Here is a 135609-nt window from a genome sequence, read left to right as displayed (position 1 = left end):
CAGGGATTGAAACCCAGGACGGGAAAATTTTTGAATTTATTTTTCAGTTTTTTTGTGTTATTTTCTGCGCGAGATTTGTCGCCTGAGATATTAGGAAATAAATTTTGTTGCTCGAAAGAGAAAGTAGGACTACGTAAGAATACCTATAAAATGTGTTGAAAGTGTTTAATCTCTAAAAGTTATGGTGCAAAAGCAATGAGTTCGCAAAGACCTGTATGATAAAATATCTGTGTCTGAAAACAGGACAAGCTGGTTAAATATTCAAGTGCAAATAGAGAGGCAAATTCTGCATGTAGGTATGCATATACACCTTCTTTCCAAAAAGTTCTGCAGGCTTGCTACCCATTCTGTCTTATGGGACTTTATATATCACCAGTCTGAAAATTTATGCTTTGGTTTTAGAGTTTTACTCTCTAGGGACATTTTCTTAAAATTTATTTGGGAGCTCCCTGGGAGCTTGTTAACCTCTTTGTCACAACCTCTTTAAGCTTAAAGACCCAGCTCAGGTGTTACCATCTCCAGATGTCTTCTTTCTGCCAAACCTCGTTGTGGTGTATCTCTTGGGATTTCTTAAGGTGGCTGTGTGGTCATTGAGTTTTATTTTCCCTATATTTTATTTTTATGTGGCGCTGAGGATTGAACCCAGTGCCTCACACATGCCAGGCGAGTGCTCTACCTCTGATCCACAACTCCAGCCCTGGTCATTGACTTTTAAGACTACTGAAAACACATTGTAGGTCATCCTTCCACCCCCAATAAACATTAACATACATGCCAATGCTAGGGTTCACTATTTAACTCATGGATCCTTTGCAGAAAAAATTGGGAAGACAGTTGTACAGGGCACATAGTAGAGAGTACCTAAGGTAAACTGTTCCCCAAACTACTTCTCTGTTGACTCTTTTCCTTCAGAATCTGAGTGTAGTGATTTAGGCCTAAAGAAATTGAGACATTAGAGATAATGGTCAAACAGAAGGCATAGAGCATGAGTCAGGTCCTGTCAGGAGCCAATACAGGACAAATTCCAATCCATTCCACCTCTTGGTAAATGCTAATGGAACATCCATGTGGCTGGTTCTAGGTGTTATGGGTATAACAATGAATTAATCTAACAGGTGGATACTGTTATTGTGGAAGGGCTGTTCTTGTGGAAGTAGAGCTGGTAGGATAGGAATCAGGCTCATCTGCTCCCATTGAGCACAGTCCCCAAAGTAACTCTTTTTTCCTAATGTTTTACTTATCAGGCTAACATAATTTGCCACAATCTTAGATGTTAATATTATGACAAGAAGACTTTAAGAAGTCCAGAGAGAGACACAGAAGAGGGGTGTGAATAATCAGAACACAATAATCAGCACACATAGGCTGTTCTTGATCGTACAGAGTAAATTAAAAACTGGTAGAAGTTCTTGGGATAATGGTTATGAGACTGTAGGAATCAGGATCTATTTCTTTGCGGGGGAGAATTTGTAAGTTGACTAGAGTTTTTGGCATCTGTGGCATAGTTCAGCATTCTTGTCTTTCTAGGAACCAGTTATTACAAACAAGAAGACCTTGGGAAGATAAACATTGAAAACTATACAATTTTGTACATGCAGGTAGGAAACTAAGGCTGTGAAAATTCTCATATCTCTTAGCACAACTGAGAAGAACCCTATCTACCCCTGCCCAAAGATTGGAGGCCAGGCATTGAAAGTATTCTGTCAGCAAATAGGCTTTGGAAGATCACCTGGTAGACCAAGGATAGGATAGGAATTGAGGTGATCTTTCTTACTGGTACCCACATCTCGTCATGAACAATTTCCTTGAATATAATAGTCTCCATCCAACCTCTTGCCTAGTCCACATCATAGTCCCCTGCACTTCTGCATGCTCATTCCTAATTGCTCATTCCTGGGCAGCATCAAGAGACTCCTAGAAGATTAAATTCCTAGCTTGTAATATAGCAACTGCATATAAAAAAAATACATGCTCAAAGCCTGGCATGGTGGTGCACTCCTCTAGTCCCAGCTGTTCGAGAGGCTGAGACAGGAGGATCACAAGTTCAAACCAGACTCAGCAATGGTGATATGCTAAGCAACTTAGTGAGATCCTGTCTCTAAATAAAATATAAAAATGGACAGGGGATGTGGCTCAGTGCTTGAGTATCTCTGAGTTCCAATTCCCAGCAGCCCCCCCACAAAATACATGTTCAAAGATGACTATGGGGAACCCCCAAACAAAGAAGATTCCAGGCCTATGTCACTTGCCTACTTTTTACTGCTGTGATAAGTGCCATGCCTAGAGGGACACCCTCATTAATATGGAAGAGCATACTCCTTACTTGAATACAGTGGATTCATACAAGAGCAACTAATGATCTTTTTAAAACAAAAATTAGATTCCATAACACATGGACTTAAAATCCTCCAATGCCCTCCCATGATGCTTAGGATTAGAAATTCAAACTCCTTGTCATAGATTGCAGAGTGCTTCAGCCACTATTGCCTCTCTGACCTCAACTCCCACTTTCCTACTTCCTTGCTATTCCTCAGTCACACCATCAGAACATCTGCTGTTCCATCTTATCATTCATGTCACCTCCTCAGAGAGAACCTCCCTGTCCATCCATTCTAAGTAGCTACCTAGTCACCCTCTATCAGTTGGTTTTGTTTCAGCTTTCTTGATAGTCCTTACCACTCTCTGATATGCTTTGGGTTTATTGTCTTTCATTCCCTACTAAAATATGATGTCCAGAAAAACAGGAGATTTTCTGACTTCCTTATAGCTCTCTTCTCAATTCCTACATTGTTTTGTGACCCCAGTGGATAGTCAATACATATTCCTGGTTATTCACGTATTTCTGATATAAATGTTGTCTCACTGTGCCCAAAATCAATTGGATGGGCTAGCCAATTATGGTGATAACCAAGATATACAATGAGAAACCAACTTGTAGGTTCTTGGGACCAAGTCTTCTGCATAAGAGAGTCAGAGGTATAAAGCCTCAAAGCTAGATGCCTTCATTAGCTATTGTGGTCATGAATCCATGTTAGCCAAAGGATCTACAATGAAAAAGAATAGATCCTGCGGTTTTAAGGATTTCATCAATGAGGACTTAGAGCCATCCGAAGGACAGATAACTTTAAAGTTGAGCAAGATTCTCCAGGGAATGCTAGGTGAGTTGCATGCATTGCAATGCTACAGCATCCTATGTGGAACATTGCTAGGGAATAGGGGTGCTCTGAAAGCAGAAATGGAATGAAATTATTCACAAATTGTTCACCCTGGTAAAATGTTTGCTGCGAACCCATTGGGAATATAAAATGATATCTTATATTGAGAATACTTGGGAAGAAAAATAAATAAATACTTGGGGAAAAAAAAAGGTGGGACGAACTGGTTCAAATATAGGGAAGTGTCTCAAATGCATTGGATTTTTAAATTGTACATTATTATAGCATGCAAATTATGTCTTTTTACTTGGAGTTGGAATTACCTGATGAAGTTGTCCCTTAAGAAGAAGGCATGTGACTTCATGACCAATATGATTCTATAACATGTACACTCAAAAAAATTAGAAATTATATCTCATCTCTGTATGATATATCAAAGTGCATAAATGCATTCTATACTGTCATGTATAACTAAAGAAAGCAAGCAAGCAAGCAAGCAAGCAAGCTACAGTAAAACCAGCATGGAGATTAATCTGTGCTTTGGAGCGCCACCTATAGTTTCTTTAAGAACTGTATCTCCTGTCATCAAGAAAAATGACAAGTTAGGAAAACATATTCTTATGCATGCCTGGAAAGATCTTTAATGTGTGTCTGTTAAAATTAATAATTAAATGTGTACATGAGGAATCAGTTGTATTTAGACATATTTTGTTCCTTTGTTTCTGGCTAGTTTGCTATGAGTTATACAATTTATTTCCTAAAAATTCAAATTTTTGTTTTAGGTAAGAGTTCCAATCTCAAGGTTGAGAATGTCAAAAGGAGTTAAATGACATAAGAAAATTTAGGGTCCTTTGGTGCACTTCAGGTTAGGGATTTATGATTTTATATTTAGTTTACACATTTATTTTGTAAAGTGGCTTATAAGTAGACACTGTAACATTTTTGTATTTCTAATTATTAACTTTAAAAAATATTTCTTCTTTTTAGTTATATATGATAATAGAATATAATTTTTTGGGGGGTGGGTACAAGAAATTGAACTCAGGGGCACTTGACCACTGAGCCACATCCTCATCCCATTTTTGTATTTTATTTAGAGACAGGGTCTCGCTGAGTTGCTTAGCATTTTGCCATTGCTGGATCTGGCTTTGAACTCGGGATCCTCTTGTCTCAGCCTCTTGAGTCACTGGGATTACAGGCATGTGCCACCGTGCTCAGCGTAGTAGAATGTATTTTGACATATATATATATACATGGATCATAACTTCCCATTCTCGTGGTTGTACGTGAAGTGGAATTACACAGGTTGTGTATTCACATACGAAAATAGAAAATTTATGTCTGATTCATTCTACTGTCTTTCTTACTCCCACTTTCTCCCTTTCCTTAATCCCCTTTGTCTAATCCATATAAATTTCTATTCTTCCCTCTCCCACCCGGCTTTGTGTTTGGGGATCTGCATATCAGAGAGAACATTGGTCTTTGGTTTGGGGGGATTGGCTTACTTAACTTAGCATGATAGTCTCCAGTTCCATCCATTTACTGGCATATGCCATAATTACATTCTTCTTCATGGCTGAGTTATATGCCATTGTGAGTTATATGCCATTATATACCACACTTTCTTTACCCATTCATTTGTTGAGGGGCTCCTAGGTTGGTTGCATAACTTAGTTATTGTGAATTGAACTGCTATAAACATTGATGTAGGCATGACACTATAGTGTGCTGATATTAGATCTTTTGGATATATGCCAAGGAGTGGGATAACACTATAACTTTCAGTGAGGCAGAAAGAATTGCAGGCTACTCTATTTATACTCCTTCAAAAAGTTCTTTTATTCAGTCATTCAGCAAACATGTCTTGATTACCTCTATGTTCTAGACACCGTTTAAGACATGGAGCACATCGAAGTGAACAACACAGACAAGAAAATTTCTTGCCTTCGAGTATGTTACATTTTAGTGATGGGCAAGGGAGTGATGGAGAGTATAAGCCATAAAGATAACGAAGAACTAAATTACATAGTGTATTTAAAGTTTAGAGCTCTACAGGAGAAGTGGGCTCTAGTGAAGAGAATCAGACAAAAGTCATGGAGAAAAAATGAGAGGTGATTGCAATTTCAAATAGAGTAGTCAGAGAAATCCTCATTGAAAAGATTCAATTTGACAAAAGGCTTGAAGGATGAGAAAAGCGATCCAGCCATGGAAACAGCAAGTGGGCTCAGTAGGTCTGGAGTGCAGTGAGTGAAGGGATCACAGCAGTAGATCAGGCGGAACCAGTGAAGCAGTGCAACATGTTTTTGTGAATAAAGTTTTATTAGAACATAGCTAATGTCCATGTGATTAACTATTTTGCAAGGCCACATTCATTCTACAAGTGCAGAGTGGAGTTGTAGAGACAGAGAAAATCTGGCTCACAAACATTAACATATTTATCACCAACCCAGCATTTTATACAAAATATTTGTGACCCCTAACATGGGTAGAGACAGGCAGGAAATTGTAGGGGTTATGCGAGAGTAGAAATGAAGGGATGTAGTCAGAAATGGATAGGTTCTAGATGCAATTTGAAGAGAGGGCAGATGGTATTTGGAATTTGCTAATATTCTGAGTGTGCAGTTGGGAGAGAAAGAAGTCAAATAATATCAAAGGATTCTGGCCTGGGCAACTGGAAAGATGACATTAACTACAGGAAATTTTGCATAGACCAGATCACCCTCCCAGACTCCCCTCCACCAGTTGAAGGAAAACAAATTGGAGATTCCTTTTCATGCATGTTTAGAAAGTAGATACAAAGAAAAGAAAAACACACATTTGGACTAGAGGCCATGTCCCCATTCTCCACCTGTCCAGCAGACTACTCCCTCTTCCTGTGGCCAGATGTCCCTCCCCCTGAACCCTGAGATTGTTGTTTTAACTTCTCGCTCAAAACATGAACAGAAAGCACAAACACGAAGTACCATGTTAGAAGGGACTCACAGTCTGCCTCAGAGTCTTAACTAGTTTGGGGTAATGGAGCTTTTCTTTAGGGAACTGAAAATTGCATATCCTAAATGTAAAATAATTATGTTAAAAGATTAATCAGGATATCAGAAAGATGGAGGCAGCAGTGCAGTTTTGAGTGTCGCCAAACAAAGAAAAGAAAAAGACATATTTGGCCTAGAGGCCATGGAAATAGAAGAAAGAAAGCCAAACCCTGGAATAGCATTTATCACAAAAGTATTGAACAGTTTTCCCTAGGAACCTCAGAACAAGAGGATAGGGAAAACCCCCAGCAGGAGGCATCAGACCTGCGTGGCAGCAGCACTTGCACCAGACAAAATGGGAGAGAGGAGGCTTTCAAAGCTCCAGTAGGCATTCCTGCAAAGCACTGTGGGCCAGCAGAAGAGCAGCTGACACACAGAGGGGTTAGCTGACACTAACCTGGAAGTTAGTACATTTGGTCTCATATATCCATAGGTTCTACATCTGTGAATTTAACCAACTTCAGGTCAACAATATGCAAAAGAAAAATCACATCTCTACTAATTATGTACAGATTGTTTCTTGTTATTATTCCCTAATCAATATAGTACAACAAGTATTTACAAATTATTGATATTGTATTAAGTATGATAATTAGAGATGATTTAAAGCATACAGGAAGATGTGTGCAGTGTCTATGCAAATACTACCTCATTTTAAATAAGTTTACATAATAAGGATACAGTTTCTAATGGAATGGAACAATGACTTCATCCCTTTCTCTCTCTACCTTTTCTCTCCCTGTTTCCTCCCCTCCGCCTCCTCTACCCTACTTATTCTCTTTCTGGTCTCCTTCTCATCCTTTTTCTCCTTTTCCTTCTTCTTTCCTTCTTGAGTATCTGTGGATTTTAGTTTCTGTGAGGGGTCCTAGATGCAATTCTATGTGGATACTGAGGAGCAGCTATAAGTACAACTGTTCCACGTTCAAATCTAAAGGGATGACACTGTCCAGCCCCTCTACTCTCTTGAAAAATGAACAGCCAACGCTCCTTTTCAGAACATGGCCCCGCACAGAAGAGAAATTGCTGGGAGGAAAAATAGACACAAAGGATAAAACTTGCAGGTGGGAAATGGCCAGAAGATCTTAGAAAGCAAGCCACCATGTTTTTGAATAGTACAAGAAGAAGGGGAAGAAGCAAAAGGAGAAAAAGGAGAAGAAGACCAGAAAGAGAATAAGTAGGGTAGAGGAGGCGGAGGGGAGGGAAGGGGGAGAGGAAAGGAAGAAAGAGAAAGGGAGGAAGTCATTGTTCCATTCCACTAGAAACTGTATCCTCTGACACACTTTTACAAAGACAACGAATTTCACATAAAAATGCATAGCAAGAAAAGATGGAAACCAGATCCCATATAAAGGTATTCTAAGAAAAAGAATTGCATTCTCTCAATGATAACAAGTCCAAAAAGAACCCACCAAGCAGATCAGATGGTAAACAACTCTTTCAAACCTAGCTCAAAGGCATTACATAAAACAATGCAAAATGTGACAGAACATGAAAGAGGAATGGGGAATTATTATTTCATGGATAGAGAGTTTCCGTTTGGGATGGTGAAAAGTTTTGGCGATGGATAGTGGATAATGCTTGAACAAGATTGTGCATCTACTTAATGCTATGCCATTATCTACTTAAAAATGGTTGAAACGGTGAGTTCTATGTTATATATGTTGTTTCACAGTAAAAAAGAACAATGTAGGGCTGGGGTTGTGGCTCAGTGGTACAACAGTTGCTTAGCATGTGTGGAGCACTGGGTTTGATTTTCAACACCACATATAAATAAATAAAATAAAGGTCCATTGACAACTAAAAAAAAAAGAAAAACATAAATGGAAATTAGATGAGATGGTAGAACTCAAATGAAGGCAAAACGGGAACACAGAAAGTAAATGAACATAAAAATAGTACCTAAAAGATGATTAAAAAATATTCCAGAGACAATGGTAAATATAAAATTAAAAAAGGCAGGCAAGTTCTACAATCAATAATGCAAACACACATAGGAATTTAGTATGCCAAAAAGTGACATTTCAAATCAGTAGGACAGATTATTCAACTAATTGTGATACATATATTTTGGGGTTAAATAAATAATATCTCTGGAATGATCCAAAAAGTAGGAAAAGGTTATGTCTCCTGTGGGAAGAGTGGTGAAGATGGTGGCTGGAAAATTGGAGGGAATGGGTGGATTTCCATTGAGTACTCTTTTGTATCTTTTTAAGTGTTCTATTGTGTGAATATATTACTTCCAAATGTTGAATGCCAGAGTTCAAATCCCACATTCCCATTTAAATGGTAGTTCTTAATCTTGAGCAAATATTGACATTATCTCTTAAAAATCAAGAGGCTGAGCATAACTTTCAGCCCCAAAATCTCAATGAATGAAATTACTAGTGAAAACAACCCAATGCCCACAGGGGATGTGTGGATAAACAAAGATGGTGTATCCACACAATATGATATCAGGCAGTCTTAACTGGGGAGGAAAGACTCACATTTTACAGCATGGATGATGATCCTTGAAAACAGTCTTCTAAGTGGGAGAAGCCATATATAAAAGGTCACATATTGTATGATTCCTCTATATGCAATGTCCAGAAAAGGCAAAACCAGAGGGATTAATGGTTGCCTGGGGCCACGGGGTGGTGGGTGTGGGAAAGACCACTAACACGCACGCACAGTGTTTCTTTCTGGGATTATGAAAATGTTATGAATTAGAGAGTGCGATGGTTACACAAACTTGTGAAAGTCCTTAATGCCCATGAACTGCACGTTTTTAATGAAGAATTTTAAGAAAAAATTTAAAAATATAAAGTACTAATCTTTCCATGGTGATGGTCTGCTGCCTCCATCATCCTCTTGCCCCACTCCATTTCTTCCCTTTTCTCCCGCCAGCTCCCTCACTGGGCATCTGCGCCCCAGGACTCTTACCTGGCACAGAGGCTGCGCAACTAACCCAACCCTTGGACTGCTGGGTACAGCAGCTTAGGCTGCTTCCTGCGCATGCGCACTTTACTCGCGGTGGGTGGAGATGGACGCCAAGAACTGATTTTTTTTCTTGTGAGCTTCGGTTGATGGCAATGGTCTCTGAAGGGGCACGTTCCGGAATCAATGGAGGAGGACCTGACAGCCAAATAATTCAGTATTTATCCCCCTTTTGAAGTGTGATCTCTCAACTGGTAACCTCTGGAAGCTGTGCTCTGAAACCCAGATTGGCTGCCTGCTGAGCACTTGCCAACCCTGAGGGGTTGAGGCCTTCCTTCTCTGCATACAATTTGATCCTAGAGCACTAGATCGTTAGTGAAGTGTCAGAGTGATACTGGCCTTGTGTGTGAATGTTATTGAAGTAGTGCCTCTCTGCTGCCGTGGTGTATAAGTGTTGGGTAAATGATGATTTATTCCAGGCCATGTTCTGGGTGGGCCTCATACTGCTGCAGTTCACTTGGCCAAGTCTCAGGTTATCAGCTGCCCTTAGGCTAACTGTGAACCCTTGGGACACCCCTGGTAGATTCCCCATGTTTTGTATTCACCTTTCCCAGCTGGGATCTTCAGTGACCCAAATATGTTGGAATATGCCATGAATCTTATTTTGTAAAATGCCTCTCAGGTAGGTCATAAGACCTAGGCCATTCTCCATGAGAAATTTTGCTTTGATTCTTGCATTTTTTCTGATCAACATGAACCCGTCTTCTGGCATCTTCAAGTTGCTTCACTTTTTATGCTTTTAAACCTACCCTCAAACTTTGTTTTTTACTACCACCATTTTGTCTCTTCCTGATTCTTCCAGTAATCTCATAATCTCTCTCTTTAACGGATCATATTCCTTCCTCTTTCCTCAATTCCTAGCCTTTACCCTTGTTATCCTAGCCAAGTTTTAGTTCCTTTCTTCTCAGGCAGACTGTGATCCTCACCTCTACCAAACAATACCAGAGTTAGTGGCAATTCAAACTCAAGAGTCCTCTTTATTACTTATCTATTAATCAATTCCATTACATTTTTTAATTCAATTTTATTGTTTTTAAAGTATACCTGTGTGAATAAGTTTTCATACTTCTATGAGGAAAAATATTTTATAGCTAAGTGGTTATAGAAGGCTTCTTTATTATCTGTTAACCAATTCTATTACAATTCTTTATTCAAATTTGAATATTTATTGGAATAAATAAATTTGTACCTACATAACTACATATTTAAAAATATTTGTATCTACATATACGTGCAAAACTATGTGGTGCCCAAGTGGTGCCAGGAAGCCTCTTTTTTATTTACCTCTCAATTCTATTACATTTCTTTATTCAACTATATTAAGTCTTAAAAATGTATAAGTGAATAATTTTGTATTTATGTACCTCTCTCTCTCTATATATATATATGTGGAAAACTATTTGGTATTCAAATGGTACCATAAGGCCTCTTTATGACTTACCTATTAATCAATCCTACAGCATTTCTTAACTCAACTTTATTACATTTTGAACAGTGTCTTAATGAAAGAAGTTCTATCTATCTATCTATGTATATATGTGCAACACTGTTGGTACAAATGTAGTACCCAAAGGCCTCTTTAATTTTACGAATTCTCAGTGGTACCAGAAGGCCTCTTTATTATGTATTAGTGAATTATATTTCATTTTTATTTAATTTTATTAAACACTGATCTCTCTATCTACATACATGTGGAAAACTATTTGGTCCCTAAGTGGCACCACCGATCTCAGCAGCTCTAACATTGTGTAGCCATAGTAGTGAGAAATCTCCATATCTCTTTCCCTCTCAATGAAACACTGCACTCTCCCCAAAGCAGTGTTCTTGGCAGCATTCTCACGCACTTGTTGAGCCTTCTTCTTCATGGCTTCCCGCTCTGGCCTCTGCTGTTTGGTGATGGGAGTTGATACTACTTGCCCAGGAACATTGGGTTTCCTCCATGGAATTGGTTGTAAGGCAAAGTCTTGGAGTAGATATTGGTTTTGAGGCTTGGGCAGTTGTGACTGGGGCTTGGTCCCAATCATGGGAACGGGTTACCAATGGAGAGAGGTGCAAGATGATGTTTTGTATGGTGCAGGCCCATGAGAAGCAGACCGAGGGACACTAGGCTGGGTAGAAGCTGTCACACCAGACTAATTGGCATGGGTCAAAACTGGCTGAGCTGGCTTGGCAGGACGCAACCAAGATGGGTTGGCAGTAGCTGGTTGGGATTTGTTGACTGCCATGGGTTGAGCTGAGCTAGCGGGACCAGGCTGGGCAGGGTAAGCCCCAGTAGGTCTCTGTGAGGCCAGAGACTGTGGCCTCCTATTGATTACTGGTCGAGGTGGAGGTTTCTCCAGGGTCAGAAAAGGCAAAGGTACTAATTTTACCTTCCCATGTGGTGGAGGCTCATAAATGTATGGAGAGGGACCCTCTCCTTCAGCACTGATATCTGGGTTCTGGGCTTTGACTTTGTGTTTTCTCAGGACCCTTAACCGCCAGCCATGGGTCGGGGTCTTGGGTACTGCCTGAGTTTCCCGGGGCCCGGGAGGAAGAGAGCCCAGTTTTCTTATCATTCTTCTTCCCTAGTGCATGGAAAACCTGCACCGACTCCAGCATGTGCATGCCGAGACAGCTCCGAGGCTTTTTAAAGGACTCTTGGCAAAGCTCAGATTGGTTCCTCTTCCACTTCATCTTGGGCACGGTTGGCTTCTCTTCTGCCTTGACTTTGTTGCCTGGCTACTTCCTCTCCTCGGCTTTCCTGGAGTTGTATTCTCTGGTCCTCTTGGTCTTTTCCTCCTCATGGCCCTTAGCCTTGCTGTTCCTGCTGGATGCAGCTTTCTGAGGTTTGCTGATAGAATGCTTGGCTGTGTGCACAGGGGCCCTGCTACTGTCTGCATCCCTGTGAGCAACTTCTCCTCCTAATGCACACTCCAGGTCCCTTGGCTGCATTTTGGCCTGAGGAGTTCCATCTGGAGACTCTGAGGCTTTATGTTTGTTCTTCCTCAATGGATCACTAGGACCCTTTAAGGCACTTGTGATTTCCTGCCCGTGATTCACCATGATGGCTCTGGTATCATTGGATTTTGTTACTGTGGGACTTTCAGGTTGGTCAAAGTCTTTTAAGGAACTGAAAAGCTCAGGAAGTTGAATATCCCCCAGCAGTGCAGTGAGGTCTGCAAAACCACTGCTAGAGTCAATCCCATTTTCAAGTGTGCCTTGGTCCTCAAGACTCAGGCTATTCCTTTCTAGATGGATATTTTCAGAATGTGGCTTCTCCTCTTGGTCCAGAGGACCAATGGAGGCCAGAAGCTGGTGGATTTCAGGGATGTCTAAAGGGAGTAGTGGAGGATCCTGGTTCTCCATGGCAATCTGGTAGGCATCCAGTGGTTCTGAGAGCATGGTGTTAATCTCACACAAATTCTTAATCTCTGTTTGTTTCTGGCTTTGATTTGGAGGCAATGCCAAGAAATCAGTAGAACTCTGGACTGGAGTTATTGTGGAAATGTCCCCAAGTTCAGTTTGTGAGTTTTTCTCAATTATTTGGCTTTTTCTGTTTTTGCATACAGGAATTCCGGAGGCTGTGGCAGACAAAATATCTGACTTGGAGATTGCAATCCCAAGGAAGCCTCCATCCCTAGGGAAGTTTCCATCACTGCAACGAAAGGAATCAAGGATGATGGTAAGTAGGATGCTCCCCCTGCCCAGCAACGCACTAATTAGGGAATCTGTGGACTGTGGATAAGGCATTTCTATTAGCTCTTTTTAAGGACTGCAAACTAGTCTTTGTTAGGAGGTGCCTGTTAGTTACAAGTGATCACTTGATGACACAGTTTTGGGCTGACACATCATCATGGCAGCATGGCTCACTGGTAGAGCATTGTCTACTCTGTGTGGAAATGCACAAAAACTGTTTTATGAAATCTCTCATTCTCATATAGGGCCTCTTAATTCTCTCTACTCTTCCCAGAATGTAAGAACACTTAACACCATGAACTAGGAGAGCGTGAGTTCTTGCTCATGAAAAATATGTGAAAGGACAGATTTTTAGACCCCTGCTTTGGACAGCATCATTGCATAGAAAGTTTAAGTCCTGCAGTAAATTAAGGAAAAATTATATTGTCACACCCTTGTATGTTTTGCAGTGTCTTCCTAAGAGATCAAATAAAATTAGGGAAATAAATTCATAATGTTGTGGTGTAGGGGGATTGATCTGCAAAAATTGTGACAAGTAATCTCCTTCAGTGTCTTGGAGGTCTCTTAAATGCATCCTGGGTGGCCATTATGGTATCCTGCATTCTTGTTTTCAGAGTCTGAAAATGTGGAGTGCTAAACAAGGATGGTGGTTAAAGTCTCAGGACTTAAATACTAGAGGTCTTTGGACCCACAGCTACCAGTTGCCATCTGGACCCTCAATTGAATGGTAATCTAATCCTTCCCCTTCTTGCTGATTGTACTCACCTTGAAAAACATTTTCTGTAATAGGTTGAGCGAATACCGAGTAGTAGATCCCAGGGTTAGAGACTGATGGTAGGGCATTTATGGGCTGAACCTTCTGCAGCACTGTCACCATTTCTGGTTGAGGGGCAGCGGCACTACTTCCTGCATATGGCACACAGTCATAGGATTGCAGACAGGGACCATGTTCTCCAGAGAGCAGAGTCCCCAGAGTGTTTTGATCAGAGTAGTAGGCCTGGCTTCCTTCTTGGTAGGGAAGTGAGAGACTATGTCCCTGATTTGGAATCTGAGATGGTGTCTTCTGAACAAGCCTGGCACATAGTGATGGACACACAGAGACCATGACATTGGTTTCGGAAGTTTTGTCATATTGGGATGTCATAGTCATGGAAGAACCTGCTATGTCCTGGTCAGTGAGAGTCAGATTAAAGTCCCTGAGTGAAGATGAGCTCTTTTCAGCACTTCCTGGGATATACCACTCAGAAACACTTGGATAGGAGGCAGGTGCCGTGGTGATCTGGTTCTGGCTAGTAACCCCAGACACCATGGCTGTGCTAGAATGTTGACAAAGGTAGGCACTGCCCATGAGTGGCTGGAAGGAGGGGCCACAGTTGAGGGCAGTAACCATGCTGAAGTGGCAGCTGGAGCAGAGGCTCTGGAGAAGTTGCAGACACTTCCTGTCCCGGAAGCTGCGTTGGTCACACAGGAAGAGAGGGCTGCAGAAAATGTGCAGTCCCATGTAAAGAAGAATTTTGGAAATTTTCTGTAGGAAGAAAGAGAGTGGTGAAAATGTGATGAGACTGAGAGATTCTTACAATATCTGAGGACAAACATCATCCTAAGGTTGTGGCAGTCAGAAATCATTGAGATACCCCAAATCAAACCATTTAGGATGGCTGCAAGTGGGGGAGCAGTTTGGTACTCTTGTGATCAACTGTCTTTTCTGTCCCATTGGGCACAGTAGACCCAAGTGATCTGCTTCACTCATTGTTCCCTAAAAGCATCCTTCTCTCTGCCCTCTCTTTCCTTTGAGTGGGCCATAGTATTAACTTATGAATATGCCCTAGAGCTGAAGCCTTTTAGGACTTTGAGAACACTTAACATTAAAGGTTTGTAAGTGAGGAAACAGAAGCTCAGAGAAGTAAGATTGATTTGTTCAGTATCAGTACAGGGTCATAGAAAATTACTCCCTTGCTCGGACTCTGTGCTATAGACAAAGAGCACAAGTCACGGAAATAGAATTTTATTTTTCCCTCTTCATAGAAAACAGTCCTGGTATCATCACTGTTATCTTTAGTGTCTTGCTCACCTGCCATTTTCTAGAGTTTACTTGTACCCTTCAGATGGTATATTTAGTGGGTCTTTCTTTACCCTCTTAAACCTGGCTTTTGATGCTACATCAAAATGACTACCTGAGAGTAAGTTTCTCAAGAAATGCTTTATGGAAGAAAAATGTTATTTAAACTCTATGAGCTTCAGGTTACTACTCTGGAAGGTGGTTACAATAATACTAACAGTGATAATTCATCCATGAATCAAAATCATATATTACTTAAGGTTCATATGAAGGAATATAAAGTATGTTCTGGAAAGACAGAAAGGAAAAAATGAAAAACAGCATAGAACTAAAAAGAATGCATAGATACTGATGAAAACTTGGAAATGTAGCAAATTTACTAGCAAATGAAGTTCGGTTATCATGCATAAAATATTATGAAAGAGAATGTTTCTAGTCTGTTTTCCTGAATACTGTTAACTAAAACGCTGCCCACCATTGAAGGTGATTTTAAATGAATTTCTATGAAGTACACATAGGCAGAGAAACTCTATCAGCCAACTTAAGCCGCAAAATTAAGAAAAAGTAGACATATAAGTAGCCACAATGTTTGTAGCTACCTATTTCAAAAACAGTGTTATGAAGCCAGCTGCAGTGGCACAAACCTGTAATCTCAGCTACTCAGGAGCATGAGGCAGGAGGATTCCAAGTTTGAGGAAGGCCTTGGCAATTTAGTGAGACACTGTGTCAAAATAAAATTTTAGAAGGGCCGGGGCTGCAGCTCCTTGGTAGAGCACTTGTGTCGTACATGTGAGGCACTGGGTTCAATCCTCAGCACCACATAAAAATGAATAAATGAAGATATTGTGTCCATAAAAGGGGGGGTGCTGGGGATGTAGCTCAGTGGTAAAGTGTCTCTAGGTTCATTTCCTGGTACTGTAAACCAATCACTTTCCCACCAGATGCAAAAAGCAAAAACCAAAGCAAAAGCCCACTATGAATGGTGGGGTGGGCCTGTGGTCCCAGCATTCAGGAGGCTGAGGCTATGGGGTTGTTGGAGCCCAGGAATTCAAAACCACCATGGACAATTTAGCAAGATCCTGTCTCAGGACCTCAACAAAATGTGCTGGGGATATAGATTGTGGTAGCATGCCTGCCTAGCATGAATGCGACCCTGCATTTCAATTCCTGCATTCATTCCCCAGCACTGGAAAGAAGAAAGAAAGGAAGGAGGGAAGGAATGAAGGAAGGAAGGAAGGAAGGAAGGAAGGAAGGAAGGAAGAGAAGGAAAGGAAGGAGGGAAAGAAGGAAGGGAAGGAAGGAAGGAGGGAGGGAGGGAGGGAGGGAGGGAAGGAAGGAAGGAAGGAAGGAAGGAAGGAAGGAAAGAAGGAAGGAAATTTTGGCCAAAGTATAGAATGAAACAAGAAGTGTAAAGTAATTTCATCACTGTGCTTGTTCATCTTCCTCTAAATATTACCCACACCAAATAAATGATATGAATTTTACTAGTAGATATTTCAATTAATATAAAAACATTTTCTTATAAACATTTCAGTCAAAAAATCAGGAAAAATGCTTGAAAATAAGCATAAAATTTACTTTTGTTCTTCAAAATCTAGTTTATAATCATGTTTAATAGGAATATGTTGTCTCTAAAGTCTGAAAAAAAACATCACCACTAGAATATCATAATACATTTAAATCTAATTTTTTTTGATGGTTACTGGTGCTGGGAAGTGAACCCAGGGCTTCCCACATGCTAAGCATGCACTCTGCCACTGACCTACACCCCAGTCCATATAGAACAACCAAAAAGAGAGGCTGGGGCTGGCGCTCAGTGTTAGAGAGCTTGCCTAGCACATGTGAGGCACTGGGTTCATGCCTCAGCACCACATAAAGATAAAGGTATTGTGTCCAACTGCAACTAAAAAAAATACATATTAAAAAAAGAAAACCCAAAAAGACTTCATAAAATTATTTTAGATAAATGTGGAATTAGAGATGTGGAGCTTGAATTTTTGTGCTTCTGTAGGTCTCTCTTTTGATTTTTAGGTTTAAAAACCTTTAATGACTCTTGATAGGTATTCTATTTTAGAGAGTAAACTCTTGGAAAACTACCTGTCACACAAAGGAATGTGTTCTTCTGATGCAGGTTAATGCACATCAGTTTTTCAAACTCCAAGTAGTTAAAAAATCAGAGTAAAGTAGGACATGGAGAATGCTGTTGCCCCAGCCCTGTCTATAACCATTTTCATGACATGTTTGTATGAAGAGTCATTTCTAAAACATCTAAAATGTTTAAACTGTCAACATCATCAGTGTTCAAAGAGGTCATAGAAAAACTGTAACAGCCAAGTGTGACTTTTATGATAAACTGCTTACCCCAGTGATACCCTAATGCAAGTCTTAGTTTCCTTGCTGGTCTGTTAATCTAAACAATCTCTAAACCAGCCTCTGGGAAGATTGTACTCTATGCTGTCTGTTGGTTTAAATAAAATATTTGCTTTTTCTTTCACATTCATCTCAACCAACCTCCTTTTTCTTGAGAACATCATGCTCTTCATCTCTTTTATTCTGACATTTTCTTCTCCCTTATTTTTATATACTCTTCCTCCACCAAGTTCCTGTTGCCTTGTGCTTAAACAGCCTCAAACTTGCTTCCCCAAGAACATCTGCCTCCTTACAACCCTGTCCTCCTGCTCCCCTCTCCCTATTTCTCTTTTCACCTAGTTTAAACAGAAAAATCCCAAATATGTGAGTGTCCCTTTTATGAACAGCACTAAATTTGAAATACTGAAGTGGAAATCTTGGTGGAGGGAAACTGTTCCAGGAAACCTCTTGGTTTCTACCCTGCCTAGGATTTGTCTCTTTCAGTTGAAACAAACACAACCATGAAAACTTATTTAATTCTCTATAAACATGTCCCTCAAGGGTCAATATTAGAAAACAAAGGGACCAGAGCATGGGCAGTCTGTTATCCTCCTGTAGCAGATCAGGAAACAGATTTTGTGAGAGAGTTAAAGATGGTCCAGCCCCATACCTAGTACATGTCAAATTCCAAATGAAATTAGGTGTCCAGATTTCTAGTTCCATCCTTTCCCCTATTATTCTAAGCTCTTTTGACTCCATTAGTAAATTGAAGCAGGGAAAAGTCTAATGAAAAACTTTAAAAAGTTTCTTTCCTTACCTGACATGGTCAGAGAAGAGGTCACATCAATTGCAGATACAAAGGATGAGGAGACCACCCCAGAGGATATGTGGGTGGCTGAGACAAGAGAATGCATGTTTCCCAGTATGGAGTTCAATGGTCAGTGTTTACTGGCCACTGGCCACTCTGATGACTGGTTACTGGTCACTGGTCACTTGCGATGATCCAAATTTGTTTACAACTGCATGGCAAGACTAAGATTCTAGCAGGTGGCAGTAGGTTTGGTGGGAGAATGATGTCACAAAACTGTCAGTTTAAAGGTATGAGGTAGCCAATAGGGTGCTCAGATTCCCAACGAGAAGATGGGATTGGGTGGGGAAAATGACAAGAGAGTTGATTGGGTGGAGAAAGTGAGAGGAGTGTTATAATAGAAACTAAATGGCTCAGTTCTGGACAGGTGAAACTCTGCAAGAGGGACATAATGGGCTCACCTCATGGCTCCCCTCCCCAGGCTCTTGGGTTAGGGATATTATCTCAGAGTTCCTTCTAAATGTTCATTAAAGTATTATGAATATGTTTTAAATTATGTTTCACAGTGTAAGAGGTAATAGTGATACATTACTCTATTAACATATACAGTTAATATCCCTGGAGAAGGAAGAAAGAGACATTTAAGTTGAGGAAATATAGTTGTTCTGGAACCATAGAAGTTGATTTGATTAGTGAAGTTACTGCAGTTTTCAAGGATCAGAAAGGGGTTAAAAAGTTTTTTTTTTTTTGTTTTAGTTGTAGATGGACACAATACTTTTATTTTATTCATTTATTTTTAAGGGTGCTGAGGGTCAAGCCCTGTGCCTCACACATGCTAGGCTAATGTTCTACCACTGAGCCACAATCCCAGCCCTAGGGGGAAGTTCCTTGAGTGCATTCTCTGGGGAATGAGGTGGCCCAAGATTCTCTTTAGTTTCTCCTTGAACCCTACTTTCTTTGGCCTGGGCTGGGTCAGGTTAGACTGGTAACTCTCTTCTGCTCTCCTTCCCCCACCCCTCTTCATTGTAGACATTTTTTTCATGGAGAAGCCCTGATTCTGCATTCTTATACACATTTATGTTACTTTATTTTGACTTTCAGAAGCAGGGGTCTTCTTTTCTGTGAGTTGATTCTTTGAAAAATGAACTCTGAACAATAGCAGTGTTTCCTTTAATCAAGGCCACTCTAGAGAGGTGGAAGACCTAGCTGACTGTAAAATTTCCCTCTCTGGATTTTTGTTGTAGTTCTTTAACTTATAATTTCCTGAGGACAGCTCCTTGGTCATGTAGACTTTCTGCCATGAGCCTCTTTCATATGTGAGAGGCACTGAGGATCCTTTCTCTCTTCTTATGTAAGTGAATCCAGTGTGGCAGTTACTGTGACTTCCTCCCCCTTGCAAACAGCCACTATAGAATCTTGGACTTCTTGCATTCTTTGCCTTGCATGTTTGGGTGGAAGGCCAGGAGAAAAGTTAAAACATTAAGAGAACATAAAAAAGTATGGATAACATAAAGAAAAGAGAGGTTAACATGGACTTTTAAATTTTAACTTTTTGTTAGAAACAAGTTAACTCATTGAGGTCTCATTTTGTGTTAATAAAAGAGGCAATTAATTTTTTTTTTTTTTTTTTTGCTGGGGGGACGGGTCCTTGGCATTTAAACCAGGGACACTTTCCCATTACCTCACATCCCCAGCCCTTTTTATTCTTCTTTTGAGACAGGGTCTCACTATGTTGCTTAGGGCCTTTCTAAGTTGCTGAGGCTGGTCTTGAACTTGCGATCCTCCATCTTCAACCTCTTGAGTTTCTGGGATTATTGGTGTGTGCCACTGCACCTGGCTGATTTTATATATATAAATTAAATACATACATAAAAATTAAACATATATATTTAAAAAATATATATGTATAAATTTAAAAAAAAAATATATATATATATATATATATATATTTTAATTAGGTACACTGAAAGCCCAGAAACTGACATGAATTCTATACAGTGGAGATAAAAATCTTAAGTCTTATTTTCTTTTATGTCATATGATCTCATTTTTGTCACTCATTAATGTGTTTGTAGTGTATGGATAGCTCTTTAAGGCTCTGAGTTTTCAGCTCACTTTTCTTTTTGTCTTATTTTAAAGAAATCCAACATTGTAAGATATATTGCATGTTTTTCCATTGATGATTGTTTATGGTGAAGTATTGTGAATTAACTAATCTGATATATTTGTGTAGACACACAAAGAGAGGCATGTAGAAAAAGTATTGTGGTTATGCTGTGCACCCAAGGAACAGGTTTGTCTGTTCAGCCCAACTTCATCTAAATTGCTTTTGATCCTATGGAGAGGGTTTGTTTCACCACTTTTTCTTGTAATGTTATAAAGTAAGTCAGGACTGAGTTGATAATAATAGTAATTATATAGATAGATAGATATAGATAGATATGGCTTGAGCTGGTTTGGGGGAGTACAACTATGGGATTTAATCATTTTCCTTGCTGGTAAGCTTTTTTTTTTAAATTATTTTTTTGGTGTGTGGGGGTTACCAGGGATTGAACTCTACCACTGAGCCACATCCCCAGCCCTATTTTATTTTATTTTATTTTTTTAAAGAGAGAGAGAGAGAGAATTTTAATATTTATTTTTTAGTTTTCGGCGGACACAACATCTTTGTTTGTATGTGGTGCTGAGGATCGAACCCTGGCCGCACACATGCCAGGCGAGGGCGCTACCGCTTGAGCCACATCCCCAGCCCCCAAGCCCTATTTTATATTTTATTTAGAGACAGGATCTCACTGAGTTGCTTAGCACCTTGCCATTGCTGATGTTTGCTTTGAACTCACCATCTTCCTGCCTCAGTCTCCTGAGCTGCTGGGATTACAGGCGTGTGACACCACACCCAGAAATGTGGTAAGTTGTTTTTTTTAAAAAAATATTCTGTTGTTGTCAATGGATCCTTTTTAATTTGTGGACTTCTTTAGAGACAGTGAGTAGATAGTGTGTGATTCACGATGTCAAGAACCCACAGGAAGACAAGCACATATACACCGAAAAAATTGCTCAGAAATAAAGATAAATATTGCATTTATAGGCCTATTGTTCCCATCTCTTACACTGCTAATTATGGAATATAATTTTTTTTGCTGGTTGTGTGTGGGATAATGCTTAGCTAAGAGGGATTGTGGAATGTTTGGCTGTATAAAGATATGGCTTGAACTATCTATGTCAACTTTTTCAGGGTATTTTTTTTTCTTTTTATCTCAGCTGCATACCTCAGATAGCTTACTTCTATAATACTGGAATGTAATATGAGACTAAGAACATACAGTGAGTATCTGCAAGCCAGATCATTCCATAAGTTCTCTGAGAAATCAAGGGTATCCACAGCTACTATAGGTTAAGAGTATAAGCACAAAATGGTGGAGACAGGTGCAAACCTCATGAATTCAGCAAAGCCTTTATTCAGCTGTGGAGTCGGGCATCAGATGGGCAGACTTTTTGGTTAGAAATGGCTGCTGGTCTGGGTTTATATAGGTTACACACTGGGAGGTAACTTACCCATTGAAGATTTTAACAGGACGTGGGCATTCAGGAAAAAGGTTGCAAAACCTAGAAATTTGTTTTTATTGGCAGTGTTTTCATAGGGTAAGAATGGAGGGTGCATTGTCCTATCACTGAGAATGGATATATTGGGAAAGGACCAATGCTTGCCCTTTTCCAGGGATGTCTTGTCACCTAGTGATGTTTGCTTCCTTCCCAGGGATTTATATGTCACTGGGAAAGGAAGTATTGGGGAAGGATCAATGTTATCAATGTTCTGCTTTTCCCTCCCTCCCTCTTCCCAGGCCACACCGTTTTGGGGGTTGTCATTTGCATATCCTTCATTCCAGACTCTGAAAAGGAATAATGAATAGGGGCAATGATTTCAGATCTGGCTGCTTCTTGCTGAGAAAGGGTGAAGTAGGAGGACCCCTGCTTTCAGAGTTCTGGAAAAGAACATGGGATCTCTGGTGGTTGAGGCTTAAGAGGAGTATATGTGGGAGTAGACTTGGGGCTCAGGCACAGTCCTCCTTTTGTGGTTTCAGAAAGTCAGACTGTGTTCTGGAGGGGGCTTGAGCCAGGTGGGTCACCTCATTATGAAATTTTTTTGTACACAATTAAGAATAGGGAGAAGAAAGGTTATTATAATAACAGTGAAGATTAACTGATTTGCTAGTGCTAGGAAAACAATTTTAGCAGGTCATATCATTGGAGAGCCTATTTCCTTTAATCAAGGCCACTGTATCCCTTTCAACCTAAGGGTGCACTTTCCAAGATCTCAGGAGTTCGGGTCCTTTGGAGCACTGCAAGCATGATTAACTTTGGAACCATATTTCCCTGATGGTTTAATCATTTCCAACCTACTTGACAGACTGGGTAGAACAAGAAGAGAAATTAACAGTATAGTTCTAGCTCGTAGCCCAGCTATATGTGTAGAGACGTATTTCAAAGGGTTGAGGGAAGAAATCCATTTAGCTAATCTGCCCCAAATTTCTTATCAAAACTAGGTGTTTTTGCATTAGCTATGGCAGAACCTGAGATTGTAATTTTAATCCAAACACGTATTGATATGAAGAGGATCAAGTCCCATTAGGTGATTACATATATTTTGCCACTGAATCTCAGTGTCATCATATGAATCTCTAATAGCACAAAATTGGGTGATGTTACAATGACACTGAAGTCTCTGAGTCCATTGTAAATCTTGTACTTATTCTCCTAGTCAAATAATAGAATTTTTATTTGTATATTTTTGTTTGAATTATCTGGATCCCTATGTTCTTGAGTTTGCCAAGACTCGGTAAAATTCTTATGGAATTGCGGAAGGTAATGGGTGTTTGGACCTGCTGATGCAATGTCTCCGCTGCAGTGGAGGCAGAGGTAATGATGCCAGTCAAAATAACAGTCCCAGCTCTCAGCCACCAGATGATGCATTTAGCATGGTGTTTCAGTGCCTCAGTAGTTCCTGCATGAATGACTGAAGGGGCCTCCTGCCATGGTCCTTTTAATTTTACAAGGAGCCTTTTGAGAGTCATAATAGTTTGTGCTGAATTTTGCCATAGAGTTCAAATGTTGTTGTAGCACACACTTTACACATTTAACATAATATAGTTTTTGTGAGGCATCATATTGTATTTGAATGGGTCTGGAACCTAAAACATAGGGATTTAATACACATACTGGGAGATACAATTCCTTATGGAAGGAAATGTTATGATAGATAACATTTTTCAACTTATTATATTGAGAATCAGCATTCCAGATCCCAGATATCTCCTCAGTCAGACCTATTTTCCATATCCTATCCTGAATTGGTCCAAAATGCATTCTAATGGCAGGTAATAATTCTCCCTAAGACCAATATCTAATGGAGTTGGAATGTAAAACAGTTCTATAAACAGATCTAAATTGTCCCTATAAGGTAATTTTCATCCTAAAGCTCTAGAATCAGCATCAGTCAGTTCCCCAGGAGAACCCCAATCTATAACTTGTTTTCCTGCAACAGAAAGATTCCAAGGATGGGGTGTATCACCTTCAGACCATTGTAAAACTTTTGGTGAATGATTTCTGTGCCAATGGTAAGAGCATATGGGTCTGCTTAATGAGTAATTAACATTAACTTCCTGGCATGCAGGTGAACCTCTGCCAGTGAGGAAAATAAGCCTGGCCTCTTGATCCTGTTATTTTGGGACATATGTAAGCCACGTTTTAAGGCCCAGTGTGGTAATAATATGAGTTTTTGAGAGAAATGCAAAGAGGGGGTCAGGAGAATAGTCCTGAATAATTGAACAAAGATTGTTGGGAGGACCTGGTAGTCAAGAAAGGACCAGGCAAGAGGCTTGGAATTAAGACAGATTGAAGGGGGAGGATCAAACCATGTTACTGGGTGAGCAGTGACAGGCTGTAGAATGTGGGCCCTATAAGCCTGTGTCTCTAGCCATGCTCGCAGTTGTGCATATTGTGATGACCAGCATGAGGAACATCTAATAGGAATAATAAACTGACCTGTTTTCCTCAATTGCCCCCCCCTTGTCTCTCTTGTTTTCTTAACCTAACCCCATGGCCTGGGGTTTGTCTTCCAGGCTTAAGACATTAACATTTTTGCCTGTAGAGAGAGGATTCTCACTGAGTACATCAGCCACTTCTTGTCTCTGCTGTTTCTGGTCTGGTGTGGCAGTTTGTGAAGTTAAAGATGATATGTGGAAAACACAAAGAGAGGAAATAAATTTGGGTGGGGGTCAGGACAATGAATGATCCTTGAAGCCAGGGATCTCAAATGAGTTCTAATGTTTGAAGAGGAGAAAGATGAAGGGGGAGTAAATATGATGAATTTTATTTGACTCTTGAGTGCTATTAAGAAAAATTAGTAGAGGCTGGGGTTGTAGCTCAGCAGTAGGCACTCACCTAGCACATGCAAGGTGCTGGGTTCAATCCTCAGTACCACATATAAATAAACAAGTAAAATAAAGGCATTGTGCCCAACTATAATTGATAAAATATTTTTTAATTGTAAAAGGATATTTAAGACAGCAACACTAAAATTCTGGGTATGAGGATCAGCGCTTTTCCTCAGGAATGTCTGGGAGGTAGATCATGTGTAGTAGTGTGAGGCCTGTGAGAACAGAATGGTAAGTGGCATTAGCACGAACAAATTTGAAATTGCTTAAATGGATTTGGGATGGGTGGCCTTGTATTTTGGCTGTGGTGGGTGTGGTCAGAATCACCTCAAAAGGGCCCTTTCATTCTTTTTTTTTTTTTTTTGATAAGGGGACGATAGGTTGGAAAGGGGAGAGGTAAACTAAGTCCCCTATGGAAATAGGAAGAGGGGATCTTGAAGATTGGGGGTGGGAAGATGAGTGTGGGCATATTTCCAGAGGGCATCCCTGAGGTGAAGTAGGAGGGTTTTGGGACATCCGGAGGAATGCTAGTTGGTTGAGATTGAATGGTGGTGGGGGACCAAGGGGTCTCCCATAAAGAAGTCCAAAGAGGCTGATCATAAGAGGTTTTGGGGGAAGTCCCTGGATCCAGAGAAGGGCCAAAGGGAGGAGCTTAATCAAATCTAAGGAATGTCTCTATATAATTTGGTTAAGGTTGCCTTTAAGGACCTATTTGTCCTTTCAACCTTTCCTGAGGACTGTAGACCATAGGGAATGTGGAAATTCCATTTTATATTTAATCTTTAGCCAATTCTTGGGTAATAAAATAACTTGGGGGCCTATATCAGACCAGAGAGAGGCAGGTAAATCAAAACGTGGAATTATTTCTGGGGAAATTATGTTGCAATGGTAAAAGCCTTCTTATTGTTAACTGGAAAGGCTTTGACCCATCCAGTAAAGGTGTCTACTGAGTCTAGGAGATATTTGTTTTTCTTACAGGGGACATGTGGGTGAAGTCAAGTTTCCAGTCAGTGCCAGGAAGGTCTCCCTAGCTTGGTGTATCAGAAATTGGGGTGGTCTCACATTGGGGTTGGGGTTATCCTTGAGACAAGTGGTGCAGGATTGAGGAACTTGTTGGAGATACTGTAAATCTGAAGAGGACAGGTTTAGTGAATTATTCAGGGATCATTGGAGGGAGCACATATCAGTGTAAGATAATAGGACTTTAGTTTCATCAGGGAGAAAGTGGAGTTTTGTGGGTATAGAGGCTTGTGATGATTGAGGGTGGTGGTGAGAGAGAGCAGCCTGCTTCACTAGCCAGTCCCCTGTATTATTTCCTAAGGAAATGTATCCCTTGCCAGCCTGATGTCCTTTACAGTGCAACTCTGCCATCTTGTGGAATAAAGGAGCAGCTTCAAGCAAATTTCTTATGTAATTAACATTAGAATTCCTGCCTGAGGAAGAAAAACTCTTTCCCTGCAGATTAGGATATTAGAATGAATTATGTTATAAGTGAATTTGGAATCAGTAAAAATATTGACTGATTTGTTTCTGTCTCATGATAAAACTTGAGTGAGAGCAGCAAGTTCTGCTTGTTGAGATGTGGTGCCTGAGGGGAGGGGAGCAGCCTGAATTAAATGGGTGAGGACAAAAGAAGAATCTGCTGTAATCTTTCCTTGAAGTATAGCATAGCTTGCAAGATTTGGGGACTGTTAGCACAAAAGGACCAGGCTGGATACAAACTTCATGGATCAGCACAGTTTTTATGCAGGAACAGAGTGCTGCCTCTGATGAACCCACTTCTCAGAAGGTGGAAAATGAGCCATGGGCCCAATGGGGAATCAATGCTTATGTAGGTTACAGAGAGGTGACTTAATTAATGAGTACTCGGGAAACAGTTTTGGGATAATTTGAAAATTTTTTTGTACTGTACAATGTTTTTACTTGGAGTAGAATGGAGGGTCTGGGGTCAGCATTCAGTGTATAACTCTTTCCCTTCGGAGTCCCATTGTAGTGTTACTGGGAAAAGATTTATTTGTGGAAGTATCAATGCTCTGGCTTCCTTTATAGGGATTTTTCTGTAACTGGCAAAGAGTGCAGTGGGAAATGATCAATGCCATCAATATGCTGCTTTTTTCTTTACCTCCTCTACCCATGCCACACTATTTTGGAGTTTGTCATTTTCCATATCCAACAGGGACTCTTTCTGGGAGCTTCCATTTATGAACCAGTCTGGGGAGTCAGGGATTGGCTGATCAGTTATATGTGAAAAGGGGTTCATAAAGAAATCAAGGGTGGGGCTGGGGTTGTGGCTCAGTGGTAAAGTGCTCTCCTTGCACAGGCCAGGCCCTGGGTTCGATCCCCAGCACCACATAAAAATAAATAAATGAAATAAAGGTATTATGTCCAACTATGACTAAAAAATAAATATTAAAAAAATAAAATAATAGAAATCAAGGGTTCAGGACAAGAGTGAGAAATCACAGAATCAGAGAGGTTTTTGGTTGGGAGAAGAGTGGCAGGTGCCTGGGTCAGTCCAGGTAAAGGCATTAGTGAGCATGAGGCAGGATGAAGGGGAATAGTGAACAAGGTAGCTTTCAGGTGGAGCACTGAGAAATGTGTGGTGGAGGCTGGGATATGAGATAAGGGTATAGGGACTGGATACTGCAGGATATGTGGGAATACTTGCCTCATTGATTTTCCTGACATTCTGTATTAGCCAGAATTGGCCATTGGGTTTCTTTATTCTGAATATGGGGGAGTTGTGAGGAAAGGTGGTTGGTATGAGGAGATGGACCTGTAATAAATGGGAGATGATTGATGTGCTTTAAACCACGGAGAGTCAGGGAGTTAATGGATATTGGGGAAGGGAACATAGTAGTATTTTTTTTAGTTGGATATTAACAGGAGAGTGGTGTTTAGCTATTTTAGGTTGAGAAGTACTCCATACTGTGGGGTTGATTCCAATGGGCAAAGAACAATCAGACGCTTAGGGGGCTCAGGGACTAGATCTGGGCCAGAATGTATTAAGAAGATGGTAGTGGAGTTTAAAGGGGGGATGATGATTGAGGCTTTTATTTTGTGGACCCGATACTGTCCCAGTAGGGAGAAGGGCAATGTGGCATAACTATAAAGAATGGATAATGAGAAGGATCGAATTGCGCAAAAAATGAGAGTGGCTTTAGTGGAATGTAGGGGTTCCTGAGAGTCCTATAATGGGGATGTCTGCCAAAAAAGTGGGTTCATGCCATTGTGTCAAAAGTGAACGGCTTGCCCCTGTGTCAATCAGAAATGAAACTGCATTGCTGTACATCCGCCATGTAACCTGGGGCTCCTCAAATGGACAAACTGAGGAGGTAGAGGCAGTGGAGCCCAGGCCCCCTCATTCTAGAAACTCAATGAATGGGACATGGGAAGGGGTAGCTGCACCAAGGGTAATGGTGTCCTTGCCTGGGGATAGCTCGCCTTCCAGTGTCCTCATTGCAAAAATTATATATATATATTTTTTACTAAGCAGTGTTTTTACAGGGCAATAGTGGAGGGTCTATTGCACTGCCACAGGGAAGGATATATTGGGAAAGGATCAATGCTTGTCCTTTCCAGGGATTGTCCTATCATTGGGTGATGTTTGCTTGCTGCCCAGGGATTGTCTTGTCACTAGGAAAGGATGTATTGGGAAAGATCAATGTTATTAATGTTCTTCCTTCTTCCCCCTGATTTCTTCAAAGGCCACACTGTTTTGGAGGTTTGTCAAGTCCACATCATTCAAAAGCAGTAGGCCTAAAACCAGGAGGAATGTGGTGTATCGTTAGCTTTCTGTTACTATAACAAACACCTGAGATAATCACCCTATAAAAGAGAAAGGATATCTTTTGTTTCACAGCTTTGGATGATTCAGTCCATAGGCAGTTGGCAAGGCAGCACATGATGAAAGGGAGTTCATGGTGGAACAAGCTGCTTACATTATGACCTGGATAGAAGAGAGAGAAGGATGGGGAAGAGGACATATTGGGCCCTATTGTCCCCTTCAATACTGGAAACCCTCAAACCTCAATGACCAGAAGATATCCTACTAGGCTCCCCCGGTTTTTTCTGGTACTAAGGATTATGAGCTGTCACCAGCTCCTCTTTTAGAATCTTATTTTGAGACAGTATCTTGCTCAGGTGCTCAGACCAGCCTGGAATCTGAGATCATTCTGCTCAGCCTCCCAGGTAGCTGGGATTATAGACATACAACATTGTGCCTGGTTTGGGCCTCACCTCTTAAAGGTTCCACCATTTCCCACTAGTGCCAAGCTGGAGACTATGGGACATTCTAGATCAAACTTTATAGCATGTGGTAAGATTATTATTGAGAGCAGTATAATTTGTACATACTGAAATATGCAGGTTCAAATGCTGTTTGCCACTCCTGTTACCAATCTTCATAACAATGTTGTTTTCCATGCACTTAATTCTATCTTGCAGTCTCAGCATCATCATACACTAGTCTAAAATGTGGTCTGAAGAACCTAAAGAGCCTTGGTATAACATAGCATCAAGTCCTCCCTGACCTAAACCATCAGTTTTTATACTGAGGTTATTGTCCTAAGGGACAACCCTATCCCTACATTTTGTACTGATCAGGATGACTGGGACTCATCTTCGTTCACCCTACCATACTATCTGTCACTGAGGTCCTTCCATATTCTCTTCTCAGTTTTATTAAAGATTGGAAACCCTCAAGCATCCATATGGTACATAGGTCCTACCAAAACTGTCACATTTTATTAGAGTCAATTACTTCACAGTTGCTCCAAATATCCCTTACTCCTGTCTCTATTTTCCTGTCCATGTATTAGATATCTGGAAAAAATACCTAAAATCCTCCAATGACCTCCCATGAGGCTTAGGATTAGAATTTGTACTCTTTACCTGGATTGCAGAGTGATTCAGCCACTGTCGCCTCTCTGACCTCATCTCCCACTTTCCTTCTTCCTTGCTACTCTCCAGCCACACCATCAGAACATCTGCAGTTCCACTGCAGACCTTTGCCCAGCTGATTACTCTCATGAGGTGCTTTTGTAGTGCTCTTCACTTGGCTGGTTCCATCTTATCATTCATGTCACCTCCTCAGAGAGAACTTCCCTTCTAAGGAGCTACCCAGTTACCCTGTATCAGTTGGTCTTGTTTCAGTTTTCTTGATAGTCCTTACCTCTCTCTGATATGGTTTGGTTGGTGTATTGTCTTTCATTGCCCACTAGAATATGATGTCCAGAAAGACAGGAGATTTTCTGACTTGCTTACAGCTCCCTTTTCAATGCCGACATTGTTTTGGGAGCCCAGTAATATTCAATACATATTCCCGGTTGCTCACATATTATTGAGGTCAATGTTGTCTCCTTGTGCCCAAAATCAGTTCCATGGATGGTCTAGCCAGTTATGGTGATAACTACAATGTGCGAAGCTAAACCAACCGTTATGTTCCTGGGACCAAGAATTCTTCAAAAGGCAGTCCTTGATAGAAGCATAAAGCCTCAAGGTTAGATGCCTTCATTAGCTATCATGTTTGGGAATGTATACTAGCCAATGGATCTACAATGAAAACGAACACATCCTGTTTTGATAGATTTCATAGATGTTGGCTTAGAGCCATCAGAAGGACAAATAATTTTAAAAGATGAGCAAGGGGGCTGAGGTTGTGGCTCAGTGGTAGAGTGCTCACTAGCATGCATGAGGCACTGGGTTTGATCCTCAGAACCACACAAAAATGAAATAAAGATACTGTGTCCACTTAAGCTCAAATATAAATATTTTTTAAAAATTCAGCAAGATCTTTCGGAGGATTTAGGTGGGTTGTATGCATTGAAACACTACAGAAGCCTATGTGGAACATTGCTAGGGAATGGAGGTTATCAGAAAGCAGAAACGGAATGTTTATTAAAGGCAAATTGTTCACACTGGTAAGATGTTTTTGTGAACCCATTGGGAATATATAAAGACAGAATTTGAAAAGTAGATACTTTGGAAGACAAAAATGGGATGAACTGGTTCAAATATAGGTAAATACACAAATGCATTGCAATTTTTAAAATTGTACATTATTATTGTAGGTAAATTATCTTCTTTTTCACATGGAATTGGGATTACCTGATGATGTTGTCCCTTAAGAAGGGAGGTGATTTAGCCTTTGAAGAGGTGGGCATTAAGCCCACAAAATGTGGGCATTCAAGAAAAAGGTGGCAGTAAAACCATACATGTAAAACCATAACATGAAGAGTAATCTGTGGTTTGGAGCACCACCTATAGTTTCTTTAAAGACTGGTATCTCCTGTCAGCAAGGAAATGACAGATTTGGAAAACATGTTCTTCCTCATGCATGGAAAGATCTTTAATATGTGTGTCTGTTAAAATTAATGATTAAATGTGTACCTGATGGATTGGTTGTATTTTATAAATACTCTGTTCCTTTTTTTATGGCTAGTTAGCTATGCGCTATATAATTTATATTAAGTAATTCAAAATCTTTGTTTCAGTTAAAAGTTTCATCTCAAGGTTGAGAATTTCTAAAAGAGTTAAATGCAATAAGAAACTTCAGGGTTCTTTGGTGTACTTCAGGTCAGGGATTTTATCATTTTCTATTTGGTTTACACATTTACTTTATAAAGTGGGTAGTAAGCAGACACTGTAACTGTTTTGTATGTATAATTTTGAAAAGTTTTTAAAATCTATTTGTTCTTTTTGTTTATACATGATAGTAGAGTGTATTTTGACGCATTAGGCTTCCATGGAGTACAACTTTCCATTCTTTTGTGTTTGTTTGGTTTTGGGGGAGGAGTTTAGAGGAACATCCTTTAATGGTGTATACCTCAGCACACTCCCACACCCAGATTGGAGTGGAGTCAAAGAAGCAGGGATGAGTGGGTGACCCCACAGAGCCTCACATGGCAAAGAGAAAGAGGAAGGTGACCATCAAACAGAAGAGCCGATGGCCTTAAAAGGCATAGGAGAAGAGCTGTTGCTTGAGAGATGGGTTCCTACCAGGGACAGAGATCAACGCCAACCCAGGGAGAGGAGAAAATGAGAGTGGGGGAGGGTGGAGGGCACAGGAAGGTGAGGGGAAGGTGACTGTGAGGGTCTAACCTGCACATACCCTGGGGATCTGATAGATAACAATTTGGCAACTCCAAGTGAACCTGGCTGGACACACATTTAGATTCTGGTTTAGATGTCACTGGCATAGCCAGTGGTCAAGCTGGCTTTATAAAGTGGCTAATAAGCAACCACTGTAACATTTTTGTATTTCTAATTTTAAAAGTTTTTTTTAAAATTATTGATCATTTTGTTTATACATGATAGTAGAGTGTATTTTGACATATTAGGTATACATGGAGTATAACTTTCCATTCTTTTGTGTTTGTTTGGTTTTTGGGGAGGAGTTTAGAGAAACATCATTTCTCTAAACTCAGTTCCAAACCAGCCTCTGATCTCATCACACCAACAGTTGCAGCCCTGCCACCAATGAACTTGTTTGCTGAGTCAATGTCCCAGGAGACAGTCCTGTTCTGGAACTTCTGTCTGGCCACCTGGAGAGGAGCTGGTGTAGGAAGGCTGTTTAGATGAGTCCTGTGGTCTGCTCAGAAGGGAGACAGTCACAGGCCTGATTAGACCCCTGGTACAACAGCGGGTCAGAGCTGGAGAAATAAGCAGTGCCTGGGTGGTCTGCATTTTTTCAGTCTCTCAACTTTAGTCCTTGGTCTCAGTGTTCAGCTGCCCAACCCACGTATTTCTAACTTCCCATTCTTGTGGTTGTTTGTGGGGTGAAGTTAACTGGTCATGTATTCACACATGAACACAGAAAACCTACGTCCAATTCATTCTACTGCCTTTCCGATTCCCACTTTCTTCCATCCCTTCATTCCTCTTTCTCTAATCCAATGAACTTCTGCTCTTCCCTCCCCCATCCCCCAACATTCTGTGTTAGCATCTATGCATATCACAGAAAATTCAGCCTTTGGCTTTTGGGGGATTGGCTTATTTCTCTTAGCATGACAGTCTCCAGTTCCATCCATCTACTGGCAAATGCCATGATTTCATTCTTCTTTATCACTGAGTAATATTCCATTGTATATAGATACCACATTTTCTTTATCCATTCATCTGTTAAAGGGCTCTGTTGGTCCCATCGTTTAGCTATTATAAATTGAGCTGCTGTAAACATGAATGTGTCAGCATTAGTATAGTATGCTGATTTTAAGCCCTTGGGGTATATGCCATTCAACAAACATGTACTGATCAGCTCTTATTTTTGAGACACTGTTTAAGACATGGGACACATGGAAATGAACAACATATGAGAAAATTTTGTGCCCTCAAGGGTCTTACATTTTAGGAATTGACGGGCAAAGGAGTGATGGAAAGTCTAAACCACAAAGACAACAAAGAATTAAATTACACAGTGTATTGAAAGGTTCACAACACTGCAGGAGATGTGGTCCCTGGTGAAGGGAATCAGATGGAAGGAAGGGAGAAATCCTGAGAGGTGATTGCAGTTTCAAAGAGTGTAGTCAGACAAAGCCTCCTTGAAAGGTACAATTTGAGAAGAGGCTTGAAGGAGGTGAGGAGTGTTTTTTAGGCTTGGAACAGCAGGTGGGCTCAGGGGGTCTGGACTGGAGTGATTGAAAGGGAGCATAGCAGTGGAGCAGGCAGAGCCAGAGTCTGTGAAGCAGTACATCCTGTTTTTGTGAATAAAGTTTTATTAAAACAGAGCTAATGTCCATGTGTTCTCCTATTTTGCATGGCCACGTTCATGCTACAAGTGCAGAGTGGAGCTGTGGAGACAGAGACAATCTGGCTCACAGACAGTTATGTATTTACCATCTATCGGTCTTTTTATGGAAAATGTGTATGTCCCCTATCATGGATAGAGAAAGGCAGTAAATGGTTAGGGATTATGTTAGAGCAGAAATCGGGGAATGGAGTAAGAAGTGGGTAGGTTCTAGATGTGATATGAAGAGAGGTCAGATGAAATTTACTAAAATTCCAAGTGTGTAATTGGGAGAGAGAGAAAGGAGTCAAAGAATGTCAAAGGTTTCTGGCCTGGAAAACTGGAAAGATGACCCTAAGGAAGACAAGGAAACTGTGTATAGATTGGACACCCCACTCCCACCCACAGGGGAAGGAGAGCAAATAGGAGATTCCTTCTCAAATGTGTTCAGAAAGAAGATACAAAGAAAAGAAAAAGACACATTTAGACTAGAGGCCATGTCCCCATTCTCCACCTGTCCAGCAGACTACTCCCTTTTCCTGTGGCCAGATGTCCCTCCCCCACGAACCTTGAGATTGCTTCTCACTCAAACACCAACATAGCAAGCAAAGACACCAGATGCCATGGTTGTTACAGGTGACTCACACTCTGCCTCAGAGTCTTAACTAGTTTGGGGGAAACGAAGCTCTGCTTCAAGGAACTGAAACCTGCAATATCCCCAATTTAAAATAATTATGTTATCCATCAAGATTTCAGAAAGATGCAGGCAGCAGTGCAGTTTGGAGTCTCCCAAAACAAAGAGAAGAAAAAGACACATTTGGCCTAGAGGCCATGTAAATAGATGAAAGAAAGCCAAACCCTGGAGTAGCATTTACCACAAAAGTAGAGAACACAGTGTTCCCTAGGAACCTCAGAACAAGAGGATAGGGCAAACCACCAGCAGGAGGCACCAGACCTGCCTGGCAGCAGCACTTGCAGCAGAGGAAATGGGAGACAGGAGGCTTTCAAGGCTCCAGCAGGCATTCCTGCAAAGCCCTGTGGGCCAGCAGGAGAAGAGCAGCTTAAACAGAGGGGTTCTGGCCAACCCCAAAGTGAGTGCAGTAGGTCTCCTACAATATGTACTATACGATGTATAATCAATATGGTACAACAGCTATTTACATAGCATTTACATTGTAGTTACGATAAGTAATTAGAGATGATTTAGATCATTTGAATGTGTGCAGTCTCTCTTCAACTCTGTGGAATTTGGTGTCTGTGAGGGGTCCTGGGTGCAATTCTCTGTGGATACTGAGGAGCAGCTGTAAGTACAAATGTCCCACATTCAAATCAGAAGGGCTGACGCTGTCCAGCCCCTAAACTCTCTTGAAAAATGAACAGCCAATGCTCCTTTTCAGGACAAGGCCTCACCCAGAGGAGAAATCGCTGGGAGGAACAATAGACACAAAGGATAAACCTCCCTGTGGAAACAGCCAGAAAATTTTAGAAAATAAGTTGACATGTTTTTAATACTTCAAGAAGGAAGAGGAGGAGGAGAAGGAGGAGAGCAAAGGGAGAATGGGGAGGGACAGAACTGGAGGGAAGAAGAAGAGGTGGAGGAAGGAGAGGTGGAAGTTGCCGTTCCATCACATAAGAAACTCTATCCTCAACCATGCTTTTACAAAGAAAATGAATTTTGCATAAAAGTGCATAGCAAGAAAAGAAGGAAACCAAATCCCAAATAAAGGTATTCTAAGAAACAGGAGAATAGCATCCTCTCAGACGACGAAAACAAGTCAGAAAAGAACCCCCCAAGCACATCAGATGGTAGCCCACTCTTTCAAAACTAGCTAAAAAACAGAAGGCCAAGCAATGCAAAATAGGACAGAACCTGAGAGGGGAATGGAAAATTATATCATGGATATAGCTTTCTGTTTGGGATTGTGAAAAGTTTTGGATTTGGATAGTGGATAATGCTTGAACAACATTGTGCATCTACTTAATGCTATAGAGTTATCCACATAAAAATGGTTGAAATGTTAAGTTTTATGTTTCATAATAAAAAAGAACAACATAAGTGGAAATTAGATGAGATGGTAGAAATTAAAATAAGACTAATCTAAAAGGGAAAACATGAATGAACATAATAGATAATATCTAAAAAGAAAGAATAATGAATTAAAAAAAATGAAACACATGATAAAAAATATCCCAGAGACCTGATAAATAGGAAAAGCAAGAAAGCCAGGCAAATTCTACAAAGAAGAATGCAAATACACATAGGAATTTAATATGTCATAAAGGTTACATTTCAAATCTGTAGGTCAGATAATTTAACAAATTGTGATACATACATGTTGGGGTTAAATATCTCTGGAAGTTTCCAAAATGTGGGAAAAGGCGATGTCTCCTGTGGGAAGAGTGGTGAAGATGGTGACTGGCAATTTTGAGGGAATGGAAAGCTGTTGGGGCTGCTGGGTCCTGCAGCTGTTGGCAGGTTGCTCCTTGCGCATGCGCACTCTGCTTGCGTTGGGTGGAGATGGAAGCCAAGGAGTGATTATTTTCTTGTGAGCTTTGGTTCATAATAATGGTCCCTGAAGACAGCGCTTGCCAGAATCAATGGAAGAGGACCTGACAGGCTTCTCAGTTCAGTATTTATCCCCCCTTTCATGTGTGATCTCTCTCCTCATCCTCTACCCCAATGTCTCTGTGCTGTGCTCTGAAAGCCTGGTTGGCTGCCTGCAGGGGGCCTTTGCCAACACTGAGGACTTGAGGATACAAGCCTCAGATTGAGGCCTTGCTTCTCGACTATTAGTAAAGTGTCAGAGTGATGCTGGCCTTGTGTGTGAAGGTTAATTCAAGTAGTGCATCTTTGCAGACCTGGTGCATGGGTGTTGAGTCAATAGTGATTTATTCCAGGCCATGTTCTGGGTGGGCCTCATGCTGCTGCAGTTCACGTGGCCAAGTCCCAGGTTATCAGCTTCCCTCAGGGTAACTGTGAACCCTCTGACACCCCTGGTAGATTCCCTGTGTTTTGTATTCACCTTTCCCAGCTAGGGAAAGTGACCCAAACATGGTGGAGATGTGCCCTGAATCTTCTTTTGTAAAATGCCTTTCAGGTAGGCCCAAAACTAGGCCATTCTCCATGAGAGTTTTTTGTTTGATTTTTGCATTTCTTCTGGTCAACCTGAGCCCGTCTCCTATCATTTTCAACTTGATTGACATTTTATCATTTTAACCCTAGTTTCAAACATTGTGTTATTGGTCAGCCATTTTGCCAATTCCTGATTCTTCCAGTAAGCCCATACATCTCTCTTCTTTTTGCCTTCCTAGTGCTGGATCATATGCCTTCCTCTTTCCCCCATTCCTAGCCTTTACTTCTATTATCTTGGCCAACTTTGACTTCCTTTCTTCTCATGCAGGCTGTGATCCCCACGGCTACCAAACTAAACCACACTTAACAGCCATTCAAACTCAAAATTCCTGTTTATTATTTATTAATCAATTCTATTACATTTCTTTATTCAATTTTATTAAGTTTTAAAAGTATATTGGAATGAGTACATATTCATACGTCTATGAGGACAAATGTTTGATAGCCAAGTGGTAACACAAGGCCTCTTTATTAACCAATTCTATTGAATTTCTTCATTCAATTTGACTAAACTTTAAAAACATATTAGAATGAATACATTTGTATCTTTGTATCTACATATTTATAAAATTTGTATCTACACATGTAGAAAACTATGTGATGCCCAAGCAGTACCAGAAAGCATCTTTATTACTTATCTCTCAAACAATTCTATTACATTTCTTTATTCAACTATATTAAGTCTTAAAAATCTATAAGTGAATCCCTTTGTATCTATGTACCTCTCTGTATATATATGTGGAAAACTATTTGGTATTCAAATGGCAACATAAAGCCTCTTTATTATTACCCTCTAATCAATACTATATAGCATTTCTTTATTGAACTATATTACCTTTTCAACTGTGCCTAATGAATAAATTTTCAACTATCTATCTATGTGTATATGAGAACACTATTTGGTACCCATGTGGTACCCAAAGGCCTCTTTATTTTCTAACAATTCTCAGTGGTATCAGAAGGCCTCTTTATTATGTATTAGTGAATTATATTACATTTCTTTATATAATTTTATTAAACTTTGAAAGCATCTGAGAATAAATAAATGTGTATCACTCTATCTATATACATGTGGAAAACTATTTGGTCCCTAAGTGGCACCACTGATCTCAGCAGCTCTTACATTATGTAGCCATAGTAGCGAGAAATCTCCATCTCTCTTTCCCTCTCAATGAAGCACTGCACTCTCCCCAAAGCAGTGTACTTGGCAGCATTCTGACGCTCTTGTTGAGCCTTCTTCTTCATGGCTTCCCGCTCTGGCCTCTGCTGTTTGGTGATGGGAGTTGATACTACTTGCCCAGGAACATTGGGTTTCCTCCATGGAATTGGTTGTAAGGCAAAGTCTTGGAGTAGATATTGGTTTTGAGACTTGAGCGGTTGTGACTGGGGCTTGGTCCCAACATTGGGAACTGGTTGCCAATGGAGAGAAGTGCAAGATGATATTTTGTAGGGTGCAGGCCCAGAAGCAGCAGACCGAGGGACACTAGGCTGGGTAGAAGCGCTCATACCTGACTGAATGGCATGAGTCAAAACGGGCTGAGCTGGCTTGGCAGGACGCATCCAAGATGGGTTGGCAGTAGCTGGTTGGGATTGATTGACTGCCATGGGTTGAGCTGAGCTAGCGGGACCAGGCTGGGCAGGGTAAGCCCCAGTGGGTGTCCGTGAAGCCAGAGACTGTGGCCTCCTATTGATTACTGGTCGAGGTGGAGGTTTCTCCAGGGTCAGAAAAGGCAAAGGTACCAATTTAACCTTCCCAGGTGGTGGAGGCTCATAAATGGATGGAGCGGGACCTTCTCCTTTAGCGCTGATATCTGGGTTCTGGGCTTTGACTTGTGATTTCTCAGCACGCTTATCCGCCAGCCATGGTTTCATAGCTGGGCATGGACGGGGGTCTTGGGTACTGCCTGAGTTTCCCAGGGCCCGGGAGGAAGAGAGCCCAGTTTTCTTATCATTCTTCTTCTCCAGTGCGTGGAAAACCTGCACCGACTCCAGCATGTGCACGTCGAGACAGCTCCACGGCTTTTTAAAGGTCTCTTGGCAAAGCTCAGGTTGGTTCCTCTTCCTCTTCAGTTTGGGCACTGTTGGCTTCTCTTCTGCCTTGACTTTGTTGCCTGGCTGCTTCTTCTCCTCGGCTTTCCTGGAGTTGTTTTCTCTGGTCCTCTTGGTGTTTTCCTGCCCATGGCCCTTGGCCTTGCTGTTCCTGCTGGATGCAGCTTCCTGAGCTTTGCTGATAGAGTGCTTGGCTGTGTGCACAGGGGCCCTACTACTGTCTGCATCCCTGTGAGCAACTTCTCCTCCTAATGCACACTCTAGGTCCCTTAGCTGCATTTTGGCCTGAGGAGTTCCATCAGGACACTCTGAGGCTTTATGTTTGTTCTTCCTCATTGGCTCACTAGGACCCTTTAAGGCGCTTGTGATTTCCTTACCCTGATTCACCGTGATGGCTCTGGTGTCATTGGATTTTGTTATTGTGGGACTTTCAGGTTGGTCAAAGTCTTTTAAGGAACTGAAAAGCTCAGGAAGTTGAATATCCCCCAGCAGTGCAGTGAGGTCTGCAAAACCACTGCTAAATTCAATCCCATTTTCAAGTGTGCCTTGGTCCTCAAGACTCAGGCTATTCCTTTCTAGATGGATATTTTCAGAATGTGGCTTCTCCTCTTGGTCCAGAGGACCAATGGAGGCCAGAAGCTGGTGGATTTCAGGGATGTCTAAAGGGAGTAGTGGAGGATCCTGGTTCTCCATGGCAATTTGGTAGGCATCCAGTGGTTCTGAGAGCATGGTGTTAATCTCACACAAATTCTTAATCTCTGTTTGTTCCTGGCTTTGATTTGGAGGCAATGCCAAGAAATCAGTAGAACTCTGGACTGGAGTTATTGTGGAAATGTCCCCAAGTTCAGTTTGTGAGTTTTTCTCAATTATTTGGCTTTTTCTGTTATTGCAGATGTATGGGAATTCTGGAGGCTGTGGCAGACAAAATGTCTGACTTGGAGGTTGCAATCCCAAGGAAGCCTCCATCCCTAGGGAAGTTTCCATCCCTGCAAAGGAATCAAGGACGATGGTAAGTAGGATGCTCCCCCTTCCCAGAAACACACTATTCAGGGAAACCACCTACGGTGGAGAAAGCATTTCTCTTAGCTCTTTTTAAGGACCACTGACAGGTATCTGTTAAGAGTTGCGTATTAGTTACAGGTGATCCCTTGAAGTCTTACTTTTGGGCTGGTCCATCACCATGGCAGCATGGGTTTCTGGTAGAGCACTTGTCTCCTCTGTGGGAAACACCGAAAAACTGTTTCATGAAGTCTCTCATTCTCATATAGGGGCCTCTCAATTCTCTCCACTCTCCCCAGAATGTAAGAACTCTTAACACCATGAACTAGGTGAGGGTGGAGCTGTTGCTCATGAAATCAGTGTGAAAGGTCAGGGGTTTTGGACTCCTGCTTTGGACAGCATCTCTACATACAGAGGTTAAATCCTTCAGTCAATTAAGGAACAATTAAATTGTCACACCCTGATATGTGTTGATGTATTTTTCTAAACCAAAGTAAAATTAGGGAAATATATTTATAGTGTGGTTATGTAGCTGGACTGAGTGCAGGACCCTTATCCGCCAGCCATGGTTTCATAGCTGGGCATGGACGGGGGTCTTGGGTCCTAGAGGTCTCTTAAACGCATGGGTGGCCATTATGCTGTGCTGCATGCTTCTCTTACAGAGTCTGAAAATGGGGACTGCTGAACAAGATTGTGGTTAAAATCTCAGCACTTGAATTCTAGGGATGTGTGGACTCACAGTTACCAGCTGAAAACTGGACCCTCCTTTCGAATGGTAATCTTATTCCTTCCCCTTTTTGCTGTTTGTACTCACCTTGAAAATTTGTTCCTTCTATACTTTGAGTGGACACAGAGTAGTAGGTCACAGGTGTAGGGACTGATGGTAGGACATTTGTGGGCTGAACTTCCTTCAGCACTGTCACCATTTCTGGTTGAGGGGCAGCGGCACTAATTCCTGCATATGGCACAGAGCCATAGGATTGCAGGCAGGGCCAATGTTCTCCAGAGAGCAGAGTCCCCAGAGAGTTTTGATCATAGTAGTAGACCTGGCTTCCTTCTTGGTGGGGTAGTGAGAGGCAACGTCCTTGATTTGGAATCTGAGATAGTGTCACCTGGACGAGCCTACCAGATAGTAGTGGATACCCGGGGATCATGACATTGGCTTCGGAAGTTTTGTCATACTGGGATGTCATAGATAGGGAAGAATCTGCTGTATTCTGGTCAGTGACAGTCAGATTAAAGTCCCCGAGTGAAGAGGAGCTCTTTTCAGCACTTCCTGGGATATACCACTCAGAAATACTTGGATAGGGGGCAGGTGCCATGGGAGTCTGGTTCTGGCCAGTAACCCCAGACACCATGGCTGTGGTAGCATGTTGATAAAGGTAGGCACTGCCCATGAGTGGCTGGAAGGAGGTGCCACAGGTTGAGGGCAGTAACCATGCTGAAGTGGCAGCTGGAGCAGAGGCTCTGGAGAAGTTGCAGACACTTCCTGTCCCGGAAGCTGCATTGGTCACCACAGGAAGAGAGAGCTGCAGAGAATCAGCATTTCCATGTAAAGAAGAATTTTGGAAATTTTCTGTAGGAAGAAGAGGGTGGTGAAAATATTGATGAGACAGACAGATTCTTACAATATTCGAGGAATAATGACATCTTAATGTTGTAGTAATCAGGAAGGCCCTCATTCCAATAATCATTGAGAGACCCCAAATCACTCCATTTAGGATGGCTGCAAGTACTCTTCTGATTACCTGCCTTTTGTCTCAAATTGGGCCCAGAAGTCCCAAGTGGTCTGCTTCACACATTGTTCCCTAAAAGCATCCTTCTACCTGTCCTACCTTTCCTTTGAGCCTGCACTAGTATTGACTCCTGAATTTGCCCTAGAACTGAAGCATTTTCAAACTCAGAGAAAACCCCAACATTACCAGTTACCAAATGAGTCCTCCAAGGGTTAGTGAAGTGAGATCGACTTGTTCAAAATCAGCAACAGATTATGGAAACTTACTCCCTGGCCAGGACTCTTGTTCCAAAGACCAGAAATCTGGAGAAACAGAAATTTGTTTTTCCCTGTTCATAGAAAATCGTACTGATATCACCACAGTGATCTTTAGTATCTCCTTTTGTTTGTCCAGGTCACATGATATTTCCTGGAGTTCAGTTTTACCATCCAAATGATAATTTAAGCGTCATTCTTTGCCCTCTTTCAGCCTAACTGCTGATCCTACATGAAAATGACTACCTGAAATTCAGTTTCTCAAGAAATGCTTCTTGAAAGAAATTAAAACTTTCTGAGCTTCAGGTTACTCATCTTTGGTGTGGTTATAACAATACCAACAGTGATAATTCATCCATGAATAAAAGTGTCATATTACATAAGATTCATGTGGGGGCTGAGATTATGGCTCAGCGTTAGGGCGCTTGCTTAGCACATGCGAGGCCCTGGGTTCAATCCTCAGCACCATGTAAAAATAAATAAAATAAAGGTATTGTGTTGAACTACAACTAATAAATAGATATTGCAAAAAGTTTCATTTGGAGGGAGTTACAGTATGTTCTGGAAAGATAGAAGCAAAAGTCAAAACCAGCTCAGAACTAAAAGGAATGACTAGATAGTAATGAACATATGTATATGTAGCAAAAGTGAGTGTATATCAAATTTGCTAAGAAATGAGTTCTGTTATCATGCATACAATATTATGAATGTTTCTCTTTGATTTTAGTGAATACTGTTAATCAAAACAAAGCTCATAATTGAAGGTGAGTTTGAATGCATTCTCAAGCAGTACATATAGACAGAGAAACTATACTAAAAATGTGTGTAATTTTAAGTAAAGTGAACACAAATTTAAGTAAAGTGAACAGATGGGTAGCCACGTGGAGAAGCGAAAACTAAAGCCAAAACCCATGATGAATCTGGGCATGGTGTGGTGGGCCTCTGGTCCCAGCACGTGGGAGCCTGAGGCAGTGGGATTGCAGGAAACCAGGAATTCAAAGCCACTCTGGGCAATTCAGCAAGATCCTATCTGAGAAAACAAATAAAATATCCTGGAGATATAGCTTGTGTAGCATGCTTGCCTAGCATGCATGAGACCCTGAGTTCAATCCTCAGAACTGGAAAGAAGAGAAGAAAGGAAGAAAGAAAGAATGAATGAGAGGAAGGAAGGAAGGCATAAGGAGCAAGGCAGGGAGGGAAGGAGAGAGAAATGGAGGGAGTGAGGGAAAGAAGAAGGGAAGGAGGACAGAAGGAAGGACACAAGAAATTTTGTACATACTAGAGAAAAAAACAATAAGTGTAAAGTAATTTCATTACTGTTCTTGTTTCTCTTCCTCTAAGGATTACCAACACCAAATAAAAGACATTAATTCCACTAGGTAGATATTTCAATTAATATAAACACATTTTCTGATAATCCTTTTGGTTATTAAAAAAACCAGAAAAAATGCTTTAACAAAATCATAGAAGCCTAGTTTATTATCACATTTAGAGAAAAATCTTGTCCCTAAAGTCTGAGAAAACCATCACAGTATAATAAAATCACAAATTTAAAACAATTTTTGTCTTTTATTCTGATATTTTCTTCTCCCTTTTATATTAAAACAAAATTAATACAAAAATGTTTGAGCTACCCTACACCCCAGCCCCGAAAAATTATTTGAAATGTAGACAAAACAAAAAGTCTTCACATAATTATTTAAATAAACTTGGAATTAGAGGTGTGAGCTTGAATTTTTATTCTTATATAGTTCTTTCTTTCGGTTCTTAGATTTAGAAATCATCAATGACTATTTGTATATTGTCTGTTTTAGAAAAAAAAAAACAAACCGTTGTAAAGATGGAAAACAGCTTCATCTTGACAGCTTATATCTCACAAAGGAATGTGTCCTTCTGATGCAGGTTTGGACAAAACATTTTTTAGAAATCCCTGTAGTTTAAAAATCAGAACAAAGTAGGACATGGAAAATGCCATTTCCCCAGCTCTGTCTAGAACCACTTTCCTTGGCATGTTTGGAGGAAGAATAATTTCTAAAACATACTTCTAACATGTTCATGTTCAAACTGTCAACATCATCTGTGTTGAAAGAGATCATAGAAAAACTGTAACAGCCAAGTGTGACTTTTCTGATAACCTGCTTACCCCAGTGATACCCTAATTCAAGTCTTAGTTTCCTTGCTGGTCTGTTAATCTAAACATTCTCTAAACCAGCCTCTGGGAAGATTCAATCTATGCTGTCTGTTGGTTTAAATAAAATCTTTGCTTTTCTTCCACATCCATCCCAACCCACGTCTTTTTTCTCGAGAACATCATTCTCTTCATCTCTATTATTCAAACCTTTTCTTCTCCTTTATTTTTATATTTTCTTCCTCCACCGAGTTCCTGTTGCCTTGTGCTTAAACAGTCACAAACTTGCTTTCCCAAGAACATCTGCCTCCTTACAGCCCTGTCCTCCTGTTCCTCTCTCCCTATTTCTCTTTTCACCTAGTTTAAACAGAAAACTCCCAAATATGTGAATGTCCCTTTTATGAACAGCACTAAATTTGAAATACTGAAGTAGAAATCTTGGTGAAGGGAAACTGTTACAGAGGAAACCTCTTGGTTTCCACCCTGCCTAGGATTTGTCTCTTTCAGTTGAAACAACACAACCATGAAATCTGATTTCATTCTCTATAAACATGCCCCTCAAGATGCAAGAAAAGTAAGGGACCAGAACATGGGCAATCTGTTATCCTCATGTAGCAAATCAGGAAACAGATTTTGTGAGAGAGTAAGATAGTCCAGTTCTATACCTAGTACATGTCAAATTCCAAATGAAATTAGGTGTCCAGATTTCTAGTTCTATCCTTTCCCCTATTATTCTAAGCTCTTTTGACTCCATTAGTAAATTGAGGCAGGTAAAAGTCTAATGAAAAACTTTAAAAGTTTCTTTACTCACCTGACATGGTCAGAGAAGAGGTCACATCAAATACAAAGGATGAGGAGATCACCCCAGAGGATGTGTGGGTGGCTGAGGCTAGAGAATGCATGTTTCCCAATATGGAGTTCACTGGTCACTGTTTACTGGCCACTCTAATGACTGGTTACTGGTCACTGGTCACTTGCGATGATCCAAATTTGTTTACAACTACATGGCAAGCCTAAGATTCTAGCAGGTGGCAGTAGGTTTGGTGGGAGAATGATGTCACAAAACTGGCCGTTTAAAGGTATGAAGTAGCCAATAGAGTGGTCAGACTCCCAAGGAGAAGGTGCGATTGGGTGGGGAAAATGACAAGAGAGTTGATTGGGTGGAGAAAGTGACAGGAGAGATATAATAGAAACTAAATGGCTCAGTTCTGGTAGGTGAAGCCCTGCAAGAGGGACATAATGGGCTCACCCCATGGCTCCCTTCCTTCAGGCTCTTGTGTTAGGGATATCATCTCCGTGTTCCTCTTAAATGTTCATTAAAATATTATGAATATGTTATAAATTATGTTTCACAGTATAAGAGGTAATAGTGATACATTACTCTATTAACATTTGCAGTTAACATCCCTGGAGATGGAAGAAAGAGACATCTAGGTTGAGCAAGTATAGTGGTTCTGGAACCACAGAAGTTGATTTGATTAGTGAAGTTACTGCAGTATTCAAGGATTCAGAAAGGGGTTAAAAAGTTTTTTTTTTCCTAGTTGTAGATGGACCCAACACTTTTATTTTATTCATGGGTCAAGCCCAGTGCCTCACGCGTGCTAGGCTAACGTTCTACCACTGAGCCACAATCCCAGCCCTAGGGGGAAGTTCCTTGAGTGCATTCTCTGGGGAATGATGTGGCCCAAGATTCTCTTTAGTTTCTCCTGATCCCTACTTTCTTTGGCCTGGGCTGGGCCAGGTTAGACTGGTAACTCTCTTCTGCTCTCCTTCCCCCACCCCTCTTCATTGTAGACAGTTTTTCATGGACAAGCCTTGAGTCTGCATTCGTGTACATATTGATATTACTTTATTTTGACTTCCAGAAGCAGGGGTCTTTTTTTCTGTGAGTTGATTCTTTGAAAAATGAACTCTGAACAATAGCAGCAACTCTAGAGAGGTGGAAGACTTAGTTGACTGTAGAATTTCCCTCTCTGGATTTTTGTTGTACTCCTTTAACTTATAATTTCCTGAGGACAGCTCCTTGGTCATGTAGACTTTCTGCCATGAGCCTCTTTCATATGTGAGAGGCACTGAGGATCCTTTCTCTCTTCTTATGTAAGTGAATCCAGTGTGGCAGTTACTGTGACTTCCTCCCCCTTGCAAACAGCCACTATAGAATCTTGGACTTCTTGCATTCTTTGCCTTGCGTGTTTGGGTGGAAGGCCAGGAGAAAAGTTAAAACATTAAGAGAACATAAAAAAGTATGGATAACATAAAGAAAAGAGAGGTTAACATGGACTTTTAAATTTTAACTTTTTGTTAGAAACAAGTTAACTCATTGAGGTCCCATTTTGTGTTAATAAAAGAGGCAATTAATTTTTTTTTTTTTTTTTTTTTTTTGCTGTGGGGATGGGTCCTTGGAATTTAAACCAGGGACACTTTCCCATTACCTCACATCCCCAGCCCTTTTTATTTTTCTTTAGAGACAGGGTCTCACTATGTTGCTTAGGGCCTGATGGATTTGTGTAGACATGCAAAGAGAGGCTTGTGGAAAAAGCATTGTGGTTATGCTGTGCACCCAAGGAAGAGGTGTGTCTGTTCAGCCCAAGTTCATCTAAATTGGTTTTGCTTTTGATCCCCTGGAGAGTATTAGTTTCACCACTTTCTCTTGTAATGCCATAAAGTCAGTCAGGACTGAATTGGTAATAATATATATATGAGTACTGAGCTGGTTTGGGGGAGTACAACTATGGGATTTAATCATTTTCCTTGGTGGTAAGCTTTGTTTTTTTTTTTTTTTTTTGTGGTGGTGGGGGTTTACCAGGGAATGAACTCTACCACTGAGCCACATCACCAGCCCTATTTTATGTTTTATTAGAGACACTGAGTTGCTTAGCACCTTGCCATTGCTGATGTATGCTTTGAACTTGCGATCTTCCTGCCTCAGTCTCCCAAGCTGCTGGGATTATAGGCGTGTGTCACCCTACCAAGAAATGTGGTAAGTTGTTTTTAAGAAATATATTCTGTTAGTTGTCAATGGACCTTTATTTAATTTTTGGACTTCTTTAGAGACAGTGAGTAGATAGTGTGATTCACGATGTCAAGAACCCACAAGAAGAGAAGCGCATATATAGAAAAAATTGCTCATAAATAAAGATAAATATTGCATTTACAGGCCTATTTTTCCCATCTCTTACACTGCTAATTGTGGAATATAATTTTTTTTGCTGGTTGTGTGTGGGATAATTCTTAGCTAAGAGGGATTGTGAAATGTTTGGTGGTATAAAGATATGGCTTGGAGTATGTCAACTTTTTCAGGGTATATTTTTTTTCTTTTTATCTCAGCTGCATACCTCAGATAGCTTACTTCTATAATACTAGCATGTAAAATGAGACTAAGAACATACAGTGAGTATCTGTAAGCCATATCATTCCTTATGTTCTCTTTGAAATCAATGGTATCCACAGCTACTATAGGTTAAGGAGATGGAGATGATGGAGATTTGTGCAGACCTCATGAATTCAGCAAAGCCTTTATTCAGCTGTGGAGTCAGGCATCAGATGGGCAGATTTTCTGGTTAGAAATGGCTGCTGGTCTGGGTTTATATAGGTTACACACTGGGAGGTAACTTACCCATTGAAAACTTTAACAGGAGGTGAGCATTCAGGAAAAAGGTTGCAAAACCTAGAAATTTGTTTTTATTGGCAGTGTTTTCATAGGGCAAGAATGGAGGGTGCATTGTCCTATCACTGAGAATGGATATATTGGGACAGGTCCAATGCTTGCCCTTTTCCAGGGATGTCTTGTCACCTAGTGATGTTTGCTTCCTTCCCAGGGATTTTTATGTCACTGGGAAAGGAAGTATTGGGAAAGGATCAATGTTATCAATGTTCTGATTTTCCCTCCCTCCCTCTTCCTAGGCCACACTGTTTTGGGGTTGTCATTTGCATATCTTTCATTCTAGACACTGAAAAGTCATAATGAATATTGGCAATGATTTCAGATCTGGTTGCTTCTTGCTGAGAAAGGGTCAAGTAGGAGGACCCCTGCTCTCAGAGTTCTGGAAAAGAACATGGGTTCTCTGGTGGTTTGGGCTTAAGAAGAGTATATGTGGGAGTAGACTTGGGGCTCAGGCACAGTCCTCCTTTTGTGGTTTCAGAAAGTTGCACTGTATTCTGGAGAGGGCTTGAGCCAGACAGGTCACCTCACTAAGAAAATGTTTTTTGTACACAATTAAGAATAGGGAGAAGAAAGGTTATTATAATAAAGGTGAAGATTAACAGATTTGTTAGTTCTAGGAAAACAATTTTAGCAGGTCCTATCATTGGGGAGCCTATTTCCCTTAATCAAGGCCATTGTATCCCTTTCAAAAATAGGGTGCACTTTCCATGATCTCAGGAGTTTGGGTCCTTTGGAGCATTGCGAGCATGATTAATGTTGGAACCATATTTTCCTGATGGTTTAATCATTTCCAACCGGCTTGAAAGACTGTGCAGAACTAGAATATAAATTAACTGTATAGTTATAGCTAGTAACCCAGGTATATGTGTAGAAAAGTATTTCAAAGAGTTGAGGGAAGAAATCCCTGTAGCTAAACTGCCCTAAATTTCTTATCAAAAGTAGATGTTTTTGTATTTTCTATGGCAGAACCTGAGATTGTAATTTTAATTCAAACAAGTATTGATATGAAAAAGGTCAAGTCCATTAGGTGATTACATACATTTTGCCATTGTGTCTCAGTGTCATCATATGGATCTCTAGTGACACAAAATTGGGTGATATTACAATGACCCTGAAGTTTCTGAGCCCATTGTAAATCTTGTACTTATTCTCCTAGTCAAATAATAGAATCTTTTAGTTGTTGAATTTTGTTTGAATGATCCGGATCCATATGTTCTTGAGTTTGCCAGGTCTCGGTAACATTCTTATGGAATTGTTGAAGGTAATGGGTGTTTGGACCTGCTGATGCAATGTCTCCGCTGCAGTCAAAACAACAGTCCCAGCTCTCAGCCACCAGATGAGCCATTTAGCATGGTGTTTCAGGTGCCTCAGTAGTTCCTACGTGGATGTTACTTAAGGGGCCTCCTGCCATGGTACTTTTAATTTTACAAGGAGCCTTTTGAGAGTCATTATAGTTTGTGCTGAACTTTGCCATAGAGTTCAAATGTTGTTGTAGCATACACTTTACACATTTAACATAATATAGATTTTTGTGAGGCATCACAAAATTTGAATGGGTATTTGAATGGGTCTGGACCCTAAAACATAGGGATTTAATACACATACTGTGAAGGTACAATTCCTTATGAAAGGAAATGTTATAATAGATAACATTTTTCAACTTATTATATTGAGAATTACCCTTCCAGAATGGAACCACCATTTGACCCAGCTATTCCCCTTCTCGGTCTATTCCCTAAAGACCTAAAAAGAGCATGCTACAGGGACACTGCTACATCGATGTTCATAGCAGCACAATTCACAATTGCAAGACTGTGGAACCAACCTAGATGCCCTTCAATAGACGAATGGATAAAAAAAAATGTGGCATTTATACACAATGGAGTATTACTCTGCATTAAAAAATTACAAAATCATAGAATTTGCAGGGAAATGGATGGCATTAGAGCAGATTATGCTAAGTGAAGCTAGCCAATCCCTAAAAAACAAATGCCAAATGTCTTCTTTGATATAAGGAGAGTAACTAAGAACAGAGTAGGGACGAAGAGCATAAGAAGAAGATTAACATTAAACAGGGATGAGAGGTGGGAGGGAAAGGGAGAGAGAGGGGAAATTGCATGGAAATGGAAGGAGACCCTCAGGGTTATACAAAATTACATACAAGAGGAAGTGAGGGGAAAGGGAAAAATAATACAAGGGGGAGAAATGAATGACAGTAGAGGGGGTAGAGAGAGAAGAGGGGAGGGGAGGGGAGGGGGGATAGTAGAGGATAGGAAAGGCAGCAGAATACAACAGACACTAGTATGGCAATATGTAAATCAATGGATGTTTAACTGATGTGATTCTGCAATCTGTATACGGGGTAAAAATGGGAGTTCATAACCCACTTGAATCAAAGTGTGAAATATGATATATCAAGAACTATGTAATGTTTTGAACAACCAACAATAAAAATTAAAAATTAAAAAAAAAAGAGAATTACCCTTCCAGATCCCCAAAGTCTCCTCAGTCAGACCTATTTTCCATACTGTGTCCTGAATTGATCCCCCTAGAGAGTGCTTGTTTTACCAATTTCTCTTGTAATGTGATAAAGTAAGTCAGGACTGAGTTGGTAATAATATATATATGAGCACTGAGTTGGGATTTAATGATTTTCCTTGGTGGTAAACTTTTTTTTTTTTTTTTTGGTGGTGGCGGGTTTACCAGGGATTGAACTCTACCACTGAACCACATCCCCAGCCCTATTTTATGTTTTATTTAGACCCAGGGTCTCACTGAGTTGCTTAGCACCTTGCCATTACTGAAGTTTGCTTTGAACTTGCCATCTTTCTGCCTCAGTCTCCCGAGCTGCTGGGATTACAGGCATGTGCCACCCCACCCGGAAATGTGGTAAGCTGTTTTTTTAAAAAATGTTCTGTTAGTTGTCAATGGACCTTTATTTAATTTGTGGACTTCTTTAGAGAGAGTAAGTATATAGTGTGATTCACAATGTCAAGAACCCACAGGAAGACAAGTGCATATATAGAAAAAAGTGCTCATTAATAAAGCTAAATATTGCATATAGAGGCCATTTGTTCCCATCTCTTACACTGCTAATTATGGAAAAAAAAATAATATATATATATTTGCTGGTTGTGTGTGGGATAATGCTTATCTAAGAGGGATTGGCAGTATAAAGATATGGCTTGAACTATGTCAACTTTTTCAGGGTATTTTTTTTCTTTCTAGTTCAGTTGCATACCTCAGATAGCTTACTTCTATAATACTGGCATGTAATAGGAGACTAAGTACATACAGTGAGTATCTGCAAGCCAGATCATTCCATAAGTTCTCTGAGAAATCAAGGGTATCCACAGCTACTATACGTTTAGGATATAAGAACAAAATGGTGGAGACAGGTGCAGACCTCAAGAATTCAGCAAAACTTTTTATTCAGCTGTGGAGTCAGGCAGCAGATCTGCAGACTTTTTGGTTAGAAATGTCTACTGGTCTGGGTTTATATAGGTTACAAACTGGGAGGTAACTTACCCATTGAAGACTTTAGCAGCACGTGGGCATTCAGGAAAAAGGTTGCAAAAACTAGAAACTTGTTTTTACTGGCAGTGTTTTCATAGGGCAAGAATGGAGGGTGCATTGTCCTATCACTGAGAATGGATATATTGGGACAGGTCCAATGCTTGCCCTTTTCCAGGGATGTCTTGTCACCTAGTGATGTTTGCTTCCTTCCCAGAGATTTTTATGTCACTGGGAAAGGAAGTATTGGGAAAGGATCAATGTTATCAATGTTCTGCCTTTTCCCTCCTTCCCTCTTCCTAGGCCACACTGTTTTGGGGGGTTGTCATTTGCATATCCTTCATTCCAGACTCTGGGTAGGCATAATGAATAGGGCAATGATTTCAGATCTGGCTGCTTCTTGCTGAGAAGGTGTGAAGTAGGAAGACCCCTGCTTTCAGAGTTCTGCAAAAGAACATGGGTTCTCTGGTGGTTTGGGCTTAAGAGGAGTATATGTGGGAGTAGACGTGGGGTTCAGGCACAGTCCTCCTTTTGGGGTTTCAGAAATTCGGACTGTGTTCTGGAGGGGGCTTTAGCCAGGTCGGTCACCTCATTAAGAAAATTTTTGTACACAATTAAAAATAGCGAGAAGAAAGATAATTATAATAACAGTGAAGATTAACTGATTTGCTAGTGGTGGGAAAACAATTTTAGCAGGTCCTATCATTGGGAAGCCTATTTCACTCAATCACGGCCATTGTATCCCTTTCAAACTCAAGGTGCACTTTCCATGATCTCAGGAGTTCGGGTCCTTTGGAGCATGCAAGCATGATTAACTTTAGAAGCATATTTTCCTGATGTTTTAATCATTTCCATCCTGCTTGACAGACCCTGTAGAAGAAGAACAGAAATTAACTGTATAGTTATAGCTAGTAGCCCAGCTATAAGTGTAGAAAAGTATTTCAAAGGCTTGAGGGAAGAAATCCCTTTAGCTAAACTGCCCCAAATTTCTTACCAAAAATAGATGTTTTTGCATTAACTATGGCAGAACCTGAGATTGTAATTTTAATCCAAATGAACATAAAAATAGTACCTAAAAGAAAGAAGAATTTTTTAGAAAGATGATAAAAAATTTTCCAGAGACAATGGTCAATATACAATGAAGAAAGCTAGGATGGGTCTACAAAGAATAATGCAAACACATAGGAATTTAGTATGCCAAAAAGGTGACATTTCAAATCAGTAGGACAGATTATTCAACAAATTGTGATACATATATTTTGGGGTTAAATAAACTATCTCTGGAAGGATCCAATAAGTGGGAAAAGGCAAAGTCTCCCATGGGAAGAGTGGTGAAGATGGGGGCTGGAAAATTGGAGAGAATGGGTAGATTTCCATTTAGTACTATTTTGCATCTTTTTAAGTGTTCTATTGTGTGAATATATTACTTCCAAATGTTGAATGCCAGAGTTCAAATCCCACATTCCCAGTTTAATGGTAGTTCTTAATCTTGAGCAAATTATTGGCATTATCTTTTAAAGATCAAGAGGCTGAGCATAACTTTCAGCCAGAAATTCTCAATGAATGAAATTACTAGTGAAAACAACTCAATGTCCACAGGGGATGTGTGGATAAACAAAAATGGTGTATCCACACAATATCATATCAGGCAGTCTTAAATGGGGAGGAAAGACACATTTTACAGCATGGATGATGATCCTTGAAAATAGTCTTCTAAGTGGGAGAAGCCATATATAAAAGGTCATATATTGTATGATTCCTCTTATATGCAATGTCCAGAAAAAGGCAAAACCAGAGGGATTAATGGTTGCCTGGGGCCAGGGGTGGGGGGAGTGGGAATGACCACTAACACGCACATTTTGGGATTATGAAAATGTTATGAATTAGAAAGTGGCGATGGTTACACAACTCATGAAAGTCTTTAATGCTCCTGAACTGCACGTTTTTAATGAAGAATTTTATGTGAATTTTATTAGGATATAATTTAAAAATATAAAGTACTAATCTTTCAATTGTGATGGTCTGCTGCCTCCATCATCTTCTTGCCCCACTCCATTCCTTCCCTATCCTACCTCCAGGTCCCTCATGGGGCATCTGCGCCCTAGGACTCTTACCTCGTGCAAAGTCTGGGCACCTCAGGCAACCCTTGGACTGCTGGGTCCTGCAGCGGTTGGCAGGCTGCTCCCTGCGCATGCGCACTCTACTCGCGTTGGCTGGAGATGGACGCCAAGAACTAATTTTTTTCGTGAGCTTCCGTTGATGGCAGTGTCTCTGAAGGTGGCACGTGCCGGAATTAATGGAGGAGGACCTGATAGCCAATCAGTTTAGTATTTATCCCCCTTTTGAAGCATTATCTCTCTACTGGTAACCTCTGGAAGCTGTGCTCTGAAAGCCAGGTCGGCTGCCTGCTGAGCACTTGCCAACCCCATGGACTTGAGGCCAAGGCCTCAGATTGAGGCCTTGTTTCTCTGCATACAATTTGATCATTAGTAACGTGTCAGAGTGATACTGGCCTTTTGTGTGAATGTTAATTGAAGTAGTGCATCTCTGCTGCCCTGGTACATGGGTATTGAGTCAATGGTGATTTATTCCAGGCCATGTTCTGGGTGGGTCTCATGCTGCTGAGTTCACTTGGCCAAGTCTCAGGTTATCAGCTGCCCTCAGGGTAACTGGGACACCCATGGTAGATTCCCCATGTTTTCTATTCACCTTTCCCAGCTAGGATCTTAAATGACCCCAAAATGCTGGAGATGTGCCCTGAATCTTATTTTGTAAAATGCCTCTCAGGTAGGTCATAAAACCTAGGCCATTCTCCATGAGAACTTTTGGTTTGATTTTTGCATTTTTTTCTGATCAACATGAACCCATCTTCTGGCATCTTCAAGTTGCTTCACATTTTATGCTTTTAAACCTTCCCTCAAACTTTGTTTTTTACTTCTGCCCTTTTACCTATTCCTGATTCTTCCAGTAAGCTCATACATCTCTCTCATTTTTGCTTTCCTAGTGCTGGATCATATGCCTTCCTCTTCCCTCCATTCCTATCCTTTACCCATGTTATCCTAGTCAAGTTTTAGTTCCTTTCTTCTCAAGCAGACTGTGATCCCCACTTCTACCAAGCAATACCAGAGTTAATGGCAATTCAAACTCAAAAGTCCTCTTTATTACTTATCTATTAATCAATTCCATTACATTTCTTTATTCAATTTTATTTTTTGAAAGTATACCGGAATGAGGAAAAATGTTTGATAGCCAAGTGATAACAGAAGGCCTCTTTATTATCTGTTAACCAATTCTATTACAATTCTTTATTCAATTTTGAATATTTATTGGAATAAATAAATTTGTACCTACATAACTACATATTTAAAAAAATTTGTATCTACATATATGTGGAACATTATGGGGTGCCCAATTGGTGCCAGAAATCCTCTTTATTACTTATCTCTCAATTCTATTACATTTATTTATTCAACTATATTAAGTCTTAAAAATGTATAAGTGAATACCTTTGTATCTATGTACCTCTGTCTCAATATGTATGGAAAACTATTTGGTATTCAAATGGTACCAGCAAGCCTCTTTATTACTTACCTATTAAACAAGCCTATAGCATTTCTTAACTTTATTACATTTTGAACTGTGTCTAAACGAATGAATTTGTATCTCTCTATCTATGTGTATATGTGCAACACTATTTGGTACCCATGTAGTACCCAAAGGCCTCTTTATTTTCTATCAATTCTCAGTGGTACCAGAAGGCCTCTTTATTATGTATTACTTATATTATTACATTACATTATTAATTTAATTTTTTAAAACATTGAATGTTTATGAGAATAAATAATTGTGTATCTCTCTATCTATATACATGTGGAAAACTATTCGGTCCCTAAGAGGTACCACCCATCTCAGCAGCTTTTACATTGTGTAGCCATGGTTGCAAGAAATCTCCATCTCTCTTTCCCTCTCAATGAAACACTGCACTCTCCCCAAAGCAGTGTACTTGGCAGCATTTTCACGCTCTTGTTGAGCCTTCTTCTTCATGGCTTCCCGCTCTGGCCTCTGCTGTTTGGTGATGGGAGTCGATACTACTTGCCCAGGAACATTGGGTTTCCTCCATGGAATTGATTGTAAGGCAAAGTCTTGGAGTAGATATTGGTTTTGAGGCTTGGGTGGTTGTGACTGGGGTTTGGTCCCAACCATGGGAATGGGTTGCCACTGGAGACAGGTGCAAGATGATATTTTGTAGGGTGCAGGCCCAGAAGCAGCAGACCGAGAAACACTAGGCTGTGTAGAAGCGGTCACACCAGACTGACTGGCATGGGTCAAAACGGGCTGAGCTGGCTTGGCAGGACGCATCCAAGATGGGTTGGCAGTAGCTGGTTGGGATTGTTTGACTGCCATGGGTTGAGCTGAGCTAGCGGGACCAGGCTGGGCAGGGTAAGCCCCAGTGGGTCTCCATGAAGCCAGAGACTGTGGCCTCCGATTGATTACTGGTCGAGGTGGAGGTTTCTCCAGGGTCAGAAAAGGCAAAGGTACCAATTTAACCTTCCCAGGTGGTGGAGGCTCATCAATGGAAGGAGAGGGACCCTCTCCTTCAGCCCTGATATCTGGATTCTGGGCTTTGATTTGTGATTTCTCAGGACACTTAACCGCCAGCCATGGTTTCATAGCTGGGCATGGATGGGGGTCTTGGGTAGTGCCTGAATTTCCCAGGGCCTGGGAGGAAGAGAGCCCAGTTTTCTTATCATTCTTCTTCCCCAGTGCGTGGAAAACGTGCACCGACTCCAGCATGTGCACGTCGAGACAGCTCCGAGGTCTCTTGGCGAAGGTCTCTTTGCGAAGCTCAGGTTGGCTCCTCTTCCGCTTCATCTTAGGCACAGTTGGCTTCTCTTCTGCCTTGACTTTATTGCCTGGCTGCTTCCTCTCCTCGGCTTTCCTGGAGTTGTTTTCTCTGGTCCTCTTGGTCTTTTCCTCCTCATGGCCCTTAGCCTTGCTATTCCTGCTGGATGCAGCTTTCTGAGGTTTGCTGTTAGAGTGCTTGGCTGTGTGCACAGGGGCCTTACTACTGTCTGCATCCCTGTGAGCAACTTCTCCTCCTAATGCACACTCCAGGTCCCTTGGCTGCATTTTGGCCTGAGGAGATCCATCAGGACACTCTGAGGCTTTATGTTTATTGTTCCTCACTGGATCACTAGGACCCTTTATGCCACTTGTGATTTCCTGTCCCTGTTTCACCATGATGGCTCTGGTGTCATTGGATTTTGTTATTGTGGGTCTTTCAGGTTGGTCAAAGTCTTTCAAGGAACTGAAAAGCTCAGGAAGGTGAAAATCTCCCACCAGTGCAGTGAGGTCTGCAAAACCACTACTAGATTCAATCCCATTTTCAAGTGTGCCTTGGTCCTCAAGACTCAGGCTATTCCTTTCTAGATGGATATTTTCAGAATGTGGCTTCTCCTCTTGGTCCAGAGGACCAATAGAGGCCAAAAGCTGGTGGTTTTCAGGGATGTCTAATGGGAGTAATGGAGGATCCTGGTTCTCCATGGCAATCTGGTAGGCATCCAGTGGTTCTGAGAGCATGGTGTTAATCTCACACAAATTCTTAATCTCTGTTTGTTCCTGGCTTTGATTTGGAGGCAATGCCAAGAAATCAGTAGAACTCTGGACTGGAGTTATTGTGGAAATGTCCCCAAGTTCAGTTTGTGAGTTTTTCTCAATTATTTGGCTTTTTCTGTTTTTGCAGGTGTACGGGAATTCTGGAGGCTGTGGCAGACAAAATATCTGACTTGGAGAATACAATCCCAAGGAAGCCTCCATCCCTAGGGAAGTTTCCAACACTGCAAAGAAAGGAATCAAGGATGATGGTAAGTAGGATGCTCCCCCTGCCCAGCAATGCACTAATTAGGGAACCTGTGGACTGTGGATAAGGCATTTCTATTAGCTCTTTTTAAGAACTGCGGACTTGTCTCTTTCAGAGGTCCCTGTTAGTTACAGGTGATCACTTGTTGACACAATTTTGGGGTCACACATCATCATGGCAGCATGACTCAGTGGTGGAGCACTTGCCTACTCTCTGGGAAATGCACAAAAACTGTTTTAGGAACTCTCTCATTCTTATACAGGGTCCTCTCAATTCTCTCTACTCTCCCCAGAATGTAAGAACACTTAACAGCCTGAACTAGGAGAGCGTGAAGCTCTTGCTCAGGAAATATATGTGAAAGAACAGATTTTTAGACCCCTGCTTTGGACAACATCACTGCATACAAAGTTTAAGTCCTGCAGCAAATTAAGGAAAAATTATAGTGTCACTCCCCGGTATATTATGCAGTGTCTTCCTAAGAGATCAAAGTAAAAATATGGGAAATAAATGTATAATGTTGTGGTGTAGGGGGACTGATCTGCAAAAATTGTGAAAATAGCCTCCTTCAGTTCCTGGAGGTCTCTTAAATGCATCCTGGATGGCCATTATGGTGTCCTGCATTCTTGTTTACAGAGTCTGACAATGTGGAATGCTAAACAAGAATGGTGGATAAAGTTTTGGGACTTAAATACTACAGGTCTGTGGACCACAGCAACTAGCTGAAATCTGGACCCTCATTTGAAAGGTAATCTTAATCCTTCCCCTTCTTGCTAATTGTACTCACTTTGAAAATTTTCTTCTGTAAAAGTTGAGCGAACACTGAGCAGTAGATCCCAGGGTTAGAGACTGATGGTAGGACATTTGTGGGCTGAACTTCCTTCAGCGCTGTCACCATTTCTGGTTGAGGGGCAGTGGCACTACTTCCTGCATATGGCACAGAGACATAGGATTGCAGACAGGGGCCATGTCCTCCACAGAGCAGAGTCCCCAGAGTGTTTTGGTCGTAGTCGTAGAGCTGGCTTCCTTCTTGGTAGGTAAGTAAGAGGCTGTGTCCCTGATTTGGAATCTGAACAAGCCTGGCATATAGTGTTGGATACACACAGACCATGACATTGGCTTCAGAAGTTTTGTCATATTGAGATGTCATAGATATGGAAGAACCTGCTGTGTCCTGGTCAGTGAGAGTCAGATTAAAGTCCCCGAGTGAAGATGAGTTCTTTTCAGCCCTTCCTGGAATATACCACTCAAAAATACTTGGATAGGAGGCAGGTGCCATGGGCATCTGGTTCTGGCCAGTAACCCCAGACACCATGGCTGTGCTAGCATGTTGATAAAGGGAGGCATTGCCCATGAGAGGCTGGAAGGAGGTGCCAGGTTGAGGGCAGTAACCATGCTGAAGTGGCAGCTGGAGCAGAGGTTCTGAGGAAGTTGCAGACACTTCCTGTGAGGGAAGCTGCATTGGTCATCACAGGAAGAGAGAGCTGCAGAGAATGTGCAGTTCCATGTAAAGAAGAATTTTGGGAATTTTCTGTAGGAAGAAAGAGGTTGGTGAAAATATCATGAGACTGAGAGATTCTTAGAATATCGGAGGATGATATCATCCTAAGGTTGTGGCAGTCAGGAAGCCTCCAATACCAGAAATCATTGAGCTACCCCAAATCAAACCATTTAGAATGGCTGCAAGTGGGGGAGCAGTTTGGTACTCTTGTGATCAACTGTCTTTTCTGTCCAATTGGGCACAGTAGACCCAAGTGATCTGCTTCACTCATTGTTCCCTAAAAGCATCCTTCTCTCTGACCTCTCTTTCCTTTGAGTGGGCCATAGTATTAACTTATGAATATGCCCTAGAGCTGAAGCATTTTAGAACTTCTAGAACACTTAACATTAACAGTTTGTTAAGTGAGGAAACAGAGGGTCAGAGAAGTAAGATTGATTTGTTCAGTATCAGTACCAGGTCATAGACAATTACTCCCTTGCCTGGACTCTGTGCTCTAGACAAAGAGCACAAGTCAGGGAAATAGAATTTTATTTTTCCCTCTTCATAGAAAACAGTTCTGGTATCACCACTGTTTGCTTGTGCAGCTCTCCTGCCATTTTCTAGAGTTTACTTGTACCATTCAGATGGTATATTCAATGGATCTTTTTTTAATATTTATTTTTTTGTTTTAGGTGGACACAATATCTTTGTTTTATTTGTATGTGGTGCTGAGAATGGAACCCAGTGCCTAACGCATGTTAGGTGAGCACGCTACCACTGAGCCGCATCACCAGCCCAATGGGTCTTTCTTTACCCTCTTAAACCTGGCTTTTGATGCTACATCAAAATGACTACCTGAGAGTAAGTTTCTTAAGAAATGCTTTCTGAAGAAAAATGTTATTTAAACTCTGTGATCTTCAGGTTACTAATCTGGAAGGTGATTACAATAATACTAACAGCGATAATTCATCCATGAACCAAAATGTAATATTACTTAAGATTCATATGAAGGATTATATAGTATGTTCTGGAATGACAGAAAAGTAAAAATGAAAAACAGCATAGAACTAAAAAGAATGCATAGATAACTGATGAAAATTTGGAAATGTAGCATATTTTCTCACAAATGAAGTTCTGTAATCATACACAAAATATTATGAAAGAGAATGTTTCTAGTCTATTTTCCTGAATACTGTTAACCAAAACACTGCCCCCACCATTGAAGGTGATTTTAAATGAATTTCTATCCAGTGCATATAGGCAGAGAAACTCTATCAGCCAACATAAGCAAGAAAATTAAGTAAAAGTGACCACAATGTATGTAGCTACCTATTTCAAAAACAGTGTTATGAAGCCAGCTGCAGTGGCACACATCTGTAATCTCAGCTACTCAGGAGCCTGAGGCAGGAGGATTGTATGATTGAGGAAGACCTTGGCCATTTAGTGAGACAGTGTATCAAAATAAAATTTTAGAAGGGCTGGGGCTGCAGCTCCTTGGTAGAGCACTTGTCTCATACATGTGAGGCACTGGGTTCAATCCTCAGCCCCACATAAAAATGAATAAATAAAGATATTGTGTCCATAAAAAGGGGGGGGGGGACCTGGGGATGGAGCTCGTGGTAAAGTGTCCCTAGGTTCATTCCCTGGTACTGCAAAAAAGCAAAATCCAAACCAATCTCTTTCCCACCACATGCAAAAAGCAAAAACCAAAGCAAAAGCCCACTATGAATTGGGGGGGGGGGGGGACTGTGGTCCCAGCATTCAGGAGGCTGAGGCTATGGGGTTGTTGGAGCCCAGGAATTCAAAACCACCATGGGCAATTTAGCAAGATCCTGTCTCAGGACCTCAACAAAATGTGCTGGGGATATAGATTGTCGTAGCATGCCTGCCTAGCATGAATGCGACCCTGCATTTTAATCCCTGCATTCATTCCCCAGCACTGGAAAGAAGAAAGAAAGGAAGGAGGGAAGGAAGCAAGGAAGGAAGGAAGGAAGGAAGGAAATTTTGGCCAAAGTATAGAATGAAACAAGAAGTGTAAAGTAATTTCATCACTGTGCTTGTTCATCTTCCTCTAAATATTACCCACAACAAATAAATGGTATGAATTTTACTATTAGAGTTTTCAATTAATATAAAAACATTTTCTGATAAACATTTCAGTCAAAAATCAGGAAAAATGCTTGAAAATGAACATAAAATTTACATTTGACCTCAAAATCTAGTTTATAATCATGTATAACAGGAATATGTTGTCTCTAAAGTCTGAAAAAAAACATCACCACTAGAATATCATAATACATTTAAATCTAATTTTTTTTAATGGTTACTGGTGCTGGGAAGTGAACCCAGGGCTTCACACATGCTAAGCATGCACTCCGCCACTGACCTACACCCCAGCCCATATAGAACAACCAAAAAGAGGGGCTGGGGCTCAGTGTTAGAGAGCTCGCCTAGCACACGTGAGGCACTGGATTCATGCCACATATAGATAAAGATATTGTGTCCAACTGAAACTAAAAAAAATACATATAAAAAAATAAAACCCAAAAAGACTTCATAAAATTATTTTAGATAAATGTGGAATTAGAGATGTGGAGCTTGAATTTTTATCCTTTAGTAAGTCTCTCTTTTGATTTTTAGGTTTAAAAACCATTAATGACTCTTGAAAGGTATTCTACTTTAGAGAGCAAACTCTTGGAAAACTACCTGTCACACAAAGGAATATGTTCATCTGATGCAGGTTAATGAACATCAGTTTTTCAAAATCCATGTAGTTCAAAAATCAGAGTAAAGTAGAACATGGAGATTGCTGTTGCCCCAGCCCTGTCTATAACCACTTTCATGACATGTTTGTATGAAGAATCATTTCTAAAACATACCTCTAAAATGTTCTTGTTCAAACTGTCAACATCATCGGTGTTCAAAGAGGTCATAGAAAAACTGTAACAGACTTTTCTGATAAACTGCTTACTCCAGTGATACCCTAATTCAAGTCTTAGTTTCCTTGCTAGTCCATTAATCTAAACATTCTCTAAACCATCCTCTATGAAGATTCACTCTATGCTGTCTGTTGGTTTAAATAAATCTTTGCTTTTCTTCCACATCCATCCCAACCAACCTCCTTTTTCTTGAGAACATCATGCTTTTCATCTCTTTTATTCTGACATTTTCTTCTCCCTTATTTTTATATTTTTTTCCTCTACCGAGTTCCTGTTGCCTTCTGCTTAAACAGCCTCAAACTTGCTCCGCAAGAACATCTGCCTCCTTACAGCCCTGTCCTCCTACTCCCCTCTCCCTCTTTCTCTTTTCACCTAGTTTAAACAGAAAACTCCCAAATATGTGAATGCCCCTTTTTTGAACAGCACTAAATTTGAAATACTGAAGTGGAAATCTTGGTAGAGGGAAACTGTTCCAGAAAACCTCTTGGTTTCCACCCTGCCTAGGATTTGTCTCTTTCAGTTGAAACAAACACAACCATAAAAGCTTATTTCATTCTCTATAAACATGTCCCTCAAGGGTCAATATTAGAAAACAAAGGGACCAGAGCATGGGCAGTCTGTTAGCTTCCTGTAGCAGATCAGGAAACAGATTTTGTGAGAGAGTTAAAGATGGTCCAGTCCCATACCTAGTACATGTCAAAGTCAAAAGTGAAATTAGGTGTCCAGATTTCTAGTTCCATCCTTTCCCTATTATTCTAAGCTCTTTTCACACCATTAGTAAATTTAGGCAGGGAAAAGTCTAACGAAAAACTTTAAAAAGTTTTTTTTCCTTACCTGACATGGTCAGAGAAGAGGTCACATCAATTGCAGATACAAAGGATGAGGAGACCACCCCAGAGGATGTGTGGGTGGCTGAGGCTAGAGAATGCATGTTTCCCAGTATGGGGTTCACTGGTCAGTGTTTACTGTCCACTGGCCACTCTGATTATTGGTTACTGGTCATTGGTCACTTGCGATGATCCAAATTTGTTTACAACTGCATGGTAAGCCTAAGATTCTAGCAGGTGGCAGTAGATATGGTGGGGGAATGATGTCACAAAACTGTCAGTTTAAAGGTATGAGGTAGCCAATAGGGTGATCAGATTCCCATGAGAAGGTGGGATTGGGTGGGGAAAATGACAAGAGAGTTGATTGGGTGGAGAAAGTGAGAGGAGAGTTATAATAGAAACTAAATGGCTCAGTTCTGGACAAGTGAATCTCTGTAAGAGGGACATAATGGGCTCACCTCATGGCCTCCCTCCGCAGGCTCTTGTGTTAGGGATATCATCTCCGTGTTCCTTCTAAATGTTCATTAAAGTATTATGCATATATTTTAAATTATGTTTCACAGTGTAAGAGGTAATAGTGATACATTACTATATTAACGTATACAGTTAATATCCCTGGAGAAGGAAGAAAGAGACATCTAAGTTGAGCAAATATAGTGGTTCTGGAACCATAGAAGTTGATTTGATGAGTGAAGTTACTGCAGTTTTCAAGGATTCAGAAAGGGATTAAAAAGTTTTTGTGTTTTTCTTTTTTTTTTTTTTGTTTTAGTTGTAGATGGACACAATACTTTTATTTTATTCATTTATTTTTAAGTGGTGCTGAGGTTCAAGCCCTGTGCCAAACACATGCTGGGCTAACGTTCTACCACTGAGCCACAATCCCAGCCCTAGGGGGAAGTTCCTTGAGTGCATTCTCTGGGGAATGATGTGGCCCAAGATTCTCTTTAGTTTCTCCTTGACCCCTATTTTCTTTGGCCTGGGCTGGGCCAGGTTAGACTGGTAACTCTCTTCTACTCTCCTTCCCCCACCCCTCTTCATTGTAGACATTTTTTCATGGACAAGCCTTGAGTCTGCATTCTTATACACCTTGATATTACTTTCTTTTGACTTCCAGGAGCAGGGGTCTTCTTTTCTGTAAGCTGATTCTTTGAAAAATGAACTCTGAACAATAGAAGCAATTCTGGAGAGGTGGAAGACCTAGCTGACTGTAAAATTTCCCTCTCCGTATTTTTGTTGTCGTTCTTTAAGTTATAATTTCCTGAGAACAGCTCCTTGGTCATGTAGACTTTCTGCCATCAGCCTCTTCCATATGTGAGAAGCACTGAGGATCCTTTCTGTCTTCTTATGTAAGAGGATCCAGTGTGGCAGTTACTGTGACTTCCTCCCCCTTGCAAACAGCCTCTATAGAATCTTGGGCTTCTCACATTCTTTGTCTTGCATGTTTGGGTGGAAGGCCAGGAGAATAGTTAGAACATTAGGATAACATAAAAAAGTAAGCATAACATAAAGAAAAGAGAGGTTAACATGGACTTTTAAATTTTAACTTTTTGTTAGAAACAAGTCAACTCATTGAGGTCTCATTTTGTGTTAATAAAAGAGGCAATTCATTTTTTTTTTTTTTGCTGGGGGGACAAGTCCTTGGAATTTAAACCAGGGACACTTTCCCATTACCTCACATCCCCAGCCCTTTTTATTATTTTTTTTAGAGACACGGTCTCATATGTTGCTTAGGGCCTTTCTAAGTTGCTGAGGCTGGTCTTGAACTTGCGATCCTCCATCTCAACCTGTTGAGTTTCTGGGACTATTATATATATATATATATACATATATATATATATATATATATATATATATATATTAAATACATATATAAAAAATAAACACATATAAATTAAATGTGTATATATAAATTTAAAAAATATATAATTTTTAAAAAATAGCTAGGTTGGAAGCCCAAAAACTGTCATGAATTCTATACAGTGGAGATTAAAATCTTAATTCTTATTTTCTTTTTTGTCATATGATCGCATTTTTGTCACCCATTAATGTGTTTGTAGTGTATGCATAGCTATTTTAGACTCTGGGTTTTCAGCTCACTTTTCTTTTTGTCATATTTTAAAGAAATGCAACATTGTAAGATATATTGCATGTTTTTCCTTTGATGATAGTTTGTGCTCAAGTATTGTGAATTAACTTAATCTGATGGATTTGTGTAGACATGCAAAGAGAGGCTTGTGGGAAAAGCATTGTGGTTATGCTATGCACCCAAGGAACAGGTGTGTCTGTTCAGCCCAAATTTATCTAAATTGCTTTTGCTTTTTATCCCCCTAGAGAGTGCTTGTTTTACCAATTTCTCTTGTAATGTGATAAAGTAAGTCAGGACTGAGATGGTAATAATATACATATATGAGCACTGAGCTGGTTTGGGGGAGTACAACTATGGGATTTAATGATTTTCCTTGGTGGTAAAGATTTTTTTTTTTGTGGGGGTGTTACCAGGATTTGAACTCTATCACTGAAACCACATCCCCAGCCCTATTTTATGTTTTATTTAGACCCAGGGTCTCACTGAGTTGCTTAGCACCTTGCCATTGCTGAAGTTTGCTTTGAACTTGCAATCTTCCTGCCTCAGTCTCCCGAGCTGCTGGCATTACAGGCATGTGCCACTCCACCCAGAAATGTGGTAAGCTGTTTTTTTAAAAAATTATTCTGTTAGTTGTCAATGGACCTTTATTTAATTTGTGGACTTCTTTAGAGAGAGTGAGTAGATAGTGTGATTCACAATGTCAAGAACCCACAGGAAGACAAGCGCATATATAGAAAAAATTGCTCATAAATAAAGCTAAATATTGCATATAGAGGCCATAGTTCCCATCTCTTACACTGCTAATTATGGAATATATATATATATATATATATATATATATATATATATATATATTTGCTGGTTATGTGTGGGATAATGCTTATCTAAGAGGGATTGGCAGTACAAAGATATGGCTTGAACTATGTCAACTTTTTCAGGGTTTTTTTTTTCTTTTTAGTTCAATTGCATACCTCAGATAGCTTATTTCTATAATACTGGCATGTAATATGAGACTAAGTACATACAGTGAGTATCTGCAAGCCAGATAATTCCATAAGTTCTCTGAGAAATCAAGGGTATCCACAGCTACTATAGGTTTAGGATATAAGAACAAAATGGTGGAGACGGGTGCAGACCTCATGAATTCAGCAAAACTTTTTATTCAGCTATGGAGTCAGGCATTAGATGGGCAGACTTTTTGGTTAGAGATGGCTGCTGGTCTAGGTTTATATAGGTTACACACTGGGAGGTAACTTACCCATTGAAGACTTTAGCAGCACGTGGGCATTCAGGAAAAAGTTTGCAAAAACTAGAAATTTGTTTTTATTGGCAGTGTTTTCATAGGGCAAGAATGGAGGGTGCATTGTCCTATCACTGAGAATGGATATATTGGGACAGGTCCAATGCTTGCCCTTTTCCAGTGATGTCTTGTCACCTAGTGATGTTTGCTTCCTTCCCAGGGATTTTTATGTCACTGGGAAAGGCAGTATTGGGAAAGGATCAATGTTATCAATGTTCTGCCTTTTCCCTCCCTCCCTCTTCCTAGGACACACTGTTTTGGGGGGTTGTCATTTGCATATCCTTCATTCCAGACTCTGGGTAGGCATAATGAATAGGGCAATGATTTCAGATCTGGCTGCTTCTTGCTGAGAAGGTGTGAAGTAGGAAGACCCCTGCTTTCAGAGTTCTGCAAAAGAATATAGGTTCTCTGGTGGATGAGGCTTAAGAGGAGTATATGTGGGAGTAGACTTGGGGTTCAGGCACAGTCCTCCTTTTGTGGTTTCAGAAATTCGGACTGTGTTCTGGAGGGGACTTGAGCCAGGTCGGTCACCTCATTAAGAAAATTTTTTGTACACAATTAAAAATAGAGAGAAGAAAGATAATTGTAATAACAGTGAAGATTAACTGATTTGCTAGTGGTAGGAAAACAATTTTAGCAGGTCCTGTCATTGGGAAGCCTATTTCACTCAATCACGGCCATTGTATCCCTTTCAAACTCAAGGTGCACTTTCCATGATCTCAGGAGTTCGGGTCCTTTGGAGCATGCAAGCATGATTAACTTTAGAAGCATATTTTCCTGATGTTTTAATCATTTCCATCCTGCTTGACAGACCCTGCAGAAGAAGAACAGAAATTAACTGTATAGTTATAGCTAGTAGCCCAGCTATAAGTGTAGAAAAGTATTTCAAAGGCTTGAGGGAAGAAATCCCTTTAGCTAAACTGCCCCAAATTTCTTACCAAAAATAGGTGTTTTTGCATTAGCTATGGCAGAACCTGAGATTGTGTTTTAATCCAAACAAGTATTTCTATGAAAAGGATCAAGTTCCATTAGGTTATTACATACATTTTGCCATTGAATCTCAGTGTCATCATATGGATCTCTAGTGACACAAAATTGGGTGATGTTATAATGACACTGAAGTCTCTGAGCCCATCGTAAATCTTGTACTTATTCTCTAGTCAAATAATAGAATCTTTTAGTTGTTGAATTTTGTTTGAATGATCCAGATCCATATGTTCTTGAGTTTGTCAGGTTTTGGTAACATTCTTATGGAATTGTTGAAGGTAATGGGTGTTTGGACCTGATGATGCAATGTCTCCACTGTAGTGGAGGCAGAGGTAATGATGCCAGTCAAAACAACAGTCCCAGCTCTCAGCCCCCAGATGAGCCATTTAGTGTGGTGTTTCAGTGCCTTAGTAGTTCCTGCATGAATGCTACTGAAGGGGCCTTCTGCCGTGGTACTTTTAATTTTATAAGGAGCCTTTTGGGAGTCATAATAGTTTGTGCTGAAATTTGCCATAGAGTTCAAATGTTGTTATAGCATGCACTTTTCACATTTAACATAATGTCGATTTTGTGAGGCATCACATTGTGTTTGAATGGATCTGGACCCTAGAACATAGGGATTATACACACATAATGTGAGGTACAATTCCTTATGGAAGGAAATGTTACGATAGATAACATTTTTCAAGTTATTATATTGAGGATTACCATTCCAGATCCCAAAAATCTCCTCAGTCAGACCTATTTTCCATATCGTGTCCTGAGTTGGCCCAAAATGCATTTTCATGGCAGGTGATAATCCTCCCTTAGACCAATATCTAGTGGAATTGGAATGGAAAACAGTTCTATAAACCAGATCTGAATTGTCCCTATAAGGTAATTTTCATCCCAAAGCTCTAGATTCAGCATCAGTCAGTTCCCCAGGAGAACCCCAATGTATAACTTGTTTTCCTACAACTGAAAGATTCCGAGGATGGGGTGTTCCACCTTCAGACCATTGTAAAATTTTTGGGGAATGATTTCTGTGCCAATGGTAAGAGCATATGGTCTGCTTAATGAGTAATTAACATTAACTTCCTGGGGCTGGGGATGTGGCTCAAGCAGTAGCGCGCTCGCCTGGCATGCGTGCGGCCCGGGTTCGATCCTCAGCACCACATACAAACAAAGATGTTGTGTCTGCCGAGAACTAAAAAATAAATATTAAAAAATTCTCTCTCTCTCTCTCTCCTCTCTCTCTCTCTCTCCCACTCTTTCTTAAAAAAAAAAAAAAAAAAAACATTAACTTCCTGGCATTCAGGTGAGTCTCTGCCAGGGAGGAAAATAAGCCTGGCCTCTTGATCCTGTTATTTTTGGATATATATTAGCCAAATTTTGAGGCCCAGTGTGATAACAATATGAGTTTCTGTGAGAAATGCAAAGAGGGGGTCAGGAAAATAGTCCTGAATAATTGAACAAACATTTTTGGGAGGAGCTGGTAGTCAAGAAAGGACCAGGCAAAAGGCTTGGAATTAAGATAGATTGAAGGGGGAGGATCAAACCATGTTACTGGGTGAGCAGTGACAGGCTGTAGAATGTGGGCCCTGTAAGCCTTTGTGTTTCTAGCCATGCTGGCAGTTGTGCATATTTTGAAGACCAGCATGAGGAACATCTAATAGGAATAATGAACCTGTTTTCCTTCAGTTATCTCTCTTAACCTAACCCCATGGCCCGGGGCTTGTCTTCCAGGCTCAAGAAATTAATATTTTTGCCTGTAGAGAGAGGATTCTCACTGAGTACATCATCCACTTCTTGTCTCTGCTGTTTCTGGTCTGGTGTGGCAGTTTGTGAAGTTAAAGATGATATGTGGAAAACACAAGGAGAGGAAATAAATTTGGGTGGGGGTCAGAACAATGAATGTTCCTTGAAGCCAGGGATCTCAAATGAGTTTCAATGTTTGAAGAGTTGAAAGATGAAGGGGGAGTAAATATGATGAATTTAATTTGACTCCTGAGTGCTATTAAGAAAAGGTAGTAGAGGCTGGGGTTTTGGCTCAGCAGTAGAGCACTCACCTAGCACATGAGAGGCACTAGGTTTGATCCTCAGCACCATGTGTAAATAAAGAAATAAAATAAAGGTATTGAGCCCAAGTATAACTAAAAAAATATTTTAAAAAAGGTAGAAGGTTATCTGAGAGAACAACTCTAAGATTCTGGGTGTGAGGGTCAGTGGTTTCCGCAGGAATGGCTGGAAGGTAGGTCATGTGTAGTTGGGTGAGGCCTGTGAGAACAGAATGATAAGTGGCATTAGCAGGAACAGATTTGAAATTGCTTAAATGAATTTGGGATGGGTGGCCGTGTATTTTGGCTGTCGTGGATGTGGTCAGAATCACTTTAAAAGGGCCCCTTCATTTTCTTTTTTTTTTTTTTTGTAAGGGGATTACAGGTTGGATTTTGAGGCAAAACTAAGTCCCCTATGGAAATAGGAGGAGGGGCCCCTGAAGATTGGGTGTGGGAAGATGAGTGTGGGCATATTTCTAGAGGGAATCCCTGAGGTGAGGTAAGAGGCCTTTTCTGACATCGGGAGCAATGCTAGGTGGTTGAGGTTGAATGGTGGGGGGGAATGAGGGGTCTCCCATAAAGAAGTTCAAAGGGGCTGATCATAAGAGTTTTTTTCGGGCAGTGCCTGGATCCACATAAGGGCCAAAGGTAGGAGCTTAATCAAATTCAAGGAATGTTTCTACATAATTTGGTTAAGGTTGCCTTTAAGGTCCTATTTGTCCTTTCAACCTTTCCTGAGGACTGCAGATGATAGGGAATGTGGAAATTCCATTTTATATTTAAAATTTAGCCAATTCTTGGGTAATAAAGAAAGTAACTTGGGGGCCTATATCAGACTGGAGAGAGGCAGGCAAATCAAAACATGGAATTATTGCTTGGGAAATTGTGTTGCAGTGGTAAAAGCTTTCTTATTGTTAGCAGGAAAGGCTTTGATCCATCCAGTAAAGGTGTCTACTGAGTCTAGGAGATATTTGTTTTTCTTACAGGGGACATGTGGATGAAGTCCAGTTGCCAGTCCTTGTCAGGAAGGTCTCCCTAGCTTGCTGTGTCAGAAATGGGTGTGGTGTCACCTTGGGGTTGGGGTTGTCCTTGAGACAAGTGGTGTAGGATTGAGGAACTTGTTGGAGATACTGAATTTAGTGAATTCTTCAGGAATCATTGGAGGGCGTGCATATCAGGGAAACCTAATAGGACTTTAGTTTCATCAGGGAGAAAGTGGAGTTTTGTGGGCATAGAGGCTTGCGATGATTGAGGGTGGTGGTGAAGAGAGAGCAGCCTGCTTCACTAGCTAGTCCCCTGTATTATTTCCTAAGGTAATGTATCCCTTGCCAGCCTGATGTCCTTTACAGTGCAACGCTGCCATCTTGTGGAATAAAGCAGCAGCTTCAATTAGATTTCTTATGTAATATTAAGAATTCCTGCCTGAGGAAGAAAACCTCTTTCCCTGCAGATTAGGATGTTAGAATGAATTATGTTATAAGTGTATTTGGAATCAGTGAAAATATTGATTGATTTGTTTCTGGCTGATGATAAAACTTGAGTGAGAGCAGCAAGTTCCGCTTGTTGAAATATGGTACCTGAGAGGATGGAAGCCGCCTCAAATAAATGGGTGAGGACCAAAGAAGAATCTGCTGTAATCTTTCCTTGAAGTATAGCATAGCCTGCAAGTTATGGGGACTGTTAGCACAAAAGGACCAGGCTGGATACAAACTTCATGGATCAGCACAGCTTTTATGCAGGAACAGAGTGCTGCCTCTGATGGACCCACTTCTCAGAAGGTGGACAAAGAGCCATGGGCCCAACGGGGAATCAATGCTTATGTAGGTTACAGAAAGGTGACTTAACTAACGAGTACTCGGGAAATAGGTTTGGGAGAATTTGAAAATTTGTTTTTACTGTACAGTGTTTTTACTTGGAGAAAAATGGTGGGTCTGGGGTCAGCATTCAGTGTTTAACTCTTTCCCTTAAGGGTTCCATTGTAGTGTTACTGGGAAAAGATTTATTTGGGAAAGGATCAATGCTCTGGCTTCCTTTCTAGGGATTTTTATGTCACTGGGAAATAATGCAGTGGGAAATGATCAATGCCATCCATGTGCTGCTTTCTTCTTTATTCCCTCTTCCCATGCCACAGTATTTTGGAGTTTGTCATTTTCTATATCCTACAGGGATTCTTTCTGGGAGCTTCCATTTATGAACCAGTCTGGGGAGTCAGGGATTGGCTGATCATTTATATGTGAAAAGGGGTTCATTAAGAAATCAAGGATGGGGCTGGGGTTGTGGCTCAGGGGTAGAATGCTCACCTCGCCCAGGCAGGGCCCTGGGTTTGATCCTCAGCACCATATAAAAATAAATAAATGAAATAGAGGTATTGTGTCCAAGTATGATTAAAAAATAAATATTAAAGAAAATGAAGGTTATCAAGACAAGAGTGAGAAATCACAGGGGCAGAGGGTTTTTTGTTGGGAGAAGAGTACAGGGTTTAATAGGGAGTCTTGCTGCTAGGAAGTTAGGGGATCCAGGAGTTGTACATGCAGTCATTGGACTTTGGTTGGGGGAATGTTGGTGGAATGGAGAGAAATGACCAACAGCTGAGAAGTTCTGAAAGGGAGGGAGTATGTGGTAAGAATAGTAAAAGGTTGATATAATGCAAATTTTCTGGCCTCAGGGATCAGTAGAGCTGCAGTCTCTAAAACCTTGAGGCATTGGGCCAGCTTTGATAAACTAAGTCTAATTGTTTGGATGAGAATGTCCTGGGGAGGGGGATGTTCCCTGACTCCTGGTGAAGAAGTCCCAAGGACTCCTTTGTCTTCTTTGCCAGAGTGGAGTGCCAGGAAGAAAGGCTTATTAGGGATAGGTAAGAGTTAAGGATTCCAGAAGAGAATTCTGGAGAGTAGAAATGGTGGAAGAAAAGAAATGGGGAGATGGAAGAAGATCTAAAAGATTCCCTTTTGAGGCTTCATAAAAGGGTTTGGCTATGAGAGAGAATTATCCAGATGTGAAAATAATGAAAAAGGCCAAAGAGGGAAAGCCTATCTCTTTTAGTGTAAGGTAGGGGAATGTTCTTTAAGGCTTGGAGTCATTCTGGTGTATTGTATGGGAGTTGGGGGGTCAGTAGGATATCTAACTATTGCACTTGAGGGGAGCAGAGCAGGGTCTTAGATTGAGAGACCTTGTACCCTAGGAGGACAGGGCATTAAGTAGGGTGTTGGTGATGTTTGGAGATTTTGGGGGATGGGCTACTGAGCAAGAGATCATCTACATGTTGTATGAAATGGCTGGGGGATAAATTTAAGGTTGCCAGATCTTGTTGGAGAGCCTTTCCTAAGTTGTGGGGGCTATGCGGACGCCCTGTGGGAGAAGAGCCCAGGTGAGCTGCTGAGACATATTAGTGCCTGGGTCAGTCCAGGTAAAGACATAAGTGAGCTCGAGGCAGGATGGAGGGGAATAGTGAACAAGGTAGCTTTCAGGTGGAGCACTGAGAAATGTGTGGTGGAGGCTGGAATATGAGATAAGGGTATAGGGACTGGTTACTGCAGGATATGTGGGAACACTTGATGCAGTGATTTTTATGACCTTCTGTACTAGCCAGAATTGGCCATTGGGTTTCTTTACTCTGAGTATGGGGAAGGAGTGAGGAAAGTTGGTTGGTATGAGGAGATGGACCTGTAATAAGTGGGAGATGATTGATGTGCTTTAAACTTCTGAGAGTCAGGGAGTTAATGGATATTGGGGAAGGGAATATAGTGAGTGGTATCTTTTAGTTGGATATGAACAGGGGAGTGATGTTTAGCTATTTTAGGTTGAGAAGTATCCTAGACTGTGGGGTTCATTCCAATGGGCAAAGTACAATCAGGACGCTTAGGAGACTCAGGGACTAGATCTGGCCAGAATGTATTAAGAAGATGGTTGTGGAGTTTAAAGGGGGGAAGATGATTTAGGCTTTTATTTTGTGGAGCAGATACTGTCCCAGTAGGGAGCAGGGCAACGTGGCATAACTATAAAGAATGGATAATGAGAAGGATCGAATTGTGCAAAAAACTGGAGTGTCTTTAGTGGATATGTAGGGGTTCCTGAAACTCCCATAATGGGAGTGTCTGAATTAAAATGTGGGTCCATGGCATTGAGTGAAAAGTGAAAGGCTTGCCCCTGTGTCAATAAAAAATGAAACTGCATGGCTGTTCACTCACCCTGTAACCTGGGGCTCCTCAGACGTACAATCTAAGGTGATAGGGGCAGTGGAGCCCAGGTCCCCACATTCTAGAAACTCAGTGAATGGGAAAAGGGAAGTAGATAGCTGCACCAAGGGGAATGGTGTCCTTGCCTGAGGACAGTTCGCCTTCCAGTGTCCCCATTGCCTACAGTTGCAATAGGGCTTGGTCGGAGGCCTTGGGTTAAGGCAAGATTTTGCCCAATATCCAGTCCAGCCACATCGGAAGCAGGATCCAGGAGGTGTATTACTCGGGACCACGAGTGACAGGGGCGCTTTTTCTTTGGTGCTGGGGATTCAACCCAGGGCTTTGTGCATGGGAGGCAGGCACTCTACCAACTGAGCTATATCCCCAGCCTCACAGTGGCATTTTTAGGGCTCTGGATGGCTTAGGCCAGTAGCTGATATTTAGTTTAAAGACATTTATCTCTCTTGTTTTTGGCTTTGTCTTCCCTATTTTTAAAAATCCTTGAAAGTAGTATCTAGAAGCTGCTGTAGTGGGGTCTCGGGGCCCTTTTCTGACTTTCTAAGTGTTTTATGGATATCAGGTGCAGACCCACTGATAAAGTTAAAATGGAGAAAGAGAGTGCCACCAGGAGTATCCAGGTCTAGGTTGGTATATTTGGTAACAGCCTCAGTAAGCCAGGCCAAAAAGAGGGTGGGGTTTTTATCAGGTCCCTGAAAAATTGCCTTTTAAATTACTCAGGGACCTGATGAAAATAACCTATGTATGAGTATTTTTGTCATGCCTTAAAGGAGGCAAATAATCATGTGCTGGTGTCTGATGACCCCAGAGTTTTGAGGCTGATATGTCCCATCAGGTTCAGCTGTAGGAATGGCAGCCCCTGTGCAGGATGGATAAGGGGAATTTGGGCATAGAGGAGATTGACATGGTTTAGCCACCTGTGAAATATGAGCATGTTCATCAGGAGTCAGGGTGGAAGGCCTACTCTGCCTCTGTTTGTGACAAAGCTGTCAGAGAAACGGTGACATGAACTTGGACCATCCCTTCAGCCAAGTTTAATATTCAAGTTCAGTTTTTGGAATTTGGCATTTGCTAAAACATAAGTGTTACCTACTTTATGAACTCTTTCCTGTACTTAGTAGGGTTTTCAGAAAATGAGCCTACTCTGCCTCTGTTTGTGACAAAGCTGTCAGAGAAATGGTGACATGAACTTGGACCATCCCTTCAGCCCCTGCCACTTCTGTGAGAGGGAACACGTGTTGCACTCTTACGGATTTTGAATCTTGTAGAGGAGGTGATGGCAGGGAGGAGGTAGAGTATAAGTGTGAGGTTTGAGCGGGGGCGGGAGGTTAGATGGGGGAATTGTGGGACTTTGAGGAGAGGAGTCTGATGTGGGGCCAGTGAGACCCCAGAATCTGTAAGGATTGGGTTCATCTGCTATTTCTGGATTAGTGAATGAGGAAGAGATGTATGAGTCTGTGAGTCAGTTTAAAGATTCAGCAGTAGCTGCATGAGCTGGGCCAAAGGAGTGAAAGATGTTCAGTGGTCACTTCTAAGGTCTCATGGGTCATTTCATGTGACTGAGAAAAGGAGCAGGTTGGGAGGGGGATGGGGACAGGTGCAGACCTCATGAATTCAGCAAAGCCTTTATTTAGCTGTGGATTCAGGCATCAGGTGGACACACTTTCTGGGTTCGAAAATGGCCACCCATTACAGGAGCAGTCTGGATTTATATACTTTTGAATAAGATAACTATCATAATTATCTGCGGTTTAATCTGTAATTTAGTACTTTTTTCTGTCTTGAGACACACTGTTCTTTGCTCTTCTAATTGTAGGTGAATTCAGAGTTTTCCTAACATGTTGAGTCCTGGTGCCTGATAAGTATGTGCAGATATTGCACTGAGCTGCATTCTTAAGTCTGTTTTGGTTTGTTTTTGGAATTTGCTAAAACATAAGTGTTACCTACTTTAGCATGATACCTATTATGTAATAGTAACTGAGGAAAAGTCTGTCTATGAATAGGAGTGTAGGCTGACACAATTTTGTTAGATTAAGCAGTATCCTTCTAAATTTAAAGTTGTGTATCCTTAATTTCAGAAATTCTATTTCTAGGAATTTCTATTTCTATTTCTAGGTATAGTTGTACTTATGTGTAAGGATATTGCATTGCATGGTCTGTAACAGAAGACCCAAACCCAAACCAAAAGCTTGTAATAGAGGTCCATCCATATGGGACTGGTGAAGTGAATGCTGTTATTTTCAGTTATGTTACTTATAGTCCATGCAATTCTCTATGGTCATTAAAAAACTTGGAAGGATATAAGTATAAATGGAGAAAAATCAATATTCTAGGCACATCGTAGAGAACATATCCTATGCTGTAGAGGATACACATATATGTGAAAATACAAATATCTATAAGAGACACAAAATGTAAATGTAAACACTGGGACACATCTCCAAGAACACATCAGGAACTGGGTGCAGAGGGACCTAATTTTTTATTTCAGGTCCTGTACCATTTGAACTCTGAAGTACTCACAGAAACTCACAGACCTGTGCTACAGGCCTCCGGCCATGGATGGCGCTGTCGTCGCCAAAGTCCTGTTTGTCAACCTAGCGACTCAGCAAACAGGTCTGTGACGCCATCACGAAGGGCGGTGGCGAAGGCGCAGTGGCTACTCCCGGGCACTGTGTGGGTAGCTGCAGTTCAGACCGGCATCTCATTCTGGCACAGGGAACCTACAGATGTCTTCAACCCTTTGACTCGCTGGCATTGGGTGGACGGCTTCTTGGTGCCCACATTAGTCAATGGCGTCATGGCCGCAGTGGCTGGGGCCGGGCACCCGACTTTTCTGGACATCTCTCAGCAAAGAGGAAGGATGGAAACCGCATCGCGAAAAGGTAGTACGCCCTGGGTGCTGGGGATGGCCCTTCTCGCTTCTGGGCGTGGGCTCCATGTCTTGTGTCTTAGCCTCTCACTGTCGCTGTAGCGAGCTTGGCACATGGGCCAAGCTGGGATTAGAGACTTTGACCCTGGCTGCGCCACCTGCAGAAGCTGAAAGACATAGAGGTCAGTGAATTCGCCCACCCTTTTAAAAGGGAGACAGAGCGTCCATTGCTCCTCGGGTCAACTAGTGCTTTGAGACGGGACTTGGTTTTGGGGATGCTCCTTAATCATCCAAATTGAACCTCTCCTCGATTCAACCACAGAATATATGAATAAAAAGATTTAAATTTCAGCCAGGCGCTGTAGTGCACGCCTGTAATCCCAGCGGCTCAGGAGGCTGAGAAAGGAGGATCCGGAGTTCAAAGCCAGCCTCAGCAATAGCGAGGCGCTAAGGAACTCAGTGAGATCCTGTCTCTAAATAAAGTACAAAATAGGGCTGGGGATGTGGCAGAGGGCCCCTCAGTTCAATCCCCAGTACCAAGTAAATAAATAAATAAAAGAAAATAAATTTGAATGGCTTTTTCAGAATCTGCTTGAGACCTTTCATGAAAAGTGGTTTTGCATTATTTCCAGGAATTGGGGAAGTCAAACTGGTGCTTCCTGACAGGTGTCACCTGAGAGATCTTCCTGTAGACTTCCAGATGGTTAGTGTTGAGACTCTGTTCATATTTGCTATGAAACAGTTTACTTCTTGAAACCTTCCAAGCTTCCTCTCTTCCTTTCCAACCTTACATCAAGTCCCTTTCATTTGATCTCCTGAATATGTTTTGTATTGGGCAGCTTTTCTCCTTCAACATCATAATGCAGGTCTTGCCTGACCTATTGCAGTGGAGTCCAGTGGTGTCCATAGATCTATTGTTACATTCTTCCAGTATGTTCTTTGCACAAATCTTTTAAATAGGTCATTACAAAAAATTGAAATTGAGCCAGGCACAGTGGTACATGGCTGTAATCCCAGCTACTTACGAGACCCAAGGAAGGTAGATCGCAAGTTCCAAGCCAGGCTCAGCAATTTATTCAGACCTTGTCTCAAAATTTAAAAAATAAAATAAAAATAAGTGTGGGTTCATAGCTTAGGAGATAAATGCTCATAAGTTTAGCCTCAGCACCCAAACCATCTTGAAATTGAAATGGAATAGGAAAAAGTTCATAGTTCTGATAGACATCAGACTAAAGCATTATTTTGAGAATAAAAGAAATCTCCTTACATGGTCTATAGGGTCCTGTATGGTCTGGGATCCTCTCTGCCTCCCCAGCCCCATTTCTTGCTACTCTTGACTTTCTGTGCTTCAGATTGTATTGAATTAACTACAGTTAATTTTAACTTGTACTGTAGAAGTGAGCGCAAATATTACTTTTCAGGTCGACTCCTAGTATTTTCAAGAGAAGTTCACAGTCCCTTTCTTTTGGAAGTTTTCTCTTGAAACATAAAGTTTAAATTCTCTACCGATTGAATTTGATGCCATCAGTTGTATGAAAACTAAAACATCGTTTATAGTGAAAGAATTGCATTTAAACTATTGTTCTGTGTTTGTTTTAATAACACTTCGGTATTTGGTGCTGGTGTTAGCTTTTGTCAGGGATACAGAAGTTCTGACCATCTGATTATAGATATTGCTTATTTCTGGAGACCTTTGTTCTGTTGCCTTGGATCTGTTTTCCATATGGGCAGATGGGAAGAAGGAATTTATGGGTTACTATCAGGCAGGGATGAATAAGTTAAGTGGCAGAATGAGAAGCAGAGAATAGGGACATGCTCTGTGGGCTATGACTGTGGTATTCCAGAAGCCTTTATTCTGTGTAGGGAGAAAAGGCTAACATATAGTTTGACTAACAAAAACATATCCACTAGGTGGAAAGACCACCTCCCAGTTGGACAGAGGATGCCTGAGACTGGATTCATTGCTTTCAAAGTTCTTTTGCAAAAGGTAAGAAAAGTTAATTTTGTATTCTTTCAGCAATCTAAATTCAGTATAGAATACTGGTTTTGCATTCTTTTCCCTTTTCAAATTAATATAGAATTTTAATATACATAGCTACAGATGTATATTTTAACAGAAGATGAAAATTTATTTAATACAAATTGTTCACTATGAAGTTGTTAAAAAACAAACTTTCCTAATAATATACACATCATAAACATAGGTTTCTTTTTGCGGTATGGGTTAAAAGTCCTGGTATCCTCCCTTCCAGGTAGGAACCTGAAGACAAGGAGTGCTCTTTTACTCTTTGGTGGCCGCATAGGCCACATGGCCATCAGAGAGTTGGGTTGTTGTGGCCAGCAGATGAGTAGCATGGACTCTTCAGAGTTAGGGTGTCATCAAGCTGTGACATTCTGTGGTGAAGAGCTTTTTAGCTGGGAGTGGTTCTTTGGGGATGTAGCTACTCAGAATCATGCTACAATTGGCCTCTGTAAGTTACTTGGGGACATTGACTCTGCCATCTCCACCCATTTTACTGTGGTTTTACACATGTGCAAATAATGGAACCCTTATTTGTGGCTGTTTCTGGGACTTATGAGTCACAACTCATGCATCCATATGGTTCACAGTGCCACAGAGCCAGAACTGGGTGTTTGGGAGGAGAGCATTCATATGAACTTCATTGCTTATGTGCCTAGCCACTATATTAGATCACATTCCTGGAGTAGGAAAAAAAAATAGGCCTTTTTATCTCCTACTTCTTATCTCTCAGAGCCATGCCATGGAAGGATTATTCTATACAGTGCTATTATTTATGAAATTATAGCTATTTGGGTTGAATTTGAAGAATTCCCACATATTGTCCAGGATACACAGCTTTTGCAACTTCCTATGCAGTGACATAGCTGCTTGGTGTCTTGTCTGCTTATGCCTGTGACCCTGTGTGCCGGCGCTTCATACACCAGTGTATTTAAAAGCATGGCTAGCTGTAACCAGAGTGGAAACATGGAGTAGGTTCTTCAACAATGTCTTTCCTTTGAATGGATGTCCTATGGAATTCAGCCAAATTACTTATTTTCACAATAACATTAAGAAACATCTTCCACTGTTTTCTGCAGTTTTTTTAAAAATTTATTTATTCTAATTTGTTAACATGACAACAGAATGCTTTTCAAGTCATAGTACACATATAGAGCACAATTTTTCATGTCTCTGGTTGTACACAAAGTAGAATCACACAATTCATGTCTTCATACATGTACTTAGGGTAATAATGTCCATCTCATTCCACCATCTTTCCTAATCCCTGCCCCTTACCTCTCCCTCCCTCCCTTTGCCCTATCTAAACTTCCTCCATTCCTCTCATGCTACCTCCCAACCCCATTATGGATCAGCATCCACATATCAGAGAAAACTTTTGGCCTTTTGTTTTTGGGGATTGGATTACTTCACTTAGGATGGTATTCTCCAACTCCATCCATTTACCTGCAAATGCCATGATTGTATTCTCTTTTATTGCAGAGTTATATTCCGTTGTGTATATTACTCTGCTTTAAGAAACCACCATTTCTTTATGCCTTCATCTATTGAGGGATACCTCGGTTGGTTCCATAGTGTAGCTATTGGGAATGGAGCTGCTATAAACATTGATGTGGCTGCGTCACAAGAGTACACTGATTTTAAGTCCTTTGGGTATAAACAAAGAGGGGGATAGCTGAGTGAAACGGTGCTTCCATTCCCAATTTTCTGAGGAATCTCTATACTGTTTTCCAGAGTGGTTGTACCAATTTGCAGTTCCACCAGCAGTATATGAGTTTACCTTTTTTCACCACATTTTCTCCAACATTTATTGTTGCCTGTATTCTTGACGATTGCCATTCTGATGGGAGTGAGATGAAATAAATGACAGCAGAATGCATTACAATTCTTATTACACATACACAGCACAAGTTTTCATATCTCTGGTTGTATATAAAGTATGTTGACACCAATAGTGTCTTTATACATCTACTTTGGATAATGATGAATTCCTCTATTTCTCCCATGCTCCTCCCCCCCACCCCACTGTGAGTCAGCCTCCTGATATCAGAGAAATCGTTGGCCATTTGGTTTTTTGGGATTGGCTAACTTCACTTAGGATTATCTTCTGTTCATTTCCTTAGCCCACTTATTGATTGGGTTATTTGGTTTATGTATTTATTTATTTGGTGTCTAGTTTTTTGAGTTCTTTATATTTCCTAGAGATTAATCCTTTATCTGAGGTGCATGTGGTAAAGATTTTCTCCCAATCTGAAGACACTTTAGGAGTCTTGGATTTGTTTTTTTGGTGTTAAGCTTTTGACTTCTTAGATATCCTAGAGATTAGTGCTCTGATTTGCGTGTGGTAAAAATTTGCTCCCATTCTGTAGGCTCTCTCTTCACCTCACTGATTGTTTCTTTTGCTGAAAAGAAACTTTTCAGTTTGAATTTATCCCATTTATTGATTCTTGATTTTATTTCTTATGCTTTAGGAGTCTTGGATTTGTTTTTGTGGTGTTAAGTTTTTTGAGTTCTTTAGATATCCTACAGATCCGTGCTCTGATTTACGTGTGATAAAAATTTGTTTTCATTCTGAAGGTTTTCGCTTCACGTCATTGGTTGTTTCTTTTTCTGAGAAAAGCTTTTCAGTTTGCATCCATCTCATTTATTGAATCTTGATTTTCATTTCTTGCGCTATAGGAGTCTGGTAAAGGAGGTCAGGGCCTATTCCTACATGATATAGGTTTGGTCTTACTTTCTTTTAGGCACAGGGACTTTGGTTTCATTTCTAGGTCCTTGATCCACTTTGAGTGGAGTTTTGTGCATGGTGAGAGAGATAGGGACTTAATTTCATTTTGTTGCATATGGATTTCCAGTTTTCCTAACACCGTTTGTTGAAGAGGCTATCTTTTCTCCAGTATATGTTTTTGGCGCCTTTGTCTCGTATGGGTTTGTCTCTGTGTCCTCTATTCTGTACCTTTGGTCTACAAGTCTGTTTTGGTGCCAATACCTTGCCATGTTTGTTACTATTGCTCTGTAGTATAGTTTAAGGTCTAGTAAAGTGATGCTACCTGCTTCACTCTTCTTGCTAAGGATTGCTTTGCCTATTCAGGCTCTCTTATTTCTCTTTGGTCTATATCCAAAGGACTTAAAAACAGCATACTCCAGGGACTCAGCCAGATCAATGTTTATTTATAGCAGCATAATTCACAATAGCTAAAACGTGGAACCAAACTAGATGCCCTTCCATAGATGAGTGGATAAAAAACTGTGGCATTTATACACAATACAATATTACTCAGCGATAAAAAAAGAATAAAATCATGGCATTTGCAGGTAAATGGATGGATTAGAGAAGATAATGCTAAGTGAGGTTAGCCAATCCGAAAAAACCAAATGCCAAATGTTTTCTCTGTTATAAGAAGGCTGATTCATAGTGGTGTAGGGATGGGGGAGCATGGGAGAAATAGAGGAACTCTAGATAGGGCCGAGGGTTGGGAGGGGAATGGACGGGGCATGGGATTAGAAATGTGAATGTGATGGATGGACATCATTATCCTAAAGTACTTGTATGAAGACATGAATTGGTGTGAATATAGTTTGTATTCAACCAGAGATAGGAAAAATTGTTCTCTGTGTGTAATAAGAATTGTAATGCATTCTGCTGTCATATATAAATTTAAAAAACGTTCAAAAAATAAAATTAATTAATTAAAAAAAAGATTCCTTATACAACATGATGAGTACATAGTTCTGTTTTTTTTTTTCATCTTTATTTTGAGGAATTGAATTTTTTATTTGATTTGAAATATTTTAATTGATACATAATTGAAGATATTTATGGTATACAGGGTGATATTTCAATATATATGTATACACACTATGTATAACAATCAGGGTAAGTGGCCTGTATATTACATCTTAAGTATATATCTGTGTTAGAGAACATTCAAAAACCTTATAAGGAGTCATTTTGAAATATGCAGTTCATTGTTGTCAAACTCAGTTTCCCTACCCTATAAAACATTACTTTTTTTCCCCCGAAGAGCACTCTTACACCTATAAACCATCCTGTCTCCAAACTGCACTCCCCAACTCTTTCCAGCCTCTGCTAATCAGTGTTTGTCTCTCTCTTGGGAGATCAACTCTTTGAGCTTCTACATACACATGAGAACATATAGAAATATTTCCGCCTGTGTGAAACCTTTTGGTTACCTCGCTGCAGCATACCAATCTTTCATCTAGTTCAGTGGTAAGTTTTTTGTTTTTTATTTGTATTCTTTACTTCTTAATGTTGGAATTCCCCAGGGGTCAGACCTTTGCCATTTTCTCTTTTTCATCTGCATTAAGTGATTTTTATCTAATGCCATGGTTATTCCCTAATGACTCCCAGATTAATTTTCAAGCCCTAAATTATACTGTGAAGTTTAATTTTCTATTCAACCTCTTGAACCCCACATGGGCAAAATAGAACTCGAGTCAATGCTTCTCCAAACCTTCCTCCAGTTTGCCTCATCTCTATCTCAGAATTTACCTAGTTGTTCAGGAAAAAAAAATGTAGGATTCATCTGTTACTCTTCTCTTTTCTTCCTCCTAATATACAAGTCATCAAAAAATCCTAATTTCTCAATCTTCAAAACAGACTGAATCCAAAATGTAACCACTTGTCCGTCATCTGTGAGACTAGCCTAAGACTCTTGCCTGGAATATAGTAATAACTTAATTGGTCTCTCTGCTTTTCCCTCAGTTCTCTTCATTCCTGCCTTCCCATTATAGCTTCATATTTCATACAGGTAAGCCAAATTGTACCACTCTACTTCTCAATCTCACTAGTGGCCTCATTTACATATCCGTACCAGGCTAAATGGACCTTTTATAAAATAATCTCTAACTTTCTCCCCTAGTTCTTATGACTCTTTTTTCTTAATCAGTATGCTGCATCCTCACCAGCGTCTGCTATTCCTTAACATGCCACATAAGTTAACATTCAGGGCCTTTTCACTGCCTTAACCTCTCTGCAGAATGTTCTTTCCTAGTGGCATGGCTTATATGCTTATGAGATTCTCTGCCTATATTGCCTCTTTAGACAGACCTTTCCTAACCACCTCCACATTCTGTCCCCAATCCCTGCTTTTTCTTCTTAGCACCTGATGGTATATATTGCTTATAATGTTTTGGTCAGTCTTCTTCTCTGGGATGTAAACTCTATAAAAGCAGGTACATTATATGGGATACAGCTGTATAACCAGCACACAGAAGTATACCTGGCACATGGTAAGGAGTGCAATACATATTAATTCAGTTTATGAATGGATGAATGGGATTTCTGTTATCCAATAACATAGTTTTTGTTTGAATGAATAGGAAATTAAAGAAAGTTAAGGATGTGCCCATAAAGACAATGATAAATAAATTCATGTTCATTCCTCAAATGATACGATTTTTTTTTAAGACTAGGAGAGTTATTCAGTAGTAGTAAAGAAAAAATTTATTTTTTTAAATACTATTTCAGTTGATGGTGGGCTTTATTTGTTTACTTATTTTTATTCATTTACTGTGCTGAGAATCGAACTTAGTACCTCCCATATGCTAGGCAAGCTCTCTGCCACTGAGGTACAACCCCAGCCCCTCAAAATTTATATTTTCAACAAGACAGTTTACTTCATATGAAATTCATAAAAAGCCTCAGTATTACTTTTGAATGGAAAGTTGCAGTTAGTGTATTTAGGCCTGAACATTTAAAAAGCAAATATATACATATTCATATACACTCACATACAGTAGTTTCATGAAAGCCTATCTGTATAAACAGACGCATCTTCTTTCCTCAACAAATTCCTACCAGGAGGCCATCAGCTACTCAGGACTCTTAAGAGTCGTATGTGTTGTATCCTATTAATTTGGTACTGTTGCTCCTGTTTAAGAAAACGTGGTAATATCTACATTGGTTTCACAGAGGCAGAAAAGTATTCTGCATGATTATGTTTGTGGATTATCTACTACTATGCAGCTCCTAGTTTACAAAAATGTGGAAAATCCCACCACAAAGCAGATGTCTCTCTTCATGTATAATTTGGTGGAAGGCAGAGCATGGTGAGGATGTCAGTTTTTACTAGTGAGCTGAAAATCTAAATCATGAAATATAGTTAGCCACACCAAGGCCCTCCTGAGCCATGGACAGAAGGCCATTCTGAGTATTCCTTGAAGATGGCAGTCTGTTAGTGAAATGAATAGGGAAACACAAGTTGAGCCACTGGGCCTCTCTAGAATTCAGGAAGGATTTTAATCTGGCATGTTCAATTTGTATGTCAACATTCATTTAACTTTTATCATGTGGTTGTGTTCTCTGATAAGGGGACAGCTGTGATCATGGGACAGAAGAATGATAAACCTTACTTCCTATAAAGACTTTCAAGCCGAGTAACCCCTCTGAGAATAAGTGCTCCCAATACCAGTTCCATTTCTTTTCCCGAAGACAGCTCATGTTTATTGTCCTTTCTTCTGTACTTTCCTGCACCAGAAAAGGAAGCAGCAAAGCTTAATAGAGAAGGGCAGTAGACTAAATTTAAACTATTGTAGTAGTGTACTACTAGAGGTTTTTCTAGGATTTGGAGGTCAATATATGTTCCTTTCTCAAAGGGTCTGTATGTGCACAGGCAGCCAACCATGGTTGTTAAGTAATGATAAAATTGTTCATAGATAGATCTTGCTGCTAAAAAAGGAGTCTAATTTTCCATTTGAACCAACTCAGTTTTATTTGTAGCAGTCAAACTTTCACGATACCTGTGCATAATATATCAGAGCTGGTTCAGTATACTGGTATCCAGCCTGAGGAGTGCAGAGTCGAAGATCCCAGGAGGAAATAATACCACTAAAGGGCGGTCATAATTTACATATGTGTTCACATACCTTCTCATAGAAATCCCAAATGAAGTACAACAAGAAAGTACTGCTACTCTCCAATGACATTGCAGTAGTGGACAGCCATCCTACATAGTGAATCAGTTTAGACATAGAGTTCATGAATCTACCAGGTTGTCTCTAGAGGACTGCTTGTCATTGGTTTCATGCGAGTGACCACAGAAAGCCACAACAGCCAGTTTTGCAATGGCTCTTTCAGACTGAAGATCACTGCACTTGAAAGAAATGTTGATGTAAAGAAGAGGCTTCATGTCTGAGAAACTACTAAAAGGAATCCAGCTCAGGAGCTGAAGGAATTGTGACCAACAAAAGAGGCCATCCCAGAGAGGAAGGATCTTAAACAGGAACAAAGCCCTTCCTATAGGAAGCAGTGTGCCCTGATCATAGTGTCCAGGAAGTTGGTAAAGTCTTATCTCCGTGTTCCTAATTTTTCATTTTATACCAAATACATTCTTCTTGCAATGTATCTTAACCAAAGATAGAGCCCCCCAGTAAGATCAACTCATCTCTGACACAGTTGCTATAGTGAAGTAGCACAGAGTTGTTCACACAACTCATCTGAGGAGGCACCTCACACGAATGGATATTTTGTAAGCATTCAGGGAAGTTCTGAAGCTGATCTTTTTTTTTTTTTTTTAAGAGAAAAAAGAGAGAGAGAGAGAATTTTAATATTTTATTTTTTGGCGGACACAACGTTTTTGCTTGTATGTGGTGCTGAGGATCGAACCCGGGACGCACGCATGCCGGGCGAGCGCGCTACCGCTTGAGCCACATCCCCAGCCCCTGAAGCTGTTCTAATGGGAGGGATCTACTGTGATTGAGACATTCAGAAAGACTCATCTCTTTTTTTCAACGTTCTTTAGCGTAGCTACCAGAATTTAGCCCAGGTAAAACTGAGTGAGAATTCCATTTTTTTTAGGATGGACATTAGCTGGAGCTAACCGCAGTTTTAGAGGTTCTGGAAAAGGTTGCCGATTTCTTAGTAGAAGCAGTCAGATATAGAAGAACTGTATCCAATGGAGAGAAAAAGAATAAATTAAGTAAATTTAATCCGTTCCAAGAAAGAAACAAGCAATGTTTATAACACAAAGATAGAAGAGGTGAGGAACCCTCAGAGAGCCCAGATTTGCTTCCATGAATCCAGCCCAGTGTGGTGAGACTCTGTTGATTCTATATGAGGAAAAGTTCTTTGTTCTCCATGTTGCAGTAATCAGACCCAGCACTTTGCTTGGTTATGACAATGTGGGTAATGGTTAAATTCATTCCTTGTCTGCCAAAGGAGAAAACAGCTTGTCACAATTCTGGGGCACTCCTTCAACTCCACCCAGTGGAAAGTCAAACATCTGCACAAGCAAAGGCCCTTCCCACCACAGCATGATCTCTCTTGTGTTCCCTGAATCCCTCACAACTGTGCCTGCTACTGTGCATTTCTGGGGGGTCTGTGAAGCAGAGATGCTGAGACCAACCCCAGGGTCCCCTCTGATGCACAGCATGGGTAACTGCCACAGCCCTGTTGCAGTGCAGTCGTGGTTCTTGAAAAGTTCCAGGTGGAGTACCATTCTCTTCCTTTGCTCATGCCTAAAGCAGTTTCCCTCCACTGTTATGTCCTTCTCATTAAGACTCAGGTTAAATCTGTTGCATTTCCTTCATGGATTTATTAGCACTTAGTAATGTATTCTTTTAAGTGCCTCCATTCATTGATCTCTGCTTCCTCAAAATTCCTAGTGCTTGTATGGTACATAGTATCAGAATGCTATTTATCTTTTTTTGTGTGTCTTCCATCTCTCCACAGTGATATTGGACACTTTTTGTGGACATATACTCTGTGCCTTATGTATATTTTATATTCCTAGGGCCTACCAAAAGTAGGTTCTCAGAACTTGATGGTATAGGTAGTAGCTAGATCCATCTACTAAATTTAGAGTTTGGTATTTTCTAACTCTAATATTAATCAGTTCAAGTTAAGGGACTCTGAAAGTAACTAAATACAGAGTCAACAGATCCAAAGTGATTATACTATATAGTCCTTGGTTCCTTCTGTGAAGGATTTGGTACAAAGAAAAACTGACCCTGATTATTTTCTCTGAGAGTCCTGGGAGGTCAATGAAAAAGAAACAGTCTCAGTTCAGGAAAGAGTGAGTTTGTTTGTTTATTGTTTTTAATTTATTTATTTACCAGTTTTCCACAGAGAATTCCACGTGTTTCTACTCCCGGAGCAGTGTTGGCACTGGCTGACTGGAGAAACTGTGGACTCAGCTTCCTGGGCACCTGCACATGGCACAATCAATGGATTGTAGAAATTGGACTGGAAAGGGGAAAGTCTGAGACCATGAGGCTGAATCATTCCAAGCAGACCTCACAGCTGCTAGCACTGGGAGAGCAAACTAAGTCACTAAAATCCCTGCAACTTCAGACATTGAGTTGGGCATTGGGCATCTCACTCTAATGGCATCAAAAACGTGTTGTAAAGTCTCTTCTGCAGCCTATAGCCAGAGCTCATTAGGAGATGTGATGGTTAATTTTAGGTATCAGCTTTACTGCATTAAGGAATAGGAACATGGTAAAGAATTACTTCTGGGTGAGACTTTCAGGGGTGTTCTGAGGGAAATTGATATGTGGTTGTACAGAATGAGTGGGGAATATCTACCCTCAATATGGGTGGGCACAATGCAGTCAGCTTTGGGTCCACATAGAAACACAAGAAAGGCAGAGGTAAGTCACTCGTCTTTTTCTGCCCCTGGGAAATAAAAACTGTTCATTTTAGAGGATGGATTCCAAGACTGGCACCAAGTGACTCCTGGATTCTCAGGACTTTGGACTTGGACTGAGAATTATGCCATTAGCTTCCTTGGTTCTGAGGGTTTTGGATGTCGACTGAGCCACATGAGCAGCATTGCAGGGTCTCCATCTTGGAAAAAGGCTTCTGTGAGATTTCTCATCTTCTGTAATTATATGAGCCATGTTGTCTCTGCCTAGATTTTAGAGTATGTGGCAGAAAGCCTGAGAGCATGGATGGAGGCATGACACAGGATCAGAGCCACCAAAGAGACTTCCCTTTGGGGCAATGACTTGGCATTGTAGGAGTAGGGCAGCCCCTCAAGACCCTAAAACCAAAGAGCCATCAGCCAACAATTCCGGTCTGGACAAGATGAGGGCAAACTGCTAACTTCTGAGAGCTGCTGGGTGAAGTGAGCCCAGCAAAAATATAGCAATGGCCTGTCTGAGGCCTTGGGGGATCCAACCCTTTTCTTAGTGTGCACCTATGTAGGACATGGAATCAAAAGAGATTGTTCTCCAACTTTACGACTTAATGTTTTCTCTTTTTTGTCTGGCCTTGAACTTGGGAATTCTCCCACCTCAGCCTCCCCAGTAGTGGGATTACAGGCATGCGCTACCATGCCTGCTCCAGTCACTCCATTCTTCATTTGTTCCTCCCTTTTGGAATGGGGGACTGACCGTCCGATACCTGTTCCACCATTGTATTTTGGAAGCATGTAACTTATTCATTTCACAGGCTCACAACTGGTGAAGGATGAATTGTGTCTTGAGTCTCACCCACATCTGATATATCGGAACCTTTGGACTTTTGAGTTCAGTACTCTTGATGTTTTAAGAAAAGGGTAGGCTTTAATTGGTCAAGGTAAGACAAGTGTAAACTACTACTTTCCAGAGCATTTCTAAGAAATTTAGGGATTCTCTGTCAGAATCTAAGAAGAAGGATGAAAAACTAACCTTCCCATTCAACTGAACATTTTATTTATTTTTTTCTCTTTGAACTCATAAGAATATCAGGGTATGAATTTCTAAGAGTCCTACAATAAGGTAGTCTTGATAATGGAAAATGACTTCAGTAGTTATTTACTTCTAAATTGAGTCTTTAGAAGAAAGTTTAGATGCCAAACCCTGCCCCTCTCAAAAAACAAAAACCAGTCTGGTCCCTCTAAAAAGGCATGAAGAAATGGGTCATAAACTGCTTCAGGATACCAAGAATGGACTCAGTTTGTGAGCCCAGTGGAGAAACCCCATGAGAAAGCCAGCAAGCTAAGGTTAGGGAGCAAGTTTCACAGCTATATTTTCATATTAAGAAAAAAATGTTAGAAAGTATATTAAATTTCTGCACATTCAACAGCAACGTGTGAACTGTTGGACAATGACAATGTTTGATCAGGAGGTGCACAGTCATTCAGCAGTCTGATGATGCCATCTAGCCATGATGAATTAAAGTTTGGCCGAATCTTTTCCTTTCAATTCAATAAATCCACTTAGTCAATGTATACAAGTAGACACTGTGCTCAGCCTACACAGGGAACACAAATGTGAATGAGACTCAAGACTCAGGTCCTACCTTGTGGGAAGTGAAAATAGTTATTGCAGATAACTCCATGAATGGGTAAATGATCTAAGTTGTGTTGCAGATGAAAAGAGCTCTGAGAGTTTTAGAACAGAATCAATCTACTTGAAGAGAGGAACTGGAAATCCTTCTAGAAAAGTAGGGAAGACAGAAAGAGTAGTTAGAAGACAAATGATAACAAGCCTCTTTGGGCAAGATAATGCCCTGAGAATATGAGAGTTCAATTTCCCTGAAATTAGAATGTGTACAAGGGAACAACTAATGGGAGCAAAGCTTGTCCAGGAAATGGGGTGGAGGTCAAAAGGTCAGGCCTCAGAGCCCAGCCCTCCTTGTCTTCTTCCATTGTACTTTTAAATGGATTTTCAGCAAATTGACTTCTTTAAATGACTACTTGAGAGTCAGTACCTGTCTTCCACAAATTCCTCTAATAATCAAGATATACTCACCATTTTTCCCCATTTTCTTGATTGCAGTCATCAATGACAGGAGGAAAGATGGCCAATAGTTTTTGTGGTTGAACTTAATTATCACCCACTATACACAATGTTTTTCTTGACTAAATTGTTTAAGAATCAAGAATGCTTTCAGGGCAAGCACAATTCAGTAGTCCCCCCCCCCTTTTTTTTTTCTTATTTTTTTAAAAGTCATTCATCGAATTGCCCCATTGTACTGTAATTTTGAAGATTTTTTTTTTTTTTTTTTTTTACAAAAAGCCAATCTGGTCTCTAATTCCCTGACCATTTTGAATCTCTGAATAACCTTAAAAGCTGAGTATTTGACATTTAAAGATAGCACCAGCTTTTCAGAAAATTGATATTGCTTCAGCTCAATTGCATGTTTTCAACAAAGGCCTCTTTTACAAGATAGCCAGTGTAACAGAACAGAGTATGGCAGTCCTTATCCAAGGGGGTTCTATTGTCAAAGCCTGGTAAGTGGGATCACAGAGGCAGTCCTGGGATGAATCCCCCAGAATGACACTGGCAGCAAAAACATGGAAGAGGATAACAGCAAATGGACTTGCTCAGTGCTTAAGTGTTCATGGACCTGTCTACCACTGGTGGCTTAGTTGGCTTTGCATTTGTGGTGCATTCTGCAGGGTGTGTGGATGACCCAGGTGAGGTGGGGAAGTATCAACGGGGTGAAATGTTTTCATTCACCTCCAGGGTACTCCCCAAATGGGACAGAGCCCTCCCCTGGCCTTCATGTGGAAGGAGCCTCCATGGTCAGATGGTCAGGACCAAGAATTTCTGAGACACAAAAGAGAAAACAGATGGCATTAGAAAGAAGACCAACATCATCCCAGCCCGTTCTAGTACAAAGTGTGTTTACCTCACGAACTTCTACTTGAAAATATTTAAAGAAAAAAATATGTTGTGGTTCTTATCAAATAAAGTCTGTTTCCTTCAAGAAGGTGGAGCGCATCAAGGAAGCTCAAATCATGATGAGAGTATTGGCATACTCAAAAACCTACAATCCTTGTAGCACAATTAGGTTAGTACAATGAATATAATGAGAATAGGCCAAGGTGGGTTCAGTTCTACCCTCAAGTAGTCATTTGCTATCATTAAGTTGCTCTGCCTAGAGCATCATAAAAGTAGGTACAGTACCTTGTATTTCTTCCATCATTTCTCCTCTCAGCTACCTATTTGCATTTATCCCAGTACCTGTAAGAGCACATTCTGTGAACTTACAGGAGGATTGTTAAGTGACTTTATGTGTGGTTATTTTAATTTAATCCGAGTATCTGACATTTTCTGTGCTATACTTTTTCATATTTGTGTCCAAACTTGATTAGGGAAACTTGTCTGGGAATGAGTGTTCATAATTATTATTGCTCACTAAACCACTATTCCTTTCAGTCTAAAACATTGTGCCTCATTTTCATGGCAAGGTATTTAAATTTTTTTTTTTCAGTAAGGATTGAACCCAGGCATGTTTTACTACTGAGCTACATTCCAAGCCCATTTTATGTTTTATTTTTGAGATAGAATCTCACTAAGTTTCTCAGGGCCTTGCTCAGTTGTTGAGGTTGGCCTTAAACTTGTGATTCCCCTGAGTCTCCTGTGACTTTGAGATGACAGGCACCAGGCCCAGCTGAATTTTACTTTATTTTTTTAAACCAGTTTGAGAAACATTATCTTTAGTTCTAGTTATAAGTGAAACCCATTCATATTTCTTGTGCCATTGATTGATATGACCACATATCCCAGTCATCAAATGCTTTTGCCGGGGTGTGGGTTGCGGGGGTGGGTGGCTGGGATTTCAGGAAGGTACCACCATATCAGCTTGGAATTTAGATCTTAAAATAACAATTTATTTATATTCAAAAACTAAGCACTCATTTAATAACAAAAGGGCACAAAGTAGTTTTGAATGTGGGGGAGAGGCATGGTTCCCAGTCTGGAAGTTTTCTTTCCCTGTGTCCTAAACTCCAGTAATTTTACAATCTTTCCAGTTATTCTTGCTGTTAGACTCCAGATTTTCTTGAGAGTTTCATTAGTTTCCATAATCTTTAAAAGAAAAGTGGGTATTTGACATGCATTAAAATGTAGTATTCCCTAGCCAGCACTCTCTAGGGTTGTACAAGCTATACAATTCATCTTATAATTCAGAGCCAAAGCCAACTGTCTCTTTCTTGTCTTTTCCATAATTCCATCTTACCTCCTCCTCCACATATTTTTTTTTCTTTAGTTGGGATTACAGCGCCCCTGGGAATCCGCACCTTTTGCTTCATTTATCTAGCCACTGTTTCTGTGTTTTCTACTCCATCCCTTCCCTAGAGTTAGTCATCTCTTTGCCAGTTCTCTCATGTGGTTTCCTCAATATTCAAGTCACATTTCCTTCATAGAACTTTCCCTCTAAACCCTCCTCATGGTCATGAAAAGCTGGGGAACTGCTAGAGATGCAGAGGCACTGCGTCTCCCACAAAGCCTCTTGCGAACCTAAAATGTCCCCAAGATGCCTCATTGATAAAATGTATTGTGGAGGCAGTGAAAGGAAGCAGCAGGAATGAGCAGAGGGGGCGTTTTCAGTATAGAGGGATGCATCCACAACTGTTTGGAGTGCCCTTCTTGAAGGCACTCAAGCCCAAACTGTCATTCCTGGGCAAAATCACCTAAGGTTGTAGGTCTTTCATATGAAGTAGCCAGGATAGAGCTGGACCTTGCTGGTCAGGTGACAACCCAAGGAGACCAGAGCCTTAAATGGCCTCATGCACAGTGGGTGGTGTAGAGGACACACAGCAGCTGCTCCTTTCAGAGTCCCATGCTCAAAATTCTTACCCACTACATCCAAGACCCTTTATCTCCTTTCCTCCAGGATGATGCCTGGAGGCACGCCCACTAACACCAATCTGTCATTTCACCAATCTGTCAATTATACTCCCAAGGATTTAGGACCAGGGGTGAGAAGCTGGTGAGTGGGGCTAGAATCAACTCCTGCAAAATCTGACCAGTGACTAGTGAGCTCTACAGTGCCTAGCTTTTAAAGGAAAATAGATCCGAAAGAAAGTGAACTCCAGTAGTTAAAAGAAACCAGTGATCAAGCTGACTCTTTGTTTTTAAAATCATTTTGCTTTTGGGTAGGTGTTTCCCAAGAGATATCCCCTCCGTTACACTCACATAAACCTCATGTTCAAAGAGCATTGCTGATTCAAGTAAAACAGCCGACTTCCTAAACGAATCATGAATTGAAACCCAGGACATTGACGTTGTTTTCAGCTTGTGTAATTTTCTACCCAAGATTTGTAGCCTGAGGTATTACTGAGGGAGTAACTTATTGCTTAGAAGAGAATATAAGACTGTAATAATACCTATAAGATGTGTTGAAAGTGTTATGTTGAATTAGGACAGAAGAGGCCAGACACCTAAGCAATTTTCAGGAAGCAGATTTATTAATTGCAGGGTTCAGAGGTGGCTCATGCCTAAGAATTCTTCCTCTGAACAAAGATGATAGAAATTCCCTGAATTTTCTACCCCTGGGAGTCCAGTGGGGTCGGTAGGAGGTTCGTATACCAATGGAGTTTCATTCTATCTTTTTAGACAGTCACAGGTTTCACAGTTTTTACCAAGAAAACATAAAAATCATTTTTTTTTTTAATTAAGAAGCTTTCAGACTACTCTGTCAAACCTTTTGTGTGCAAACCTGGCATTTTAAAAAAAGAGGAAAGTACCAACCTCAATATCCTCTGCAGACATCCTGCTGATCTCACAAAGAGAAGCTTAATTACGGCAAGAGTCTTCTGGGTGGAGGTCACTGACCTGCTTTAATAGTGCAAAAGCAATGGGTTCACAAAGACACCTACATGATAAAGTTCCAGCCCCTGAAACCAGGAAAAGGTGTTTATATACCCAAGTGCAAATAGAGTGCCATATTCTACTTCTAGGTATGCATATGATTGAATTTGTACTCACCTTTTTTTCAGTAAGGTTCAGGAGGCCTGCTACCCATTCTGTCATAGGAGACTGTATGTCACCACCTTGAAAATTTATGTTTTGGTTTTAAAGCTTAACTCTGAGGACACTTTCTGAAAATTTATTTGGTAGCTCCCTAGAAGCTTGTTCTATGGTAACCTATTTGTCAAAGTATAGCTTAAAGATCCAGCTCAGGTGTACCAGCTCCAGTGCCTTTTTTCTGCCAAACATAATTGTGTATATATCTCTTTGTTTTCCTAAAGTGACTGTGTGGTCATTGACTTTTAAGATGACTGAAAGCACATTGTACGTCATCCTCCCATCCCCAATTAACACTAACACGTATGCCAATGCAAGGCTTCACTATTTAACTCATGGATCCCTTGCAGAAGTATTTGGGAAGACAGTTGTACACAGCACATAGTAGACCACACCTAAGGTAAACAGTACCCCATCTACTTCTCTGTTGATTCTTTCCCTTCAGAATATGAGTGTAGTAGATTATGCCTAAAGAAATGGAGGCATTGGAGATACTGGTCAAACAGGGCATAGAGTATTGGTCAGGTCCTGGCAGGAGCCAATACAGGACAAAATCCAGTCAATTCAACATTTTGATAAATACTGATTGAACAGCTGGTTCTAGGTGTTAGGGATGTAACAGTGAATGAGTCCAGCAGGTGGATGCTGTTATTGGGTAAGTGCTATTCTTGTGGAAGTAGAGCTCCTAAGGTAGGAATCAGGCTCATCTGCTCCCATTGAGCATAATCCCCCAAGTAACTCATTTTTCCTCATGTTTTTAAAACATTTTTTTAGTTGTGGATGGACACAATATCTTCATTTTATTTGTATGTGGTGCTGAGGATAGAACCTAGTGCCTCACATGTGCTAAGCGAGCGTTCCACCACTGAGGTACAACTCAGCCCCACCTCAGGCTTTTTAAAGGTCTCTTCTCAAAGCTCAGGTTGGTTTCTCTTCTGCTTCATCTTGGGCATGGTTGGCTTCTATTCTGCTTTGACTTATTTGCCTGGTTGCTTATTCTCCTGGTTTTTCCTGGAGTGGTTTTCTCTGGTCTTCTTGGTCTTGTCCTGCCCATGGCCCTTAGCCTTGCCATTCCTGCTGGATGCAGCTTTCTGAGGTTTGCTGTTAGAGTGCTTGGCTATGTGCACATGGGCCCTACTACTGTCTGCATTCCTGTGAGCAACTTCTTCTAATGCACACTCTAGGTTTCTGGTTACGTTTTGGCCTGAGGAGTTCCATCAGGACACTCTGAAGCTTTATGTTTGTTGTTCCTCGCTGGAGCACTAGGACCCTTTATGACACTTGAGTTTTCCTGCCCCTGTTTCACCATGATGGCTCTGGTGCCATTGTATTTTGTTATTGTGGGACTTTCAGGTTGGTCAAAGTCTTTCAAGGAACTGAAAAGCTCAGGATGGTGAATATCCTCTACCAGGGCAGTGAGGTCTGTGAAACCACTGCTAGATTCAATCCCATTTTCAAGTGTACCTTGGTCTTCAAGACTCAGGCTGTTGTTTCCCAGATGGATATTTTCAGAATGTGGCTTCTCCCCTTGGTCCAGAAGACCAATGGAGGCCAGCAGCTGGTGGATTTCAGGGATGTCTAAAGGGAATAGTGGAGGATCTTGGTTTTTCGTGGTAAACTGGTAGGCATCCAGAGGCTTTGAAAGCATGGTTTTAATCTCATTTAGTTTCTTACTCTCTGTTTGTTCCTGGCTTTGAGTTGGAGGCAATGCCCAGAAAGTAGTAGAACTCTGGACTGGAGTTATTTCTGAAATGTTTCCATGTTTAGTTTGTGAGTTCCTCTCAAGTATTTGGCTTTTTCTGTTACTGTAGGATTTGGGGAATTCTGGAGGTTGTAGCAGACAAAATGTCTGGGAAGTTGCAATCCCAAGGAAACCTCCATCCCTAGGAAAATTTCCATCTCTGCAAAGGAAGGAATGAAGAAAGATTGTAAGTTGGATGCTCCTTCTATGCAGAAACACTCTAATTAGGGAACCTTCCAACTGTGGAGAAGGCATTTCTAGTAGCAGTTTTTAAGGACCATGGACAGGCTTCTGTTAGGAGGTGCCTGTTGGTTACAGGTGATCACTTGATGTCCTACTTTTGGGCTGGCACATCATATTGGTACCATGGCTCAAAGGTAGAGCACTTGCCTACTCTGTGGGAAATACATAAAAACTGTTTCATGGAGTCTCTCCTGCTCATATAGGGGCCTCTCAAATCTCACCCCTCTCCGCAGAGTGTGAGAACACTTAACACCATGAACTACGAGAGGGTGGAACTCTTGCTCATGAACTAATGATCTCTGGCCCCTCAGCGACCAGCTGGAAACTGGACCCTCATTTCAAATGCTGTACTTATTTCTTCCCCTTCCTGGTGTTTGTACTCCCTTGAAAATTTGTTTCTATGATAGGTTGAGCAGACCGAGAGTAGTAGATCCCATAGTAGACATTTGTGGGCTGAACCTTCTTCAGCACTGTCACCATTTCTGATTGAGGGGCAGTGGCACAATTTCCTGCATATGGCACAGAGCTGTAGGATTGCAGGCAGGGTCCATGTTCTCCAGAGAGCAGATTCCCCAGAGTGTTTTGATCATAATAGTAGACCTGGCTTCCTTCTTCGTAGGGAGGTTCAAGGCTATGTCCCTGACTTGGAATCTGCGATGGTGTCACCTGGACAACCTTGGTAGACTGTGATGTATACACAGAGACCATGACATAGGTATTGGAAGTTTTGTCATATTGGACTGTCATAGAAGTGGAAGAACCTGCTGTGTCCTGTTCAGTGAGAGTCAGATTTAAATCCCCAAGTGCAGATGAGCTCTTTTCAGCACTTCCTGGGATATACCACTCAGAGATATTGGATAGGAGGCTGATGCCATGGGCATCTGGTTCTGGCCAGTAACCCCGACACCATGTCTGTGCTAGAATGTTTATAAAGGTAGGCACTGCCCATGAGTGGCTGGAAGGAGGTGCCACAGGTTGAGGGCAGTAACCATACTGAAGTGGCAGCTGGAGCAGATGCTCTGGAGAAGTTGCAGACACTTCCTGTAAGGGAAGCTGCATTGGTTGCCAGAGGAAGAGAGAACTGCAGAGAATGTGCAGTTCCATGTAAAGAAAAATTTTGGAAATTTTATGTAGGAAGCAAGAGGGAGTTGAAAATATTGATGAGACAGGCAGATTCTTACGATATTTGAGGATGAATATCATCCTGAGGTTGTGGCAGTCAGAATGATTCCAATATTAGAAATCATTGAGATATCCCAAATGAAACCATTTAGGTTGGCTGCAAGTGTTGGAGCAGTTTGGTACTCTTCTGATCAACTTTCTTTTCTGTCCAATTGGGCACCATAGACCCAAGTGGTTTGCTTCTCTCATTTGTTCACTAACAGCATCCTTCTCTCTCCCCTATCTTTCCTTTGAGTGGACAATAGTATTGACTTATGAATATACCCTAGAACTGAAGCATTTTAAAATTTTGAGAACAGTTAACACTAACAGTTTGTAAGTGACGAAATAGGGTCAGAGAAATAAGATTGACTTGTTCAATATCAGTAAGGGGGTCATAGAAAATTCCTCCCTTGCTGGGACTCTGTGCTCTAGACAAAAAACACAAGTCAGGAGAAAAGAATTTTATTTTCCCTGTTCAGATAAAACAGTTCTGGTATCACCACTGCTATTTTTAGTGTCTCAGTTTGCTTGTGCAAATCACATACCATTTTCTAGAGTTCAGTTTTACTATCCAGATGGTACATTTAATGGGTCTTTCTTTATCCTCTTTGAGCCTGGCTTCCAATTCTACATCAAAATGAATACCTGAGAGTAAATTTATCAAGAAATGCTTCCTGGATGAAAAAATTATTTAAACTTTCTGAGTTTCAGGTGTCTAATCTGGAAAGTGGTTACAATAATACTAGCAGTGATAATTCATCTGTGAACCAAAGTGATATATTAGTTAAGGTTCGTATGGGGGAATACATAGTAAGTTATGGAAAGATAGAAAGGCAAAAAGTGAAAAACAGCACAGAACTACAAAGAATACATAGGTACTAGTGAAATTTTAGATATGTAGCAAACATCAAAGCATAGCAAATTTTCTAATAAACAATGATCTATTATCATGCATACAGTATTAGGAAAGTGAATGTTTCTAGTTTATTTTCCTGAATGCTGTTAACCAAAACACTGCCCACCATTGAAAGTGGTTTTCAATGAATTTCTATGAAGTACATATAGACAGAGAAACTCCTGTTTCTCTTTAAGCAGCAAAATTAAGAAAAGTGAACACATAGGGAGCCACAGTGTAGTTCAATAAAAAGCATATTTCAATAAAAAGCAGTATGAAACCAGCTGCAGTATTACACACCTTGTAACCTCAGCTACTCAGGAGCCTGAGGCAGGAGGATTGCAAGTTTGAGGATGGTCTTGGCTATTTAGTGAGACACTATCAAAATAAAATTTTAAAAGTGCTGGGGCTGCAGCTCCATGGTAGAGAACTTGTCTTACACATGTGAGGCGAGGCACTGGGTTTGATCTACAGCACCATCCAAAAATGAATAAAGATATTGTGTCCATAAAAACGGAAGGGGTGCAGGGGATGTAGCTCAGTGTTAAAATGACCCTAGGTTCATTCCCTAGAACTGCAGAAAAGCAAAATCCAAAGCAACTTCTTTCCCACCACATGCAAAAGCAAAACTCCACTATGAATGGTGGGGTGGGCCTGTAGTCCCAGCATTCAAGGGCTGAAGCTGTGGGATTGTTGGAGCCCAGGAATTCAAAACCACCATGGGTAATTTAGCAAGATCCTGTCTCAGAAGCTCAACAAAATGTGATGGGGATATATATTGTGGTAGCGTGCCTCGTTAGTATGAGACCCTGCGTTTCAATCCCTGCATTCATTACCCAGGACTGGAAAGAAGAAGAAACAAAGGAAAGAAGAAAAGGAAGGAAAGAACAAAGGAAAAAAGTGAATTTTTTACAAAATAGAGAACAAAACAAGAAGTGTAAAGTAATTTTATCAACTGTTCTTTTTTATCTTCCTCTATTACCCCTAAAAAGTAAAAGATATGAATGCCAGTAGGTAGATATTTCAATTAATATAATTTTTTTCTGATAAACATTTCAGTTATAAAGAGGCAAAGAAAATGATTCAAAATGATCATGTAATTTGTATTTGTCCTGAAATTCTACTTTATAATTATTTTTAACAAGAAAATGTTATCTCTAAAGTCTGAAAAAACCACCACCAATAGAATATAATAATAAATTTAAGTTTAATTTTTTTGATGGTTACTGGTGCTGGGAAGTGGAACCAGGACTCTAGGATGTTAAGCATGACCCTCACCACGGACCTACTCCCCCAGCCTACAATAATTCTTTGATATACAGAAAAACCAAAAAGACTTCACAAAATTAGATAAATGTGGAAATTAGAGCTGTGGAATTGACTTTTTATTCTTCCATAGGTCTCTCTTTTGGTTCTTAGGCTTAAAAATCATTAATGACTCTTTGTATATATTCTATTTTAGAAAGAAAACTCTTGGAAAGATGAAAAATAGGTTCTGCTCCAAAACTACCTGTCACACAAAGGAATTTGTCCTTCTGATACAGGTTAGGGTACATCAGTTTTTCAAAATCCATGTAGTTCAAAAATCAAAGTAAAATAGGACATGGAGTTTTCTGTTGCCCCAGCCCTGTCTATAATCACTTTCATTACATATTTATAGAAAGAATCATTTCTAAAACATACTTTTAAAATGTTCATTTCAAACTGTCAACATCATCTGTGTTCAAAGAGGTCATAGAAAAACTAACAGCCAAGTGTGACTTTTCTGATAAAGTGCTTATCCCAGTAATGCCCTAATTCAAGTCTTAGTTTCCTTGCAAGTTGGTTATTCTAAACATTCTCTAAACCAGCCTCATTTTTTGCAGATCACTCTGTGCTGTCTGTTGATTTAAAATCTTTGGTTCTCTTCCACATTCCATCCCAACCAACCTCGTTTTTCTTGAGAACATGTCCATGCTGAGGTAGCTGAGGCTGTTTCCCAGTATGGATTTCACAGGTCACTGTTCACTGGCCACCAGCCACTCTGATGACTGGTTACTTGTCACTGGTCACTTGCATGCTCCAAATTTGTTTACAACTGCATGGCAAGCCTAAGATTCTAGCAGGTGACATTAGGTTTGGTTGGAGAATGATGTCACAAAACTCGCTGTTTAGTGGTATAAGGTAGCCAATATGGCGGTCAAATTCCCAACAAGAAGGTGGGATTGGGTAGAGAAAATGACAAGAGAGTTGATTGGGTGGAGATAGTGACAGGAGAGTTATAATAGAAACTAAATGGCTCAGTTCTGGACAGGTGAATCCTGCAACAGGGACATAATGGGCTCACCCCAGGCTCACCCCTCCCCCAGGCTCTTGTGTTAGGTATATTATCTCAGTGTTCCTCTTAAATGTTCATTAAAATATTGTGAATATGTTACAAATTATATTTCACAGTATAAGAGGTAATAGTGTATACATTTCTATATTAACAGATACTGTTAATATCCCTGGAGATGGAAGAAAGAGACATCTAGGTTGAGCAAGTATCGTTATTGTGGAACCATAGAACTTGATTTGATTTGTGAAGTTACTGCAGTTTTCAAGGATTAAGAAAGGGGTTAGTCAAAAATTTTGTGTTTTTTTTTTTTTGTTTTATTTTTTTAGTTTTAGAAGACAGAATACTTTTCTTTCATTTGTTTATTTGTGTGTAATCTGTTGAGCCTATTGCCTCACAGATGCTAGGCTGATGTTCTACCATTGAGCCACAATCCCAGCCCTAGGGTGAAGTTCCTTCAGTGCATTCTCTGGGGAATGAAGTGGTCCAAGATTCTCTTTAGTTTCTCCTTGACTCCTACTTTCTTTGGCCTTAGCTAGGCCAGGTGGGACTGGTAACTCTCTTCTGCTCTCCTTCCCCCACCCCTCTTCATTGTAGACATTATTTCATGGAAAAACCTTGATTCTGCCTTCATATACTCATCAATATTACTTTCTTTTGACTTCAGGAGCAGGGGTCTTCTTTTCTGTGAGCTGATTCTTGCAAAAATGAACTCTGAATAATAGAAGCATAATCTAGAATGGTGGAAGACCCAGGTGACTGTAAAATTTTCCTCTTCTGGATTTTGTTGTACTGCTTTAACTTATAATTTGCTGCAGACAGCTCCTTTGATCATGTAGACATCCTGCCATCAGCCTCTTTCATATGTGAGAGGCACTGAGGATCCTTTCTCTCTTCTTCTTTAAGTAGATCCAGTGTGGCTGTTACTGTGACTTCCTCCCCCATGCAAACAGCCACTATAGAATCTTGGGCTTCTCACATTCTTTGTCTTGCATGCTTGGAAGACCAGGAGAATAGTTAGAACATTAGGAAAACATAAAGAGAGGGTACATAAAGAATGGTTAACATGTATTTTTAAAAAATTTTTATTTTTTTCAGAAACAATTCACATTTAGGTCTCATTTGTGTTAATAAAAGGGGCAATTAAATTTTGAGGGGAGGTGCATTTTCTGGGAATTTAAACCAGGGAAACTTTCCCATTACATCACATCCCCATCCCTTTTTTTCTTTTGAGACAGGGTCTCAGTATATTGCTTAGGGCCTTTCTAAGTTGCTGAGGTTGGTCTTGAACTTGAGATCCTCCATCCTCAGCCTTTGAGTTTCTGGGATTACATCCATGTTCCACTGAACCTAGCTTGTGCACCTTCCCCATATATATATGAATATAAATTTATAAATATAATTATCATATATATATTTGCTTATTTTATATTAGCTAGGTAGCAAGTCCAGAATCTGTCATGAATTCTATAAGATAAAGATCTTAAGTCTTATTTTGTTTTATGTCATATGATCTGATTTTTGTCACCCATTAATGTGTTCATAGTGTATAGATGGCTCTTTTAGGCTCTGGGTTTTCAGCTCACTGTTTTGGGTCATATTTTAAAGAAATCCAGCATTGTTAGACATATTGCATGTTTTTCCATTGATGATTGTTTATGGTTAACTTTTGTGAATTAACTTAACATGATGGATTTTTGGAGAAAAGTAAAGAAGGGCATTTGGAAAAATTCTTGTGGTGAGTTATGCTGTGCACCCAAGTAAGAGGTGTGTCTGTTCAGCCCAACTTCACCTAAAAAACTCCTTTGGTTTTGAATTTGTGGAGAGTGTTTTTTTTCACTGACTTCTCTTATGAGTGTTATAAAGTAAGTCAGGACTGAGTTGCCAAATACACACACACACACACACACACACACACACTCACATTCAGCTGGTCAGCTGGTTTTGGGGAGTAAAACTATGGATTTAATCATTTTCCTTGATGGTAAGCTTTTTTTTTGGTGGGGAAGGGTACCAGGGATGAACTCCACCACTGAGACACATTCCCAGCCTTATTTTATATTTTATTTATTTATTTATTTTTATTGGTTGTTCAAAACATTACAAAGCTCTTGACATATCATATTTCATACATTTGATTCAGGTGGGTTTTGAACTCCCAATTTTACCCCAAATACAGATTGCAGAATCACGTCGGTTACACATCTACATTTTTACATAATGCCCTATTAGTAATTGTTGTATTCTGCTACCTTTCCTATCCTCTACTATCTCCCCTCCCCTCCCCTCCCATCTTCTCTCTCTACCCCATCTACTGTAATTCATTTCTCTCCTTGTTTATTTTCCCATTCCCCTCACAACCTCTTATATGTAATTTTGTATAACAATGAGGATCTCCCTCCATTACCATGCAATTTCCCTTTTCTCTCCCTTTCCCTCCCACCTCATGTATCTGTTTAATGTTAATCTTTTCTTCCTGCTCTTCCTCCCTGCTTTGTTCTTAGTTGCTCTCATTATATCAAAGAAGACATTTGGTATTTGTTTTTTAGGGATTGGCTAGCTTCACTAAGCATAATCTGCTCTAGTGCCATCCATTTCCCTGCAAATTCCATGATTTTGTCATGTTTTAGTGCTGTATAATACTCCGTTGTGTATAAATGCCACATTTTTTTAATCCATTCATCTATTGAAGGGCATCTGGGTTGGTTCCACAGTCTAGCGATTCTGAATTGTGCTGCTATGAACATCGATGTAGCAGTATCCCTGTAGTACGCTCTTTTAAGGTCTTCAGGGAATAGTCCGAGAAGGGCAATAGCTGGGTCAAATGGTGGTTCCATTCCCAGCTTTCCCAGGAATCTCCATACTGCTTTCCAAATTGGCCACACCAGTTTGCAGTCCCACCAGCAATGTACAAGTGTACCCTTTTCCCCACATCCTCTCCAGCACTTGTTGTTGTTTGACTTCATAATGGCTGCCAATCTTACTGGAGTGAGATGGTATCTTAGGGTGGTTTTGATTTGCATTTCTCTGACTGCTAGTGATGGTGAGCATTTTTTCATGTACTTGTTGATTGATTGTATGTCCTCCTCTGAGAAGTGTCTGTTCAGGTCCTTGGCCCATTTGTTGATTGGGTTATTTGTTTTCTTATTGTTTAATTTTTTGAGTTCTTTGTATACTCTGGATATTAGGGCTCTATCTGAAGTGTGAGGAGTAAAAATTTGTTCCCATGATGTAGGCTCCCTATTTACCTCTCTTATTGTTTCTCTTGCTGAGAAAAAACTTTTCAGTTTAAGTAGGTCCCATTTGTTGATTCTTGTTATTAACTTTTGTGCTATGGGTGTCCTTTTGAGGAATTTGGAGCCCGACCCCACAATATGTAGATCGGAGCCAACTTTTTCTTCTATCAGACGTAGAGTCTCTGATTTGATATCTAGCTCCTTGATCCACTTTGAGTTAACTTTTGTGCATGGCGAGAGGAGGGGATTCAGTTTCATTTTGTTGCATATGGATTTCCAGTTTTCCCAACACCATTTGTTGAAGATGCTATCCTTCCTCCATTGCATGCTTTTAGCTCCTTTATCAAATATAAGATAGCTGTAGCTTTGTGGATTAGTCTCTGTGTCGACTATTCTGTACCATTGGTCCACCCGCCTGTTTTGGTACCAGTACCATGCTGTTTTTGTTACTGTTGCTCTGTAATATAGTTTTAAATCCGGTATCGCTATACCACCTGATTCACACTTCCTGCTTAGAATTGCTTTTGCTATTCTTGGTCTTTTATTTTTCCATATGAATTTCATGATTGCTTTGTCTATTTCTACAAGAAATGCCATTGGGATTTTGATTGGCATTGCATTAAACCTATAGAGAACTTTTGGTAATATCGCCATTTTGATGATGTTAGTTCTGCCTATCCATGAACTGGGTATATTTTTCCATCTTCTAAGATCTTCTTCTACTTCTCTTTTTAGGGTTTTGTAGTTTTCATTGTATAAGTCCTTCACCTCTTTTGTTAGGTTGATTCCCAAGTATTTTATTTTTTTTGAGGATATTGTGAATGGAGTGTTTTTCCTCATTTCCGTTTCAGAAGTTTTGTCGCTGATATACAGAAATGCTTTTGATTTATGCGTGTTGATTTTATATCCTGCCACTTTGCTGAATTCATTTATTAGTTCTAGTAGTTTTTTTGTAGACCCTTTTGGGTCTTCTAGGTATAGAATCATGTCATCTGCAAATAGTGATAATTTAAGTTCTTCCTTTCCTATTTTTATGCCTTTAATTTCTTTCGTCTGTCTAATTGCTCTGGCCAGTGTTTCGAGAACTATATTGAATAGAAGTGGTGATAGAGGGCATCCCTGTCTTGTTCCAGATTTTAGGGGGAATGCCTTCAATTTTTCTCCATTGAGAATGATGCTAGCCTGAGGCTTAGCATAGATAGCTTTTACTATGTCGAGGTAAGTTCCTGTTATTCCTAGTTTTTCTAATGTTTTGAACATAAAGGGATGCTGTACTTTGTCGAATGCTTTTTCTGTGTCTATTGAGATGATCATATGGTTCTTATCTTTAAGTCTATTGATGTGGTGAATAACATTTATTGATTTCCGTATATTGAACCATCCTTGCATCCCAGGGATGAATCCTACTTGATCATGGTGCACAATTTTTTTGATATGTTTTTGTATCTGATTCGCCAGAATTTTATTGAGGATTTTTGCATCTAGGTTCATCATAGATATTGGTCTGTAGTTTTCTTTCTTTGAGGTGTCTTTGTCTGGTTTCGGAATCAGGGTGATGTTGGCCTCATAGAATGAATTTGGCAGAGCTCCCTCTTTTTCTATTTCCTGAAATAGCTTGAAAAGTATTGGTATTAATTCTTCCTTAAAGGTTTTGTAAAACTCCGCTGTATACCCATCCGGTCCTGGGCTTTTCTTGGTTGGAAGTCTTTTGATTGCTTCTTCTATTTCATCTATTGATATTGGTCTGTTTAAGTTGTGAGTATCCTCCTGACTCAGTCTGGGCAAATCATATGACTTAAGGAATTTATCGATGTCTTCACTATCTTCTATTTTATTCGAATATAGGTTTTCAAAATAATTTCTAATTGTCTTCTGTATTTCTGTAGTGTCTGTTGTGATACTGCCTTTTTCATCCCGTATGTTAGTAATTTGAGTTCTCTCTCTTCTTCTCTTCGTTAGCATGGCTAAGGGTCTGTTGATCTTATTTATTTTTTCAAAGAACCAACTCTTAGTTTTGTTAATTTTTTCAATAGTTTCTTTTCAATTTCGTTGATTTCCGCTCTGATTTTAATTATTTCTTGCCTTCTGCTACATTTGCTGTTGTTTTGCTCTTCCTTTTCTAGGGCTTTGAGATGAAGTGTGAGCTCATTTATTTGTTGGTTTTTCCTTTTTTTGAGGAATGACCTCCAGGCGATGAATTTCCCTCTTAAAACTGCTTTCATTGTTTCCCATAGATTCCGATATGTTGTGTCTGTATTTTCATTTATCTCTAAGAATTTTTTGATTTCCTCCTTTATGTCTTCTGTAACCCATTGATCATTCAGTAACATATTGTTCATTTTCCATGTGATGTAGGATTTTTCCTTCCTTCTTTTATCATTGATTTCCAGTTTCATTCCATTATGATCAGATAAAATGCATGGGATTATCTCCACCCCTGTATATTTACTGAGGGTTGCCCTATGGCATAATATATGGTCTATTTTTGAGAAGGATCCATGTGCTGCTGAGAAAAAAGTATATCCACTTGATGATGGTTGATATATTCTATATATGTCAGTTAAGTCTCGGTTGTTGATTGTGATATTGAGTTCTATAGTTTCTTTATTCAACTTTTGTTTGGAGGATCTGTCAAATGGTGAGAGAGGTGTGTTGAAGTCACCCATAATTATTGTGTTGTGGTCTATTTGATTCATGAACTTGAGGAGAATTTGTTTTATGAACGTCGCAGCACCATTATTTGGTGCATAAATATTGATAATTGTTATGTCTTGTTGGTGAATGGTTCCTTTTAACAGTATATAATGTCCTTCCTTATCCCTTTTGATTAACTTAGTCTTGAAGTCGATTTTATTCGATATGAGGATGGCCACCCTTGCTTGCTTACGAGGACCGTGTGCGTGGTATATTTTTTCCCAGCCTTTCACCTTCAGCCTGTGTATGTCTTTTGCAATCAGATGTGTCTCCTGGAGGCAGCATATTGTTGGATTTGTTTTTTTAACCCATGTTACCAGCCTATGTCGCTTTATTGGAGAGTTTAAGCCATTAACGTTTAGAGTTACTATTGATATATGGTTTGTACTTCCAGCCATGTTTTATTATTTATCTTCTTTTTTTTTTAATTGAATTTAGTTTGTTTCTCCATGGTTAGCGTTCCCCCCGCCCTCTGTTTTTATAGAGGCACTTCCCACTGATGGTTTTGGTTATTGTTTTTCATTTCTTCCTCGTGTAGTGTTTTGCTCAAGATGCTTTGCAATGCTGGTTTTCTGGCTGCAGATTCTTTATTTTCTCTTTGTTCTGTATATTGGATATCTTCATAACAATGTGTCTTGGCGTTGGTCTACTGTGATTTTGTGTGCTCGGTGTCCTGTATGCATCTAAAATTTGTATATCCGTTCCCTTTTTTATTTCTGGAAAGTTTTCTGTAATTATTTCATTCAGCAGGCTACTCATTCCCTTGGTTTGAATCTCTGTACCTTCTTCTATCCCGATGACTCGTAGGTTTGGTGTTTTTATGTTATCCCATATCTCTTGGATGTTTCTCTCATGATTTTTAACCAGCCTTTCTGAGTTGGCTAGGCTCTTTTCAAGATGATATATTTTGTCTTCATTATCTGACGTTCTGGCTTCTACTTGCTCCACTCTGTTAGTGATACTCTCAATTGAGTTTTTAATTTGGTTTATCGTTTCCTTCATTTCTAGAATTATTGTTTGATTTTTTTTTTATACTCTCTATCTCCTGATAAAGATGCTTAACTTCTTCTTTTATCTGTTTATGTAATTGATTTTCAAAGTGTTCTTTCACTGTTTGGATTTGCTGTCTCGTATCCTCTTTAAGGTTCCATTCCATCTGTCTAAGGTGTTCCTTGAGTTCTTTATATGACCATTTTTCTGCTGACTCTAGGTCCTCCTGAATATTTAGGCTGTCCTCCATTGTTTGTACCCCTTTTCTTCCTTGCTTTTTTATGCTGCTCATGTTACTTCTTGTTCTGCTTGACTGCTGAGTTACTGTTTACTCTTATAAATTTATTTGATGCTTGGGAGGAAAGATATTAGAAGGGAAGGGAAGAAGTCACTAAAGAGAATGAGAGTAGGCAGGTAGAATTCAAGGAAGGGGGAATAAGAAAATTGAAAAGAAATGAAAAGACAAAAGAAACAAAAACAAAACACACACAAAAAAGTTAGAAAATAAAGAAAGAAAAGAAAAAATTTTTTTTTTACAAAAATAATAATGATAATAAAAATAATGAAAATTAAAATTAAAAAAATTATATTAATGATAAAAAAAATTAAAAAAAATTAGAAGCATTAAAAAAAGTTAAAGAACAACAACAATAAAAAATTGAAAATGAAAGAAAAAAAAGAAAAAGAAAAAAAATGATAATAATAATAATAATAAATGCAGTCATAGAGTTCGATTAATTTCTCTTCCAGTAGGTGGAGCTGTGCCCACTGGGTCAAGCTTCTCCTCTCACTAAGTGGGAACCAATCACTGTGTAGCAGCTCTTTGTCACAGACTGGGAGGGTCTCCAATCCTGAGTGCCTAGGGCCTTCTCTTGTGTTTCCTCAAGCCGGGCCGCGCTCACCTGTGACGCTCACCACAATACTGGCTACACGCCATGTCTGCTGCTCCTGGGAGCCCTGTTGCGCTGGTTTCAATGCAGTTATCTCCTCCGCCCGTGACGTCAGTTCTCTGCCAAGGTGGTATCACATGTAAATGGTGACCGTTCGTTACCTTTGCCGGGTGACCAGTGCAACGGGTGGGTCCTGACTGTCTCTCCCAATCCCCGTTTCAATCCTGTGGCCACTGCCTATGAAGGCTCGGTTGTTTTTTACCTCTGAAAGTTCCTAAGGGCCAACCAGTTATTTCAGCGGGATTGTTAGTGCTGAGTCACGAGAAGCAGGCGACCCAGAGCTTGGATGCAGCCGATCCGGGCTCGGTGTGTGTGTTCTGAGGGGCTCAGACGGTACACCCCAGATCCACGTCAGCTCAGCATTGCCTAGTGATCCTGGGCAAACAGCATTTATACAGTTTACAGCTCCCTATGCCCGCGCAGTTGAAGAGGTCAGAGACTTGATCTCTCCCCGCCCGCTGCCATGTTAGATCTCCTCAATGATATTCATGTTGCCCTTACAGCTTCCTGGCATAAGCAAGTTCTTGGGATTATACAAACTGCTGCTTCTGTTTCCAGTCCAGATTTCTAGAAATTAAACCCTGCCGCCGTCGCCTCTTCCCCGGGGCCACGCTCAGGGGCGCCGCGCTCGTCCGCGACCGTAGCTGTGCCAAAAAAACTATATATTATTTATAGACAGGGTCTCATGAGTGGCTTAGTATCTTGCTGTTTCTGATGTTTGCTTTGAACTCGGGATCCTCCTGCCTCAGCCTCCAAAGCTGCTGGGATTACACAGTAGTGCCACCATGCCCTGTTAAACCATAATGGAAAGAAAAGACTGCAATGGAAAGAAAAGAGTACAATGGAAAGAAAAGACCACTGACTCCAATTATGAATCAAATTAAAGTGTACATAGGAGTTGTCCAGGACTGTGTGTCCCTAAACCCCAGACTAGACCCCATCTCTCTAGCAACAGTTTTAGCATAAAAAGTTGCAAATGGTGATGTCTTGAGAACTTACAGATAACAGGATTTTGACGAGCAAAATACAAAGGCATATAGTAGGTTGATGATGTACATGGCTTAACATTTCAATGTAGGGAATAAATTCAAATCCCAACCTCAGAATTTATGAGGCACCACTGAGGTTTCATAATAGGTTGTTATCTGATCGGGGGGAGCCAGGAATTATGAGGAGCCACTAAGGTTTTAGAGAGGGTTGTTATCTGGAAACGGAAAGCCAGACATGGGTGATGTCAAGGCATGGACAGAAAATCCAAAGAAGGTTAGAAATCATAGTAATTTATAGTAAAACAGAAATTAACTTTTCATGACTTTGTGATCTGATGGCTCCCAATCTTAAGATGAAATTAGGTTGGGTTCATCATTCCCCCCTTCTCTTTTATATGTCTCTTTCAAATCTTTGATAGGGTAGAGGAAGAGCTCTGAAGGAATTTTAATCCCTTAAGTGACAGTCCCCAACTTCCCAGACTCACCCAAAACTGGCCTCCCTGATCCAACATGATTGGATTTACCTATCTATAGTGACTGTCTATTTCTGGCTTCACTTTTGTAAGAAAAAGGAGCGACAACTGTTGTGGCTTCTTCGGAGCTAAGAGGGGGCGTGATGTGAGATGGGGCAAACAGCTTTGGAGTTGAAGTCTGGTTGCGGAAGAACAAGTTGTAAAGTCTTCTGGGAATGGGTGGTTCTATGAAGGAGAAACCAAAAACATGAGTACTGAACAAATATTGCAGTCTCTGGAACATGTCAATGAATATGAAGACAACAGAAGTTAATATTTCTCACTAGGAGGTTTGAAGCCTTGAGAAGGTGTCCCCATGATAAGGCCAGAGTAGACAAGGCCTTTATATTGGAATGTAAATATTCAACATCTTTAGAGTTATCAGGAATGTAAACACAACATTTAACTTTTAATGTTGCAGATGTCCATCCCCATGAGATGTAGTTATGCTACTCAGTGTCATCTGATCTTGTAAAATTTTTACTGGTACAACCTTCATGTCTAGTAGAGAACCCTTTATTTCTGTTACTTAGGGCTGGATAATCATACTAGCAAACATCAAGCCTACCTGTATAGGTTAGGAATATCTGATGGCCTTAAATTAACTAAAAACTTCTCATTCTGGCAGTTCCTCTTGATAGTTTGTTTTGATAGTTATCAGGCATTCCTGCCTAAGAATCTCTCTTTGTATCCTCCAGTCTTACTTATTTTGGGGGGGCTAACATAAGTGTATATCTTAAGTTATATTTAACTATTATTATTTATCTTTTAAATGCCTAGGAATGGCTATGTTTTGGTTTGGACTGTTTTTGTTAGGTGTTTAAGATGAAGCAAGTTCAAACTGACTGTTGTGTCTAGTTATTGTTAAGAGTCAGCTGAGTTTCCATGGGAGTCTCTCTTGGGGGAACTTGAGAGCAGTTTCTTAATTGTGCTAGTGCCATTTGCGCTAGGATGGGTCCAGGTCTTGCTGTCCATGTGGCTTCCCTTGGAAGCATTAGGGATGTCTCCCTTCTCCAATAACCCTCCTCTCCATAGCAATTGCGTCAATTGTCTTTCTGTTCTTTAGTGTTCTCATTATCTCCCTGATTGCGAGGTTATGTGGCCCAGAGTTGCAAAGCTCTTTAGAGAAGTTTCCTTTTTCTTGGGTTTAGACTGACTCAGAGGACAAGAGCCAAATATTGGTTGTTGGTTCTTTTAATTTAACTTTAATTTTTAAGTCTTGATCTTAAATCTAGCAAGTCTGTCTCATCAGTCTTAAATTAAGAATATTGGGCTTTAACTTTTATATCTATAACCTTACAGTCATTTACCCCTTTTTATTAATTGGGGTCTCTACTATCTTATCTGTCCCTTAGGTGATGGCTTATTATCGTAAACTAACCCAGGTTGTGTGTTCTTTTTTTTTTTTTAAACATTTTTTTTTGTTGTGAACATAGTACATTTATTTTATTTTTATGTGGGGCTGAGGATCAAACCCAGTGCCTCATGCATGCTAGGCAAGTACTCTACCTCTGAGCCACAACCCCAGGTTGTGTGTTCTTGAAGCAATACCTCTGTTAAACATGAACAGGAAACATTTAGACAGCTTATAAGGAAAATAGAAAATAAAATTAACAAGAGTAAAAATGTATTTAGTTTGTGTAATAGCTACCTTGAATTTGACTGAGTTATATAGTATAACACCTGTTTGAGATCCTAATAATCTTAACAACAAGAATGAATCTTTTGAACACAACTTTAAATGAACTGAAGTCTGGCCTGCTTTGGAGTCATTCTGACATGTAGTAAGATGGGAGGCAGAGCCTTATCTCAGGTAAGGCAGGGCTCTTTATAAATCTTTATAAACCTTAAGCAAAGTGATCTAGTTCAAAAGCCGATCTTTAATTCTTAAATATCATTTTATAAATTTTACATATATTGTTGCTCGAGGTCATATAAATAGTAGCTAACACAATATGATATTACATTTTTAAAAAATATTTTTTAGTGGCCAATGGATTTTTCATTTTGTTATTTTATATGTGGTGCTGAGTATTGAACTCATGGCCTCACACATGCCAGGCAAGTGCTCTACCACTGAACCACAACTCCACTTTATATTTAAAACATGAATTACAGGGGCTGGGATTGTGGCTCAGTGGCAGAGCACTTGCCTCATACATATGAGTCAAGTCACTGGGTTCAATCCTCAGCACCACATGAAAATAAATAAATACATAAATGAAGGTATAAAAAACATGAATTACAGAAAGGCTAAGAGCTTTTTTTTTGAGGAAAAGTAGCAAAATGCTTGCCGCAGTCTGGCTGGGCACAATTCAGGAGCCACTTGTCAAAAGAAACGAACTTTATTTTTAGAACCACACACGCCAAACAAAACAGCTCCTCAGGAAAAACCCTCAGAGCCCAACTGCCACCACCGGCTTCCCACAAGCCTCCCAATCTCCCCCACTCCTCCTGCTCTTGAGGCCGATTGGCTGGGTCACGTGGGCGGAGCCAAAAAGTCCCCCAATGAGCAGCTCCGTGGTCTGAAATGGCAGGGAAACAGCCCAATGAGCATCACCGCAGAGGAGCCAATCAGTTGGCAGCTATAAGTTGCTCGGGCCACTGTGAGCCAATCATCAGCTGGCAGCTGGAAGTTTGTTGGCAGCTGGAAGTTTGCTGGGGCCCCTTTGGCTGTGGCTCTCAACATCTCCCCCTCTCTGTTTAAACAACAAGCATGTGGCTTAGGGACCGTGCCTGCCTTAGGTTGTCCAATAGTACATATGGTCCTTACCCGTTATCGGATGAACTGACCTCAAGGCGTCAGCCTCCTGTCTTAGGTTGGTACCATTGCAATTGGATCTCACCCGTCACTGACTTCCGGTCCAGTATACAGCCACACCTGTGGATAGGTCTTTGTACCAGCGGGGGGTGGGGGGAGGTGAGGTTCTTTGCCTCACCTCTGTTGGTCCCCAAATTTTAGCTGAATGACCATGACAAGCAGAAGGGAGGAAGATACACCAAGCCAATTGACAGCTCCTTTTGGAGAAATTGTACCACCGATGACATCATCAGCAAAAATACCCCAACACTACCACAAGTTGCTGCACCAACAGATAGTTCACAATGCATACAGGTGAGTTCACAATGCATACAAGTGATTCATAGTCCAGGCAAGTTCTGCAAGCAGTTCAGTGATGGTTATTGCAGTAGCTGTAGATTGGTTTTATCTTTGTCTTCACTGGCACTGGGATGAAGATAGGAATTCTGGCAATAATGGCTAAAGAAAAAATTATATAACATTCCAGAAGGCACTAAAAGAAAACAATTTTCTTAATAATTTACATTATCTTGAACAGAATTATTAAATATATTATTAAATATAATCCCTTTCCCTGATTTCTGGTAAAGAAGTCCCAAGGACTCCTTTGTTCTTTTTGTCTGAGTGGAGTGACAGGAAGAAAGGCTTATTAGGGATTGGTAAATAAAGAGTTAAGGATTTCAGAAGAGAATTCTGGAGAGTAGAAATGGTGGAAGAAAAGGAATGGGGAGATGGAAGAAGATCTAAAAGATTCCCTTTTGAGGCTTCATAAAAGGATTTGGGTATGAGAGGGAATTTGGGTATCCAGATGTGAAAATAATGAAAAAGGCCTAAGAGGGCAAGCTTATCTCTTTTAGTGGAAGATAGGGGAATGTTCTTTAAGGCCTGGAGTCATTCTGAGGGTATTGTATGGGAGTTGGGGGGTCAGTAGGATACCTAACTATTGCACCTGAGGGGAGCAGAGCAGGGTCTTAGATTGAGAGACCTGGTACCCTAGGAGGCCAGGGCAATAAGTAGGGTGTTGGTGATGTTTGGACAATTTGGGGGATGGGCTACGGAGCAGGAGATCATCTACATGTTGTATGAGATGGCTGGGGGATAAATTTAAGGTGGGCATGTCTTGTTGGAGAGCCTGGCCAAAGAATTGGGGACTATCATGGACACCCTGTGGGAGAGGAGCTGAGGTGAGCTGCTGAGACACATTAGTGCCTGGGTCAGTCCAGGTAAAGGCATAAGTGAGCATGAGGAAGGATGGAGGGGAATAGTGAACAAGGTAGCTTTCAGGTGGAGCACTGAGAAATGTGTGGTGGAGGCTGAGATATGAGATAAGGGTATAGGGACTGGATACTGCAGGATATGTGGGAACACTTGCCTCATTGATTTTCCTGACATTCTGTACTAGCCAGAATTGGCCATTGGGTTTCTTTATTCTGAGTATGGGGAAGGTGTGAGGAAAGGTGGTTGGTATGAGGAGATGGACCTGTAACAAGTGGGAGATGATTGATGTGCTTTAAACCTCTGAGAGTCAGGGAGTTAATGGATATTGGGGAAGGGAACATAGTGGTATTTTTTAGTTGGATATGAACAGGAGAGTGGTGTTTAGCTATTTTAGGTTGAGAAGTATCCCATACTGTGGAGTTAATTCCAATGGGCAAAGAACAATCAGATACTTCGGGGACTCAGGGACTAGATCTGGGCCAGAATGTATTAAGAAGATGGTAGTGGAATTTAAAGGGGGGATGATGATTGAGGCTTTTACTTTGTGGACCAGCTACTGTCTCAGTAGGGAGAAGGGCAACATGGCATAACTATAAAGAATGGATAATGAGAAGGATCGAATTGTGCAAAAAACTGGAGTGTCTTTAGTGGATATGTAGGGGTTCCTGAGAGTCCTATAATGGGGGTGTCTGCCAAAAAAGTGGGCCCATGCCATTGTGTCAAAAGTGAATGGCTTGCCCCTGTGTCAATCAGAAATGAAACTGCATTGCTGTACATCCGCCATGTAACCTGGGGCTTCTCAAGTGGACAACCTGAGGAGGTAGAGGCAGTGGAGCCCAGGCCCCCTCATTCTAGAAACTCAATGAATGGGACATGGGAAGAGGTAGCTGCACCAAGGGTAATGGTGTCCTTGCCTGGGTGTAGCTCGCCTTCCAGTGTCCTCATTACAAAAATTATAATTTTTTTTAACTAAGCAGTGTTTTTACAGGGCAATAGTGGAGGGTCTATTGCACTGCCACAGGAAAGGATATATTGGGAAAGGATCAATGCTTGCCCTTTCCAGGGATGTCCTATCATTGGGTGATGTTTGCTTGCTGCCCAGGGATTGTCTTGTCACTAGGAAAGGATGTATTGGGAAAGATCAATGTTATTAATGTTCTTCCTTCTTCCCCCTGATTTCTTCAAAGGCCACACTGTTTTGGAGGTTTGTCAAGTCCACATCATTGAAAAGCAGTAGGCCTAAAACCAGGAGGAATGTGGTGTATTGTTAGCTTTCTGTTACTATAACAAACACCTGAGATAATCACCCTATAAAAGAGAAAGGATTTCTTTTGTTTCACAGCTTTGGATGATTCAGTCCATAGTCAGTTGGCAAGGCAGCACATGTTGAAAGGGAGTTCATGGTGGAACAAGCTGCTTACATTATGACCTGGATAGAAGAGAGAGAAGGGTGGGGAAGAGGACATATTGGGTCCTATTTTCCCCTTCAATACTGGAAACCCTCAAACCTCAATGACCAGAAGATATCCTACTAGGCATCCCCCGTTTTTTTCTGGTAGTAAGGATTATGAGCTGTCACCAGCTCCTCTTTTAAAATCTTATTTTGAGACAGTATCTTGCGCAGGTGCTCAGACCATCCTGGAACCTGAGATCATTCTGCTCAGCCTCCCAGGTAGCTGGGCTTATAGACATACAACATTTATCCTGGTTTAGGCCTCACCTCTTAAAGGTTCCACCATTTCCCTCTAGTGCCAAGCTGGAGACTATGGGACATTCTAGATCAAACTTTATAGCATGTGGTAAGATTATTATTGAGAGCAGTATAATTTGTACATACTGAAATATGCAGGTTCAAATGCTGTTTGCCACTCCTGTTCCCAAGCTTCATCACAATGTTGTTTTCCATGCACTTAATTCTATCTTGCAGTCTCAGCATCATCATATACTCTAAAACTAGTCTAAAATGTGGTCTGAAGAACCTAAAGAGCCTTGGTATAACATAGCATCAAGTCCTCCCCGACCTAAACCATCAGTTTTTATACTAAGCTTATTGTCCTAAGGGACAACCCCATCCCTACATTTTGTACTGATCAGGATGACTGGGACTCATCTTCGTTCACCCTACCATACTATCTGTCACTGAGGTCCTTCCATATTCTCTTCTCAGTTTTATTAAAGATTGGAAACCCTCAAGCATCCATATGGTACATAGGTCCTACCAAAAACTGTCACATTTTATTAGAGTCAATTATTTCACAGTTGCTCCAAATATCCCTTACTCCTGTCTCTATTTTCCTGTCCACGTATTAGGTATCTGGAAAAAATACCTAAAATCCTCCAATGACCTCCCGTGAGGCTTAGGATTAGAATTCGTACTCTTTACCTAGATTGCAGAGTGATTCAGCCACTGTGGCCTCTCTGACCTCATCTCCCACTTTCCTTCTTCCTTGCTACTCTCCAGCCACACCATCAGAACATCTGCAGTTCCACTGCAGACCTTTGCCCAGCTGATTACTCTCATGAGGTGCTTTTGTAGTGCTCTTCACTTGGCTGGTTCCATCTTATCATTCATGTCACCTCCTCAGAGAGAACTTCCCTGTCCATCCATTCTAAGGAGCTACCCAGTTACCCTGTATCAGTTGGTCTTGTTTCAGTTTTCTTGATAGTCCTTACCTCTCTCTGATATGGTTTGGTTGGTTTATTGTCTTTCATTGCCCACTAGAATATGATGTCCAGAAAGACAGGAGATTTTCTGACTTGCTTCCAGCTCCCTTCTCAATGTCGACATTGTTTTGGGACCCCAGTAACGTTCAATACATATTCCCGGTTGCCCACATATTACTTAGGTCAGTGTTGTCTCCTTATACCCAAAATCAGTTCCATGGATGGTCTAGCCAATTATGGTGATAACTACAATGTGCGGAGCTAAACCAACCGTTATGTTCCTGGGACCAAGAATTCTTCAAAAGGCAGTCCTTGGTAGAAGCATAAAGCCTCAAGGTTAGATGCCTTCATTAGCTATTATGTTTGGGAATCTATGCTAGCCAATGGATCTACAATGAAAACGAACACATCCTGTTTTGATAGATTTCATAGATGTTGGCTTAGAGCCATCAGAAGAACAAATAATTTTAAAAGATGAGCAAAGGGACTGAGGTTGTGGCTTAGTGGTAGAGTGCTCACTAGCATGCATGAGGCACTGGGTTTGATCCTCAGAACCACACAAAAATAAAATAAAGATACTGTTTCCACTAAGCTCAAATATAAATATTTTTTTAAAATTCAGCAAGATCCTTGGGAGGATTTAGGTGGGTTGCATGCATTGAAACACTACAGCAGCCTATGTAAAACATTGCTAGGGAACACAGGTTATCAGAAAGCAGAAACGGAATGTGTATTAAAGACAAAGTGTTCACACTGGTAAGATGTTTGCTGTGAACCCATTGGGAATATAAAAAGACAGAATTTGAAAAGTAGATACTTGGGAAGACAAAGATGGGATGAACTGGTTCAAATATAGGTAAATACACAAATGCATTGCAATTTTTAAAATTGTACATTATTATTGTAGGTAAATTATCTTCTTTATCACATGGAATTGGGATTACCTGATGATGTTGTCCCTTAAGAAGGGAGGTGACTTAGCCTTTGAAGAGGTGGGCATTAAGCCCACAAAATGTGGGCATTCAAGAAAAAGGTGGCAGTAAAACCATACATGTAAAACCATAACATGAAGAGTAATCTGTGTTTTGGAGCACCACCTATAGTTTCTTTAAAGACTGGTATCTCCTGTCAGCAAGGAAATGACAGATTTGGAAAACATGTTCTTCCTCATGCATGGAAAGATCTTTAATATGTGTGTCTGTTAAAATTAATGATTAAATGTGTACCTAATGGATTGGTTGTATTTTATAAATACTCTGTTCCTTTTTTTATGGCTAGTTAGCTATGCTGTATGTAATTTATATTAAGTAATTCAAAATCTTTGTTTCAGTTAAAAGTTTTATCTCAAGGTTGAGAATTTCTAAAAGAGTTAAATGCCATAAGAAACTTTAGGGTTGTTTGGTGTGCTTCAGGTCAGGGATTTTATCATTTTCTATTTGGTTTACACATTTACTTTATAAAGTGGGTAGTAAGCAGACACTGTAACTGTTTTGTATGTATAATTTTTAAAAGTTTTAAAAATTTATTTGTTCTTTTTGTTTATACATGATAGTAGAGTGTATTTTGACATATTAGGCTTACATGGAGTACGACTTTCCATTCTTTTGTGTTTGGTTTTGGGGGAGGAGTTTAGAGGAACATCCTTTAATGGTATATACGTCAGCACACTCCCACACCCAGATTGGAGTGGAGTCAAAGAAGCAGGGATGAGTGGGTGACCCCACAGAGCCTCACATGGCAAAGAGGAAGAGGAAGGTGACCATCAAACAGAAGAGCCGATGGCCTTAAAAGGCAAAGGAGAAGAGCTGTTGCTTTGAGAGATGGGTTCCTACCAGGGACAGAGATCAACGCCAACCCAGGGAGAGGAGAAAATGAGAGTGGGGGAGGGTGGAGGGCACAGGAAGGTGAGGGGAAGGTGACTGTGAGGGTCTAACCTGCACATACCCTGGGGATCTGATAGATAACAATTTGGCAACTCCAAGTGAACCTGGCTGGACACACATTTAGATTCTGGTTTAGATGTCACTGGCATAGCCAGTGGTCAAGCTGGCTTTATAAAATGGCTAATAAGCAACCTGGTAACATTTTTGTATTTCTAATTTTTAAAAGTTTTTTTTTTTTTAAATTATTGATCATTTTGTTTATACATGATAGTAGAGTGTATTTTGACATATTAGGCATACATGGAGTATAACTTTGCGTTCTTTTGTGTTTGTTTGGTTTTGGGGGAGGAGTTTAGAGAAACATCATTTCTCTAAATACAGTTCCAAACCAGCCTCTGATCTGGTCACACCAACAGTGGCAGCCCTGCCACCAATGAACTTGTCTGCTGAGTCAATGTCCCAGGACACAGTCCTGTTCTGGAACTTTTGTCTGGCCACCTGGAGAGGAGCTGGTGTAGGAAGGCTGTTTAGATGAGTCCTGTGGTCTACTCAGGAGGGAGACAGACACAGGCCTGATTAGACCCCTGGTACAACAGCGGGCCAGAGCTGGAGTAATAAGCAGTGCCTGGGTGGTCTGCATTTTTTCAGTCTCTCACCTTTAGCCCTTGGTCCCAGTGTTCAGCTGCCCAACCCACGTATCCCTAACTTCCCATTCTTGTGGTTGTTTGTGGGGTGAAGATAACTGGTCATGTATTCACACATGAACACAGAAAACCTACGTCCAATTCATTCTACTGCCTTTCCTATTCCCACCTTCTTTCATCCCTACATTCCTCTTTCTCTAATCCAATGAACTTCTGCTCTTCCCTCCCCCATCCCCCAACATTCTGTGTTAGCATCTATGCATATCACAGAAAATTCAGCCTTTGGCTTTTGGGGGATTGGCTTATTTCTCTTAGCATGACAGTCTCCAGTTCCATCCATCTACTGGCAAATGCCATGATTTCATTCTTCTTTATCACTGAGTAATATTCCATTGTATATAGATACCACATTTTCTTTATCCATTCATCTGTTAAAGGGCTCTGTTGGTCCCATCGTTTAGCTATTATGAATTGAGCTGCTGTAAACATGAATGTGTCAGCATTAGTATAGTATGCTGATTTTAAGCCCTTTGGGTATATGCCATTCAACAAACATGTTCTGATCAGCTCTTATTTTTGAGACACTGTTTAAGACATGGGACACATGGAAATGAACAACATATGAGAAAATTTTGTGCCCTCAAGGGTCTTACATTTTATGAATTGACGGGCAAGGGAGTGATGGAAAGTCTAAACCTTAAAGACAACAAAGAATTAAATTGCACAGTGTATTGAAAGGTTCACAACACTGCAGGAGATGTGGTCCCTGGTGAAGGGAATCAGATGGAAGGAAGGGAGAAACCCTGAGAGAGGTGATTACAGTTTCAAAGAGTGTAGTCAGACAAAGCCTTATTGAAAGGTACCATTTGAGAAGAGGCTTGAAGGACGTGAGGAGTGTTTTTTAGGCTTGGAACAGCAAGTGGGCTCAGGGGGTCTGGACTGGAGTGATTGAAAGGGAGCATAGCAGTGGATCAGGCAGAGCCAGAGTCTGTGAAGCAGTACAACCTGTTTTTGTGAATAAAGTTTTATTAAAACAGAGCTAAGGTCCATGTATTCTCCTATTTGCATGGCCACGTTCATGCTACAAGTGCAGAGTGGAGCTGTGGAGACAGAGACAATCTGGCTCACAGACAGTTATGTATTTACCATCTATCGGTCTTTTTATGGAAAATGTGTATGTCCCCTATCATGGTTAGAGAAAGGCAGTAAATGGTTAGGGATTACGTTAGAGCAGAAATCGGGGAATGGAGTTAGAAGTGGGTAGGTTCTAGATGTGATGTGAAGAGAGGTCAGATGAAATTTACTAAAATTCCAAGTGTGTAATTGGGAGAGAGAGAAAGGAGTCAAAGAATGTCAAAGATTTCTGGCCTGGACAACTGGAAAGATGACCCTAAGGAAGACAAGGAAACTGTGTATAGACCCGACACCCCACCCCCACCCACAGGGGAAGGAGAGCAAATAGGAGATTCCTTCTCTGATGTGTTCAGAAAGAAGATACAAAGAAAAGAAAAAGACACATTTAGACTAGAGGCCATGTCCCCATTCTCCACCTGTCCAGAAGACTACTCCCTTTTCCTGTGGCCAGATGTCCCTCCCCCACGAACCTTGAGATTGCTTCTCACTCAAACACCAACATAGCAAGCAAAGACACCAGGTGCCATGGTCGTTACAGGTGACTCACAGTCTGCCTCAGAGTCTTAACTAGTCTGGGGGAAACGAAGCTCTGCTTCAGGGAACTGAAACCTGCAATATCCCCAATTTAAAATAATTATGTTATCCATCAAGATTTCAGAAAGATGCAGGCAGCAGTGCAGTTTGGAGTCTCCTAAAACAAAGAGAAGAAAAAGACACATTTGGCCTAGAGGCCATGTAAATAGATGAAAGAAAGCCAAACCCTGGAGTAGCATTTACCACAAAAGTAGAGAACACAGTATTCCCTAGGAACCTCAGAACAAGAGGATAGGGCAAACCACCAGCAGGAGGCACCAGACCTGCCTGGCAGCAGCACTTGCAGCAGAGGAAATGGGAGACAGGAGGCTTTCAAGGCTCCAGCAGGCGTTCCTGCAAAGCCCTGTGGGCCAGCAGGAGAAGAGCAGCTGAAACAGAGGGGTTCTGGTCAACCCCAAAGTGAGTGCAGTAGGTCTCCTACAATATGTATTATACGATGTATAATCAGTATGGTACAACAGCTATTTACATAGCATTTACATTGTAGTTATGATAAGTAATTAGAGATGATTTAGATCATTTGAATGTGTGCAGTCTCTCTTCAACTCTGTGGAATTTAGTGTCTGTGAGGGGTCCTGGGTGCAATTCTCTGTGGATACTGAGGAGCAGCTGTAAGTACAAATGTCCCACATTCAAATCGGAAGGGCTGACGCTGTCCAGGCCCTAAACTCTCTTGAAAAGTGAACAGCCAATGCTCCTTTTCAGGACAAGGCCTCACCCAGAGGAGAAATCGCTGGGAGGAACAATAGACACAAAGGATAAACCTCCCTGTGGAAACAGCCAGAAAATAAGTTGACATGTTTTTAATACTTCAAGAAGGAAGAGGAGGAGGAGAAGGAGGAGAGCAAAGGGAGAATGGGGAGGGACAGAACTGGAGGGAAGAAGAAGAGGTGGAGGAAGGAGAGGTGGAAGTTGCCGTTCCATCACATAAGAAACTCTATCCTCAACCATGCTTTTACAAAGAAAATGAATTTTGCATAAAAGTGCATAGCAAGAAAAGAAGGAAACCAAATCGCAAATAAAGGTATTCTAAGAAACAGGAGAATAGCATCCTCTCAGACGACGAAAACAAGTCAGAAAAGAACCCCCCAAGCACATCAGATGGTAGCCCACTCTTTCAAAACTAGCTAAAAAACAGAAGGCCAAGCAATGCAAAATAGGACAGAACCTGAGAGGGGAATGGAAAATTATATCACGGATATAGCTTTCTGTTTGGGATTGTGAAAAGTTTTGGATTTGGTTAGTGGATAATGCTTGAACAACATTGTGCATCTACTTAATGCTATAGAGTTATCCACATAAAAATGGTTGAAATGTTAAGTTTTATGTTTCATAATAAAAAAGAACAACATAAGTGGAAATTAGATGAGATGGTAGAAATCAAAATAAGACTAATCTAAAAGGGAAAACATGAATGAACATAATAGATAATATCTAAAAAGTAAGAATAATGAATTAAAAAAAAATGAAACACATGATAAAAAATATCCCAGAGACCTGATAAATACGAAAAGCAAGAAAGCCAGGCAAATTCTACAAAGAAGAATGCAAATACACATAGGAATTTAATATGTCATAAAGGTTACATTTCAAATCTGTAGGTCAGATAATTTAAGAAATTGTGATAACATACATTTTGGGGTTAAATATCTCTGGAAGTTTCCAAAATGTGGGAAAAGGCGATGTCTCCTGTGGGAAGAGTGGTGAAGATGGTGACTGGCAATTTTGAGGGAATGGAAAGCTGTTGGGGCTGCTGGGTCCTGCAGCTGTTGGCAAGTTGCTCCTTGCGCATGCGCACTGTGCTTGCGTTGGGTGGAGATGGAAGCCAAGGAGTGATTATTTTCTTGTGAGCTTTGGTTCATGGTAATGGTCCCTGAAGACAGCGCTTGCCAGAATCAATGGAAGAGGACCTGACAGGCTTCTCAGTTCAGTATTTATCCCCCCTTTCAAGTGTGATCTCTCTCCTCATCCTCTACCCCAAAGTCTCCATGCTATGCTCTGAAAGCCTGGTTGGCTGCCTGCAGGGGGCCCTTGCCAACCGTGAGGACTTGAGGATACAAGCCTCAGATTGAGGCCTTGCTTCTCGACTATTAGTAAAGTGTCAGAGTGATGCTGGCCTTGTGTGTGAAGGTTAATTCAAGTAGTGCATCTTTGCAGACCTGGTGCATGGGTGTTGAGTCAGTGGTGATTTATTCCAGGCCATGTTCTGGGTGGGCCTCATGCTGCTGCAGTTCACTTGGCCAAGTCTCAGGTTATCAGCTTCCCTCAGGGTAACTGTGAACCCTCTGACACCCCTGGTAGATTCCCTGTGTTTTGTATTCACCTTTCCCAGCTAGGGAAACTGACCCAAACATGGTGGAGATGTGCCCTGAATCTTCTTTTGTAAAATGCCTTTCAGGTAGGCCAAAAACTAGGCCATTCTCCATGAGATGTTTTTTGTTTGATTTTTGCGTTTCTTCTGGTCAACCTGAGCCCGTCTCCTATCATTTTCAACTTGATTGACATTTTATCATTTTAACCCTAGTTTCAAACATTGTGTTATTGGTCAGCCATTTTGCCAATTCCTGATTCTTCCAGTAAGTCCATACATCTCTCTTCTTTTTGCCTTCCTAGTGCTGGATCATATGCCTTCCTCTTTCCCCCATTCCTAGCCTTTACTTCTATTATCCTGGCCAACTTTGACTTCCTTTCTTCTCGTGCAGGCTGTGATCCCCACCGCTATCAAACTAAACCACACTTAACAGCCATTCAAACTCAAAATTCCTGTTTATTATCTATTAATCAATTCCATTACATTTCTCTATTCAGTTTTATTAAGTTTGAAAAGTATATTGGAATGAGTACATATTCATACGTCTATGAGGACAAATGTTTGATAGCCAAGTGGTAACACAAGGCCTCTTTATTATCTATTAACCAATTCTATTGAATTTCTTCATTCAGTTTGACTAAACTTTAAAAATATATTAGAATGAATACATTTGTCTCTTTGTATCTACATATTTATAAAATTTGTATCTACACATGTAGAAAACTATGTGATGCCCAAGCAGTACCAGAAAGCATCTTTATTACTTATCTCTCAAACAATTCTATTACATTTCTTTATTCAACTATATTAAGTCTTAAAAATCTATAAGTGAATCCCTTTGTATCTATGTACCTCTCTGTATATATATGTGGAAAACTATTTGGTATTCAAATGGCAACATAAAGCCTCTTTATTATTACCCTCTAATCAATACTATATAGCATTTCTTTATTGAACTATATTACCTTTTCAACTGTGCCTAATGAATAAATTTTCAACTATCTATCTATGTGTATATGAGAACACTATTTGGTACCCATGTGGTACCCAAAGGCCTCTTTATTTTCTAACAATTCTCAGTGGTATCAGAAGGCCTCTTTATTATGTATTAGTGAATTATATTACATTTCTTTATATAATTTTATTAAACTTTGAAAGCATCTGAGAATAAATAAATGTGTATCACTCTATCTATATACATGTGGAAAACTATTTGGTCCCTAAGTGGCACCACTGATCTCAGCAGCTCTTACATTATGTAGCCATAGTAGCGAGAAATCTCCATCTCTCTTTCCCTCTCAATGAAGCACTGCACTCTCCCCAAAGCAGTGTACTTGGCAGCATTCTGACGCTCTTGTTGAGCCTTCTTCTTCATGGCTTCCCGCTCTGGCCTCTGCTGTTTGGTGATGGGAGTTGATACTACTTGCCCAGGAACATTGGGTTTCCTCCATGGAATTGGTTGTAAGGCAAAGTCTTGGAGTAGATATTGGTTTTGAGACTTGAGCGGTTGTGACTGGGGCTTGGTCCCAACATTGGGAACTGGTTGCCAATGGAGAGAAGTGCAAGATGATATTTTGTAGGGTGCAGGCCCAGAAGCAGCAGACCGAGGGACACTAGGCTGGGTAGAAGCGCTCATACCTGACTGAATGGCATGAGTCAAAACGGGCTGAGCTGGCTTGGCAGGACGCATCCAAGATGGGTTGGCAGTAGCTGGTTGGGATTGATTGACTGCCATGGGTTGAGCTGAGCTAGCGGGACCAGGCTGGGCAGGGTAAGCCCCAGTGGGTGTCCGTGAAGCCAGAGACTGTGGCCTCCTATTGATTACTGGTCGAGGTGGAGGTTTCTCCAGGGTCAGAAAAGGCAAAGGTACCAATTTAACCTTCCCAGGTGGTGGAGGCTCATAAATGGATGGAGCGGGACCTTCTCCTTTAGCGCTGATATCTGGGTTCTGGGCTTTGACTTGTGATTTCTCAGCACGCTTATCCGCCAGCCATGGTTTCATAGCTGGGCATGGACGGGGGTCTTGGGTACTGCCTGAGTTTCCCAGGGCCCGGGAGGAAGAGAGCCCAGTTTTCTTATCATTCTTCTTCCCCAGTGTGTGGAAAACCTGCACCGACTCCAGCATGTGCATGCCGAGACAGCTCCAAGGCTTTTTAAAGGTCTCTTGGCAAAGCTCAGGTTGGTTCCTCTTCCTCTTCAGTTTGGGCACTGTTGGCTTCTCTTCTGCCTTGACTTTGTTGCCTGGCTGCTTCTTCTCCTCGGCTTTCCTGGAGTTGTTTTCTCTGGTCCTCTTGGTGTTTTCCTGCCCATGGCCCTTGGCCTTGCTGTTCCTGCTGGATGCAGCTTCCTGAGCTTTGCTGATAGAGTGCTTGGCTGTGTGCACAGGGGCCCTACTACTGTCTGCATCCCTGTGAGCAACTTCTCCTCCTAATGCACACTCTAGGTCCCTTAGCTGCATTTTGGCCTGAGGAGTTCCATCAGGACACTCTGAGGCTTTATGTTTGTTCTTCCTCATTGGCTCACTAGGACCCTTTAAGGCGCTTGTGATTTCCTTACCCTGATTCACCGTGATGGCTCTGGTGTCATTGGATTTTGTTATTGTGGGACTTTCAGGTTGGTCAAAGTCTTTTAAGGAACTGAAAAGCTCAGGAAGTTGAATATCCCCCAGCAGTGCAGTGAGGTCTGCAAAACCACTGCTAAATTCAATCCCATTTTCAAGTGTGCCTTGGTCCTCAAGACTCAGGCTATTCCTTTCTAGATGGATATTTTCAGAATGTGGCTTCTCCTCTTGGTCCAGAGGACCAATGGAGGCCAGAAGCTGGTGGATTTCAGGGATGTCTAAAGGGAGTAGTGGAGGATCCTGGTTCTCCATGGCAATTTGGTAGGCATCCAGTGGTTCTGAGAGCATGGTGTTAATCTCACACAAATTCTTAATCTCTGTTTGTTCCTGGCTTTGATTTGGAGGCAATGCCAAGAAATCAGTAGAACTCTGGACTGGAGTTATTGTGGAAATGTCCCCAAGTTCAGTTTGTGAGTTTTTCTCAATTATTTGGCTTTTTCTGTTATTGCAGATGTATGGGAATTCTGGAGGCTGTGGCAGACAAAATGTCTGACTTGGAGGTTGCAATCCCAAGGAAGCCTCCATCCCTAGGGAAGTTTCCATCCCTGCAAAGGAATCAAGGACGATGGTAAGTAGGATGCTCCCCCTTCCCAGAAACACACTATTCAGGGAAACCACCTACGGTGGAGAAAGCATTTCTCTTAGCTCTTTTTAAGGACCACTGACAGGTATCTGTTAAGAGTTGCGTATTAGTTACAGGTGATCCCTTGAAGTCTTACTTTTGGGCTGGTCCATCACCATGGCAGCATGGGTTTCTGGTAGAGCACTTGTCTCCTCTGTGGGAAACACCGAAAAACTGTTTCATGAAGTCTCTCATTCTCATATAGGGGCCTCTCAATTCTCTCCACTCTCCCCAGAATGTAAGAACTCTTAACACCATGAACTAGGTGAGGGTGGAGCTGTTGCTCATGAAATCAGTGTGAAAGGTCAGGGGTTTTGGACTCCTGCTTTGGACAGCATCTCTACATACAGAGGTTAAATCCTTCAGTCAATTAAGGAACAATTAAATTGTCACACCCTGATATGTGTTGATGTATTTTTCTAAACCAAAGTAAAATTAGGGAAATATATTTATAGTGTGGTTATGTAGCTGGACTGAGTGCAGGACCCTTATCCGCCAGCCATGGTTTCATAGCTGGGCATGGACGGGGGTCTTGGGTCCTAGAGGTCTCTTAAACGCATGGGTGGCCATTATGCTGTGCTGCATGCTTCTCTTACAGAGTCTGAAAATGGGGACTGCTGAACAAGATTGTGGTTAAAATCTCAGCACTTGAATTCTAGGGATGTGTGGACTCACAGTTACCAGCTGAAAACTGGACCCTCCTTTCGAATGGTAATCTTATTCCTTCCCCTTTTTGCTGTTTGTACTCACCTTGAAAATTTGTTCCTTCTATACTTTGAGTGGACACAGAGTAGTAGGTCACAGGTGTAGGGACTGATGGTAGGACATTTGTGGGCTGAACTTCCTTCAGCACTGTCACCATTTCTGGTTGAGGGGCAGCGGCACTAATTCCTGCATATGGCACAGAGCCATAGGATTGCAGGCAGGGCCAATGTTCTCCAGAGAGCAGAGTCCCCAGAGAGTTTTGATCATAGTAGTAGACCTGGCTTCCTTCTTGGTGGGGTAGTGAGAGGCAACGTCCTTGATTTGGAATCTGAGATAGTGTCACCTGGACGAGCCTACCAGATAGTAGTGGATACCCGGGGATCATGACATTGGCTTCGGAAGTTTTGTCATACTGGGATGTCATAGATAGGGAAGAATCTGCTGTATTCTGGTCAGTGACAGTCAGATTAAAGTCCCCGAGTGAAGAGGAGCTCTTTTCAGCACTTCCTGGGATATACCACTCAGAAATACTTGGATAGGGGGCAGGTGCCATGGGAGTCTGGTTCTGGCCAGTAACCCCAGACACCATGGCTGTGGTAGCATGTTGATAAAGGTAGGCACTGCCCATGAGTGGCTGGAAGGAGGTGCCACAGGTTGAGGGCAGTAACCATGCTGAAGTGGCAGCTGGAGCAGAGGCTCTGGAGAAGTTGCAGACACTTCCTGTCCCGGAAGCTGCATTGGTCACCACAGGAAGAGAGAGCTGCAGAGAATCAGCATTTCCATGTAAAGAAGAATTTTGGAAATTTTCTGTAGGAAGAAGAGGGTGGTGAAAATATTGATGAGACAGACAGATTCTTACAATATTCGAGGAATAATGACATCTTAATGTTGTAGTAATCAGGAAGGCCCTCATTCCAATAATCATTGAGAGACCCCAAATCACTCCATTTAGGATGGCTGCAAGTACTCTTCTGATTACCTGCCTTTTGTCTCAAATTGGGCCCAGAAGTCCCAAGTGGTCTGCTTCACACATTGTTCCCTAAAAGCATCCTTCTACCTGTCCTACCTTTCCTTTGAGCCTGCACTAGTATTGACTCCTGAATTTGCCCTAGAACTGAAGCATTTTCAAACTCAGAGAAAACCCCAACATTACCAGTTACCAAATGAGTCCTCCAAGGGTTAGTGAAGTGAGATCGACTTGTTCAAAATCAGCAACAGATTATGGAAACTTACTCCCTGGCCAGGACTCTTGTTCCAAAGACCAGAAATCTGGAGAAACAGAAATTTGTTTTTCCCTGTTCATAGAAGATCGTACTGATATCACCACAGTGATCTTTAGTATCTCCTTTTGTTTGTCCAGGTCACATGATATTTCCTGGAGTTCAGTTTTACCATCCAAATGATAATTTAAGCGTCATTCTTTGCCCTCTTTCAGCCTAACTGCTGATCCTACATGAAAATGACTACCTGAAATTCAGTTTCTCAAGAAATGCTTCTTGAAAGAAATTAAAACTTTCTGAGCTTCAGGTTACTCATCTTTGGTGTGGTTATAACAATACCAACAGTGATAATTCATCCATGAATAAAAGTGTCATATTACATAAGATTCATGTGGGGGCTGAGATTATGGCTCAGCGTTAGGGCGCTTGCTTAGCACATGCGAGGCCCTGGGTTCAATCCTCAGCACCATGTAAAAATAAATAAAATAAAGGTATTGTGTTGAACTACAACTAATAAATAGATATTGCAAAAAGTTTCATTTGGAGGGAGTTACAGTATGTTCTGGAAAGATAGAAGCAAAAGTCAAAACCAGCTCAGAACTAAAAGGAATGACTAGATAGTAATGAACATATGTATATGTAGCAAAAGTGAGTGTATATCAAATTTGCTAAGAAATGAGTTCTGTTATCATGCATACAATATTATGAATGTTTCTCTTTGATTTTAGTGAATACTGTTAATCAAAACAAAGCTCATAATTGAAGGTGAGTTTGAATGCATTCTCAAGCAGTACATATAGACAGAGAAACTATACTAAAAATGTGTGTAATTTTAAGTAAAGTGAACACAAATTTAAGTAAAGTGAACAGATGGGTAGCCACGTGGAGAAGCGAAAACTAAAGCCAAAACCCATGATGAATCTGGGCATGGTGTGGTGGGCCTCTGGTCCCAGCACGTGGGAGCCTGAGGCAGTGGGATTGCAGGAAACCAGGAATTCAAAGCCACTCTGGGCAATTCAGCAAGATCCTATCTGAGAAAACAAATAAAATATCCTGGAGATATAGCTTGTGTAGCATGCTTGCCTAGCATGCATGAGACCCTGAGTTCAATCCTCAGAACTGGAAAGAAGAGAAGAAAGGAAGAAAGAAAGAATGAATGAGAGGAAGGAAGGAAGGCATAAGGAGCAAGGCAGGGAGGGAAGGAGAGAGAAATGGAGGGAGTGAGGGAAAGAAGAAGGGAAGGAGGACAGAAGGAAGGACACAATAAATTTTGTACATACTAGAGAAAAAAACAATAAGTGTAAAGTAATTTCATTACTGTTCTTGTTTCTCTTCCTCTAAGGATTACCAACACCAAATAAAAGACATTAATTCCACTAGGTAGATATTTCAATTAATATAAACACATTTTCTGATAATCCTTTTGGTTATTAAAAAAACCAGAAAAAATGCTTTAACAAAATCATAGAAGCCTAGTTTATTATCACATTTAGAGAAAAATCTTGTCCCTAAAGTCTGAGAAAACCATCACAGTATAATAAAATCACAAATTTAAAACAATTTTTGTCTTTTATTCTGATATTTTCTTCTCCCTTTTATATTAAAACAAAATTAATACAAAAATGTTTGAGCTACCCTACACCCCAGCCCCGAAAAATTATTTGAAATGTAGACAAAACAAAAAGTCTTCACATAATTATTTAAATAAACTTGGAATTAGAGGTGTGAGCTTGAATTTTTATTCTTATATAGTTCTTTCTTTCGGTTCTTAGATTTAGAAATCATCAATGACTATTTGTATATTGTCTGTTTTAGAAAAAAAAAAAAAAAACCGTTGTAAAGATGGAAAACAGCTTCATCTTGACAGCTTATATCTCACAAAGGAATGTGTCCTTCTGATGCAGGTTTGGACAAAACATTTTTTAGAAATCCCTGTAGTTTAAAAATCAGAACAAAGTAGGACATGGAAAATGCCATTTCCCCAGCTCTGTCTAGAACCACTTTCCTTGGCATGTTTGGAGGAAGAATAATTTCTAAAACATACTTCTAACATGTTCATGTTCAAACTGTCAACATCATCTGTGTTGAAAGAGATCATAGAAAAACTGTAACAGCCAAGTGTGACTTTTCTGATAACCTGCTTACCCCAGTGATACCCTAATTCAAGTCTTAGTTTCCTTGCTGGTCTGTTAATCTAAACATTCTCTAAACCAGCCTCTGGGAAGATTCAATCTATGCTGTCTGTTGGTTTAAATAAAATCTTTGCTTTTCTTCCACATCCATCCCAACCCACGTCTTTTTTCTCGAGAACATCATTCTCTTCATCTCTATTATTCAAACCTTTTCTTCTCCTTTATTTTTATATTTTCTTCCTCCACCGAGTTCCTGTTGCCTTGTGCTTAAACAGTCACAAACTTGCTTTCCCAAGAACATCTGCCTCCTTACAGCCCTGTCCTCCTGTTCCTCTTTCCCTATTTCTCTTTTCACCTAGTTTAAACAGAAAACTCCCAAATATGTGAATGTCCCTTTTATGAACAGCACTAAATTTGAAATACTGAAGTAGAAATCTTGGTGAAGGGAAACTGTTACAGAGGAAACCTCTTGGTTTCCACCCTGCCTAGGATTTGTCTCTTTCAGTTGAAACAACACAACCATGAAATCTGATTTCATTCTCTATAAACATGCCCCTCAAGATGCAAGAAAAGTAAGGGACCAGAACATGGGCAATCTGTTATCCTCATGTAGCAAATCAGGAAACAGATTTTGTGAGAGAGTAAGATAGTCCAGTTCTATACCTAGTACATGTCAAATTCCAAATGAAATTAGGTGTCCAGATTTCTAGTTCTATCCTTTCCCCTATTATTCTAAGCTCTTTTGACTCCATTAGTAAATTGAGGCAGGTAAAAGTCTAATGAAAAACTTTAAAAGTTTCTTTACTCACCTGACATGGTCAGAGAAGAGGTCACATCAAATACAAAGGATGAGGAGATCACCCCAGAGGATGTGTGGGTGGCTGAGGCTAGAGAATGCATGTTTCCCAATATGGAGTTCACTGGTCACTGTTTACTGGCCACTCTAATGACTGGTTACTGGTCACTGGTCACTTGCGATGATCCAAATTTGTTTACAACTACATGGCAAGCCTAAGATTCTAGCAGGTGGCAGTAGGTTTGGTGGGAGAATGATGTCACAAAACTGGCCGTTTAAAGGTATGAAGTAGCCAATAGAGTGGTCAGACTCCCAAGGAGAAGGTGCGATTGGGTGGGGAAAATGACAAGAGAGTTGATTGGGTGGAGAAAGTGACAGGAGAGTTATAATAGAAACTAAATGGCTCAGTTCTGGTAGGTGAAGCCCTGCAAGAGGGACATAATGGGCTCACCCCATGGCTCCCTTCCTTCAGGCTCTTGTGTTAGGGATATCATCTCCATGTTCCTCTTATATGTTCATTAAAATATTATGAATATGTTATAAATTATGTTTCACAGTATAAGAGGTAATAGTGATACATTACTCTATTAACATATGCAGTTAACATCCCTGGAGATGGAAGAAAGAGACATCTAGGTTGAGCAAGTATAGTGGTTCTGGAACCACAGAAGTTGATTTGATTAGTGAAGTTACTGCAGTATTCAAGGATTCAGAAAGGGGTTAAAAAGTTTTTTTTTTTCCTAGTTGTAGATGGACCCAATACTTTTATTTTATTCATGGGTCAAGCCCAGTGCCTCACGCGTGCTAGGCTAACGTTCTACCACTGAGCCACAATCCCAGCCCTAGGGGGAAGTTCCTTGAGTGCATTCTCTGGGGAATGATGTGGCCCAAGATTCTCTTTAGTTTCTCCTGATCCCTACTTTCTTTGGCCTGGGCTGGGCCAGGTTAGACTGGTAACTCTCTTCTGCTCTCCTTCCCCCACCCCTCTTCATTGTAGACAGTTTTTCATGGACAAGCCTTGAGTCTGCATTCGTGTACATATTGATATTACTTTATTTTGACTTCCAGAAGCAGGGGTCTTTTTTTCTGTGAGTTGATTCTTTGAAAAATGAACTCTGAACAATAGCAGCAACTCTAGAGAGGTGGAAGACTTAGTTGACTGTAAAATTTCCCTCTCTGGATTTTTGTTGTACTCCTTTAACTTATAATTTCCTGAGGACAGCTCCTTGGTCATGTAGACTTTCTGCCATGAGCCTCTTTCATATGTGAGAGGCACTGAGGATCCTTTCTCTCTTCTTATGTAAGTGAATCCAGTGTGGCAGTTACTGTGACTTCCTCCCCCTTGCAAACAGCCACTATAGAATCTTGGACTTCTTGCATTCTTTGCCTTGCATGTTTGGGTGGAAGGCCAGGAGAAAAGTTAAAACATTAAGAGAACATAAAAAGTATGGATAACATAAAGAAAAGAGAGGTTAACATGGACTTTTAAATTTTAACTTTTTGTTAGAAACAAGTCAACTCATTGAGGTCCCATTTTGTGTTAATAAAAGAGGCAATTAATTTTTTTTTTTTTTGCTGGGGGGATGGGTCCTTGGAATTTAAACCAGGGACACTTTCCCATTACCTCACATCCCCAGCCCTTTTTATTTTTCTTTAGAGACAGGATCTCACTATGTTGCTTAGGGCCTGATGGATTTGTGTAGACATGCAAAGAGAGGCTTGTGGAAAAAGCATTGTGGTTATGCTGTGCACCCAAGGAAGAGGTGTGTCTGTTCAGCCCAAGTTCATGTAAATTGGTTTTGCTTTTGATCCCCTGGAGAGTATTAGTTTCACCACTTTCTCTTGTAATGCCATAAAGTCAGTCAGGACTGAATTGGTAATAATATATATATGAGTACTGAGCTGGTTTGGGGGAGTACAACTATGGGATTTAATCATTTTCCTTGGTGGTAAGCTTTGTTTTTTTTTTTTTTTTGTGGTGGTGGGGGTTTACCAGGGAATGAACTCTACCACTGAGCCACATCACCAGCCCTATTTTATGTTTTATTAGAGACACTGAGTTGCTTAGCACCTTGCCATTGCTGATGTATGCTTTGAACTTGCGATCTTCCTGCCTCAGTCTCCCAAGCTGCTGGGATTATAGGCGTGTGTCACCCTACCAAGAAATGTGGTAAGTTGTTTTTAAGAAAAATATTCTGTTAGTTGTCAATGGACCTTTATTTAATTTTTGGACTTCTTTAGAGACAGTGAGTAGATAGTGTGATTCACGATGTCAAGAACCCACAAGAAGAGAAGCGCATATATAGAAAAAATTGCTCATAAATAAAGATAAATATTGCATTTACAGGCCTATTTTTCCCATCTCTTACACTGCTAATTGTGGAATATATATATATATATTTTTTTGCTGGTTGTGTGTGGGATAATTCTTAGCTAAGAGGGATTGTGAAATGTTTGGTGGTATAAAGATATGGCTTGGAGTATGTCAACTTTTTCAGGGTATATTTTTTTTTCTTTTTATCTCAGCTGCATACCTCAGATAGCTTACTTCTATAATACTGGCATGTAATATGAGACTAAGAACATACAGTGAGTATCTGTAAGCCAGATCATTCCTTATGTTCTCTTAGAAATCAATGGTATCCACAGCTACTATAGGTTAAGGAGATGGAGATGATGGAGATTTGTGCAGACCTCATGAATTCAGCAAAGCCTTTATTCAGCTGTGGAGTCAGGCATCAGATGGGCAGACTTTCTGGTTAGAAATGGCTGCTGGTCTGGGTTTATATAGGTTACACACTGGGAGGTAACTTACCCATTGAAAACTTTAACAGGAGGTGGGCATTCAGGAAAAAGGTTACAAAACCTAGAAATTTGTTTTTATTGGCAGTGTTTTCATAGGGCAAGAATGGAGGGTGCATTGTCCTATCACTGAGAATGGATATATTGGGACAGGTCCAATGCTTGCCCTTTTCCAGGGATGTCTTGTCACTGACTGATGTTTGCTTCCTTCCCAGGGATTTTTATGTCACTGGGAAAGGAAGTATTGGGAAAGGATCAATGTTATCAATGTTCTGATTTTCCCTCCCTCCCTCTTCGTAGGCCACACTGTTTTGGGGTTGTCATTTGCATATCTTTCATTCTAGACACTGAAAAGTCATAATGAATAGTGGCAATGATTTCAGATCTGGTTGCTTCTTGCTGAGAAAGGGTCAAGTAGGAGGACCCCTGCTCTCAGAGTTCTGGAAAAGAACATGGGTTCTCTGGTGTTTTAGGCTTAAGAAGAGTATATGTGGGAGTAGACTTGGGGCTCAGGCACAGTCCTCCTTTTGTGGTTTCAGAAAGTTGCACTGTATTCTGGAGAGGGCTTGAGCCAGACAGGTCACCTCATTAAGAAAATGTTTTTTGTACACAATTAAGAATAGGGAGAAGAAAGGTTATTATAATCAAGGTGACGATTAACAGATTTGTTAGTTCTAGGAAAACAATTTTAGCAGGTCCTATCATTGGGGAGCCCATTTCCCTTAATCAAGGCCATTGTATCCCTTTCAAAAACAGGGTGCACTTTCCATGATCTCAGGAGTTCAGGTCCTTTGGAGCATTGCAAGCATGATTAATGTTGGAACCATATTTTCCTGATGGTTTAATCATTTCCAACCTGCTTGAAAGACTGTGCAGAACTAGAATATAAATTAACTGTATAGTTATAGCTAGTAACCCAGGTATATGTGTAGAAAAGTATTTCAAAGAGTTGAGGGAAGAAATCCCTGTAGCTAAACTGCCCTAAATTTCTTATCAAAAGTAGATGTTTTTGTATTTTCTATGGCAGAACCTGAGATTGTAATTTTAATTCAAACAAGTATTGATATGAAAAAGGTCAAGTCCATTAGGTGATTACATACATTTTGCCATTGTGTCTCAGTGTCATCATATGGATCTCTAGTGACACAAAATTGGGTGATATTACAATGACCCTGAAGTTTCTGAGCCCATTGTAAATCTTGTACTTATTCTCCTAGTCAAATAATAGAATCTTTTAGTTGTTGAATTTTGTTTGAATGATCCGGATCCATATGTTCTTGAGTTTGCCAGGTCTCGGTAACATTCTTATGGAATTGTTGAAGGTAATGGGTGTTTGGACCTGCTGATGCAATGTCTCCGCTGCAGTCAAAACAACAGTCCCAGCTCTCAGCCACCAGATGAGCCATTTAGCATGGTGTTTCAGGTGCCTCAGTAGTTCCTACGTGGATGTTACTTAAGGGGCCTCCTGCCATGGTACTTTTAATTTTACAAGGAGCCTTTTGAGAGTCATTATAGTTTGTGCTGAACTTTGCCATAGAGTTCAAATGTTGTTGTAGCATACACTTTACACATTTAACATAATATAGATTTTTGTGAGGCATCACAAAATTTGAATGGGTATTTGAATGGGTCTGGACCCTAAAACATAGGGATTTAATACACATACTGTGAAGGTACAATTCCTTATGAAAGGAAATGTTATAATAGATAACATTTTTCAACTTATTATATTGAGAATTACCCTTCCAGAATGGAACCACCATTTGACCCAGCTATTCCCCTTCTCGGTCTATTCCCTAAAGACCTAAAAAGAGCATGCTACAGGGACACTGGTGCCGCAGTCTGGCTGGGCACAAAATCACGAGCCACTCAAGCAGGAACAAAGTTTATTTTTTGAAACTGCCGCCAATGTCAGGTACCGCCCGGGAAGATTTTTTCCACCCATGTGGCCTCCTCCCAGACCCGCAGAGAGAGCTCCTCCCCCGGAACTCCCTCCTACTGTACTTCCCCAACCAATGGGAACTCTCCAGGAGTCCTGTAGCCCGCCTAGGTGAACAGCAGGAGTCCAATATCCATATGAATGCAAATCTTAACATAATCATATCATCTCAGTGGCTAGCTGGACCAAAAATGCCATGCATCATATACTTGGCTCTTAGCACACTGGTACATCGATGTTCATAGCAGCACAATTCACAATAGCAAGACTGTGGAATCAACCTACATGCCCTTCAATAGAGGAATGGATTAAAAAAAAAAATGTGGCATTTATACACAACGGAGTAGTACTCTGCATTAAAAAATGACAAAATCATAGAATTTGCAGGGAAATGGATGGCATTAGAGCAGATTATGCTAAGTGAAGCTAGCCAATCCCTAAAAAACTAATGCCAAATGTCTTCTTTGATATAAGGAGAGTAACTAAGAACAGAGTAAGGACGAAGAGCATGAGAAGAAGATTAACATTAAACAGGGATGAGAGGTGGGAGTGAAAGGGAGAGAGAAGGGAAATTGCATGGAAATGGAAGGAGACCCTCAGGGTTATACAAAATTACATACAAGAGGAAGTGAGGGGAAAGGGAAAAATAATACAAGGGGGAGAAATGAATGACAGTAGAGGGGGTAGAGAGAGAAGAGGGGAGGGGAGGGGAGGGGAGGAGAGGGGAGGGGAGGGGGGATAGTAGAGGATAGGAAAGGCAGCAGAATACAACAGACACTAGTATGGCAATATGTAAATCAATGGATGTTTAA

General features: G+C 40.6%; 4 protein-coding genes, 1 long non-coding RNA gene and 2 pseudogenes across 6 annotated transcripts; 2 read left to right on the top strand and 5 right to left on the bottom strand.

Moving 5' to 3' along the window:
- Nucleotides 1-10821: 10821 nt before the first annotated feature.
- Nucleotides 10822-18157, bottom strand: LOC114099490 (uncharacterized protein C2orf78-like; annotated as a pseudogene).
- Nucleotides 18158-37462: 19305 nt separating this feature from the next.
- On the bottom strand, nt 37463-44411 carry LOC114082274 (uncharacterized protein C2orf78-like). Its single transcript, XM_071601730.1, has 3 exons — nt 44321-44411; nt 40206-40967; nt 37463-39378 (listed from the first exon to the last, which is right to left on the bottom strand). Exons 1-3 carry the CDS (start codon nt 44409-44411, stop codon nt 37463-37465), a joined length of 2769 nt encoding a protein of 922 aa, XP_071457831.1.
- Nucleotides 39295-56500, top strand: LOC139701812 (uncharacterized). Its single transcript, XR_011704390.1, has 5 exons — nt 39295-39401; nt 40054-40166; nt 46370-46489; nt 49935-50062; nt 56430-56500. It is a non-coding gene; the product is annotated as an uncharacterized lncRNA (long non-coding RNA).
- Nucleotides 54605-61893, bottom strand: LOC139701809 (uncharacterized protein C2orf78-like). Its single transcript, XM_071601732.1, is given in 4 exon segments — nt 54605-56523; nt 57327-57919; nt 57921-58074; nt 61797-61893. Coding segments are annotated over 4 exon segments (2763 nt in total).
- Nucleotides 57194-89944, top strand: LOC139701810 (uncharacterized). Of its 2 annotated transcripts, XM_071601734.1 has the most exons (6): nt 57194-57291; nt 58716-58884; nt 74883-75276; nt 77175-77250; nt 82010-82055; nt 86362-89944. In XM_071601734.1, exons 2-6 carry the CDS (start codon nt 58858-58860, stop codon nt 86416-86418), a joined length of 600 nt encoding a protein of 199 aa, XP_071457835.1. In that variant the 5' UTR covers nt 57194-57291; nt 58716-58857; the 3' UTR covers nt 86419-89944. The 2 variants fall into 2 exon arrangements, with proteins under 2 accessions (XP_071457835.1, XP_071457834.1); XM_071601733.1 differs by lacking the exons at nt 57194-57291; nt 82010-82055 and having other exon boundaries at nt 58737-58884.
- Nucleotides 89945-92798: 2854 nt separating this feature from the next.
- Nucleotides 92799-96086, bottom strand: LOC139701721 (uncharacterized protein C2orf78-like; annotated as a pseudogene).
- Nucleotides 96087-123210: 27124 nt separating this feature from the next.
- Nucleotides 123211-130160, bottom strand: LOC139701807 (uncharacterized protein C2orf78-like). The gene is made up of 3 exons (XM_071601729.1): nt 130070-130160; nt 125954-126715; nt 123211-125126 (listed from the first exon to the last, which is right to left on the bottom strand). Exons 1-3 carry the CDS (start codon nt 130158-130160, stop codon nt 123211-123213), a joined length of 2769 nt encoding a protein of 922 aa, XP_071457830.1.
- Nucleotides 130161-135609: the final 5449 nt, after the last annotated feature.

The sequence above is a fragment of the Marmota flaviventris genome, chromosome 14 (genome assembly GCF_047511675.1).
Source record: "Marmota flaviventris isolate mMarFla1 chromosome 14, mMarFla1.hap1, whole genome shotgun sequence".
Classification (NCBI taxonomy): Eukaryota; Metazoa; Chordata; class Mammalia; order Rodentia; family Sciuridae; genus Marmota; species Marmota flaviventris.
The sequence above is the reverse complement of the archived record's forward strand: the minus strand, read 5'-3'. Positions and strand labels throughout refer to the sequence as shown.

Bases quoted from the DNA above. Each gene is read 5' to 3' on its own strand.
- LOC139701807 (XM_071601729.1), bottom strand. From the start codon at position 130,160: ATGCATTCTCTAGCCTCAGCCACCCACACATCCTCTGGGGTGATCTCC. The intron at 126,716-130,069 runs GTGAGTAAAGAA...TTCTTCCTACAG, and splicing joins CTCTTCTCTGACCATGTCAG to AAAATTTCCAAAATTCTTCT. The intron at 125,127-125,953 runs GTGAGTACAAAC...ATTCCTTTGCAG, and splicing joins AGAAGGAACAAATTTTCAAG to GGATGGAAACTTCCCTAGGG.
- LOC139701810 (XM_071601733.1), top strand. From the start codon at position 58,858: ATGCTACATCAAAATGACTACCTGAGA. The intron at 58,885-74,882 runs GTAAGTTTCTTA...TTTTTATTTCAG, and splicing joins ATCAAAATGACTACCTGAGA to GTCCTGTACCATTTGAACTC. The intron at 75,277-77,174 runs GTAGTACGCCCT...CATATCCACTAG, and splicing joins GGAAACCGCATCGCGAAAAG to GTGGAAAGACCACCTCCCAG.
- LOC114082274 (XM_071601730.1), bottom strand. From the start codon at position 44,411: ATGCATTCTCTAGCCTCAGCCACCCACACATCCTCTGGGGTGATCTCC. The intron at 40,968-44,320 runs GTGAGTAAAGAA...TTCTTCCTACAG, and splicing joins CTCTTCTCTGACCATGTCAG to AAAATTTCCAAAATTCTTCT. The intron at 39,379-40,205 runs GTGAGTACAAAC...ATTCCTTTGCAG, and splicing joins AGAAGGAACAAATTTTCAAG to GGATGGAAACTTCCCTAGGG.